We start from the raw sequence: 144,179 nt of genomic DNA on the forward strand, positions 1-144,179 counted from the left end.
TCTGAGCTGCAAGAGCACGCTGATGGCTCACGTTCTGTTTTTCATCCACCAGGACCCCCAGGTCCTTCTCTGCGGGGCTTCTCTTAAGGACTGCTCCTCCCAGGCTGTAGAAATGCCTGGGATTCCTCCAGCCCAAGTGCAAAACCTTGCACTTTGCTGTGTTCAACCTCATTAGATTCACGTAGGCCAACCTCTCGGTTGAGCTCCCTCTGAATGGCATCCCTTCCTTCCACTGCGTCAGCCGCACCACTCAGCAAACAGCAGAAGGTGCACTCCATTGCATCATTGGTGTCTCTGATAACCATGTAAAAAAGCACTGGTCCCAAGACAGACTCCTGGATGACACCACTTGTTATCGGCCTCCACCTGGACATAGAACCATGAATCACCACCCTCTGTCTGTGGCCTTTCAACCAATCCCTTATCCACCAGGTGGTCCACCTGTCAAATCCACATCCCTCCAGTTTAGAGATAAGGATGTGGTGGAGGGCAATGTCAAAGATCTTGCTCAAGTCCAGGTCAATGACATCTGTTACCTTCCTTTTGTCTACAAATGCCGTCACTCCATCATAGAAGGCCACCAGACTGGTTAGGCATGGCCTTCCCCTGCTAAAGCCACGCTGCCTGTCTTGGATCACATGCTCATTTCTTATGTGATCAAGCATGTCTTTGAGGCAGATCTGTTCTTCACCATCTACATCAGTTACACATTTGAATCAAATAATTGGTGTTCCTGTCACCAAGAAAACCTCTTTGTCTTCTACTCCTGCTGCACTTCTGTGCTTTCATCAGAAGCAAAGGAAGAGACCACCTCCTAGATCCAAATTTTAAGAAACCAACACCCAATAGGTGTCATCTGAAGTAAAATAGCAGAGAAATTAAGATGACTCTTCTGCATCCAGCTTGGATCACTCCCTCACTCAGGCACACCACCATCAGATCAAGGAGATGCTGCCTTCAGCTTAGAGACTGTATGGGAAATCACAGCTTGAACCTCTGATTAATCAGCTGAGGCAAGTATTGGGTCAGCTGCGGGAGCACAGGTGAGAGTAATCTAGCTGTGCTCCCAGAAGGGGTGGACCTCGACTCAACCTCCTCTGAGACCTCATTTAAAGGCTGACCACCACTGAGACAGCATGTCTTAGAGATTGCTCCCTAGTTGAGGCTGCCTCAGCTTTCTAGTCAAGGTATCGATATTGGTGAGTTTCCCTTTGCTAATAACCTTAGGCTATTTACCACCATCTTGGTTAATATCTTTTTATTAACCACCCTTACAGAGACCATAAGGGTTTGGGCTTCCAAACTCTCAGCAAGCATTTGGATCAGCCAGCTTCCTGCCGAGGAGCCCCCTGCATCACTGCTGCCTATTCTGGTACCGGACCCGCAGATGCTTCAGAGCTCATTAGCATGGACTTCCTTCCTCCCCTCAGCAGCTGCTCCTGCACTCACCTTCATTCCTACTCAGATACTGGCCGCTTCCAGCACCAGCTGACCTGCAAGACACAGAAAGGAAAGGTGGGAGTCATGCAAACGCACAAGCCCAAGGCTGTGTCACCACCACACATGGCAGCCTCGGGAAGTCAGCTGAAACTACAGCCTTTGTCAGAATGGAAACAGGCACCGTCAATTAAGTGTGACCTCTGAACTCATTGCCACCATCAGAAATAGGCACTGAAATCGCTCACTTCACTGCAGCTGGTTAACTCCAAATTCTTTTGCTTTTGGGAAAATGCGGACACGGAATTGAAGGACACCAGAAAAACGACATCTACTTCATTGTAGGTGGTTAAGCTTGGAAGCAGGACTTGAGCAAGAAATGCTTCTCAGCTCCTTGAAAGGCACTAATCCTGACCTCTGCCACAGGTGGCTGAGTGACACAAAAGTTGAGCTGCCCATTCAGAAGCACATGGAGCAGGCCATGGAGCGGTTACATACCAACACATGAACAGGCACTTTCCCATTGGAAGGGAAATCCCTTCTCCCTGCCATGCCATGCCCACACCGCTCCTCAGGGCTGCACTGACAGCACAGACAGAATTGAAACATCTTTTGTCATCATTGTGGTTTTTCACAGACCCAGACAATGAGATACTGGGTTGCTGTGTGGGTTCCCAGGCGGCACTGCCATTTCCAAGCCATTGCTTCCTAGGGGCACAGAAAGGAAAACGCCTGAACAAAATTTCACCCAGAGATTGCTATTTTACCATTCTTCCATGCAAAACAGGAGGACAGTACAGCGGATTTGTGCAGCTGCATCAACACCCTGGGTGCTAAAGGAATGCAAAGACAGAAATATCAAAACTACAAGGAGGGAAGCTATGTTTAGTAATATCTTTTCTCATTTACAACAGGCAGTTGGCACTACTAAAGGAAAATCCCAGGCCTCAGGTTCTGACAGTGCGACAATCTGGCACGGACTCAGATGTGAGTGATCCAAATGGTTTATTCCAGGTTCTAATACCACTTCTGTGAATTCACACGTTTTCTCTCTTAACTTTCCCACAGCCTTCACATGTCCACAGAACATCCCACAAACTCTCCTTTACGGCGCACGTAGGCACTCATCCCACCAGAGCCATCAGTCATTCCTAGCCATGTGCTTCTCCTCCAGTCACGGACAGTATCACACGGCCATCATGCATCTTAAATGACTTAGTTTTTCTGTTCTTTCTGGAGGTGTCCTTGGTTCCTAGCCTTACCTTCTCATGCCGTTCATCTTCCTCTGCAGCTCCTGCTCTGAAGAGTCTTCTTATGTTCCCACATGACAGGAAGAAAATGAAGACACTACCCCTGCCACCAAGGTCAGCTCGGCAGCACACGTTACCTGAGGAGCACTTGGCTACTCATGCAAACTGCACAGTGCCAGGAAGATTGTTACATGTTGCACTTCTTCTTCTCCTGGCTCAGAAATTAAATTTTCTACCTAGAAAATGGAAAACAAACAAACAAGCAAACAAAAAACAACAACAACAAAAAACACCTCACCTGACATAAAGGAGACATGATTGTTACTATGGAATTCCGGAGGGCAAGGTATTTGCCCTCTCTATGAAGAAGCTGACTGCAAAGGACTAAGAACAGCCACGATCACGTTGAGAACTTGCGGGTAAAATTCGGGACTGAACCAATAATGGGCTTCTGGAGGTGAGGGTCTGCTCCAGGCCGCCTGGTCAAGGGAGCCTGTTGATGGGCCCTGCTTACTGCAGCTACCAGAAGCACCGCGCTCACTGACTCTCAACTTGATGGGGGATTCCAGTCAGGCTGGGAAATCAGCATGGCTGGCTGCAAGCTGTCTGAGAGACTGCTGGACTGCACTGGGAATAACTTTGTGGGCCAAGCATTAAGCACACCAAGCAGAAGGGAAGGTATTGGACAGACCGACCAGAGGTCAAGCGTTGCTGGACCTGCTGCTCACCAACGCTGAGGAGATCATCAAAGGCGTCAAGGTTGGAGGCTGCCTGGGCTCCAGCGATCATGCCCTGGTTGAGTTTGTGATCTCAAGCGATGTGGGCCTGGCAAAGAGCAGGACCAGGATGCTCAACTTTACAAGAGCAGACTTCAAGCTACTCAATGGAATGCTGGCCAAGATCCCCTGGCGCGCTGCCCTCAAAGATAAGGACGTTGAGGAGAGCTGGCTACTGTTCAAGGATGCCCTCCTGGCAGCACAAGAGGTCTCCATTCCCCTGATTAAGAAAGTGGGCAGGAGAGGTAGAAAACCGGCATGGCTCAGCAAGGACCTGCTAAGAGAACTGAGGGTGAAGGAAGGGGTGTACAAGCTCTGGAAACAAGGCTGTGTCACCCGGGAAGAATACAGGGATGCCGTCCGAACTTGCAGATGTGGGATCAGGAAAGCCAAGGCTCAGGCAGAACTGAACTTGGCGAGGGATGTGAAAAACAACAAGAAAACCTTCTACAGGTACATTGGCCAGAAGAGACAGGCCAAAATGGGCGTGCCTACTCTGGTAAATTTAAAAGGAGAAATGGCTTCAACAGATGAAGAGAAAGCTGAGGTGCTGAATGAGTTCTTCACCTCGGTCTTCACTGGTGGCCAGGATTCTAGTCTTTTTCACGTCCCTAAGTCTTGCACCCCCATACCTCCATGTGGGGACCAAGGAGGTAAATCCCTCCCCACTGTAAGGGTAGAGCAAGTCCGAGAGTGCCTCCTTAGACTGAATGAGTATAAGTCTATGGGGCCAGATGGCGTGCATCCCAGGGTCCTGAAGGAGCTGGCTGAGGTGGTTGCTGAGCCGCTCTCCATCATATTTGAGAAGTCGTGGCTGTCAGGTGAGGTCCCGGATGATTGGAGGAAGGGTCACGTCACTCCCATTTACAAGAAGGGGAGCAGGGACGACCCGGGTAACTACAGGCCGGTGAGTCTCACCTCTGTGCCTGGGAAGATTATAGAACAGATCCTCCTGGACAACATGCTTGATCGCATAAAGAACAAGCATGTGATCCGAGACAGCCAGCATGGCTTCACCAGGGGAAGGTCATGCTTAACTAATCTTGTGGCCTTCTATGATGGAGTGACGGCGTTGGTGGATGAAGGGAAGGCGACCGATGTCATTTACCTGGACCTGAGCAAGGCCTTTGACATGGTCCCCCATCACATCCTCATCTCCAAATTGGAGGGAGGTGGATTTGATGGGTGGACAACTAGATGGATAAGCAATTGGTTGAAAGGCCGCAGACAGAGGGTGGTGGTCAATGGCTCTATGTCCAGGTGGAGGCCGGTAACGAGCGGCGTCCCTCAAGGGTCTGTCTTGGGACCGGTGCTCTTTAACATCTTTATTAATGACATCGATGAGGGAATGGAGTGCACCCTCAGCAAGTTTGCTGATGACACCAAGCTGAGTGGTGCAGTCAATACGGTGGAGGGAACAGATGCCATTCAGAGGGACCTTGACAGGCTGGAAAGCTGGGCTCGGGTGAACCTAATGAGGTTCAACACAGCAAAGTGCAAGGTTTTGCACTTGGGCCGGAAGAACCCCAGGCACCTGTACAGGCTGGGAGGAGTTGTCCTTGAGAGCAGCTCGGCTGAAAAAGACCTAGGGGTCCTGATAGATGAGAAACTTAACATGAGCCAGCACTGCGCTCTGGCAGCCCGGAAAGCAAATGGGATCCTGGGCTCCATCAGGAGAGGGGTGGTCAGCAGGGATAGGGAGGTGATCGTCCCTCTCTACTCTGCTCTTGTGAGGCCCCATCTGGAGTACTGTGTCCAGGTGTGGAGCCCTCAGTACAAAAAAGATATGGAAATTTTGGAAAGGGTCCAGAGGAGGGCCACAAAGATGATCAGGGGGCTGGAGCACCTCCCCTATGAGGACAGGCTGAGGGAGTTGGGTTTGTTCAGCCTGGAGAAGAGAAGGTTGCGAGGTGACCTCATTGCAGCCTTTCAATACCTGAAGGGAACTTACTCCCAGGAGGGGAGTAAACTCTTCGAAAGGGCTGATAATAGCAGGACTAGGGGAAATGGTTTTAAGTTGAAGGAGGGAAGATTTAGGTTGGATGTTAGGGGAAAGTTCTTTACTAGAAGGGTGGTTAGGTCCTGGAACAGGCTGCCCAGTGAGGTTGTGGATGCCCCGTCCTTGGAGGTGTTCAAGACCAGGTTGGACAGGGCCCTGGGCAACCTGATCTAGTAAATGTGTATGTTTGGTGGCCCTGCTAGGCAGGGGGGTTGGAACTACATGATCCTTGAGGTCCCTTCCAACCCGGGTAATTCTGTGATTCTGTGAAGGGAAGCATTACTGGACATGCTGCACAGCAGGGGTTAAGACTGGAGGTGGTCAGGGCTGTAGTGACCATGCCCTCCTAGAGTTCCTCATCTCAAGGAATGCGGGCCTGGCAAAAAGCAAAGTCAGGACCCTGAGCTTCAGGAGAGTCAGCTGCAGGCTGTTCAAAGAATTCTTGGACGAGAGACACTGGAAAACTGTTCTTAGGGGCAAAGGGTTCAAACATCCCTTTGTGTGCACCTGTGTGCAGCCCAACTCCTCAGCACAGCCCTGTGCAAGCACACATTTGTGCCACCGCATCCACGCACTATGTGCTCACACACACTCACACAACCACATCCCTTAGTGCAGCCCTGTGCGCACACACACTCACACATGTGTAACCCCTTCCTTTCACTCCCAAAGTGCACGCACACACCGGTACCACAATGTCCTTGTGCAGCTCCAACACTCTGCACACCCCTGTGCACGTACATATATGTGCATGCTCGTCCTTGCACACATACCCACAGACCTACACACACCTGAGCAACACCACTGGTTTGTACACTCATGGACACAAATGTGTGTACAACACCATCCATGCACAAATACACACACACACACGGATCCCCACTGCTTTGCACAATGCTGTGCACACTCACGTGTGTCATGCACTGATTTCCCATCCAGTCCTCGAGGGGTCACTTACTTAGGACAGGAGTGCAGGGGAGCAGCCAGAAGCTGTTTGCATTCCCTGCTGTCTGCTGGGCAGCTTTGCTGGAGATGCTTGAGTTGCTTTGCTTTTCCTTGGGAGGTGGGAAGGAGCTTTGAATTTGAGGCACATCCCGTGCCAGAGCATCCCGATGGCACAAGGGGGATCAGGGCCCCTCTATTGGTTACCTCGGTGGCTTGCAGCAACTGGAACTTTTTGCCTATTGAGAAAGCTAAAAAGTGTGAGTTCCTCCTGACCCATATCAACAAAAATCTCAACCATAAAAAAGAGACGTCTTCGTATTCAAGCAAATGACAACAGTAAGACCATGCATGTTGTTTTGTTGTATTTCCTCTGTAATCATGGGGAGGATATGAAGAAGTGGTATAATTCATCCACTTCTGCACTTCAGGCACAAGTTCCTTAGAATTGGAAGAGACCCTTAAAGGCCATCTAGCCCAGCTCCCCTGCAATAAAAAGGGACATTCACAGCTAGATCAGGTTGCTCACAGCCTGGTCATTAGTCATCCCAGAGGCAAAATACACACTGAATGATCTCTCCTTCAGTCATAAATCCTTGGAGACAACAGCATTGACACTGCATGTTACTGAAGCAGTAAAAGAAATTGCTCCTGTAACTCTCCTTGTGTTAAGTAAAATGATGATAAAAAGCAATGGAATGCTTTGGCAGGACACCAAAACCATCCTCCTTCCTTGATATCTGCTGCAATGGAACCTTCCACTGGAAGAAAGCCTCTGATGACTTGTCACCCCAGAGAGGTCAGCTTTAGAAGCAGGACTGCTGCACAATAGAATGAACTGGAGCTCCTTAGCATCTCTTACATCCAGGAGGGGTGTGATCAGACCCACCTATCACCTTCAGGTGCGCTTTCTGACACCTTGTCTGACTTCACTGTCACTGTGCCAGCATCCTCAGGCTTAACCTGCTTCATTGTCAGTGTGCAGCAATTGCCAACGTTCTTGATGTCATTGTAATTGTTGGTGTAAAGGAGGTTGCCATTCAGGAACCATTCCACGTCCTCGTCATTATGGGACAGCTCGCAGGAGAAGACAGCAGAGCTCTCTTCTTCAATTTCTACATCCTGCAGGTGCTTCGTTACTTCTACATTGCGGGCTGTGGGGAAACAAGGTGAACTGTTACCACTGTTACTATAAATCATACTGGGATGTGGTAGAATGGTTGGACTAGATGATCTTTGTGTAATCATCTATGTGAAGATAATACATGTATAAAGTTAGCAGGAGAGAACGGCAGAAGTCAACCTCAAGAAGAGAAATCTGAGGTGAAATAGGACATGGAAGAGGCCACCCTCCCTGCTCATACCTTCAGCTGTCAGCGTGGCCTCAGTCTCTGCAATTCCTGCCTTGCACTTGTACACACCAGCATCATCGGGCTTCAGCTTCAGAATTCTGAGCTCTACTGAATGCTTATCCCTCTTGATCTTGTACTTCTCAGAGGGCTCGATGGGTGTGCGGCCCTTGAACCATTTCACAACCTTTGGAGAAGGCCTGAAGTCACAGGACAGGATGACAGAATGACGTTCCAAAGCTGTCTTGTCCTCCAACTTCCTGGTGATTTCTATATGGTAATCTGCAAAGCAGGGGTGGAAGAGAAGAAAGGATGAGGACAATTGGAAGAAGAGGAAAGTCTCTTGCGTGTATTCCATTCCAATTAATGTCAAGTTCACAATGGTTCTTTGAACGACTCTAAAGATAAAACAAACGATTGTCTATAGGGAATGCCATTGACTACATTTCTATGAAGTAATACTGTACAGTATCTACCAAATGCAAGGTCCAGCTCTTGTTCTGTGCTTATTAAATTGCTCCCAATTGTTGAGGCTTTTATTCAAATAAGAGTGAGTTGAAAATATAACAAGTACTTTAGGATGTGAATGGATAATCTTACGCTGGGGACAACAGCAGATAAAAAGCCTGCAAGTTTCTTTCAGATGAAATCAATGACAAACCACACCAAATTTAGGTGCTACCAAACTTAAACTTGTCTAGTTCAGAAATACAATTAATTTCACCTGATTTGACTTCTTTGCTATAGCCAAGGACAAAACCTCAGCTCTGTAAATCTGAATAGTAAGCACATCACAGCTATTCAAACACATCTTTTACTGAGATGCAGCTGTCTCATTTAGTGTCCAACGACTTTGAACTGGAAATGGAGCAGACCAAAGCAGAATCTAAACATGGCTTCTACAAGGACTGATCAAATGCGGCCACCGTCAAATTCAAAGTATCTGATACAGAAGGATCACACTCACTGTCAGACAAAACCTCTTTGGAGAGGTGAACTGACTGCCCTGTTCACCCCCACTTTGGAAATAACTGCACTCATTTCCTACCTGCTCCCAGCAGTGTGGGATGGTGGGATAGCATCACACTTCCCACACTAAACATCCCACCATGTCACTTGTTCCACCTAAACCTCAGTCCCAAAACAAAAGGGGAACTCGCTTCTGAACCCTCTTCACTTCATTTCAGATGTCTTATATGCTTGATCTCCAACCCACCCCCCACTCAGGAGAAAGACCCCCCGCTTACACCCTACCATCTTGTTGCATTCTGATGTTGTCATCAGCCTTCAGCTTGTTGTCCTCTTTGTACCACTGGGTCTGAACCTCATCGTGTGAAATCTCACAGACAAAAGATGCACTCCCATATTCATTCACTTCCACATCTTCCAGTGCTTTAACAATCTTGATATCTCCAGCTGTGAAACAGTAGAGATATATTTGTCAGGGTATTTCCAGAACTGAGTGCAGCATCTTTTCCTTACACATATTTGCATAGAAAATAAGTAGGATTATGTTTTATTCTAAACCATCATCCATTCCTGAGTCATTTCTCTCTTCAACACAGTCAATGCATTATTGCCCTTGAACTTAAAGACAGACCTACTAGCTACAATGGAGCTCCCTGCAAACAGTTTTCATGGAAACCAGAATCTCATTTATTCTAAAACCTTTCAAGCAAAATTAAGGGTAGAAAAACAATAGAACTGACTGAATCTTTAAGGTCATTTAGTTCCAGTCCCCCTGCTATAGGCAGGGACACCTCCCTCCACACCAACTCTTCTCCTCAGGGTCAAGGCTTCTCTCAAATCATTCTCCTCTAAGCCTGTGCCTGTGCTTGGGATTGCCCTGACCCAGGTGCAGGGCCTTGTACTTGGCCACACTCAAGTTCATGAGGCTGCCAAGGGCCCACCTCTCCAGCCTGTCCAGGTCCCTCTGAGTAGCATCCCTTCCCTCTAGCACATCAACAGCACCGCTCAGCTTGGTGTCATCTGCAAACTTGCTGAGGCTGCATTTGATTCCACTCTCCATGTTGCCTACAAAAATGTTAAATAACACTGGTCCCAACACCACCCTCCACCTGGACACTGAGCTATTGACTGCAGCTCTCTGAGTGTGACCATCCAGACAGTTCCCTATCCTGCAACTGGTCCATCCATCAAAATCATTTTTCTCCAGTTTGGTGACCAGGATGTCATGCAGGACGGGATCAAATGCTCTGCACAAGTCCAAGTAGATGATGTCAGTTGCTCTCCCATTATCCACTGATGCTGTTACTCCATCATGAAAGGCCACCAAGTTTGTCAGACATGGCTTGACCTTGATGAAGCCATATTGGTTACCACCAATTACCTCATCTTTATTTTCCAAACTATGCCAAGGAGAACTAGACAGAACTCTACAGTGTTGTGTCACTACAAACCTGTCTGAACCATTGGCTTCTCTGCATGCTCATCACTAGTCTCTCCTTAGCTTGTGTGCCTACAAACAATGTATGGGGAATGTCAGCCACAAATCTTACCTAGGGGACATCTTTGCTTCAAAATCCTTTGAACATCACACAATCCCTTTTAACTCTCCAGGTCTGCATTTAGTTATGTCAGAATCAGGCCATATTTCTGTGCTGCTATATCCCTTTCCTTCTGAAGGGCCTGGATACAACTTGGATTAACCTCAGGAGAAGAGTTCCTGCATAGAATCATAGATTTACCCAGGTTGGAAAAGACATTGAAGATCATCAAGTCCAACCGCAGCCTAACCAGTACCCTAACTCTAAAAACCCTACACTAAATCATATCCCTGAGTACCACATCCAAAAGGCTCTTAAACACAACCAGGGATGGTGATTCAACCACCTTTCTGGGGAGCCTATTCCAGTACCTAAAATCTCTAGTATCTAAATCTCTCTAAAAGAGCACAGGTATTAATCTGACCAGAAAGGTTCCTGTTTGTTCATAAAATGAGCCTTTTCCGCTCCATCTTGCATAGGCCACTGGGCACAGGGTAGCTGGGAGACCACAGAAAAAGTGGTTCTGTGAGCAATAGGGAAACTACTGCCTAATCCAACTCCTCCAATCTCTGCGCTCTGCCAGCATGTCTAAATAGGGTGGCAGATACACACAGGAGATAAATATTTCCACTACCCTCAGCCAACACTGCTCTGAATTTCTATGGGACACACAGTTAGATGAAAAGGCATTTGACAAAGAAGGAAATGAAAGAGTTTAATCTGCTGTGTCATTCTCTCGGTAGCCAGAATAACTAACCCTCGCCAGTGTTAGTTCAAAGAATTGGCAGATTTTATCTCCTGACATGAGCAGTAATTCAAAGAAGCTAGTATATGATCCAGTATCCTGCATATTCACTGCAGGCAGGAAAAGACATTATGAGATAAGGGAGATCTACACATCACTTGTTATGAACACCTCATAAAGATAAAACCACACACAAGAGGAGAGTTTAGGAAGAGGACCACTCTTGGACTACTTTCCAAGAGGCATCAATTAGTAACTCTCTTCGCTCATTTTTCACACTACTCCACAGTGTCCTCCTGAGCCCCCTTACTCCTGTTGCCAACTGCTGATGCAGGGAATCCTGAGGAACCAAGGATTCATAGTTGTTCCATCAGTAGTCCTTGGTCAGCTCTCCCTCCCTGCCCCTTCTGTTTTGATCCCACTAACCAAATTTTAGTTAGTCTGAAAAGAGGATGGAAACCTCCGCAGCAATTAGTTTCTAAATATCTTGCAATGGGCAGCTTGTAGGAGCCCCATCTCAATGCCCACAGCACAGGAGGCAGGACTGCTTAGCCCATGCACTAGTGCATTTACCAGCACAGATGTAAGCCCAGATCTATGCACACCAAATACAGGCTCTCAGTTTGCACAAGGAGGCATCCATGGAGCTGAAGTATTAGGCAGATATTGTGGTGGGGCAGCAGTTATTGAGACGCCAGACAGAAAGGACACAGATAACATGGCAACTCAGCTTTACCATTATGACTGATGATGGAACATCTAATTTCACTGCTCAAAAGAGAACTTACATATAACTGGAAAGAATGAAATTCACAGGGGAAACCACACACAGACACACACAAAAGCAATACAAAGGAGATGAAGGATGGTTCACATACTAGTGATTCACTCTGAGACGCAAGCAAATGAAAGAGTATCCCCAACCATTTGCCTCCTGAAATGCTAAGTATATAAACTCATTGCTGTGATAACTCTGCCAGACGTGAGTCATACACTGTAAAACCTTATGGGGTCAATCAGTTTAACTTCATAAATTCATTACACCAACAAAAACAGACCATCGTGTCCAGGCTGGTTCATTTCAGCTCTTCAAAGCTGTTGGTAAAACTGCCTGAGAGCTGAAATGCTTACCAGCAAAAGCTAAAAACTGTAAATCAAATGTAATAGGCTGGCTTTGTCTACTGTATAGAAATGATGCCTGAAAAAAAGAAAATAAAAAAGAACGTAAACCAGAACAAATGGAATGGCTACATAAAACAGCCAGTACTGAAACAGCAACCCAACCTGGTTGCAGAATGAGAGAGAAAATGAGAGTTCACCAAAGTCATGGGACAGGACACATGTTCATGTTCATGCTAACACTGAACCCAAGTGGCCACATGAGGACAGCATCTAGTAGGAAATCAGAAAAAAGCATCCTTTCATACGTCCCTTGGGAAGGTGGCATCTACCAGGGCACAGCAGACCCGTGTGTTCAGTAACAAGTCTGATGCTTCAGAGCCCAATGATGAGCTACAAACTGGGGTTTAACCAATGCAACACATGGAGGGAAAATCTGTCTTGAGCATAAAGAAGAAAGAGAAAGGTATCCAAAAGGACTAACCAAGAAATGCCCAAACTGCCCATGAAGCATTTCTTCCCGTGGTGCAAAATACCACAAGAGGATTTATTTGCTCTTTCAGTTAAACATAAAATGAACCTTTAGGGTAGCTGATGTCTTGTCTTAGGCTGCTCAGCATGTGGATGTTCCCTGATCTTCATATTCACACTTGTGAATAATGAGACTTCTCTTATTTCCCTGGGAAGTAATGCCCACTTTTTTACTTTGACAGAGCTCCTTCCCATCCTAGAAGGGAAAATATCAAGTCAGATCTCCATTAGTCCTTCCATCTCTGCACTGAGCAAAGGGAGCCTTCAGATCTATGCTTAATTCACCCACTCCCCTAGAATTAATGGAACTGTGCTTACTGGAACATATGCTGAAGCTTAAGCACAGTGCAGTGTTTTCAACATGAAGGAATGGCTATAGAACATGCATAAATTCTGGCTGACCTATGACAGCTTAAAGCACTGCGGAGGACTGTTAACAAGCCTGTTTGGACATCACCTTGAATAAATGACGTTATCCCCAAGTAAGGGAAGGAACAGCTGAGCACCGGGGAGGTACACAAAGTGCCAGAGCAAATTCTCACACTGTCAGGTGCAAAGAAAACTGAGATTTCACCCCAAAAACCCAGTTCACAACAAGGCTACAAAATCCCGGCTGAGAATTTCTGTGTTAGACTTGAAGCTCAAGACTGTACTGTAGTTCAACCAACAATATTTTGTGCAGCATGACCTAAAAAGTTCACAATAAAACCAAAACAAACTTCAATTTCAACTTGATAAATGAACTCAGGACATAATAACAAAGAGTGCTGATCTGGGCAAATAAAAGAGCATAAAGAAAAGAGAGCAGTGAAAAAGCTATCAAGGAAAAGCTCAGACTCGCATCCCTTGGAAGTGAAATTAAAGGCTCTCATTCATTTCCAGAGAAGTCAGAAAGGAAAATACCATTACATGCCATACCTTGAACCACTTGACGTCCATGTTGGGCCTGGACAGCTCACACTCAAATGTGACCTTGTCCTTCTCAATGACGCTACTGTCTGCCAATGGTTTGCTGATTTTCACAGGCAATTCTGAGAAGGAGAAAGAAGAATGTGGATTTAGTTGGGAACTTAGTTTTGTTCATAACCAGGTCCATGGGTGCTGTTAAATGGATCCTTCCAGATGGAAAAAACATTTCAGGTGGCCTCCTAGATTTTACCCCTTTTTGTGCTGCACGCAAGACTGAAAAAAAAAATTACTTCTGCAAAGTTCTTCTTGTCATAAGGAAACAAATATTTGGGGAATGGCAGAACCAGGTAAAATTTTCCTTCACGTCAAGAAAGTATAAATTTCACTCTCATGCTCTTGGTGTGGTTTCTGCTATGATTATTTGGACTAATTAAGCTTCTCCCTGATGAAAGCCTAGAAGTATATCACAAGAAGGACCAACTTACCCGTGACCTTTTATTTGTCTTACTCAAGCATCTCCTCCTGACCAAAACTGACAATAAAAGATTCAGCCAGACTACAGGTTTGAGCAGCTGAGTTGTTTCTAGGATCTCCTGCAATCTCAAGCTTGGAACACACACTTGTCTTTTGACTAAGTGTCTCTTATAGTGCAGTAAAACAACAGGTTTTCACACGGCGATTCCTCATTTACCTTGATCTGAAATCATTCTCAAACCATGTGGGATCAGTCCAGGGAGAAGGGGAGGAGAGGGGAAGGGAAAGGGGAAGTCCACAGTCCTCTAAAATCAGGCTTCTTAGCCTAAAGCTCAACAGCAAATAGCAGTCCACTTCCCCACATTGCTAGACTCCGAGCATTTAAAGAACATCAGCTGACCTCATTATGAGCTCTAACATAGCCAAAGGAATTCATATATTCAAATATTCTCTTGAGTGATGAGAAATATGGAGCATAACTTCAGACTTCTGCTGTTAAACTCTCACTTCTATCATCAACCAGAGTAAGAGTTCAATGCTGTTTTAGATGGAGGACTCATATTTTAAATAACTCATCTCATTAAGGCTTGGATTCCCTACTACAATTAGTTAAATTCCAGTTTGGATCATGCTTCACCTTGGATCACTTAGGGCTTCAGCCACTTTTTGGAACTAACTCAATTTGTCTACAGAGAAGCTGTTTTCTATAGCAACAATAAGCTGTGATTGCAACTGGATGTCGGGAGAGCACAAATCCCGCAGTTATCCTGTACCAACATCCTCTCCTTCCATCAGAACAGCAAGTTTTTAAACCAGACTCATGCAAGCTTGCATGACACACCTTGTGTAAAACTGTTGGCAGCCATCAGGACAGCCAGTTGCTTCCTGTATAGACACTGTTCCATCAGTTTTGGTTTTTTGTCTCGCTAGAACAACAGCCAGTGTCTGAAAACTCCCACAACTGAAGCAACCACGCTGATATACCGCAGTCACTGGAGGTGCTCAAGAGCCACGGGTATGTGGCACTGGGGACGTGGTTAGTAAGTCCAGTGAGGGTGGGCTGGGTTGGACTCAGCTATCTCAGTGGTCTTTTCCAGCCTTGGGTGCAACTTGTAAGAGGGAATGAAGCAGCAAACTGCCCAGCACTGAGCTGCATTCTTCTGACACATGGTATCAGTGAACTGCTGTATTTCCCTATCTTCTCTGGAGCTATTGATCTAACCTAACTGAAAAAGTAAGCCTGAACCTAGATATAAATCAGGATCATAGTCACCCATGGTTGCTTATATATTCAGAAAGACACTCCAGAGGGTAATTCAGCGCATCTAGAAATTAAAGTAGAAGTTCCTTAGTCAAAAATATTCCACAGCCAGATTTTCACCTCGCTACCACTACATTAAAAAGGAGAATCCAACTTGTGGTGTGGGTCATTGATGTTGTTCCGGGGGGAATTGTGGCTGTTCCATGCCCACAGGGTAGAAGACAGCCAGTCTTCCTCTAAGCCACATAAAAAGCTGCTTAGTGCTCCCAAAGCGAATGCTCACCAGTTGTTTCCAACTTGAAGGTCATCTTCTGGCCAGCAGCCTCGCAGATGTATTCTCCAGCATCTTTCTTCTCCAGCTGCTCCACAACCAGACGCCGTGTTTTGCCCACAGATTCCATTCTGAACTTTCTGGAGGAGGCAAGCAGTCTTCCATCCTTGCACCATTTTACTTCTGTTGGATCCTGTGCTACTTCACAGCTGAGGAAGGCACTTGCTGCCAGGGCAGCACTCACCTCTTTCTGCACCTGCTCCTGGTTTATAAACACAGGTTTTGGCTCTGAGGGAAGAAAAGAAAAAGTATTGACTGAGGGACCGAAATGAGACCAACTTGCAGGTTTGTATGTACAGGTTGGAACAGGTTTAGGTTACCACTTGTGCCCAAACTAATAGCCTTCACTAGAGAATATCAGCTCTTCTGTTGAAACAAAGTGTCAAATCTAGGCAAGAAAGAACCTAGGAACTGAAGGAACCAAGAGGGTCCTTGAACACCAGTCCCATGGTTGCAAGTCACTATGCAAACATATTGAACCCAAAAGAACATCTGTCCTGCAGGCAACCAAAACCTGAGTTCCTTTTACTTAAGACCCACTGTGAAACATCAAAACACATAAACATGTGATAGTCAAACCACTGGCTGCCTTTTCATGACCCAGAACAGTACTCCTGGCTTCCTGAACAGACTCCTCATGGCCTCTACCATTGCCACAACTGTGACTGTCAAAGGCACAAAGGAAATATGCTCACCAACGCAGTCCTTTGTTCTTTGTGTGTGATTTGCAGATATCTATCTTACTTTGAGCTCTGGCAATAGTCAGCTCTACCAGGTCTCTTACTGTGAGTAGCAGACTCACCTATCCAGATGCAGCCTCCAACATAAAGGCATAGTAAAAAGGCAGTGTACTACTAGGAGAAGTTCCTGCTTCTCCTGCCATGAAAGGCTGCACGTAGAACATGCACTCCAGCCTCACTGCACATACTTATCTTAGTCAAATGTTTAGGTGAACAAGAATTACAGTTTGGGATCTCAGGCACAGGAGAGATTTGAATAATATCTTGAATATTGCTTCCACTGTACATATATTACTAATTATTGCTCTACAGACAGACTGAAACAGGTCTTTGTGTCATACTGAAACCAAATACTTTCTACAAACCCAGGCAATCAAGTCTAGGGAAAAAACCTCAGCACAGACTACAGTGATCCAGGTGCAGTATAATAGAAACTAGATTTTACTTTACTGTTCTCTGCTGTATTTCATACAACACCTGTCTTACCTGTGACATGAATCTTGAAGGTGAGTTTCTGGCCAGCAGCCTCGCAGCTGTACTCCCCTGCATCTTTCTTCTCCACCTGGCTCACCACCAGCCGACGCTGTTTGCCCTCTGACTCTACCTTGAACTTCTTGCTCGAGGTGATCAGTTTCCCCTCCTTTTATCACTTTACCTCTGTGATAAAATGTTTGCTCATTAAGACCGGGATGTGGTAGCATTGTGGTGGAGTGCTTGTTCATTAGGACCGGGATATAATGGTGGAATATGGAGGCCACAAGGGTTGCAAAACACTCTAATTTTATGGGTAGATTGTGTACTCTGCATAGTTACAGGCAAAGCGCGCCCCGATGGATACAAAGTTCCACGGAAGGACCAACCAAGGAACGACACACCAAGTCGCACGATCACAACCGACCAATTAAAGGACAATACGCTCGGGATGGACAATACAAAAGAAGTTGCAAGGGACGGGACGGCGCGGCAGTTGGAGGAACAATAATCCCCCTGTCGCCCAGCGCTGAATTGCCTTTTTGTTTTACCCGCTACAATTAATAAAAGTTTATAATTGGAACATTATTGGCTCATTGCTTATAAATTGATGACAACCTCCATCTTCTCCTGGGCCACCTCGCAGCTCAGCGTGGCATTTTCTGTTGTTGCAGCCTTCACCACCTTCTGTACCTTCTCCTTGTTTGTAAATACAAATTCTGGCTCTGAAAAGAGAGAGATACATTAGTTTGGCCTCTTGAAAGAAGAGCAGGTTTTGGGGAAGGAGTCAGAAAAATGAATCAGTTCTCCCAGTCTGATGCCCCAAGAGAATGATGTGGAGAGAAGTTGTGCAATTTATGGATGCCCCATCCCTGAAAACGTTCAAGTCTAGGCTGGATGGGTGTTAGAGCAACCTAGTCTCAAAGAATGTGTTCCTTTCCAGGACAGAGATTGGAACTGGATGATCCTCCAGGTCCCTTCCAACAAAAGGCATTCTGTGATGCTTCTTGTATGACTCTCATGACTCTTTCGTCCCCTAGCTGCCATTTACTTATGTCTTCAAAACATCAACTTATACAAAACATTCCTGTAGTATTCTCTCCCATGCTAAATGAGCCCTTCCAAGACAAAAACATGTTACATAGAGCACACCCCCTAGTGCTTGACACAAAGCCCCTGTTCTGAAACTTCCTGAGACGCAGCTGCATTGCAGAGTTGTTCTAGTGGTACAGGCACGTGGGAATGGAGAAGTGCAATCAGAACTTTCTTGTCTATGGCCTCATTCCCACAGCAAAAGGAAATTCCTGAAGATTTTAAAAGATGGAGCTGCCTCACAACTGTATTTAGAATAATTTGTTCAATTTCCTCATCAGAAATTAACCACCCCAAAGTTCAGCTCCAAAAATTTTAAGCATAGCAGGGAAAACTTACAAACTAATGACCGTTTTCTAAAACATTCTAGAATGAAAGGCCAAAATGTGTTCTCTCTCACCTGTGACATGAATCTTGAAGGTGAGTTTCTGGCCAGCAGCCTCGCAGCTGTACTCCCCTGCATCTTTCTTCTCTACCTGGATCACCACCAGCCGACACTGTTTGCCCTCTGACTCCACCTTGAACTTCTTGCTCGAGGTGATCAGTTTCCCCTCCTTGTACCACTTCACCTCCATCTTCTCCTGGGCCACCTCGCAGCTCAGCGTGGCATTTTGAGTCAGTGCAGCCTTCACCTCCTTTTGTACCTTGTCCTTGTTTGTAAACACGTCTTCTTTCTCTGCAGGGACATCACAACAGTCACACCATTTTGCTGTAGTCTGCTGCAGAGCTTACTCCAGTTCCCCATTTTCATTATACTTGCCCTTCACAGGGACCATCATGATGCCTCATTAAGACAGGAAAATACTTTCCCCTCTATTTTGCCTTGGGAAATGAATAGGCATGTCATTTCATATAATATCATAAATCTAAACATTTCGCAGTCTGATAGCAGATTTGGACATGAGATTTAGAACACCTGCATGCACTGCTGAACCTCCTCCCTTCTCTTTGTTTCTTCTGATGTCTCTCTACATTTCCAGTAAATCAGAAGGGAATGGCCCTCTAGAACAGGTTGCCCAAGGAGACTGTGGATGCTCCATCCCTGCAGGCATTCAAGGCCAGGCTGGATGTGGTTCTGGGCAGCCTGGGCTGCTGGTTGGCAACCCTGCACATAGGAAGAAGGGGGTTGGAACTGGATGAGCACTGTGGGCCTTTGCAACCCAGGCCATTTATGAGTCTGATTAGTGGCATTTTCCACCTCATTGTGTCATTCAAATTTTGTAACCAGATCTCATCAAACACCTCCCCTTTTCTCACTCCTTGCATGCCTGGTGTGCTCTTGCACTGTAACCCTGCAGACACCAGCTGACTACAAGAGCTGCACAAGTTACCCTCCTTGCCTATTGTTTGTTGCAGTAATTCATTCCTGGATGGAAAAGCACATGTAGAAAAGTGTTGCTATGACACTAGATGACAAAGAAAGTCCTATAGCCAAAATGTTTTGCACCAGAGAGGCTGTAAGTTGATCCTCCAAATGCAAGACACACAAAATGAAGTGTTCCTTTATCTCTGGGATTCCAAGCATTTTCTCACCTCTGACTTTCACTTGGAATGTTGCTTTGTCATCTTTTGTTTCACAGCTGTAGCTCCCTTGGTCTTTCAGGGTCACATTTTTGACCATGAGCTTGCGGTGCGTCCCCTGGGAGATGATGGTTGTCCTCTGGTCCTGCTTCACCTCTATTTGATCTTTCTTCTATACGACAGCTCCGCTTGCAGCTGACACCTCACACACCAGCTCCAGGTCTTCAGAAGGACTGACTGATATTTCTGGAGTCGTTTTGGACTTGCTGACAAAATTAATGGCTTCATCTGAAGAAAAAAAGAGAAAGTGGTTTACATCCTGACTCAGGCTTATTCAGCACAGCATTAAGATACAGTTAGAACTGATTGTAATGTCTCTGCTCATTACATCTGGGGGATCAAGTTTCACCTCTGGAGGTACTCACATACAAACGTGTGCTTGATTCTCCTGTGTAAGGAAAGAGTAAGTTCTATGCAGACAGTTCTTATTTCTTCTAATCAATTCTGTATTCTGCACATGTTCTTCTGAAGCTAAAATGAAGGCAGCTAAGTAACCTGTTTGCAATACATGAACAAACCAATTCAACACCTTGTCTCTAAGCTAACAAGCAGCGTTTGATGAGCACATCAGTATTTCATGCCCTTCATTCCATCCAGACTGTATTGGCAATAACTATGCTGGTATTAACAAGGATAGCAATTACAAGCAAAATGGTAGAAATACAGAAGATATAAGGAAAAGGGAACTCACCAGAGCTGAGGCGATCCTCCCTGGTGAGCGATCTCCAAGAGATGCTGCCTCAGTGAGGGTCAGCCCTTAAATGAGGTCTCAGAGGAGGTGGAGTCGAACTGCACCCCTCCAGGGAGCACAGCTACATAACTTTCACCTGTGCTCCCACAGCTGACCCCACACTTGCCTCAGCTGATCAATCAGTGGTTCACATTGTGATCTCCCATACACTCCACCCCTTCACAACGTGAACCAATGATTAGGTGAGTTCCCCTTATTACAGAGACCCAATCACGACGCTGATACAATCTCCTGTCGCATTAGATGTTGATATTATTCAAATGATGATGATTGGATGGGTGTTTATGATCTTCCATGGGCCAGTGCTTGATAGATGTTACCGGAGACAAATCATCTTGAAGTGCAGGTCCGTCTGCGTTTCATCAGTCCAGAGTAATGGTCCTAGAGGCTTAGAATCAATCTTAAGGGGAGTAATATAGATGTTTCAAGGGTACTAGGAGGGGAAGATCCGCCCTCCAGGGCAAGATACAGGCCGTATTCTTATCTTGGGTCAATACTTCTGCTTGTACTGGATTATGTCCCGGCCTCCGATACCATACCCTCTGGCCAGATATCTGTGGCTGTATAACTATATCTGGCACCAGAGGAGGAGTCTTGATCTGCCATAGGGACATAATAGGTGTTCCTTTAGCAATAAAGGCCGGAGTATTGACCACGATGTCAGTAGGCCATGTACCTATCACCGAGGGGGTGACTGAACCTCCCACCTCCAATAATCTCCCCCAAGGTGCAAGTAGGCCACACCATTTGGGTCCTACCTGCACCTTCCAAGGCCAATTTATCTTATGGATTCCCGGTTCTAAATTCTCAGGGGCAGGGAGCAGAAGATTATTTTCAGTACCAACCTGCGGTTTTACCTTATTATCGGTGCCTGTAATTTGGATCCTAAGAGGGGAGGCCCATATAGTTTGTAACATTTTCAGGGCACTGGGTCTGCCATCCCGAGGTCTTTCATTCAGGTCCCGCACGGTTTCATATAATCTTTTTGTCCACCCCTGCAGGGACTGAGAGTCTGTTTTCAGGGCAGCCTTAAGGATACCATTATAACGTTCAATAAGGCCTGCCCCTGTTGGGTTATATGGCAGGTGGAATCGCCATTCAATGTTGTTTTCTTCTGCCCAGCGCTGTATCATCGCTCCAGTGAAGTGAGTCCCTTGGTCACTCTTGATAACTTGAGGTGTCCCGTATGCAGACATCAGTTTAGTAAGTGCCTTAATTGTGTATGCTTGATTTGCCTTTGGTACAGGATAGGCTTGCAGCAGTCCACTTACAGTGTCAACGCAGGTCAGGGCATATCTCGCCCCCTCAGACCGAGGGAGGGGCCCAATGTAGTCGACCTGCCATCTCTGAAGAGGACTATATCCTCTTGCAATGTGGGATGTTGTTTCAGGCAACGGTCTCGGTCTCATCTTTGAGCAAGCATCGCAATCCTGACATGCTTGAACGATATCAGATAGTTGTACAGGCAGCCCCCATGCTTTAGCAGCTGCCCACATTATCTTCTGTCCAGCATGCCGTAGCTTCTGATGTAACCAACGGGCAATATTTTCAGATTGTGAATTCTCAATCTATCGGATTCGGGCCAGTGTGTCAGCTTCATCATTTCCTGGTGACTGCAAGGGTTGATGACCAGAGACATGGTAGACACATACTGTCCTGTGTTTGACCGTATTCCAAATGTCTACCCACATGTCTTTACCCCAAATCGGTCGGGCGTGGATAGTCCATTCCTGGGTAGCCCATTGCGTAATCCACAGAGTGAGCCCCCGGTACACAGCCCAACTATCTGTACAGATGTTCAGGACGCCGTCACCAGGTTCTTTAGTTATAACCATCCACACGGCTCGCAATTCTGCCCATTGGCTGCTTTGACCATCCCCCTCATCAAACCAGATGGTCTCAGTAGAGGGATGGTATGCTATTGCTCGCCACTTGCTCGGGTTGCCTCTGCTGGACCCATCCGTATACCAGGCATCTTCAGGAATAGGATATCTTCCTTCCTGAACGGGACTCTTCTCTGGTGGAGCAACCATCGGTTCTTTTGATGTATCACTGTGATACGTCACTGGGCCTAGGATCTTCTGTAGTTCTTCTTTAAGTGGAGATGAAGACAGACTGCTTCTCTGGCTTAGATAGGCGACCCATCGTGCCACCGTTTGTGCTTGGGCCACCCCCGTCTTAGGAAGGTGAGTCAAATCTCTCACCCACCCCTGGATTGGTAATGAAGTCTTAACTATGACCTCTGCTGTTTGCGTTATCGGCTCTACTGCTTGTAATGCCGAATAGGCAGCCAATAACTGTTTCTCAATCATGCTATATCGTTCTTCTGCTCCGTGCCAAACCTGAGACCAGAATCCAATGGGGGTTCGAACAGAACTCTGGCGTTGCCACAGGCCCCAGCCAAAACCATCTTGAGTAACATGAACATCTAGTTCAGCTGGGAGGGTCGGATCAAATATACCCAACGCCTGAGCTTGTTTAACTGCCAGTTTTGCCTGTTGGAAAGCATCCTGTTCTATCTTTCCCCAATTCCATGATTGACCCTTCTTTGTAAGCTTGTATAATGGCCTTAATAGCTGAGCTAAATGAGGTATAAAGGAGCGCCAATACCCCAATATACCCAAACATTCTTGCAATTGTTTTGATGTTGTAGGGACTGGAAACGCTTGGACTTTATCTACTACCGCACTGGGTAGTACTTTGGTTTTCCCGGACCAAATTACTCCCAGGAATTTTACAGATAGCCCCGGACCTTGCACCTTCTGTGGGTTTATAGCCCACCCTCTTTTCTGCAGGTAAGCTATCAACAAATCTGCTGCTTGTCTCACCGCCTCTAACGAATCGGATGTTAACAGGAGGTCATCAATATAATGATATAAATTGACATTATTTGGCTTTTCCCACTTAGCCAGATCACGTGCCACTAAATTATGACAAAAAGTGGGCGAATGTACGTACCCTTGGGGTAGGACCTGGAAAGTCCATTGCCTCCCTTCCCATGTAAATGCAAACTGATCTTGCGATTCTTCACTGATTGGAATACTGAAGAATGCATTCGCCAAATCCAAGACACAGTGATATGTTTTGATTTCCCTGCTTAGTGTGTCCATTAGGGAGGCAATATTGGGTACAGCCGCATGAACAGGTGGCGTGACCTTATTTAATTCCCTATAGTCTACTGTCATCCTCCATGTTCCATCCAGTTTTCGCACTGGCCATATTGGGGAGTTATATGGGCTATGTGCAGGCCTTATAATACCCACTCTTTCTAATTCCTGCACCGTCTTTGTTACTTCATCCTGCCCACCCGGGAGTCTGTACTGTTTCACATTAGTAATCCGGCGTGGCTTCGGCAAACAAATAGGCTCATGTTTTGCATGGCCTCTCAATATTGTCTGGATTGCCCGGATACTAATGCATCTCTGCCGCAATCGGAACTCTCCCACTGTTGTATGGAGAGCCAGACCCCACAGGATATCAATTCCTAATATATACTCTGGAATTGGGGCAATGGATACCTTGTACTCCCGTGGTGGAAGACGCCCGACCCCCAGTTTTACCCAGGTTTGGGTGACCGGAATGGTTTGTCCCCCAAAACCTCCAATCATCACTCTATTACCTTTAAATTTAGTTGGGTCTCCATATATTATAGATGTCTCTGCCCCGGTATCAACTAGGGCCATAACCTTCTGTATATTCTTTCGGGACCAGTATATCGTCAGTTCCACATAGGGCCTCCGGTCCCGTCTAGAGGCCCTAGGAGGACTGACATCCCTCGTCAAGCCATGAACTGAGCCAGATTCAAGTCTTTTACCTCCGATACCTCCGGTGTCGTAACCCGAGGCACCTGAGGTGGCTTCTTTTTCCTATTTGGAACTATAAAATCTTCTAAATTCCATGTTGTTGTTGGTCGCCGCTCTATAAATCTTATCCCTGGCCTTTTGGGTTTATTCTGAAATTTTTGTTCATCCTTCAGTTGCTTCCACAACTGAAGGAGAACCTGATTGGGCTGCCCATCAATTTTTGAAAACTGAACGCCTGCCCGGAGCAGATCATTAAACATTTGTTTCCGGGATACCCTAACAGGTCCTGCCCGAGAAGTTCGCGGGGCCGATCTTCTGGCTCGCACTATTGGAAAAGCCTCAGCATCCTCAATCACCCTGATATTGCGCTTAGCTCGTAAACGCTCAGTTTCTCCGAGGTCTGCTACCAATTGGGCGGCTTGTTGGACTACTGCCTCTGCGGATACTACTGGATTAAGTATGGAAACCAAGGTTCCATACATATGAGAGGGTGCTTACTGTAAAATTAGGTCCCTCATTCCCGCAGAAAATTTAACCATATCAGGGCTATCGAATGTGTCTTCGTAGATAGCCTCTCTCATACCTAATTCGCGTATATAATTTTGAAGGTCTTCCATAGAAGACCACATCCCTGTGTTTACTGGCATGTCAGTTTTATTTGTCCACACCATGCGGCAAGCAGCCATTATCCATTCTACAATTGAATGGTTTTCTTCAGGGAACTGAGTCCCAGCATACAGTCTCTGCCGAAGGGCAGGATGTACTGTTATTGTGGCCAACTTAGATACTTCGGGGCCACTAACCAGTACACTATCTGCCCCTGAATCCCATAACCGTAATAACCAAGCCGGAACACTTTCCCTTGGCCTTTGCCTAAATCGTTGCACTAGGTCCATGAGTTCAGTAGGCGTATATGGACGGGCTGTTACATGTAAAACAGATTTGGCAGGGGGCCATTGATCAGGAGGCACTCCTGCTGGTCGATCTTGAATTTTCTTTGTTTTTTGAGTTATTACTGGACGGACTTCTAGCGAGTCCGTCTCAGATGGTTTTTCTAGATCAGATTTAGTGATCTTATTTTGATTCATTTCTTCAGGATCTTGATCGTCATTAAATGAAATGTATCTAATTTGAGGGTTGGAGGAAGAAAATGACGGTTTTTTTCCTGTCAATAGATTGATCTCACCCTCCAATTTTTCAATACGGGCCTTTAACAATTCATTTTCATGTGCAATGTTGTTTGATTTTATCTCTGCCCGATTTAAAGCATTTAATAATGGCCAGGCTGCCATAGATGCAGCCATTCGCTTTTCTTTTGTAATTAAGATATCTTTTTGTAGTCCTAGAAAGTAATCAGTTAGACAATAGGCGTCCATGTTATTTGGTACTCTTAAAGGGCCCCATTGTTCAATAATTGTTGCTAATTGGTAATATGGGGATGCCTCAAAACCTGGAATTTGTCCAGGAAGGCATGTCCCTAAGGGGGTGGTCTTCTCCCCCTTGTACCAATTAAAGATTTTCCACACAAAGGACATTTTTTTTTTTTTCCTTATATTTCTAGATGCCAAGTCAGTGGCTCCTGCCTGGCTTGCCAAATGTATTGGCAATAACTATGCTGGTATTAACAAGGATAGCAATTACAAGCAAAATGGTAGAAATACAGAAGATATAAGGAAAAGGGAACTCACCAGAGCTGAGGTGATCCTCCCTGGTGAGCAATCTCCAAGAGATGCTGCCTCAGTGAGGGTCAGCCCTTAAATGAGGTCTCAGAGGAGGTGGAGTCGAACTCCACCCCCCCAGGGAGCACAGCTACATAACTTTCACCTGTGCTCCCACAGCTGACCCCACACTTGCCTCAGCTGATCAATCAGTGGTTCACATTGTGATCTCCCATACACAGACAGAACCTGCCTGAGGAGCAAGCTGATGGCTGTCAGCTACAGGCAGACCTAGCTTTGTACTGCATTTCTTAGAGCAACAACTGTTGCTTTCATTCACTGAATATACCAAGGCCAATTACTATGCCAGGAACATTTATGGCATCAGTGAACAAAAAATGCGTTAAAAATTGTAATAGACAGGAGCCATTTATTCTTTTATAACTAGGTGACCAAAGAACAACAGTCCTTCTAGAGTCAAGCTGTTAAGAACTAATAGCATCAATCAATATCACATAGATAGATTACTTCCCTGCCCTAAGACCATCTTGCGACCATTTGGTGCTCCTAATTAAGCCCTCTTGATGGCATTTTGTCTGAGCCATGCGACATTTTGTGATAGGAGTTACTGCTAGTGTTCCCTTAACCCTACACCAAAGTAGGAGGTATCCATTCTCAGGGAATCATTCTCAGGCTTCCTCTGTATTTGATGCTCAGAGACAGCCCCAGAACTTTTTAAATCTTAGCTTAGCTCTCATCCAATAATGTTCATCAAACAGTGCAACTTGTCCTTTGGGGATGCCTTTGTTCTGCATCAACCAGTTCCAACGGAGTCTTCTTGGCTTGTTTTAGATCAGTTTTTCAACAGATAAAGCCAGGGTCTTTGAATTACAAAGTGAAATTGCAGAATGCATGATTCTCAACCAAACAGAACAGCAGGTGGGATGCAGGGTGAATACCTGAACCAACACCACCTGCAAGCAATCCTTCAATATCTTAGGAATCTCTAGCCACCCCAAATCCAGTGTTGTGCTTGATCTATCATCTCTGCTGAGTTTTTAGCTAAGCTGATGGTGAGCATCACGGTGGTGATGGGTGAGCAGTCAGACTAGAGGGTCTTAATCAACCGTAAGGATCCTGTGATCAGAGGAACGTGAATGTGCTGTTAAAGGTCACAAGCGCTGCACTGCAGCATGAGCATACACAGCGAAAGGCTTTCAGTAGAGCTTCAGTTCATAAATGAGGACTGGGTTATGGAAAATAGGCTCAAGATATAAAACAGAAAACAGATCTTAACGCCAGGTTCTGTGAATGCAACCAGCTGAATTTCACAGATATTGAATTTCAATGACAATTTCTTGTGTTATTTTACCCTCCAGCTCCACCCTGAACAGGAACATGTCAGTGACAAGCATTACTCCTCCAGGCTTGACCTAACAGTGCTTTACTTGCACTATGAGCTAATGGCTGTGCTTACAGCACCTCAGGGAGACACCTCAGAGATCACAATGTCCTTCGGGTACAGCAGGAGACACTCAACTCTCCAAATGTGGAGTTTAATTTGTCCAAAGAGGAGACAGGATTCCCATGCTAATAACTTAGGACCATTTCAGTCATAGGTTTAAAGATGATGTAAGTGCTGAGGCAATACATGAACTAGATGAATGAAGCCCAGATGTCAGGGCTCAAGTCGTGACTCCAGCCCCAGCTGGAGCTAAGGCTGTCTTGAATTCATCACAACACAGTTACATTATTTGCTCATACTGTGGATTTGCATAGGGACAACAGGAAGGTCAGAATTGCTTCAATAGAGCTATGCAATCTTTGTCCTAAATACTGGAAACCCACAGCGTTGGACAAATAAAATGAATTAAGTCTGAAGTGCTTTACATGGATTGTGATCCTATGTTTGCCTCACAAACTTACCTGAGACTTTCCAATCAAAAATCAGAGTGTCATCTCCAATTGTGTAGATGTATGTTCCCTCGTCTTCTTTCGTTACAGCTGAAGCCACAAGCTTATGCAGTTTCCCTTTATCTTCCATTGTGAATTTCTTACTGGTCTTGATTTCTTTGCCATTTTTGTACCACTTCACCATGACATTGGCTTCAGAGGTCTCAGAAACAAATTCAGCTTGTTTTCCAGCAACGGCCCTGATTACTCCTCCACTTGTCTCTTTGATTACGAAGTTTGCCAGTGCTGAAACAAAATATGAAGACACAAAATACATACGATGGTAAAGAACTGCAGGGACATTGGTGACCATGAGGCATTCATTTATCATAAGATCAAACGTGCACGTTTAATCCTAGTTCTAATTGCTAGATTCTAATTCAGAAGCTGGCAAATTGGCAGCTTTTATAAACCACGTACCAGATTACCTTATCTCCACAAGTTGAAGGACGTACACTGTACAGGGGACAGAGCCAAAGGAAGAAGCCCAAGGCTTCAAGAAAATGTCTAAAATAGGAAAACTGAGGAAAGAATTGGAACAAGCAAACTAGAAGGAAATCAATGGAGGGGGTATCTATTACTGCACTGTAACCCCCTGGCAAACAAATCAAGCCTAAAAGATAGAGATATCACTTAGGACTGAAAAGAAAAAAGAAAAAAAAGAATTCCTTTATGGAAATTAATTGGAGTGCAAAAGTAAGATGATAAAACTGGCCCTTATTAACACACAGTGGAATAATTGACTTCAAAGATTCAAAATCTCACCACTGTCTTAGCCAAAAGTTCAAGCCTAAGTCCACGGTCCTATTTTACTGAGGGTAATTGAGCTTGTTTTCCAACTTCTTGTTAACATATCATTTCAAAACAGCGCACACAGCTGAGTTGGGTCTGTTGAGACAGCGCAGTCAGAGCTGCTAAAATCAAAGTCTGGATTATGCATGCATTTGTTCTGCAGTTCCAAGAACACGCATGTATAATACAAATTCAACAACGTTCTACAGAATGCCTGTATTTAGGAGCTCGAGAGCCAGCTGATGGACACTGGGATGACTGAGATCCTGTCAATACATTTAACTCCATCCTATCATACAGTCAAATTTCATTCATTTTTTCAGGAACTGTCTCTTATCATTGTAGTCCCGTCACCACTGCTGGATGTGAGCCCAACCACACAAAAGCAGCTGCTGGTTTTCACTGCAGATACTGCAGTAAGGAGAAACAGCCTCCAGACTGGACCAGCTGAGCGTGGCCCTACCAGGATTTGCTCCAAAGGTCTTATTACCAGTAGTGCTTCCCGATGAAATACATGGGGGTCCTCCTTTGATTCCAACCCCAACCCACCCCACCATGCCCCCTGATAACATCCATCAGGGCCACATCTCGACAGCTCCTGAACACCTCCAGGGATCCCACCACCTACCTGGGCAGCCTGTGCCAGTTAATTCTATGGGCAGACCTGCCAGTATGAAATATTATGCTAACATGACAAAGAGAGAGAAGAAAAGCAAAATTAAGACTAGCTGACAAGCCTTGGCAGGAAGTTCTGCTCTCCATCAATTTAGTCCCTGTGACTCTTCACAGGTGTTTTCTACATTTGGGATCACTGCTACAAAAAGAGATGTTGACATCATCTCTTGTGGCCACCCTGACAGAAGAGCAGGAAGGCTGGGATGCTCTTTTTCCTGTCTTTCCCTTGATTTCCTCTATATCTTAGGGACGAATCACAGGACAGAACACAGAAATCAAATGGCTCTACAAAGCAGATTGGCCAGTTCAAGTCAAAACAGCCACTGAAAACACCCCAGATGCTGTCTGACAACAGCTGGACTGTCGGGGAGTCAGGTGAATGCAGTCTGCTGGCCCTGGGCAGGAAGAGGACAGCCCAGACTGTCACATACCTTTCACTGAAAGCTGATAGAGCATTTTATCCCCCTCACAGATGCACTGATAACTTGCAGCATCATCCATTGAGTCGTTGTGAATTTTCAGGGTGTGTTTCTTCCCCACAATTTGCAGTTCATAATTTTCACTGGCCTTGAGCTCCTTCCCATCCTTCATCCACTCCACAGTAGCGCCTGTGTCTGAAAGCTCAGCCTGCAGTTTGGCTTCCTCACGCAGCCAAGCGCAGATCTTTTCTACATCTTTGCTCTTCTTGGTAAATCTCACTGCAGCACCTGTCAGGAGCAAAGGCCTCGTTATTTCAATTTATATCAGGCTAACGTGGTCAATGTTTGCTGCAACATCTCTGAAAAAGTATCACCTTCTGTTCCTGCACTCATCATTGTGTCAGTGCTGAGCAATTCACGATATTTCATTTGGTCTTCTTGCTGGATTTACTAAGTAAAAATCAACCAAACATCTCCTTCTACTGATTAATAATGCTCTAAACATGCTTCTGCAGAGGTTTCCACCCAATGACAAACAGGTCCTCCCATCATGAATGTTTATTTGTTCTACTTTGTCATGCAAAGCTGATTGATAGAGATATTATTGGAATGATTGCTCCCCTACTTCTAAACTATTCCAGTGCAATCAGAAAGGCTGTCTGAACCTGCAGCTGAAAGTACTGCTCTATGGTCATGCAGTGGTAAACCTGGTGACTGAATGCACTGGCCAATAGCTGTGAACTGCAGACATTCATCAGCTGGCATGCTTGCACGTTGTTGTAAGGTCAATAGTAAACATGGCATCCCCTCCAGGTACAGCTTCACCAGTTGTTAGGGGGGATTTCACAGCCAGGACTGGGTCTGAGGAAGAACATGTATGTCTTAATGCTCTTTAGATGCAAGTCTGGTATCTCATTTAGAGATGGAAGATTAAATCATAGGGACATTTCTACTTCTCCCTTTGCATGAGTGCTAGAAGAAGCACTTCTGTGCTTAAGATCTGTTACAGAAAGTTCTGCCTCTTGCACATGTGAGATATCAAAAGATAAGGATATTCATGTCTCTGTCACAGAAACAACTCGTATCACTTTAGTGGTAGCTGGAGGTTGATAGGAGATAGGAGAACTAGGAATAAAGGAAAGCCTTTGGTGTGTTAATGCACTGCTAACCTTAAAGTCAAAGGAAGCATCTTTAGGGAACCAACACAGCTGCTCAGCACACACTGACCCATTTCCATTGGGGTTTTTGTGCTTACCAAGGTGCACGCTCCCTGGGAATTCCAGAGACGGGCTCTGTCCATGCGCATTGACTGCAGACACTCGGAACTGATCATCAGCCTCTTCAGACAGATTGCTCACCGTGAACTCTGGGACGGGGACATGAGACTCGTGGCACCTCACCCAGGTGAAGCCAGTTAGTTTCTTGCATTCCACAATGTAGCCATCGACTGGAATGGGGCGGTGCATCTTCGGAGGGGACCATGCCAGCGTCACTGAGGTTTCTGTTTTATTTTTCACCACGGGGTCAGTTGGGGGCTGGGTGGGAGGTTTTCTGGGAGCTGAACAGAAATAAATTTCAGAAATATTAACATAAGGTCATGTAGGCTGGAAAAGACCTTCAAAAGACCTTCAAAATCAGCAGACTCAACTTTCAGCATGACCTACTGAGTCCCACCATTAACTACTGTGGTACCTGAGGACATACATGACAAGCTTATTCCTGCAGGTATTTACATAGTGAATATATTCATCCTCTGGTTGCTTTGGAACATTTTAGAGGTTAAAATCCCATCAGACTTTTTCACTGTGTGCAGCCACTGATACAGGCAGGAGGCTGGGAATTACCTGATGGGCTCTAGTTACAGACTACTGACACAGTAAAGGATTGATTTCATTTAATTTTGGCCATCAGAAAGTTTGGTGTCTGGTTTCAGTCACCCATCTGGACTCCAATTATAATCATATGGAGAACAGCACATTCAGGAGAACTCATCTCAATAAACCTGAATGAAATCACAGAATCATAGGATCATGGGAGGGCTTGGGTTGGAAGAAACCTTCAAGATCATTAAGTGCTAGATGCCAAAGGTCCCACTAACACAGTATTAAGCCAAAAGCTAGATGCTGGAATCAGATCTCCTGACCTTACCATCAGAAACTGAGATGTCATATTTTGCTCAGAGGTGCCTGCTTGTAGGAGGGACAGCTTCCGAGCTTTTTCTGCTCCAGGAACCAGCTCGAGCTTCAGAATTTAAACAGCAGTCAGAAATTAAACTGAGCTTTGTCACCTCCATCAAATAGAAGGAGTGGTTGGGTGGTACAGCTTTCCAAATCGCTTAGAAACTGTCACAACAATCAGATGCCTACCTTTTCTTTTTTAACTTGTTAATACATAGAGCTTAATAGCATCAGAATGCCCCAAGCACTTCAGACAACAGGACAGCTGTAAACCCTTCTTTAAGGATTCCTTTGTTTAACCACTGAGTAACTGTAATTCAGTGGTGCTGGTAGGAGAAGGGAAGTCCTAATCTTCCCAGATGGTGAACAGAGTTGATGTTCACATGCAGACTGGTGCTGCAGCAGAGCCAGAAACCACTCATTTGGGAAACACAGCACCAAGAAAATAATGGGAATAGCTTCATAAAATCAGGAGCTTCACTCAAATTTCATGTCAGATCTATAATTCTTCCTATTTTCAGGAAGAAATGATTTCCCTTTTTCTTGTAGTTTTATTTTCTTTTCCTTTCCAGCAAGCAGCTTTGTAGCTTACAAATTGTTTTCTAATCACCTCCTGGTGTGGACAAATCACACAGGTCTGACTCCATGTTTTACATAGTTAGCATATTATATTTGTTCCACTATGGAACTGTACAGTCATAGAATGGCCTGGGTTGAAAAGGATCCCAAAAATCATCCAGTTCCAACCCCCTGCTATGTGCAGGGACGCCATCCACCAGACCAGGCTGCCCAGAGCCACATCCAGCCTGGCCTTGAATGCCTGCAGGGATGGGGCATCCACAGCCTCCTTGGGCAACCTGTTCCAGTGCGTCACCACCCTCTGAGTGAAAAACATCTTCCTAAGATCCAACCTGATCCACAACCCCTACACACCCTCAGAGCCCCCTAGAGCCCCTAGTCCTCCTATTGCCCACCACAGCCCCATATGCCCACTAGAGTCCCCCTCAACTCTCTTTACAGGCCCTGCACAGCTCTATATAACAGTCTTATAGAACTACCTCTAGTAGAAGCAATCTCCACACAGAGATCCTTTCCCAGCACACTGCGCCACGGGGGGAGCAAAACGGGGGGGGGGCACATACACACACAGCGCCGGGGGGGCCCGTAACCGACCCCCACCCATCCTTTAAAGGGGTGGGGGGTCCGTTTTAATGGGGGGGGGGGGGCGAGATCAGGAGTCAGTGAGGATTTTAAAACACAATGGGAAGCGATAAGGCACAGTTAATAAGATTCTGGAGTTAGGCTGGAGGTAGGCAGAGGTTGAAAGGTACCGAAAGAAATTCAATCTTACTGTGTTGGACAACAAAATCCACTGTGATATTATTCAAATTTTTAACTAAACCAAGTGATAATTCATATTTATGTTTAGATAAGCTGGTGAGGGTTAATCCTCAATGGAGAATTGAGATGAACAAATAAAAAAATGGTGTTTGACAGTCTATAAGAAACGAACTTATTCTAGGAGAGAATCAGAGTTTTCAACTGTTTTGTTCAATAGCCAAATAATGTATGATATTTTTATAAGCATTGTGTCTGACCTTCTCAGCTGTTAGAATTTCTTTGACAGTAACTTCTCCGGCTGTGATCAGAAAACCTTTTGTTCCGTCTCTGGCACCATTCGAGGCATGATACTCAACTGGGTGATATGGAATTCACACTGTCAACTCCAGTGACAAGAAAAGTGGCATCTAAGAAGCGTGCAAACACAGAGAATGTTGATGCAGAGTCTGTTAAGAAATGAGCTGCCCTTTGCATTTCCTGCTCCAAAGGCCTTCTTTTCGAAGAGCCAGACAGAGAAGCAAGTAGAAGGCATATCTTTTTAGGCGCCTACTTCCAAAGGTATGTTGTATCTAACAAATGGAAACCTAGAACATGTGTAGCTTAGGAATTTTTTACTTTTAATATGAATGCAGTACTTGTAGGTCCTAAAATTCTGAAAGGTTTCAGTGTGGGGTTTATTTGGTCACAGCACATACAGCTGCCATCCTGTACATCTGACAGTGCACTGCAAGCGGTTTAACCATATATCAGGGCATGGTACACGTCTGTTAATGATAGAAGTTCTCACAGTTTCACAAGGAGCATGCCTTGAGATGCATTCAGATAATGAGATAAGTGCTGTGTTCCTAAAACTAGCATGTGTCTCCACTCTCCATCGAGATTTAGTAGATAATTTCTTTAACAATTATGATGAGAGTTTTGTTTTGTTTTTATTTTTTTCTGGGCTATTATTTTGAGTGAAAGAAAAGGGTATGCTTTTATTTAAGCGAGCTTTTGATTGCATCATGCTTCTAAATTAAATGTAACCTACTGAATTCCTCATGATAGCATACGAGTACTTGCGTGTATCTGTTCTCCCTAATAGAGGGAGAAGAGACTCAGTGAACCTGAACAGTGTTACCCAGGGTTGTGAGAACAGCTAAATGATTGTTGAGAACTGGTCAACTCGTGAGCCTGAGACCTGGGATCCTCCATCCTAGGGTGGAACTTTACTGGAGCACGTGGGTGCCACAGCAACAAAAGGACTGTGTACAATAGACTGAGAGTTTGCTGAGTTTCTTGGTTTACAGAAAGCACAACTAACTCAGCAGCAAGTGACGTATTTGGGATAGGAGATGACAGCTGGACTTTGAACCTTAAGGACTGCCAAGAAAGAAGCCATCTGCTCAACCCCTGAGCTGCAAACTGCCAAGGAACTCCATACGTTGCCAGGAATGACAGGAGGGTGCCGACCATGGATACACAGCTACGGACTGATGGTAAACTTGAAACAGCTTGAAGTGAGTAAGGGATATCCAGGGTGCACTGGTGCTCAATATTCAAGAAGCCCATCAATCTACACTGGGCCAAAGGCTACCAGTTTTAATATCTCATGCAGTGTTTACTGTATTGGAGGCAAAAGGGGGACATTGGCTTTCACCCCACAGAATCACAGAATCACAGAATTACCCGGGTTGGAAGGGACCTCAAGGATCATGTAGTTCCAACCCCCCTGCCTAGCAGGGCCACCAAACATACGCCTTTACTAGATCAGGTTGCCCAGGGCCCCGTCCAACCTGGTCTTGAACACCTCCAAGGACGGGGCATCCACAACCTCACTGGGCAGCCTGTTCCAGGACCTAACCACCCTTCTAGTAAAGAACTTTCCCCTAACATCCAACCTAAATCTTCCCTCCTTCAACTTAAAACCATTTCCCCTAGTCCTGCTATTATCAGCCCTTTCGAAGAGTTTACTCCCCTCCTGGGAGTAAGTTCCCTTCAGGTATTGAAAGGCTGCAATGAGGTCACCCCGCAACCTTCTCTTCTCCAGGCTGAACAAACCCAACTCCCTCAGCCTGTCCTCATAGGGGAGGTGCTCCAGCCCCCTGATCATCTTCCTGTCCCTCCTCTGGACCCTTTCCAAAATCTCCATATCTTTTTTGTACTGAGGGCTCCGCACCTGGACACAGTACTCCAGATGGGGCCTCACAAGAGCAGAGTAGAGAGGGACGATCACCTCCCTATCCCTGCTGACCACCCCTCTCCTGATGGAGCCCAGGATCCCATTTGCTTTCCGGGCTGCCAGAGCGCACTGCTGGCTCATGTTAAGTTTCTCATCTATCAGGACCCCTAGGTCTTTTTCAGCCGAGCTGCTCTCAAGGACAACTCCTCCCAGCCTGTACAGGTGCCTGGGGTTCTTCCGGCCCAAGTGCAAAACCTTGCACTTTGCCGTGTTGAACCTCATTAGGTTCACCCGAGCCCAGCTTTCCAGCCTGTCAAGGTCCCTCTGAATGGCATCTGTTCACCCCAAAGATTCCCGAAATACCAGGCCATCCTGGTAGAGCAGGGTGATATAGAAATAATTGTAACTACTATTGCCAACCCAGTATCTTTCCTTAGCGGAACTCCCCTGGTGGAGAACCAGGATGACATCACTGCTTTGAAACAACTGATGCTGCACATTACATCCAGTCAGTTGGAGCTGAAGGACGAACCCTTAGAAGATGCAGAAGACGCCTGATTTACCAGCAGCTGCAGTTTTGTGAGACAAGGAGGCTTTAAGGCAGGACATGCAGTAACTGCTACTGAGCAGGGAATGGAAGCACAACCATCAGCCATGGGGACTACCCCTCAGAAGGCTGAAATAACTGCCTTGACGAGAGCCTTAATGATATGGACAGATGCTAAATATGTGTTTGGGGTGTCACACGCTCATAGTACCATCTGAAAAGAGCAAGGATTGCTCACACACAAGGAAAAGAGCGTGATGTAAATGTACCTATGTTGTAGGGCACAGTTCTCTATCCAGGCCCAAGTCTGTGTGGGTGTCTCCTCTATCCACAAAGCTGCTCACACTGCAGGAGGCACAGGCTGAGAGGAGAGGCCAGAGCAGCTCTCCCACTGTGACACGGAGCAGCAGGATACAAGTAAAGGAAGGCCCCACAGCTGTACTGGGAAGATTCCACACAGTCATCAATTTTTCATCTGAAAGGTAAAGAGGAATTCCCTTTTCTGCCCCTATCATCATTGGTCGGGTGAGTAGCAATGATGCCCGGTGTGCTTCCATCAATGGAGCAGAATAGGCGGAAGGCTGGGGTGCAGGCTGACCTCTGCTGAGGTGAGTGGGGGCTCAGGGTGTTGCTCAGTGGTAGATTTGTTCACACTGAGTTCTAACAGGAAACTTGCTCAACATCGAAGGCCTTGCAAAAGTCTGGCTGAGTGATGTCAGTTGCTTTTCCTTTCCCTACTGATGCTGTCACTCCACTGTAGAAGGCCACCAAAGCGACCAGGCTGCATGTCTCCGTTTCCGCTGTTTCTCCATTTCCTTCTTGTTGCTCCCTGTAACCAGCAGGTTCAGCCATGCTGCTTTCCTGCCTCCTCTACTGTGTTTCGTGTGGTCGGGATGGAGCTCAGAGCTCCAGCTCTGAGTAAGGTTTTCTGAGAAAGTTACCATCTCTTTTCCATTCCTTTACCCCTAAAAACAGTTTTCCAGTGTCTCTCATGCAAGAATTCTTTGAACAGCCTGCAGCTGACTCTCCTGAAGCTCAGGATGCTGACTTTGCTTTTTGCCAGGCCTGCATTCCTTGAGATGAGGAACTCTAGGAGGGCATGGTCACTACAGCCCTGACCACCTCCAGTCTTAACCCCTGCTGTGCACCATGTCCAGTAATGCTTCCCTTCTGCTTGGTGTGCTTAATACTTGACCCACAAAGTTATTGTCAGTGCACTCCAGCAGGCTCTCAGACAGCTTGCAGCAACTGGGATTGGTGCTGGGTGGTTGCTGGGAGGTGTCTCAGCAGAAAAGCTGGGCTGGGGTGGGCGTGCTATGTCAGTCCTCATCGCAGCTGGCAGAGAGAGTTAGAGGAGGGTGATGGGTGCTGCCTGCTCTCAGTGCTACTGCACTGAATTTGGGGCACAGCAGCACACTGGTGAGTGAGCTGGGAGGGAGACGGACTGCTGCTGTGCATGGCTAGGCCAGAGCTGGAGGATTGTCAAACGTGAGTCATGCTGGTGCAGCCATTGCAGCTGCAGCAGGAGTAGAAGACAAAGAGGTTTTGTAGAGGACAGAGGGTGGTGATTCATGGTTTGATGTCCAGGTGGAGGCCGATAACAAGTGGTGTCATCCAGGAGTCTGTCTTGGGACCAGTGCTTTTTTACATGGTTATCAGAGACACCAATGATGCAATGGAGTGCACCCTCTGCTGTTTGCTGAGTGGTGCGGCTGACGCAGTGGAAGGAAGGGATGCCATTCAGAGGGAGCTCAACCGAGAGGTTGGCCTACGTGAATCTAATGAGGTTGAACACAGCAAAGTGCAAGGTTTTGCACTTGGGCTGGAGGAATCCCAGGCATTTCTACAGACTGGGAGGAGCAGTCCTTAAGAGAAGCCCCGCAGAGAAGGACCTGGGGGTCCTGGTGGATGAAAAACAGAACGTGAGCCATCAGCGTGCTCTTGCAGCTCAGAGAGCAAATGGTCCCCTGGGCTCCATCAGAAGAGGGGATGGCCAGCAGGGACAGGGAGGTGATTGATCTTCATGATCCTTGAGGTCCCTTCCAACCCGGGCCATTCTATGATTCTGTGATTACACTCGCTGTCAGAAATAACAGCAGCTGTACAGAAGCTGGATATATTTTGGGACAGTTCTTGTAACCAGCTGATTTTAAGACCTTGCCCGAATTGGGGGTCTAAATTGCATGTTAGGAGAAAGCTGGTAAAGTGGCTATTGCTCATTCTTTTTCATTTGCTGATTCTTTCATTCGGGTTCCTTTTCCAAAGGAGATTCTGGTGATGGAAGCAATTGAAGAAAGAACAAAAGCAGCTCTTGCCAAGAATGCTTGAAGTCCCTGTGGAGAGAAGCAAAGAACTTGGGCTTCCTCTGGGATGCTCCCCACCATGTCTCAGGAAGGAGACAACTGCTGTTCCACTTTCTGCTCTTTGTGTGGAAAGGTACGTCTGGGTTTTCTTCTACCTGTTTTTCTTTTTCTGGCTTTGAAGGAGAAGGGGTGGAGCAAGAGGAGACCCACTGGTTATTTGTTACCTCAAGAACAGGATGGATTCTGCATTCACTGTGAGAAACTTGGGCTAGTAGCATGGGCATGTTTCAGGCTGGACTCTTCTTTTGCTACTTGGTTTCCTTTTGGCTACAGGGAGACAGCTGTCTAAAGGTGTGTTTTCAGACCCACTCTCCAAAACCATGTTTCATTGTTGCAGGTGGTTCAGTGTGCTCTTGCAGGGTAGATGCTGTAGTTTGCTGTGGAATCTAAATGGTTTCTGTTCCTAGGGGAGGACTGAGAGGAGGTAGTGAGAAGAGAATTCAATGCCTTAGGTGTATCTTAGTGAGAAATGTTGGCATGAGGTGCTGAAAGTCTTGAGTTGTCAAAGGCCAGTGAGGCTCAGACTCCTTAACCTGCTGGAGCAGGGTGGAAGCAAGGAGTGGGCACTGCCGTCCCACAAGCTGCACTTGGTTCTGGTCTGCCAGGTCTGTGCTGGCCTGGATTTCTTCTGAGAAGTTTGTTGGAGCTGCTTGGAGTAGTGAAGGGTGGGGAAGAAGTGCTGCTCCAGAGCTATGAGACGTGCAGCTCCTTCTGAAGTGCTCCTGATAAGGACGGAGCGCATTTGCTGCAGCTTTCTCTGCAGATGTGCTCCTCACCTTGAAATCCTCCTGGTTTGTCCTCAGCTCCTGACCACGGCCTGTTCTCTGTTCTGCAGGCTGATAACATGCAGAAGCCGCAGCTGGTGCGTGCTATGTCATCTTTAAACGTACCAGCATTTGCGGCAGCCCATGTTATTAAGAGCCACGTCACCCAGGGGCCAGATGAGCTCTCTCTGGAGGTAAGCAGTTCCAGGCATTCCGTGTTGTCGTGCATAGAAGAGGGCAGTCCTTTCTGCTTTGTTTTCCTACCAGATTTGCTGAATCTGGGATTGATGTTTCAATCTCTTTCAGGTCAGAGATCTGGTGAGCATTGTTGATATGAGGACATATCAACAGGCTGAGCCCCTGGTGGAGAGGCAAGCGTGGCTTTGAGGTAGGCACACGTTTTTGACTAGAGAGCACAACTTCAGTAGAGTTGGGAATCTCAGCTTGGAGCTGCTCTGCCTGCAACGGATGGCTGCTGGATGCAAACAGTTGCCCTGTGTCACTGTCAGTGGACCTTCCCTTTGGCTCTGGGCTCGGGCTAATGCTCACCTGTCTTTTTGTTCTAATTACAGGTTGGGCTTTTCCCTGGTGAGTGCATGGAACTCATCAGCGGAAAAGTTCCCGATTCCCTCCTCAATTCATTGCCAAAGCCAGGTGCGTAATTTACATTTGACAACGCGAGTTAGTCAAATAGGGTCAGAACGTTACTTTCAGGGGGTTTATTTATGCCCAAGTTCAGCAAGCTTAGAAAGAGAACTACAGTAATCTCCTTGGGCACCTCCAGGGATGGGGAAAATCCATTCTTGCGTGTCCTTGTTGGGAATGTTCTTCCCGTTGTTACATGCTCTGTCGAATGCATTGCGCTCAGCTTCGTCCAACCGAGCCAGGCCTGAAATGAACTGGTTTCTTTGTTTTGTTGCGCAGAGCCAAAGAAATGGGGCAAGCTCATCAACGGCCTTTGTTCCCTGGTGAAGGCCAGCCCCGGGAGAGCAAAGCAGCCTGAGCCTCCGACATTCTCCGGATCCATGTCCTTGCTTGACATCGTTGAGAGGTATTTAGCCTTCAGGACTTGAGGGCTGAGCTGTAGGAATGGAAGCATCCTCTGCTGTTTGAAACAGAGGGCGTTTCTAAGCTGTGTTTCAGCAGAAAGCAGGCAGTGCCCAGAACAGGCAACTTTTGGCCAGGGCTCGGTGCAGCTCTTCCATCACCCTGCACCACGTCTGACAGCATGCTCTGTTTTCTCTGCAGAATGAGTTCTCCCAGTAAGAGGGCAGAGTCAGCAGCTGGCAGTTGGTGTTCCTGCTTCTGCCTGGGCAAACCATCCCCTGTGGCCAAACGCCAACTGCAGAGCAGTGCCAGGGAGCCCTCTGAAGCAGAAGTCTTGGTCCTGGCAGGTAAGGGTGCAAGTCCAGCTTACAAAACACTGCTTGTCAGCAACACAGGTAGAATTCATGCTTTCAGTGGGCTTGTACCTCCTTCTGGCGTTCAAGCCCGTCTTGATCCCTGTCTTTCCCAAATGAGTCTCTTGTCAACACAAGAGCTGGACCTGCACGTGGATCACTTTCAAGACAGTGACACTGTTGCTAGAAGCCTATTTGCTTCTGCCCACCACCACTACATAGCCAAATGTCAAGAATCTCCATGGTTCATCTTGCGAACGTTCGACACTAACTGCTGTACATCTGCTCCTTCCTAGGTGACCCGAGCCCTTGTATATCCCCAAGACGCAGGGCATGTTACGATGACGCATCTTCCATCAATGAAGAGTTGTTACTAAGCACAGAATGCTGCAGTTCAGATGAAAGCCTTCCGTATAACATCAGCTATCAAGAGAAGTAGGTGATCATCGTTGAAGCCTTCATTCATCCCATCCCTACTGAAGCTGCTGACCTGAGCCCACCAGACACCTCAGGCACCAGCCTGGACTCAATGTCTCTGCAGTGCAGCCCAGCCCAAGCACAGCCCGAGTGCCCCGACAGCAGCACCACCATGCAGGCTCAGGTCAGCATCACCGAGGAGAAGCTGAGCATCTCGCAGGGGGGCACAGAATCAGGACACGAGTCCCAGGCTCCGGGCAACAGCACGGTCTCTGAGCAGCTCTCATGATTACAAGAGAGGATGAGTCCCATCTTTCCTCCAGACCTCACACCCCCTCCTTTCTCCTATTGAATAAAGGCACGCTCGTGCTCAATCAACGCCTTGACTGAATTCCGAGTTTTCATTCGCAGAGATTGGGATGAGTGCAAGAAACTGCAAGGCAGCTCAGCTTACAACACTCTGGCTGTGGGGTTTGTGCGGCCGAGCTCTGGGTGTGTTCCCATTTTGCCTGACTTTGGGATGCCTGCAGCGAGAGCTCTGCTGCCGTTGTGTATGGCAGCAAATAGTCTCTAGCATCCTGGATGCTGCTCATGAAAACCCCAAGCTTCCTGGCTGTGGCTGTGATGCTTTTCAGGGCCTTTTGATGCTCTTTGATGCCGTGGCTGCTCCCTAACACCTCTGTCCTCCCGCCGTGTCCATTCCTGGCTCTCACCTGTGAGCTGTCCCTGCAGATCATCTCCAGCCCTGCCATCATCGTGCTGCGGCAGGAGGAACTCGCCCTGACCAACATCAGGCAGTGCTGCCTGCCTCTCTCACTCTCTAGACCAAGTGTAACTACGCTGTCATGGAGACAAATGCTTCTGTCACATCCTCCATCCCTGCAGACATTTACCGGTAGGTGGCTCTTGCAGAAGAAGATTCAAGCAGCAGAACCTTTTGCTCAGCTACAGCACACAAATGCTACAAAAGCAGGAATAACCCGCAAGCTCTGGGTCTGTTTGTCTTGCACAGGCATGCACTAACTGCGTTTGATGGTACCCCCCATCCTTGATTTCCTTCCCTGCTCCTTGTCTGATGGCGCTGCTGAGCCAGGAACAAGCTGCCCAGTGTGGCAGAGCATGGTGCAGGGCTGTGCTGGGACCTCCTCCCCTTCATCTGCTGCAGATCAGTGCCACACACGTGCCATCGAGATGCTCTGGCACGGGATGTGCCTCCAACCCAAAGCTCCTTCCCACCTCCCAAGGAAAAGCAAAGCAACCCAAGCATCTCCAGCAAAGCTGCCCAGCAGACAGCAGGGAATGCAAACAGCTTCTGGCTGCTCCCCTACACTCCTGTCCTAAGTAATAGACCCCATGAGGACTGGCTGGGAAATCAGTGCATGACACATGTGAGTGTGCACAGGATTGTGCAAAGCAGTGGGGTTCCATGAGTTTGTGTGTGTGTGTATCTCTGCTGTTATGAAAGCATGGGAAGACTGCCTTACTGAGTCCCAGATAATTACTTATCCTCAAATGATTTTTCCTGGCCAAAGTTAGAGCCTCTCACAGGTAATCGAGACCAACAGGCTGTTGTTGCACAATCAACAGACACAATCTAGATGAATAGCTGAGGAAAATAAAGCATCATGCCAAGGGTACTAGATAAGTGAGCAGCTTGAGATCTGCACATTTATGTGATACTCATGGTCTTAGACAATATTTGCTTAGTGAGGTCACATAGAATGAAAGTAAAATAGAAGAAGTGCAATTGGTCTCAGTTCACAGCTGGCTGGTTCGTCTCAGGCTAATCCTGAACTGCCTCAAGCGACTGCTTTGGTGCTCTACAGAACAGCAACTTCAGAGATCTCTTTCTATTACTAAGTGTTTGAAAGAGCAATTTGCTCTGTTAATTATCCATCATTTCTGTGCAGTCTGTTTTGTCAGACTTGTCTTTAGCTTCCAAGTTGTATGTGAAGAATTGTTTCCGTTGTAATGCACAATGTACTAAAAATTGAGAGATGAAAATGTGAAGAGTTTTTCCAGCTTTGATTTCATGTCTGGAATTTTGGAACCCACTACTTGCAGTTGTTAATCTGTCCAAACTGGTCTGGTTTGGAATGCCCTCATCCTTCTTGAATCGCTGTTAAAGGCGGAGCAATTCCTACAAGTGCCATGGCCCCACTGTTGTTCTAATTCTTGTTTCTTTGTTTTCCACACACTGCTTTTCAAGCCTCCTTTTTCTTTACAGTCAAAGTGAGAACTGCACTGTGAGGTGTCTGAACCTTGTTGTGCCTCTACATAAATAGAACAGCAGCAAAGCCAGACAGGTGACTGTGCTGACAGCTCTCGTAGCCAGTAACATGTAACTGTGCTAAATCCCTTGTGACGGCTTTGATTTCATTTTTGCCAGTGAAATCCTTGTAAAAGGAACTGCAGCAGTGTGATGAGCTAAGGTGAAGATGCTGGTTTTAGTAGTGCTCTAAGCTGAGTGGAAGGGCAATTGAATGAGGGTTATATGCTTTCTCTGGGACGATAAGGTTTTATTTCCTGAGGGAAAGAGCCAGCTTTTCATGGGCTATATGTGGGCATTGGCAAGGGCAGACAATCCAGTCTGTCAGGAAGCCATTTGAGGTGCTTCAGGTTTGTAAGCTTGTCTTTTTGTTTTTCAGGCGGATATTTGGAGCATGGGTGTAGTGCTGTATGCTCTGCTGTGTGGGTTTTCCCTTTGGATGATGACAATATGATGGCACTCTACAGGAGGATACCAGTGGGTATCAGTGGTGCTAGAATACACTGAGAAGGGAAATAGCTGAGCTTGACAAGAGGCCTTGCTTTTCGGATGGCAGAACATGCTGAGCTGTGGGTAGAAAGGCCTGTCTGCTGAATATTGTCCCTGTTTTTGCTGCTTTGTCTACCAGTATTTTGTGGATTTGGTTCTACACTTGGTTGGCCTATGTGGCACTGTAGCCTAATTCTGTACCTAAATAATCTGTAGTAAAAAATACAGACACATCATTTGATTTCCCTGAAATGAATGTTCCTAAATGCCAGCTCTTCTCATGTCTACAAAGATCAAAGTTCTGCATTTGCTATTAGAATTTCCTCTTCCAGAATCAGGAGGTAATGTAGGACCCCACAGATTGCCTTCAGAATCCAACAGTTAGTTCTGTTTCCTTTCGGAGTGCATAACAACCTGAGCACATGAATTGAATGGCGTGGCTTTTTAGTCTGGTACAAACTCTGCTGTACACTGAAACTTGGTCCATTTGTAAGCAGGACTTTTTCCATCTCTGCAGGACAGCAGAAAACCCTTTGTGCTAATCATGATGCCAAGAAGCAGAATGCGGCAAATGGCAGATGATCCAACTGCTTCAGGTGTTCATTTCCTTAAAACTGAGAATAGTTTTGGACTGAGAGTTTGTAAGCAGAACAGAGCTCTTAAAGCTGTCAGAGATTATTTCTGCACTGTTCAATTCTATCTGCACAACATACACAGGATCTCAGAACTGCGTTGCTTGAATTGGTGGAACTTGCTGAAGTGAACTGGGATGAGCAAGTTTTAGAACTTAGTCAGAGTGCTGTAAAAAATGGATAATCTCATGAGTATTAAGGTACAGGCTTGCTATTTCTGCACTGAATTTGTTTTTATTTTACATGGCTGTGATCTGAAAGTTGCTTGAAACGCAGGCACCTAGGCACTGTTGTGTAACTGAATTTCACACGATAGGTCCTGAAATATCCTGGAATCAAAAACTCTGACTTGTTTTAAGTCTGCTGCTTGAGTCTAATCAGGGTCATAGTGTCTGTGTGCAGTGTTTCTTTCCCTGTAATGCTCCACATCATTTCATTTTGGGAATATTGAAGGAAATGGACTATGTGCCATAACTGTTGTTAGAACAAAGTATGTCTGGTGTGATCTTATGCATAGGTTCTGTAACTGCTCTTCACAGCTCAGGTGTTTGACCTTCCTTTTGGTGAAGTGATGAAATACTGCTGGTTTCTATTTGTGCTTCTAGGCACCTTGAAGCTCTTAGGAATAGAACAATTGTCTCCAGTTCTTTTCAATGATATCAGTAACAGCTCGAGTGTTGCTGCCCACTAGGTAGACCCAAAGAAGCAGATTACAGTGAAACAACACACGAGCTGGACCTGAATGAGGATCACTTTCAAGACAGTGGCTATGCTGCTTCAAGCCTACTTGCTTCTTCCTGCCGCCACTCTATTACCAAGTATCAACAACCTTTCATGATTCAACTTGCAAATGTTTGAAACTAACCCTTGTGTTTCTATGCCTTCCTAGGTGATTCGAGCCCTTGTCAACCCCAAAGATCCAAACCAAGCAGTGTCTTTCCATCAATGGAGAGTTCTTATTAAGCATGAATCGCTGCAATTCGGATGACAGCCTTCCACATGGTAACAGTGATGGACACAAGGGGCTCATCCACGTTCATGCTCTCATATCTCCTGGCTCTGCTGAAGCTCCTGACCTGAGCCTGCCAGACACAGCAGTCACCTGCCTGGATTGTGACCCAGCGCCTTTGCAGTGCTGCCCATCCCAAGCACAGCCCGAGTGTCCCAGCAGCAGCACCACCATGCAGGAGCAGGGCAGCATCAGTGAGGTGAAGCTGAGCATCTTAGATGGGGACTTAGAGTCAGGCTGCCAGTCCCAGGCACCAGGCAGCAGCACCAGCTCTGAGCCACTCTCATCTTGACAAGAGGAGTCCCATCTTCACCCTTGACCTCTCAAGCCCTCCTGTCTTTTATTGAATAAAGTCACTCTCATGCTCAGTCATCGCCTCGACTGCATTCTGAGTCTTCAATCACAGGGATTGGGATGAATGCAACAAACAGCAAGGCAGCTCAGCTTGCAATGCTATGGCTGTGGGGTTCGTGCAGGCAGAGCTCTGGGTTCCCATTTTGCCTGGCTTTGGGATGTCTGCAGCAAGATCTCTACCATTTTGTATGGGAGCAAATAATCTCTAGCATCCAGGTTGCTGCTCATGATATATCCCAGTCTTCCTGGCTGTCACTTTGTGATACTTTTCAAAGCCTTTTGATACTCTTTGATGCCTTGGCTGCTCCCTAACACCTCTGTCCTCCTGCCATGTTGACTCACGTCTCCCACTTTTAAGCTGGCTTTGCAGATCATCTCCAGCCCTGTCATCATCACGCTGCAGCAGGAGGTGCTCACCTGGCCCAATGTCTGGCAGTACTGCTTGTTCTGCAGATGAGCAGCTGCCTCCTCATCTCTTCAGCTACAGTAGTTTTTCTCAGGGCAGTTAGATGCAGTCATGCTCCTCTGGATTTGGTGTGTTAAATCCATGCTGCATGGCAGCAGTCAGTGCAATACAAAGGTGTTCTGTGTGCCATAGCATTTCTCCAGGGGCTGCCAAAGGTAGAAGCACAACACAGCACCATCCTTCTGACAGTAATGTCTGTGAGTGTTAGACATGTGAGCACTGCATCATCCCCAGCGTGTCAGTGCTTTTCCACACCAACCTGACTCTCACACTCTGCACTGAATGTAACTCTGCTCTTGTGGAGACAAATGCTTTCTGTCACATCCTCCATCCCTGCAACCATTTGCCGGTAGGCAGCTCTTGCAGAAGAATCAAGCAGCAGAACCTTGTGCTCACCCTACAGCATGCAAATGCTATGAAAGCAGAAATAACCTGGCATGCTCTGGGTCTGCAAGGCTGCACAGATGGGAGAGGTAGATTGTGTTTTTGCAGTGGAAGTTTCCAGTATTTTCAGTACATAGTGTAGGCCCTAACTGAATGTATAACCCTCTTGTAAAACAGCTGTATAAGTAGTTTTTGCACCAAGAAAGTTGCTGAACAGAATTAAGTTCAGACTGGGGGCATTCTGACATGGGGAGAATTGAGACAAGCACAAGATAAATACAGGGTGGGTAGAGCCCAGCACAGGACAGAATGAATGTACTGACTTTTGGAAACATTGCCCTTCTCTGTCCGCAGAAAAGTACAAGGCAGACCTAAAAACAAGAGGTTGGTAATTGACCTTCTATGGAAATGAATCCTAGCCACAGTCTCGAGGAGTCTGTGAGCCTGAGATGCTCAACCAATGAGAGCCATGAGAGCATCACCTGCAGTGGGTTTAGGGCACAGAACAGAATTGATTTCACTGACTGGTGTGCAGTTTCTCCCTTGCCAATAGGGGATGTGCGCGCAGTATTGCAATAATGAATAAGCACTGCTGCTATCGCTGCCATCTTTGCCTAACTAGAAATCTTTGACTTTGAGAGTTTCTCACACAAGGGGAGAGGGTAAGAAAGTAAAGAGGCACAGAAAACTAAGGGAAACTGCTCTTCTTTATCTTATCTATAAAAATTGATACGATGCTGTTGTGCATTTTTTTTAATTTTATTTTTAATTTTTTGCTAATGTCAGTTAGATTGTTTTAAAATATCCACACACCAAAATCTGACTACCAAGCAAATGTAATGAAAATGAAATGAAGGTGAGTTAGTGGAAAGCACAAGGCCATATTATATTAGGCTCCAGCAAATTTACAGGCAGTCACTGCACGAAGAGGTAGATCTGAGTTGCACATTATATGATTCCCACAAAGATTAAGGAAATCTGAAGCTTTCAATATATTTTTTTAATTCTTTTTTCATTTCATTTTTAAACACCTGACCCAGACCCCAACCCTCACAGGAGCTGTAAAGATAACAGCATTAACCAGCAATGTAACTCTAATCCTAACCCTTACCCTGATTCTAAAATCGTCCCTAACTCCAAATGCAACAACAAAAATGATGCTAGAAGTTTGTAGCAAAAGGAACCTTAACCCTGATCATAATCCAAAAAAAAAATCATTATGGTAACAATAATCTTTACCTTAAGAGTAATATTAATCAGAGCCCAGATGATGCCTGCATCCAATCAGAAGCATGCTTTGCATTATTTAAGAGTTGTATTTTTTCCAATGAACTCTCTCTATTATCACGTTTATAAAGTAACAGAGTCTGTTCTTTTTCTCCTGACACTGTGCCTTACTCCTGACATCCCCTGGAAATGACCCAGATAGGGCACCATCAAAGTAATGCTAATAGTAATGTCAATCCTAAGGGTATCTCTAGCCTCAGTGTTAATGGGACGCTAACAACAATCCCAGCAGCCTTAAACATTCTGGTGGTGTGAAAGAGGTGCTGCCTTGCACATGCTGGGCAGTCCCATTGCCTGTTAAATGCAGGCGGCAGCGTAGAAACATGATGCCCATGGTCAGAATGCCCTGTGGCAGATCCTGGCACCGGAGAACTGACCGGAGAACCATGAGAGAACTGACAACAAATCACGCGACATCAGAACCGACCCAGTGGTTATTTACAAGCCTTGGGAGACCCAGACAGGATCTCAGAGTGGTGAATGTAGGTACAGAAGTTGTTACTACTCTGTTTTCTTCTAAAAGAAGTGTTTTTTTTTCATCTCAGAAGTTGGGGGGGGGGGGGGGGGGGGTGGGAAAGGGATATCAATTTAATTACTCATTAATTTATTGACAGACATTCACGTTTGCTACGTTTGGAGAAGTTTTTATTTGTTTGCTGTGGTTTGATTTTTTTTTTCTTTTTTTTTTCCCCCTTCCCTCCTCTTCCATCTTTGTGTTCTTCCCCTATAATCAAAAGAACGGATCCCCAGGGTCTGTCCCGCAGACGTTCTTTCCGTGGTCTCTGCTGCCACCTGCTGGCCAATAAGCGGAACTGCCACTGTTGGGCGTTTGGTGCCGCAGGAAGCACAACGCAGATCTGAGTTCTGACCGGTCTACGCAGCAAATCCGCCTATCTTTATTGCGATAAGCCCTCCAGACAAGAGCATAAAGTCTTTGCCTGAGGGCAGGGTTAGTAGTAATGGATGTCAGTTTTGAAATTTCCAGTCCATTCACCATAGCACTTTCTGCCTCCATGTCCCATAACCAGAGCAGCTATGCTGGCATGCTCTCTTGGTTTCTGTCTAAACCACTGTACTATATCCATCAGTTCAGCTGCTGTATTATGGGCAGCAGGGTTTGGGGGGTGGACACTGGTCAGGGCACTCCCACCAGCCTATCCTGCATTTTTTTTTTTTTTTTTTTTTCATTTTTGGGTTACAATCAGTCAGATCTCAAATAGATCTAGTCCAAATGGAACCTCAAAATCTGACCTTTTAGTGCCTTCATTTACAGAGTCCATTTTATGCAGATTCCCTTGTACAGGGCCCCCATGGTCCTCCAGACAGTTGTTACTGATCTTCCATAGGAGAATGATTGAATTAGGTTTTTTCCCATCAAAACTGCCACCTGTCTTTCCAATTTTTCAACACTATCATTCAATAGCTGATTTGCATCAGCCTGAGCCTCTTCAGTTATGTTCAGACAGTTCAAGGCCATTAAAAGTGGCCATGCCACCATGAACACAGCTAACTGTCATTCTCAAGTTGTAAGTATGTCTTTGCTAAGACCATGGAAATACTCAGTCAGGTGGGCCAGGGACTCATGGACCCTCCCTCCGTCCCACACAGGGCCCCATTTTTCAGTGACAGAAGCAGTGCTGCATTTTGAGGATCCTAGGAATCCCAGGACATGCCCTGACAAAAGGTCATTCAAAGGGGTAGTCTTTCCCCATCCAAACAACTCCATGATATTCACAGAATCACAGAATTGTAGGGGTTGGAAGGGACCTCCAGAGACCACTGAGTCCAGTCCCCCTGCCAAAGCAGGTTCCCTACACCACAAAAGAGGTACGAAGAGGTTGATCTGAGTTGCACATTATATGATTCCCACAAAGATTAAGGAAATCTGAAGCTTTCAATATATTTTTTTAATTCTTTTTTCATTTCATTTTTTAAACACCTGACCCAGACCCCAACCCTCACAGGAGCTGTAAAGATAACAGCATTAACCTGCAATGTAACTCTAATCCTAACCCTTACCCTGATTCTACAGGGGACTGTCTGAAACGGACATCAATTCAATTACTCATTTATTTATTGACAGACATTCAAGTTTGCTACGTTTGGAGAAGTTTTTATTTGTTTGCTGTGGTTTGGTTTTTTCTTTTTTTCTTTTTTTTTTCCCCCTTCCCTCCTCTTCCATCTTTGTGTTCTTCCCCTATAATCAAAAGAACGGATCCCCAGGGTCTATCCCGCAGACGTTCTTTCCGTGGTCTCTGCTGCCACCTGCTGGCCAATAAGCGGAACTGCCACTGTTGGGCGTTTGGTGCCGCAGGAAGCACAACGCAGATCTGAGTTCTGACCGGTCTACGCAGCAAATCCGCCAATCTTTATTGTGATAAGCCCTCCACATGGCATTGCGCATGCACTCGAACACGCAACAGGCATAGATTTCTCTTAACTCCTTGAGGAGCAGGCAAGCAGAACAACTGAGCGCACCACTGCTTGTGATTGGGCCACCCCCATCATAGAGATGTGTGTTAGATCTTTTACCCACCCCTGGACTGGCCTTGTTGTTTAACGATAACCTCTGAAATCTGAGCTACTGGTTCTACCACCTGTAGTGTAGAATAGGTAGCCAATAAATGCTTTTCAACTGTGATGTATCTTTATTCTGCTCCATGCCAAACCTGTGGCCAAAACCTCATAGGGGTTCACAAAGAACTCTGGCTCTGCCAGAGCCCCCATCCAGACCCTTCTTGAGTTACATTCACATCTAGTTTGGCTGAAAAGGTTGGACTATAAATACTCAGTGCTTGGGCCTGTTTAACAGATATTTTTTCCTGATTATGCTGTCCATCGATCTTTTTAAACTGAACTCCTGCTCTAATCTGGTCTTTAAACATTTGTTGTCTCAAGACCCTAATGGGTCCAGACTGGATTACCTTAGGGGCTGGACGCCTAAGTCATGGCAGCAGATGGTTCTCTGCCTTTCTCAGACCTTTCCACCACCATTCAGAGCCTGCATCTGGCCGTAGGCACTCTTGTCTCCCCATCAATTGGGCAGCCTGTTGTATTACAGCACCTGAGGGCCACTGGGGGGTTCAGTATGGATAACATAGACCCATACTGATGTAAAGGTGATGGCTGTAGGATGAGATCCCTCGTTCCTGATGAAAAATTTATTGACTGGGCTCTCAAAATCATCTTCATAGATTGCCTCTTTCATGCCTAATTCTCTAATATAATTTTGTTAGTCCTCCATAGAGGACCACAGGCTGATATTTAATGGTATGTCATTCTTATTTGGCCATGTTATATGACACACAGCCATAAATCATTCACTGATCAAATGGCTATCCTCATTATGTTGGACAGAGCATACAGTCTTTGCCTGAGGGCAGGGTGAGTAGTAATGGATGTCAGTTTTGAAATTTCCAGTCCATTCACCACAGCGCTTTCTGCCTCCATGTCCCATAACCAGAGCAGCTATGCTGGCATGCTCTCTTGGTTTCTGTCTAAACCACTGTACTATATCCATCAGTTCAGCTGCTGTATTATGGGCAGCAGGGTTTGGGGGGTTGGATACTGGTCAGGGCACTCCCACCAGCCTATCCTGCATTTTTTTTTTTTTTTTTTTCATTTTTGGGTTACAATCAGTCAGATCTCAAATAGATCTAGTCCAAATGGAACCTCAAAATCTGACCTTTTAGTGCCTTCATTTACAGAGTCCATTTTATACAGATTCCCTTGTACAGGGTCCCCATGGTCTTCCAGAGAGATGTTCCTGATCTTCCATAGGAGAATGATTGAATTAGGTTTTTTCCCCATCAAAACTGCCACCTGTCTTTCCAGTTTTTCAACACTATCATTCAATAGCTGATTTGCATCAGCCTGAGCCTCTTCAGTTATGTTCAGACAGTTCAAGGCCATTAAAAGTGGCCATGCCACCATGAACACAGCTAACTGTCATTCTCAAGTTGTAAGTATGTCTTTGCTAAGACCATGGAAATACTCAGTCAGGTGGGCCAGGGACTCATGGACCCTCCCTCCGTCCCACACAGGGCCCCATTTTTCAGTGACAGAAGCAGTGCTGCATTTTGAGGATCCTAGGAATCCCAGGACATGCCCTGACAAAAGGTCATTCAAAGGGGTAGTCTTTCCCCATCCAAACAACTCCATGATATTCACAGAATCACAGAATTGTAGGGGTTGGAAGGGACCTCCAGAGACCACTGAGTCCAGCCCCCTGCCAAAGCAGGTTCCCTACACCACGTTGCACAGCTCAGCATCCAGGCAGGTCTTGAATATCTCCAGAGAAGGAGATTCCACAACCACCCTAGGCAGCCTGTTCCAGTGCTCTGTCACTCTCACCGTAAAGAAGTTATTGCACACATTAGTGCAGAACTTCCTATGGTGCAGTTTCTGTCTGTTTCCCCTTGTCCCGTCTCCACACACTGCTGAAAAGAGTCTGGCCTCAACACTTTGCCCCCCACACCTCAAATATTTATAGAACCTGGATCCTGTCCCCTCTCAGCCTTCTTTTCTCAAGGCTAAACAGACCCAGTTCCCTCAGTCTCTCCTCATTGGGGAGATGCTCCAGGCCCTTCACCATCTTAGTGGCCCTCTGCTGGACTCTTTCTAAGAGATCCCTGTCTTTTTTTTACTGGGGAGCCCAGAACTGGACACAATATTCCAGATGAGGCCTCACCAGGGCAGAGTAGAGGGGGAGGATCACCTCCTTCGACCTGCTGGACACGCTCTTTTTAATGCACCCCAGGATGCCATTGGCTTTTTTGGCTACAAGGGCACACTGCTGGCTCATGGTTAATCTGTCGTCCACCAGGACGCCCAGGTCCCTCTCAGCAGAGCTCCTCCCCAGCAGCTCTTCCCCCAGCCTGTACCGGTGCATGCAATTATTTCTCCCTAGGTGCAAGACTCTACACTTGCTTTTGTTAAACCTCATCCGGTTTCTTACTGCCCGGCTCTCCAGCCTGTCCAGGTCTCGCTGAATGGCATCACAGCCTTCAGGTGTGTCAGCCAATCCTCCCAACTTCGTGTCATCAGCAAACTTGCTGAGGGTGGTCATTGATGAAGATGTTGAACAAGACCGGACTGAGCACAGACCCCTGGGGGATGCCGCTCGTTACAGGCCCTCAGCCAGACACTGCACCGCCAACGACAACCCTCTGCACTCTGCCAGTCAGCCAGTTCTCGACCCACTTCACTGTCCAATCACCTATCCCATACTTCCTCAGCTTTGGTATAAGGATGTCATGGGAGACTGTATCAGTTATAGAGGTTATAGAGTTCAATTCCTGTAGTCAATTTGGCGGCCCAGGTGGGACCAGCTCTGTTCGCTGCAGGACCAGCTGAGAGGGAGACACTTTTGGCGCACCCTGAGATTTCTCTGAAGGACTCCCTTCCTCACCTGATCACTGCAGGGACAGACAAGGACCACCCATAGGTGGACCAGGTATGTGTATGGTAAGTGGAGCCCATATGTCTTGAGGAGACATCCTACACAGTTTACAGCCATACGTGCTGCTCCCAGGGAGGTGAGCTCATGGCTTTGGTTGCCAGCTGGGGTAGGAAGACTCCTTGGGTGAGTTCCTATGAAAGGGAACTGTATGTCATATGAATGGAAACAAGAACAAGTACTCTCTCCCAGGTGGGTGACAATAGGAGGGACCTAGGTTGGTCTCTCCTACGGGTATGGGATATAGTGGATAGCCTGTCAAATGGTAGCCTGGGTTCTCCAAGTTGTAATCACGGGGGTTATAGGTTGTATGTTCAATATTATCATCTGCTTTAAGTGTTTGGTACCGTGTGTCAAGCCGACTCTGGGAAAAACATTAACGTTTGCAACTGGTCGACCAGAGTATGAGTGTTATTAAGATTCCAGCTAGAAAACGTTGTCAGCATTGTGTAGTATGAATAAACCATGGTTTTTGATCTAAATGTCAGAGTGAGTGTGGTGTGAGTGAGACACAGAACAGCTGCAGGGTGAGTGCCGAGTCCCGATCCATGTTTCCTTCCTCCTGTGAGGGAAATGGCCAGACACGGACAAAGTGAAAGACTGTGTTGTGTGTCCACTCATAAGTACTTTCTGCTTGTATGTAAGAAGACAGGAGTTTGTACTCTGTAGATTAGTAAGATTGTCCTGAGGAGAGGTGTACATTCCACCCGACCAATGAGTGTCAACCCATTTATGTAATACTATGTACTGCTTGCGAGGAAGTGTGTGAGGGAGGTGGTTCAATCAGTGCTGGTTCTGTGGCACAGTGTTTATAACTGAAGAATACAGACTGTATTAAGGGAGTTTATGTGAACTGAAGAACTGTACGTTTTGACAAACTGTTTTGATGGTATAAGAAAGTGTAATTGTTAATGATATATGAAAGTGTAGTTGAGGGAATGTGGAAGTGTATCTGAGCATAGAAATAGAGGAAGCATTTACAGAGGAAAAAGGATTAAAGTGAGTTTACCTGCATTGACATGAGAGCAACACCCTGCCAGACCGCTGCCCTGTGAGCTGAGCAGAGCAGAGCAGAGACACAGTCCCCATGTATCAGGTAGTGTTATTCTGCTTACCAAAAGAATGAGTTCACTACAGAAGAGGCAAATCTTCCCCTCTGCTCCATCTGTGGCATACTCTGGAGTTCAAGGCATTGCAAAGCTATGGCACATCTACTTTCTTTCAATGATGAAAACTTAGTGTGCTCTGGGCTCTCATTTCAATTGCATCTAAAGAAGTCTAGGGTCATGCCAGCTGACAGGAAGCTGTCAAATGTTGTCTCATTGTAAGGAAGAGCAAGAAAGATGACTTGGGCAATTATGGACCTGTCAGTCCAGAGCCTGGTAAAATTATGGAGAAAATGATGGTGGGAGTTATGGAAAAACAGCTGAAGGACAATTCTGTCATTGGTTGCAGCCAACACAAGTTTGTGAGGCAAAGGTCCTGTTTAATTTAAGCTCATTTTGTGACACAGTTATCCGTTTAGTTGACCAAGGGAAGCCAGTTGATGTAATCCTTGAGGATTTCAGTGGAGATTTTGATACTGTTTCTCACAACAACCTTCTGGACAGAATGTTCTGCATATGGCTAGACAGAAACACAATGTGGTGGGTGAGCAGTTGGCCAGTAGGTCAGTCCCAAAGGATTATAGTCAGTTTTTTCCATCAGGCTGGTAGATGGTCACTGTCGGGGTCCCCAGGGTTCCATTTTGGGGCCACTTTCCTTTCATGTTTATGCAGATGACTTGAATGCAGGACTAGAAGACGTTCTGAGCAAGTTTGCTGATGAGACCAGATGAGGAGGTGCTGTTGCCTCCACTGAGGGTGGAGAGGACTTGCAGAGAGATGTGGACAAGTCAGAGAAGTGGGTACCAGTTGGTACTAAGCACCAAGTGCATAAAGTATAACAAGAACAAGTGCCTGATTGTGCACCTGGGTAGGGGCAATGCTGGACATACACACTGACTGGATATGGGACACTGGAGAGGATTCTGACTGGAAATGGTTGGGGTGCTGGTCAGCATCACACTGAATGTGAGTCAGCAGTGAGCCAGGGCAGCCAGGAAAGACAACAGTCCCCTGGAGTGCATGAAGCAACTTATTGCCAGCTGGGTGAGGGAAAGGGTTGTCCCTCTGCTCTGCATTGCTACTGCCTCACTATGTTCTGGGCACCACAGAACATAAAGGACTTCAAACTCTGGGAGAATGTGCAAACGAGGGCACTGAAACCGAGAGATCTGAAGTTCAGAGTTTCACAGGGATTGGCTGCTTGTTCAGACTGGGCCCTTCTCACATCCCTGCTCACATCCTGCAATGAAACATAGGTCTCATATGGGACATGAACCTCACAGCGTCCTTGCACCACATGTAGAGCCTGGGATCTTCTGTCCCCATGTCTTTCATTTAACATCATACAAAATTCCAACACATTGCCCCAGGAAATGCCCAGAGCCAACATGACATACAGGACCTCTCTACCACTGGTCTTGCAATCAGGGCTTGACCTGTCTGCTTTGTAAGGCAAAGGAGAGGTTTCTTAGCATGCCAGTGCCTTTGCCTGCCTGTAGTCATGGCTTCCAGTTATCTTCTCTAACAAGTCCCTTGGGAAGCTTACTTGGTAATGTTCCTCAGCGGGCCCATTAATACTCCAAGAAACTTCACTGTTACTTCTGACTTTGTCTTGTTGAGCACTTTGTGCAAACTTCTCTCTGCACTAGAGGCTGATGAACTCAGCATCAAATGCACCCTGGGACCATTATAACCTAAAGAATCTCCTGTGCCTTATGCCATCTTGTTATCTTCTTCAGGTTATCAGAACTTGTTCAGCAAAAAGGAGGGATATCTGGAGAGAGCTTAAAGAATCCAGTATAAATTTATTGTCTATTTATTTATAGTTGGGTTTAAAGAAGACATTAAAGCAGCACTGTGCAACTGATACCAATCCAGGATGTCCCAATGAGTTCTGTACTGTTACTGTGTTGACAAAGGTCCTTCTCAACCTCCCCACCCAATTTCTGCTCACAATGGACCTATGGGACTTGCATCACTTTTCTTCACATCACTCTTCTCCTCTGCATTCATCCGCTCAGTGTTAAAACTGCTTTGCACCAACTCCCACTGGCTTTCCTCAGAGAACCAGCTACACATGGAAAAGGAAAGATTTCTCTTTTTTATCTGGCCAGCAAATGGAAAGAAAGGTGATGCAATTGAATGAACAGTAAAACACAGTGATCAACTGCATGCCATGTTCAAGCTGCATCTATTAAAGTTTGTCTTTCATATGGAATACTTTTAAAAGAAATGATTTATTCTGAGGTAGGATAGGATAGATTGAATCACAGTGAAGTAGTTGACAACAGAGGACATCAGACTCTGGTAGATAGAGCAAATTCCAGTAATCTCCCTGGGATAGATCAGCCAGGTAGTTGAGAGGTATCAACTTAAAATTGATCAGGACTTGTGAGTATTTCACACATTGAGACGGGTTAACACATTCTCACTGATTCTCAGACTTTGGGGAGATGGAACAAATTCCAGTAATCCCCCTGAAAGTCAGAAATCAGACAGATAATTGGGAGGTATCTGACTGAACAAAGAGCAAGGGATGGAGAAATCTGGAGGGCAGTGGGAGTAGTTTGTGCCCAAATGGCCTGCTGAAAACATGCCCTTAACCATGGCCATTTATTTAGGAGAGCTGAAAAAACTTGGAGGATGAGACACATCAAATAGGCAGCAGGGAAGAGTAGTGCTGGGCACCGGGCTATAGTCACAGGGCATTGGCACTGGCACCACTGTCTGTGTCTCTGAATCTGAAGACATTTGTGTCCAGCGAACACAGTTCTGGAAAACATTGTAGTTTCACTAAAAGAAAAAAAAAGACATCAAATCACCTCAAAGATTCATATTTACAACTTAAAATGGAACAAGACTCATGAGAATTTTTCATGTTGAGAAGGGTTAACACAATTTCAATAATTTCCATCTTTGTCTTCAATTATTTGTTTCAGTTTTATTGACATTTATGATCAACTATTAAGCTTACAGCCTCAAAATAAATAAAAAGAGATACATTTGCATCTTGCACGTGGCCTGATGCCCCTTTCACCTTCGCAGTTCCCACAAGTCCTTCCATGCCGGAGAGTATGAGATCCAGCAGAGCACCTCTCCTCTTTGGTTCCTCCACTGCTTGGTCAAGAAGCTGCCATCTGTGCTCTCCAGGGATCTGCTGGATGCCACATGCCCTGCTGTGCTGTCCCTGCTGCAGATAATGGAGTGACAAAGGCCACCAAATGGGACAAGGGACAGACAACATCAGATTCCCATCTGTCTGCAGAGGGCACCTTCCATTTACTCTCCCTGATCAGGAAGACAGGAAAAGACACTGATGGTCTCCTCTGTTTGCCATTTCCATTAGCTCTGACCTGTCTGCTCTTCCATCCCCAGGCAGAGCTCAGTGCACTCTCACAGAGGGCATTCACCCTTCTTTATCTCCTCGCCCATCCATCCTAAAGACTCGGTATCCCCCTTGTGCTACAGTGCAGTTGTGGAAGCCATTAAACTGTGTCCCCATGGTCCAAACAGGAGCTCAGGCCTGCAGCTCTATCAAGATTTCTAGCTTCTTGTGTGTTGGTGTTTGCATTAGTGCAAAAGCACAGAAGTAAACATCCTAATTGGAAAGCATCACTGGACATAGCCTGACTGGATAGCTAATCTATGGTATCAGTGTGCAGAAGGTGGCACACAAACATTAGACTGATCGTGGGCCTTGGAGTTGACACAGCAACATGGTCACACCATGGGCATGGCTTTCCTGAAGGCCCTGTGCTGCTCTTGCAGCTGTGAGTGAATTCACCAGACAGCCAGTGCTATCCCCTCTCTGGCCCTCGGCTGATGCCCAGGAAGGAGGTGTCTATCTCAGGGATTTCCCACATGGTTTACAAGCACTGGCACACATCAGGAGCAGCCCAGGCACCTTGGGCATCACCCAGTGTCTGTGTGTGAGCAGCTGCCTCCCAGCTGAAGGTCCGAGGACTCAGAGCAGGAGCTCACATGCAGGCAACTCCTTGTGCTCTTCTGAACTGAACCAGAGGAATCCCAGCTCCTGTGGGTGTGTAGGGAGCTGAATCCCATTTCAGCTCCAGGATTTCTGTCAAGGGATGAGACTCCTGCACTGCCTCAGCTGGATCACTGCCCTGCACAGGGAAAGTCCAAACCTTGCCTTCCTTCTCTGGTTGCCCTTATTGTTTCATCAAACGATCTCTGGGAGCACTCCCCATATGTCTCCAATCAGTCACTGACCACTGGACATGTGGTGGTTAACTGAGCGAAATTCAAAGCACAGTCATGATGCTGTTGTCTTTCAGGAGCTGTTGGCCATGAGGACCCAGGGACATGTCAGGGGAGACAAGTCGGAAAGATAAAAATGACATAATCTACTGCTTGCCTGTCCAGGCTCCTGGGACACAGGGAGCTCATAAAAGTGTGCAGGGCTGCAGAGAGACAGCTGTGCCCAGGAGCAGCTCTTGTGCACAGCACAGCCTGCAGGTGACAGGAGGAGAGAAACTGAAGAGAGCTTGCAGGATGTGTGTGGTGTGAGCGGGCTGTGAGCTCACTGCAGGAGCATTGCTCACAGACCATGACAGGGTAAGTCTCACTGCAGACCATGAGCTGCTTTTCATAGAGGGTCAACTTAATTTGGGACATCCCATAGGAGATCTGGATGCAGGCACTGCATGTTTCTTTACTGTGGAAAAAGCCTTCTGCTCCAGCTGAGGGCTTCCATACTGCAGTATGAAATCACAGCCCTGAGGGCTGCATGTCCCAGCACGGCTGCAGGCTGTGCAGCCGGGGCTGCAGGCGGGTGCCCAGGGCTGTCCTGCAGAGCAGGGTCCCTGCTGTGCCCCAGGGGCTGTGTGCCGGGTATGGGACTCTGCCGCCTGCCAGGCTCAGCACTCAGCCTGCCCGGGGAGCTGCCCAGGGTGCTGCAGGGAGACGGGTGGGGGGAAGGAGCCCCCCGGCAGGGCTTGTGCTGCCACAGCTGCTGCCTGGGGCAGGGGATCACAACTCCACTGCACAACGGAATGTTTCTGAGGGCACTTTGCAAGAGGAGAGCCAAGGCAGGGGGTTTCCATTTCCTGTTCTGAGGCAAAGAGGTTTGGAGTCAGAAATCTAAAAGGGGCAATAAGAGTTCTGAGAATTTTTCATCAATCAATTGCTTGTTTTGTGAACACTCACACATGATGTGCTTTCAGTCTCCCCTTTCTCGAAGGATGGAATTATCATCATTTTCTGTAGGCATGAATAATTCACTTATCCTACAAACAGGCAGCATTTTCTAACTGAAACTGAATGCCACAGAAGCTCGGGTAGGGGGCTCTAAGAGCACTTGGGGTAAAGATATGAGACATGAAACAGATGAAAATATCCAGGGAGAAGGCATAAGAAAATAAAAGGAAGGTTAGAGCTCCATATGCTGCTTCTGCTTAAGGAATGCTGAAATACATGAAATTAAATGCAAGTAATGGTGCTAAATGTACACTGTTGTAAGAGAATAAAAACATTTCATATTATAGCAGGAGGAGTGTGTCTGAGAATGGTCTGGACTTGTCATTATCTTCTGCACTCTGAGCAGGACTCCAAGCCCAACAACAGCAGATGTCCAACAGCAGCTCCATCAGCGAGTTCCTCCTGCTGCCGTTGGCAGACACGCGGCAGCTGCAGCTCCTGCACTTCTGGCTCTTGCTGGGCATCTACCTTGCTGCCCTCCTGGGCAACGGCCTCATCAGCACAGCCGTAGCCTGCGACCGCCGCCTGCACACCCCCATGTACTTCTTCCTCCTCAACCTGGCCCTCCTCGACCTGGGCTGCATCTCCACCACTCTCCCCAAAGCCATGGCCAACGCCCTCTGGGACACCAGGGCCATCTCCTACACAGGATGTGCTGCACAGCTCTTTTTCTTTTCCTTCTTCCTCTCAGCAGAGTATTCCCTTCTCACCATCATGTCCTATGACCGCTACGTTGCCATCTGCAAGCCCCTGCACTACGGGACCTTGATGGACAGCAGAGCTTGTGCCACCATGGCAGCAGCTGCCTGGGGCACTGGGGTTCTCTATTCCCTGCTGCACACTGCCAGTACGTTTTCACTGCCTCTCTGCCAAGGCAATGTTGTCAACCAGTTTTTCTGTGAAATCCCACAGATCCTCAAGCTCTCCTGCTCTGGCTCCTACCTCATGGAATTTGTATTTCTCTTTTTTGGTGTCAGTTTAGGCTTTGGTTGCTTTGTTTTCATAGTTGTGTCCTATGTGCACATCTTCATGGCTGTGCTGAGGATGCCCTCTGAGCAGGGACGGCACAAAGCCTTCTCCATGTGCCTCCCTCACCTGGCTGTGGTCTCCCTGTTTCTCAGCACTGGTGCTTTTGCCTACCTGAAGCCCCCGTCCATTTCCTCCCCACTCCTGGATCTGACAGTGGCACTTCTGTATGCAGTGGTTCCTCCAACACTAAACCCTATTATCTACAGCATGAGGAACAGGGAGATCAAGCACGCTTTCAGGAAGGTGTTGCAATAAGCACTATTCCAGCTACAATAAAATGCACAACTTCCTCAATAGGATTCCCAGTGGTGGTTCTTTATGTTTTATGCATCTTTGTCTGTTTGATTATGTGAGATATAGGAATGTGCAAAAAAAAAATGTTATTGAACTTATAAATAAAAATGTATTTAAATTCTTTCCTACCTAATTTCCATTTTCTCACTCCAAGAACTCATGTAAACATGGAACCAGATTCCCTGAATATGTTATAAGATACCTAAAAAGCTTTCAAAATAGACTTACTTAGATTTTCTTTCTTCCTACTTTGCCTGGATTTGGGGAGGTACAGCCACAGACAGCAGCTCAACGTGCTCTTTTCATTCATGTGCTCTTACCAGTGCTGCAGTGCTCTTGAGTCCTCTCATTTGTGCAGTCCTGAAGGTCTTGTGTGTCTCACAACAGTCCTGTTGCCTCTACAGCAGCAATCCAGGGCTGCAGTCAGTAGCCGGCAATATGAACAGGTCTGTCAGAGCTGGTCTCCTTGCTGGCACTGCCATAACAAGAGGGCCCCTTTAGAGCAGGACCAGAGAACTGGAGGGAGGCCTCTTCCAAAGCTGGTGTAAGGAATATACCTCAGGAGCTGCTCCCTGAGAAAACCTTGAGATCTTCAGGTGCTCTTCACTGTGTGACCAGATCAGATTGAATAGTCCCAAGGAGATCCGTAAGCATCTCAAGGCAGTGCTGTGGTTTAAGGTTTATGGGTTGAGACAAAGAGAAAAAGAAAAGGATAATAATTATGACAAATGTATTTATACATATATAATATATTTAGTGTATTTTCACACATATACAACATATGCAGTTGCAAACATATATGAACTAATCCCTATGCGCATCTGTCTGCAAGTCCAGGATTAGTTGCAGGGGTTTTAACAGCCACAGGGTTCACTGTAGGAGCTGAAGTGGCTGTTGGGCTGTTGCAGGAGTTGAAGTGACCTCAGAGTTCATTGCCAGAGCTGGAACCACCACAGGACCTGTGACTATGTTGGAGCAGCCACTGGGCTCATTGGAGGGGTTGGAGCCACCGCAGGGCTGTACTTCCTCCCTTGGGAGGAATTTGTACCATTTTCTTATTACCATACTTGGAACAGCTACAGGACCCGTAGCAGGAGTAACTGCAGAGCTCATTATGAGGGGTGGAGTGACAGAGGGATCTGCCCAGAGCTTGGAGCAACTGCAGGACGTGTAGCAAAACCTTGGAGCTGCTGCATGGTCTGTGCCAGGAGTTGCAGAGGCTGCAGCACTGTCAGCAGATCCAGCTCTCTGGATCTGGCACACTGCAGTCATTTGTGCCTCTTGGGGGTTACCAGTTACAGCAGACCTGCCCCCAATATTCTACCAGTTTATCAGGATCCTGCAGTTGCTCGGAGATGAAGTTCCAAAGCCCTGGGGGTGCCCACCACTCCAGGCAGCTGCCCAGACCGTCCCACACCCTCTGCCATGCAGAGCCTTCTCACCTTGGGGCAGATCTCTCACTGATATTCCTGAATAATTGTTTAACCTCAATCATAGATTCATAGAATCACCAAGGTTGGAAAAGGCCTAAAAGATCATCCAGTCCAACCGTTCACCTATTACCTATAGCTCCCACTAAACCATGTCCCTCAACACAATATCCAGTACACCCCCGGACTCACAGAGGCGACAATGTAAATTGTGTAATTCCTAATCATATGGACAATATTACTTCCAAAACCCAAAGATGACCGCAGAGCTGAATGTGCACAAAACTTCACTTTGTCAGCTGCCAATTTTATCGTGGTACAAACTGAGGTCAAACAGCATAGCAAAATAAATACCCTAATGCAGCATCCAAGCACCAAGTAAGGAGCTGTGCAGTGAAGCTTCATGAGAAGACTCAACAAGCTCCACACATAGGGAGCACATCCACACATATCAGCACCATGGCCTGCACTTCTCCAGCTCCCACAAAGCCCTGTCCGCTCTGGACAGATGTGCTGCTATCTCAACCCTTGGAGCCTCACATCAGGCACCAAAATGACAGTGGTTGTTGAACCCAACATGTGGCTCAGCAGCACACAGTGCTTTGTGCACTGCCCAATTCCCAGTGGGATGGGGATGAGAACTGGGAAAAAGAGTACAACTTCTGGGATGTAACAAAGCAGTTTACTAAGAGAGATAAAAGAAGTGGAGTAATAGTTATCACTATATATCCGTTGATATGGAATTGTATGTAACAACTGATGCACAAGCACTTGCTCAGCACCACCAGACTGATGCTCAGCTGGACCCTGGGCAGTGAAGAGACTGAGATGAACTCCCACCCCTTTCAATACAATTTCTGCTTGCTGTCAGCTGATAGAGAACGTCCCTTTGGCCACTATCAGTCAGCTGTCCTCACTCTGTTCCCTCCCAGCTCCATGTGCCCTCCACTGACCATGGCCTTGGCTCTGTACAACACTGCTTAGCAGCAGCTGTAAACATCAGAGTGTTATCAATGGTTTTCTCCTAGAACCAAAACACTGCACCACAGCAGACAGTCTGAAGAAAACAATTCCATTCCAGCTGTAACTCAGATTCCTGCCTGTCCCCTCTTCTTGTTCTTCCTGATCAGGAAGCAAGGAACAGAATCTGCCGCTCTCCTCTCTGAGCCCTTTCCATCAGTTCTCAGCTGGCTCCTCTGCCATCCCCAGGCAGAGCTCAGTGCCCTCTCATGGATGGCAGCAGCCTTTTCTCTTCTTCCTTGCCCATCCGTCATGCAGAATCTGTACCCCATTTGCTACAGTACAGAGCTGAGAATCAACCCACCATGTCTCTGTGAACCAAACAAGACCCTAGGCCTGCAAAGGCACAGAGATTTGGAGTTCGCTGAGTGAATGTTTGTGGTCCTCTCATTAGTGTAACGACTCTTCAGAAAGGATCCCCTTCCAGAAGCATGTTTTGATTTTGCCTGGCTGGGCCTTGCATCTACACCGTGCTACTGGTGTTCAGAAGATGGCACACAGGTACGAGACCCATTGTGGGGCTCACAGTTGTCCAGTGAACATTGTCACTACCCAGGGCATGTCTTTCCTAAAGGTCCTCAGTGGCATTTGCCAGCTGGCTGGGGGTGTGCTGGAGACCCCAGGGAACTGCCATTCTGTTGTAATACAAGAAGAATTTTACAGAGCAGCAGCCATGGATCAAGATAAGCACTTTACAGAGCAGCAGCTGCAGAGCAGGATAAACAGCATGAGAACCAAGGACACCTCTAGCAAAAGAGTGAAAGGCTCGTGGCTTTGAAGCGGGGTTTTAGGGTTCTTATTGCAGAAGCTTTCTTCCAATTAGTACGTGTGATTTTTGAACACCCTTGTTTGTTTGCTATAAAAGTACGGCTCTTCAGGCAATAGATGGACACAGCTATATTTAACTATATTGGTGTGTGGTTGTTTGTCCTAGAACGCTGACTTTTGCCTTCAGGTTCGCCAACACATGGGGGCCCGCAATGTCATGGGATTTAACTCTTGAACACCTGTGGGATCCCGAGAAACTAAGCCAGTATTTGAGTCAGGGATGGCGCAGCCTAGATAGATCTAAGGGGGTATGACTTATTTGGGGCTTGGCTTGTGCTTACCGTGCTCTATATAACACTGTTCCGAAAAGAGAGAATTTCCGAGCTGAGGTTCTAGCCAAAAAGGGAAATCCCCAAGTCAATTTTGATCAGTCACAGGAGGCACCAGTAACAATATCAGTTGCCCTTGTGGAAGGCAAGAAATGGAAATGGGTGTCCTCACGTCTAGAACGGAAAAAAGAAGTGGAGGAGGAGGCAACAGAAGATCCAGGTGACAGGTCTGGATAAGTACCGAGAAAGGAAAAAGGAAAAGTGTCATGAAGAAGAGAGTGATGAGGAGGAAATCTCTGTTACTGTTTGTCGATCCCTGAAGATGACTGAAATCGAAGGCGTAAGAAAGGAGTTCACACGGCACCAGAATGAAACTCTTGTTACCTGGTTGCTTCGCTGTTGGGACAGCTGGGACGGTAGCTTGTTGTGATGTGACAGGCCCTTCCCCATATTCTGGAAGAATCTTAGTGTAATACAGTGGGTGTAGACAAAAAGGCGTAGGTTATATAAGGATGTGTCTGTTTCAATAAATCGCCATTTTGCCACTTCATCTCCTTGGTGTCACTTGGTAATTGGCCTAGCTGCTGCTTCAGTTGAAGGCGAGAGATCGTAAAGAAATTAACGACCATAAAGCCTTCATGTGTATCATTAAAATTCTCAGCTATTAGACACAAGCGCTTTCCAGATTGAGCAAGGAACAACAGTAAATTGCACTGTGTGTTTCCTTGTGGTGTTACCTACGTGACCACAGAGAAGACACGAGGAAGTGGCATGACCAGCCTACTCCTGTACTATGAGCACGGGTGAGGGAACTACAAAACAGTCCAACCACCAGTACGGCTGCTCCAGTTATCACAGGTAACCAATAGAGGGGCCCTGCCCTCATTCAAGGGAGTGGAAGGGATAATAGAGTTTATTGGACTGTGTGGATTTGATGGCCTAGCACATCAGAACCACAGAAATATAAGGCACTGGTGGATACTGGTGCACAGTGCACCCTAATGCCCTCCAGTCATGAAGGGACAGAATCAATCCATATTTCTGGATATCTCTCAAGAATTGACTGTGTTGGAGGCTGAAATAAGCCTCACTGGTAAAGACTGGAAAAAACATCCTATGTGAGTGGTCCAGGGTTTCCGTTCATACTTGGTATTGAGGATACCTCAGAAGAGGGCATTTCAAGGATACTAAGGGGTATCACTGGGCCTTTGGAATCGCTGCTGTAGATATGGACAACATTAAGCAGCTGTCTGTTTTGCCTGGCCTGTCAGAGGACCCGTCTGTTGTGAGGCTGCTACGAGTAAAAATAAAAGAGCAGCAGGTACCGATTGCTACAAAGACAGTGCACAGACGGCAGTATCGCACCAACAGGGATTCCTTGCTCCCCATTCATGATTTGATTCGCCAGTTGGAGAATCAGGGAGTGATCAGTAAAACTCACTCACCTTTTAACAGCTCCATATGGCCAGTGCGTAAAGCCAGTGGAGAATGGAGGCTGACAGTAGACTACCGTGGCCTGAATGAGGTCACACCCCCACTGAGTGCTGCTGTGCTGGAGAGCAAATAATTCAAATTCTTCTATGAGCCAGTTTTGCTATTAAGTGAAGCAAAGTAAAAGGGCCTGCCCAGGAAATTCAGTTCTTAGGTATAAAGTGGCAGGATGGATGTCATCACATCCCAACAGTGATTGACAAAATCACTGCCATGTCTCCACCAACTAGCAAGAAAGAGACACAATCTTTCCTGGGTGCAGTGGGCTTTTGGAGGATGCACATTCCAAACTACAGCCTCATTGTAAGCCCCCTTTATCAGGTGATGCAGAAGAAGAATGATTTTGCATAGGGCCCAGAGCAGCAGCAGGCTTTTGAACAGATTAAACAGGAGATAGCCTGTGCCATGGACCTGGGGCCAGTACGGACTGGACAGGATGTAAAGAACATCCTCTATACTGCTGCTGGAGAGAAAGGTCCCACTTGGAGTTTGTGGCAAAGAGCCTCAGGAGGGACCCAAGGCCGACCCCTGGGATTCTGGAGCTGAGCGTACAAGGGGTCTGAAGAGTGCTACACTCCAACTGAGAAGGAGATCTTAGCCGCGTATGAGGGGGCTCGGGCTGCTTCCGAAGTAGCTGGTACTGAAATGCAGCTCTTTCTGGCACCTCGACTGTCAATGATGAACCGGATGTTGAAAGGGGAGGTTCTCTCCACCCATCATGCTACCGATGCCACCTGGAGCAAGTGGATTGCACTGATTAGACAACAAGCGCGGATGGGGAACCTCAATCGTCCAGGAATTTTAGAAGTGATCATGAACTGGACTGAAGATAAAAAGTTTGGAACATCACCAGGAGAAGAGGTGTCATGTGCTAAAGCGGCCCCACCATACATCGAACTACCAGAAAATGAAAAGAAATATGCTCTTTTCACTGATGGATCATTTCATATTGTAGGGAAGCATCGGAGATGGAAAGCTGCTGTTTGGAGCCCCACACGACAGGTCGCAGAGGCCACTGAAGGTAAAGGAGAATCAAGTCAGTTTGCAGAGGTAAAAGCTGTCCAGCTGACCTTAGATGTGGCTGAACGGGAGAGGTGGCCAATGCTTTATCTTTATACTGACTCATGGATGGTGGCAAATGCCTTATGGGGGTTGTTACAGCAGTGGGAACAAAATAACTGGCAACGGAGGTGTAAACCTATTTGGGCTGCTGAACTGTAGAAAAACATAACTGCTCAAAAAAAAGATATGATTGTAAAGGTGTGTCACGTGGATGCACACTTGCCCAAGAGTCGGGCTATTGCAGAACAACAAAACAACCATCAGGTAGGTCGAGCTGCCAGAATTGAGGTGGCTCAAATAGACTTGGACTGGCAGAACAAGAGTGAATTATTTCAAGCTTGATGGTTCCATGAGACCTCAGGCCATCAAGGAATGGACATAACATATAATTGGGCTAGAGACTGAGGGGTGGACTTAACTATGGATGCTATTGCACTGGTTATTCATGACTGTGAATCATGTGCCATAATTAAACAAGCCAAGAATATGAAGCCTCTCTGGGGGGAAGGCCAAGGCAAAAGTATAAATATGGGGAGGAGTGACAGGTGAATGATGTCACCTTGCCAGGATCTCATAATGATAAGCGTTTTGTGCTTACCATGGTGGAAGCAACCACTGGGTGGCTTGAAACATACGCAGTACCCCATGCTACTGCCAGAAACACAATATTGGGTTGTTAGAAACAAGTCCTATAGAGACATGACACCTCAGAAAGAACTGAGTCTCATAATGGGACACATTTCAAAAATTCCCTTAATAAATACTTGGGCCAAAGTTCATGGCATTGAGTGGATTTATCATATCCCCTACCATGCACCAGCTTCTGGTAAAATTAAAAGATACAATGGGGTGTTGAAAACTATGTTGAAAGCAATGGGTGGTGGAACACTGAAGCACTGGGAAAAGCATTTGCATGTGGTGCAAGGATGCTGTTAAAGTTCATATCCCACATGTGCCCTGTGTCTCATCACAGGATGTGGGGTGTGAGAAGGGCCCAGTCTGAACAAGCAGTCAATTCCAGTGAAACTCTGAACTTCAGATCTCTCAGTTCCAGTGCCCTCCTGTGCACACTCTCCCATAGTTTGATGTTCTTTATGTTCTGCATTGCCCAGAAGTGCACCCAGTGCTCCAGGTGAGGCAGTAGCAATGCAGAGCAAAGAGGGACAAACCTTTCTCCCACCCAGCTGGCAATAAATTGCTTGATGCACTTTAGGGGACTGTTGGCCTTCTTGGCTGGCTGGGCACACTGCTGACTCACTTAAAATTTTATGTTGAGCAGGACCCCCAATCCTTTTCAGTCAGACGTCTCTCATGTGTCCAATATACAGACAGTGTTTATGTCCAGGGTTGCCCATACCCAGGTGCACAATCAGGCACTTGTTCTTGTTATACTTTATGCACTTGGTGCTTAGTACCAACTGGTACCCACTTCTCTGACTTGTCCACATCTCTCTGCAAGTCCTCTCCACTCTAAGTGGAGGCAACAACACCTCCTCATCTGGTCTCATCAGCAAACTTGCTCAGAACATCTTCTAGTCCTGCATGCAAGTCATCTGCATAAACATGAAAGGAAAGTGGCCCTAAAATGGAACCCTGGGGAGCTCTGACAGTGACCATCTACCAGCCCAATGGAACCCACTGACTATAATCCTTTGGGACAGAACTACTGGCCAACTGCTCACCCACCACTGCTGGTGAACCTGAAAGGCAAAATGTCAGCGTGCTGGGTCAAACAGAGAAACACCAATATAGTTACATATAGCTGCATCAATTTATTGCCCGAAAGCCAGACTTTTATAGGAGACAGACAAGGGTGTCCAAAAATCACACACGCTAATTGGAGGAAAGCTACTGCAATAACAACCCTATAACCCCCCTTCAAAGCCACGAGCCATTCATTCTTTTCCTAGAGATGTCCTTTGTTCTCATGCTGTTTATCCTGCTCCGCAGCTGCTGCTCTGTGAACTCCTTATCTCAATCCATGGCTGCTGCTCTGTAAAATTCTTCTTGTATTACAACACACCACGTTCTGTTTCTGTCTAGCTGTATGCAGGAATTTCTGTCCAGAAGGGTGCTGGAGAAATAGTATCAAAAGCTCTACTGAAATCCTCAAGGATTACATCAACTGCCTTCCCTTGTTCAGCTCAATGGATAAAGGTGTCATAAAAAGACCTGAAATTAAATAGGACCTTCCCCTCTGTATCTTGTGTTGTCTGTGACCTGTCCTTCAGTTGTTTTTCCATAACTCCCACCATCATTTTCTCCATAATTTTACCAAGCACTGTAGTGAGACTGACAGGTCCATAGTTGCCCGTGTCATCTTTCTTGCTCTTCCTTACAATGAGACAACATTTGCCAGCTTCCTGTCAACAGATATGACCCTAGATTTATTAGATGCCATTGAAATGCGAGCCCAGAGCATGCTAAAGTGTCATCAGTGCAAGAACGTAGATGTGCCATAGCTTTGCAATGCCTTGAAATCCAGACTATGCCACAGATGGAGCAGAGAGGAAGATCTGCCTCTTCTGTTCTGAGCTCATCCTTTTGATAAGCTGAATATCACTACATACTCCATGGGGTCAGGTGCAAAAGACACAATGGGTGCCCTAAGCACGTGGCTGAGGTGGTATTTAGGATGGCCAAGAATACCTCCCTTCTGGCCCTCAGCTGATGCTCCAGAAGGAGGTGTCTATCTCATAGATTTTCCGTCACAGTTTACAAGCACTAGCACAAAACTAGGATCACCCAAGGCATCTTGGGCATCACTGAGAGACTGTGTATGAGTAGTGCAGTCCCTGTGGAATAAAAACCAAGGATTCAGATGAGGGACTCACACACAGACATCTCACTGTGCACATCTGAACTCAGCTAGGTGAACTTGTAGCTCCTGTGGTTCTTTGAAAAACTGATCCCAATTCAGCCCCAGGGTTTCCATCTGAGGATGAGATGCCTAACGCTAGAATAAGGATGGGATGGTCTGTTGATAACAGGACAAATGGAAACGGATTTAAATTAAAAAGGGGAGACATAGGTTAGATGTGAGGAACCTATATTTTTACACAGCAACACTGGAAAAAGTTGCCCTCAGAGGCTGTGCATGCCCAATGGATGGGATCCTGGGTTTACTCTGGGTTTACCCTCACGTCAGTCCATGTTTCTACTCATACTTTTGTCTAGGTGAACTCTCACTTTACTCAAGGTTTTACTCACAGTTTACCATCAGGGAGTGTGATCGGGAGATGGGCTGGTGGAGTGACTTGCTGGCATCCCCGAGGGAAGGCTGCCAGGCAGATACCCCCAGAAAAGTGGTTGACTCCCTGCCCTGTCACAGTCAGACAGACCTGACTGATGAGAAGGGTTGGAAGAGAGTCCCAACTCAACATCACAGGAGCCCCCCCATGCCTGCCTAGCCCTCGACCCCTGATCCATCTAAGCAACAGGTTTGACACTCTGAAATCTGAAGGAGATAAGAATGGGGAGGCAATGGAGGATCTGCCTAGGAGGAAACCTAATGCAAGGCAGTCACTACCAAGCCTTGTGACTTCCTCTGCCATGAAAGAAAGAAGGGTGGCCGTGGTGGGTGACTCCCTTCTCAGAGGAATAGAGGGCCCCATTTGCAGACTGGACCCCAGTTGTCAGTAAGTCTGCTGCCTTCTTGGTTTCAGGTCAGGGACATAATGAGGGAACTCCCAATGCTGGTTAGGTCCACTGATTATTTTCCACTACTCATAGTTTAGGTGGGCAGTGATGAAATTTCTTAGATAAGACTACAAACTATAAAAAGAGATTTCAGGAATTTAGGCCATTTAGTTCACAAAGTGGGAGATCAAGTGATTTTTTGTTCTATACCTTCAGTGGCAGTGAGGGACACAGAGCAGGCTTGGAAAGCAAAGCAATGAACAATTGTCTCAGAGGTTGGTACTGAGCCAGAAACTTTGAGTTCTTTGATCACAGGACAGTTTACTTGGCCCATGGTCTGTTATCCATGAATGGAACCCAACTGTCTCAAAGGGGGAAGTGAATCCTAGCATAGACGGTAGCGGGGCTTATCGAAAGAGCTTTAAACTAGCTACGATGGGGGAGTGGACAAAACAGGGCTTACCAGAGATAAGCCTAGGGAAATGCTGTTTGAGCTGGGAGAGAGGCAGATGCCTCAGCTGAAGTGCGTCTACACCAACGCACGCAGCTTGGTCAACAAGCAAGAGGAGCTGGAAGCAACTGTGCATCTGACAAACCATGACCTAGTTGCTATTACCGACCCATGGTGGGACCACTGCCATGACTGGAGTGCTGTGATGGATGGTTACAAGCTCTTCAGAAGGGATAGAGGAGGAAGGAAGGGTGGTGGTGTGGCCCTTTATATTAAAGAGAGTTTGGATGTTGAAGAGCTTGGGCTTCAGAATGAAGTGCATGTTTGTAAGGATCGGGGGAAAGGCCTGTAAGTGTGACATCTTGCTAAAGGTTTCTTATAGACCGCCTAATTGATGGGTGAGGCATTCTATGAGCAGCTTACTGAAGTCGCAAGATTGCCAGCACTCATTTTCTTGGGAGACTACAACTTCTCTGATATATGCTGGGAATATAATAAATAGCAGAGGAATCAGTCCAAGAGGTTTATAGATTGCATGCAAGACAGCTTCCTTACACAGCTGGTATGAAGTCCTACCAGGGGTGGTTCCTTGCTAGACCTGCTCTTCACTAACAGTGAAGGACTGGTAGGAGTTGAGAAGGTTGAGGACTGTCTTGGGCAGAGTGGCCATGAAATGGTAGAATTCTCTATTCTTGGAGATGTCAGAAGGGTGACTAGCAAAACTACTATCCTGAACTTCTAGAGGGCGGACTTTGACCTGTTCAGGACACTTGTAGCACAGGTCCCTTGGGAGTCGCTCCTTATGGGTAAAGGGGTCCAGGAAGCCTGGACACTCCTCAAGATGGAAATCTTAAAGGCACGAGATCAGGCTGTCCCTGAATGCCATAAGGTGAGCCATAGGGGAAGAAGACCAGTGCAGATGAACTGGGGAAAACTATTGAGACTCAGGAAGAAAAAGAGAATCTCCGTCCTCTGGAAGAAGGGGCTGGGTACTTGGGGAGATTACAAGGAAGTTGCTAAGGCATGCAGGGAGGAAGTTAGGAAGGCACATTAATTCCCTGTCCCTTAATCCATGCCCAGAGCTTCTCAGCCATGTCACTGCCAACTGTAAGCTCCATGCAGAGTTCAAGTGGGACACAGAGGGCACAGCCTTCTGCTGGGTGGATGCAAGTGTTGGTGGAACCAGATGGGACAAAGCCCTCCCACCATGCCCTCCTGGGAAAATGGCCACCCCAAGAATGGCAGTCTGCCTCCTCCATGACCCCATCTGAAATGCTCCTGCACTGATTGATTATAGGGCTTTAAACCAGGTCCAAATGGGGAAGGGTGGGGAATTGGATGTGACAGAGAAGGGCTGAGGGATATTGTTGCTGTTGGAGATTGAATGGAAAGCCTCTGAGTTGTTCTATAGGATTGTGTGAGGATTCCTCAGAGAAAGTCTTGTTGCCAATACCCCGTCCTAAATCTTACTGTGTACCCTCTGGGGGTAACCCCAACCTACTGCTGCCCTAAAGTGCCTGTAGACCAGTGCGGGTAGCATGGGAAATAAACGGGACAAATCAAGAGAAAACCACAGAGCTTTTCCTTTCATGCAGGCTGCTGATTCTGAGCAAGGCCCTGAACATCAGTACCACAGTGTAGATGCAAGACCCAGACAGGCTAAATCAAAGCATGCTTCTGGAAGGGGATGCTTTCTGAAGAATCCTTACACTAATGAGAGGACCACAAACATTCACTCAGCGAACTCCAAATCTCTGTGCCTTTGCAGGCCTAGGGTCTTGTTTGGTTCACAGAGACACGGTGGGTTGATTCTCAGCTCTGTACTGTAGCAAATGGGGTACAGATTCTGCATGACGGATGGGCAAGGAAGAAGAGAAAAGGCTGCTGCCATCCATGAGAGGGCACTGAGCTCTGCCTGGGGATGGCAGAGGAGCCAGCTGAGAACTGATGGAAAGGGCTCAGAGAGGAGAGCGGCAGATTCTGTTCCTTGCTTCCTGATCAGGAAGAACAAGAAGAGGGGACAGGCAGGAATCTGAGTTACAGCTGGGATGGAATTGTTTTCTTCAGACTGTCTGCTGTGGTGCAGTGTTTTGGTTCTAGGAGAAAACCATTGATAACACTCTGATGTTTACAGCTGCTGCTAAGCAGTGTTGTACAGAGCCAAGGCCATGGTCAGTGGAGGGCACATGGAGCTGGGAGGGAACAGAGTGAGGACAGCTGACTGATAGTGGCCAAAGGGACGTTCTCTATCAGCTGACAGCAAGCAGAAATTGTATTGAAAGGGGTGGGAGTTCATCTCAGTCTCTTCACTGCTCAGGGCCCAGCTGAGCATCAGTCTGGTGGTGCTGAGCAAGTGCTTGTGCATCAGTTGTTACATACGATTCTATATCAACGGATATATAGTGATTACTATTACTCCTCTCCTTTTATCTCTCTTAGTAAACTGCTTTGTTACAACCCAGAAGTTGTACTCTTTTTCCCAGTTCTCATCCCCATCCCACTGGGAATGGGGCAGTGCACAAAGCACTGTGAGCTGCTGAGCCACATGTTGGGTTCAACAACCACAGTCATTTTGGTGCCTGATGTGAGGCTCCAAGGGTTGTGGTAACAGCACATCTGTCCAGAGTGGACAGGGCTTTGTGGGAGTTGGAGATGTGCAGGCCATGGTGCTGATAGTTTCCCTATTTGTGAAGCTTGCTGAGTCTTCTCATGAAGCTGCATTTCACAGCTCCTTGCTTGCTGCTTGTTTTCCCTGCTGCATCATTTGTCAACTCTGGATGCTGGATTAGGGTATTTATTTTGCTATGCTGTTTGACCTTGGTTTGTACCACGATAAAATTGGCAAAGTGAAGTTTTGTGCACATTCAGCTCTTTGGACATCTTTGGGTTTTGGAAGTAATATTGTTGGTATGATTAGGAATTACACATTTTACACTGTCGTCTCTGGGAGACCAGGGGTATTCAAGGAGAGACTGGATATTGTGTTGAGGGACATGGTTAAGTGGGAGCTATTGGTAATAGGTGAACGGTTGGATTGGATGATCTTTCAGGCCTTTTCCAGCCTTGGTGATTCTATGATTCTAGGATTGAGGTTAAACAATTATTCAGGAATATCAGTGAGAGATCTGCCCCAAGGTGAGAAGGCTCTGCATGGCAGGGGGTGTGGGACAGTCTGGGCAGCTGCCTGGAGTGGTGGGCACCCCCAGGGCTTTGGAACTTCATCTCCGAGCAACTGCAGGATCCTGAGAAACTGGTAGAATATTGGAGACAGGTCTGCTGTGGCACTGGTAATCCTAAAAAGGCCCAAATGACTGCAGTGTGCCAGGGCCTGGCCCACACCTACTGAGCTGTGTTCAACACTATTCAGCATCTTCAAGGGGAAGAGAGCTGGATCTGCTGACATTGCTGCAGCCTCTGCAACTCCTGGCACAGTCCCTGCAATAGCTCCAAGTTTTTGCTACACATCCTGCAGTTGCTCCAAGCTCTGGACAGATCCCACTGTCACTCCACCCCTCATAAGGAGCTCTGCGGTCACTTATGCTACAGGTCCTGTAGCTGTTCCAAGTATTGAGATAAGAAAATTAAGCAAACCACTGAGTGCTGCTGTAGAGACGACGGGACTGCTGTGAGACACACAAGACCTTCAGGCCTGTAGAAATGAGAGGACTCGAATCCTCTGTGCACTGTATCAGTGTAAAGAGAGGAGGAATGAAAAGAACTAGTTGTGCTTCTATCTGTGGCTGTACCTTCCCCAAATCCAGACAAAGTTGGATAAGAGAAGAGCTAAGGAAAAGCGTATTTTGAATGCTATTTATTTATCTCTTAACCTATTCGGGGAATCTGGTTCCATGTTTACATGAGCTCTTGGAGTGAGAAAATGGATAGTAGGTGTGAAAGAAGTGAAACAAATTTTTATTTATAAGTTCAATAACATTTTTTTGCACGTTGCTATATCTCACATAATCAATCAATCAAAGATGCATAAAAGATGAAGAACCATCACTGGGAATCATGCGATGAAGATGTGCACTTTATTGAAGCGGGAATAGTGAGTATTGCAACACCTTCCTGAGAGCGTGCTTGATCTCCCTGTTCCTCATGCTGTAGATAATAGGGTTCAGTGTTGGAGGAACCACTGAGTACAGAAGTGCCACTGTCAGATCCAGGAGTGGGGAGGGAATGGAGGGGGGCTTCAGGTAGGCAAAAGCACCAGTGCTGAGAAACAGGGAGACCACGGCCAGGTGAGGGAGGCACGTGGAGAAGGCTTTGCGCCGTCCCTGCTCAGAGGGCATCCTCAGCACAGCCACGAAGATCTGCACATAGGACACAACTATGAAAACATAGCAGCCTACGTCTAAACTGATAGTAAAAATGAGAAACACAACTTCCCTGAGATTTGATTCTGAGCAGGAGAGCTTGAGGATCTGGGGGATTTCACAGAAAAACTGGTTGACAACATTGCCTTGGCAGAGAGGCAGTGAAAATGTACTGGCAGTGTGCAGCAGGGAATTGAGAACCCCAGTGCCCCAGGCAGCTGCTGCCATGGTGGCACAAGCTCTGCTGTCCATCAAGGTCCCGTAGTGCAGGGGCTTGCAGATGGCAACATAGCGGTCATAGGACATGATGGTGAGAAGGGAATACTCTGCTGACATGAAGAAGGTAAAGAAAAAGAGCTGTGCAGCACATCCTGTGTAGGAGATGGCCCTGGTGTCCCAGAGGGCGTTGGCCATGGCTTTGGGGAGAGTGGTGGAGATGCTGCCCAGGTCGAGGAGGGCCAGGTTGAGGAGGAAGAAGTACATGGGGGTGTGCAGGCGGCGGTCGCAGGCTACGGCTGTGCTGATGAGGCCGTTGCCCAGGAGGGCAGCCAGGTAGATGCCCAGGAAGAGCCAGAAGTGCAGGAGCTGCAGCTGCCGCGTGTCTGCCAACGGCAGCAGGAGGAACTCACTGATGGAGCTGCTGTTGGGCATCTGCTGTTGTTGGGCTTGGAGTCCTGCTCAGAGTGCAGAAGATAATGACAAGTCCAGACCATTCTCAGAGGCACTACTCCTGCTATACTATGAAATGTTTTAATTCTCCTACAACAGTGTACATTTAGCACCATTACTTGCATTTAATTTCATGTATTTCAGCATTCCTTAAGCAGAAGCAGCATATGGAGCTCTAACCTTCCTTTTATTTTCTTATGCCTTCTCCCTGGATATTTTCATCTGTTTCATGTCTCATATCTTTACCCCAAGTGCTCTTAGAGCCCCCTACCCGAGCTTCTGTGGCATTCAGTTTCAGTTAGAAAATGCTGCCTGTTTGTAGGATAAGTGAATTATTCATGCCTACAGAAAATGAAGATAATTCCATCCTTCGAGAAAGGGGAGACTGAAAGCACATCATGTGTGAGTGTTCACAAAACAAGCAATTGATTGATGAAAAATTCTCAGAACTCTTATTGCCCCTTTTAGATTTCTGACTCCAAACCTCTTTGCCTCAGAACAGGAAATGGAAACCCCCTGCCTTGGCTCTCCTCTTGCAAAGTGCCCTCAGAAACATTCCGTTGTGCAGTGGAGTTGTGATCCCCTGCCCCAGGCAGCAGCTGTGGCAGCACAAACCCTGCCGGGGGCTCCTTACCCCACACGTCTCCCCGCAGCGCCCTGGGCAGCTCCCCGGGCAGGCTGAGTGCTGAGCCTGGCAGGCGGCAGAGTCCCATACCCGGCACACAGCCCCTGGGGCACAGCAGGGACCCTGCTCTGCAGGACAGCCCTGGGCACCCGTCTCAGCTGGAGCAGAAAGCTTTTTCCACAGTAAAGAAACATGCAGTGCCTGCAGTCAGATCTCCTATGGGATGTCCCAGTTATAGTTACCCCTTAATTAAAAGCAGCTCATGGTCAGCTGTGAGACTTACCCTGTCATGGTCTGTGAGCAATGCTCCTGCAGTGAGTTCACAGCCCGCTCACACCACACACATCCTGCAAGCTCTCTCCAATTTCTCTCCTCTCCTTCTGTCACCTGCAGGCTGTGCTGTGCACGAGATCTGCTCCTGGGCACAGCTGTCTCTCTGCAGCTCTGCCCACTTTTATGAGCTCCCTGTGTCCCAGGAACCTGGACAAGCAAGCAGCAGATTATGTCATTTTTATCCTTCCCACTCATTTCCCCTGACATGTCCCTGGGTCCTCATGGCCAACAGCTCCTGAAAGACAACAGCATCATGACTGTGCTTTGAAATCCACTCAATTAACCACCACATGTCCAGGGGTCAGTGACTGATTGGAGACATATGGGGAGTGCTCCCAGAGATCGTTTGATGAAACAATAAGGGCAACCAGACAAGGAAGGCGAGGTTTGGACTTTCCCTGTGCAGGGCAGTGATCCAGCTGAGGCAGCGCAGGAGTCTCATCCCTTGACAGAAATCCTGGAGCTGAAATGGGATTCGGCTCCCCACAGAACCACAGGAGCTGGGATTTCTCTGGTTCAGTTCAGAAGTGCACAAGGAGTTGCCTGCATGTGAGCTCCTGCTCTGAGTCCTCGGTCCTTCAGCTGGGAGGCAGCAGCTCACACACAGACACTGGGTGATGCCCAAGGTGCCTGGGCTGCTCCTGATGTTTGCAAGTGCTTGTAAACCGTGTGGGAAATCCCTGAGATAGACACCTCCTTCCTGGGCATCAGCTGAGGGCCAGAGAGGGGATAGCACCGGCTGTCCGGTGAATTCACTCACAGCTACAAGAGCAGCACAGGGCCTTCAGGAAAGCCATGCCCATGGTGTGTCCGTGCTGCTACGTCACCTCCAAGACCCACGATCGGTCTAATGTTTGTGTGCCACCTTCTGCACACTGATTCTATAGATGAGCTATCCAGTCAGGCAATGTCCAGTGATGCTTTTCAATTAGGATATTTACTTCTGTGCTTTTGCACTAATGCAAACACCAACACACAAGAAGCTAGAAATCTTGGTAGAGCTGCAGGCCTGAGCTCCTGTTTGGACCATGGGGACACAGTTTAATGGCTTCCACAACTGCACTGTAGCACAAGGGGGATACCGAGTCTTTAGGATGGATGGGCGAGGAGACAAAGAAGGGCGACTGCCCTTTGTGAGAGTGCACTGAGCTCTGCCTGGGGATGGAAGAGCAGACAGGTCAGAGCTAATGGAAATGGCAAACAGAGGAGACCATCAGTGTCTTTTCCTGTCTTCCTGATCAGGGAGAGTAAATGGAAGGTGCCCTCTGCAGACAGATGGGAATCTGATGTTGTCTGTCCCTTGTCCCATTTGGTGGCCTTTGTCACTCCATTATCTGCAGCAGGGACAGCACAGCAGGGCATGTGGCATCCAGCAGATCCCTGGAGAGCACAGATGGCAGCTTCTTGACCAAGCAGTGGAGGAACCAAAGAGGAGAGGTGCTCTGCTGGATCTCATACTCTCCGGCATGGAAGGACTTGTGGGAACTGTGAAGGTGAAAGGGGCATCAGGCCATGTGCAAGATGCAAATGTATCTCTTTTAATTTATTTATTTATTTTGAGGCTGTAAGCTTAATAGTTGATCATAAATGTCAATAAAACTGAAACAAATAATTGAAGACAAAGATGGAAATCAATGAAAATGTGTTAACCCTTCTCAACATGAAAAATTCTCATGAGTCTTGTTCCATTTTAAGTTGTAAATATGAATCTTTGAGGTGATTTGATGTCTTTTTTTTTCTTTTACTGAAACTACAATGTTTTCCAGAACTGTGTTCGCTGGACACAAATGCCTTCAGGTTCAGAGACACAGACAGCGGTGCCAGTGCCAATGCCCTGTGACTGTAGCCTGGTGCCCAGCACTACTCTTCCCTGCTGCCTATTTGATGTGCCTCATCCTCCAAGTTTTTTCAGCTCTCCTAAAGAAATGGCCATGGTTAAGGGCATGTTTTCAGCAGGCCATTTGGGCACACACTACTCCCACTGCCCTCCAGATTTCTCCATCCCTTGCTCTTTGTTCAGTCAGATACCTCCCAATTATCTGTCTGATTTCTGACTTTCAGGGGGATTACTGGAATTTGTTCCATCTCCCCAAAGTCTGATGGAATGTGTTGTCAACTCCTTCACTGTGATTTGATCTATCCCTTCCTATCTATTCTTTTTCTTTTTCTTCTTATACTTTTTCTCAATCACTGTCTCTTTTTTATTAAGGCACGAAGTCTGAAAGATGTTCATTAATGTCAGTAAAAGTGAAAAACAGAGTTGGAGACAAAGATATAAATCAATGAGAATGTGTTAACCCATCTCAATGTGTGAAATACTCACAAGTCCTGATCAGTTTTAAGTTGATACCTCTCAACTACCTGGCTGATCTATCCCAGGAAGATTACTGGAATTTGCTCCATCTCTCAGAGTCTGATGGCCTCTGTTGTCAACTACTTCACTGTGATTCAATCTATCCTATCCTACCTCAGAATAAATCATTTCTTTTAAAAATATTCCATATGAAAGACAAACTTCAATAGATGCCGCTTGAACATGGCATGCAGTTGATCACTGTGTTTTACTGTTCATTCAATTGCATCACCTTTCTTTCCATTTGCTGGCCAGATAAAAAAGAGAAATCTTTCCTTTTCCATGTGTAGCTGGTTCTCTGAGGAAAGCCAGTGGGAGTTGGTGCAAAGCAGTTTTAACACTGAGCGGATGAATGCAGAGGAGAAGAGTGATGTGAAGAAAAGTGATGCAAGTCCCATAGGTCCATTGTGAGCAGAAATTGGGTGGGGAGGTTGAGAAGGACCTTTGTCAACACAGTAACAGTACAGAACTCATTGGGACATCCTGGATTGGTATCAGTTGCACAGTGCTGCTTTAATGTCTTCTTTAAACCCAACTATAAATAAATAGACAATAAATTTATACTGGATTCTTTAAGCTCTCTCCAGATATCCCTCCTTTTTGCTGAACAAGTTCTGATAACCTGAAGAAGATAACAAGATGGCATAAGGCACAGGAGATTCTTTAGGTTATAATGGGCCCCAGGGTGCATTTGATGCTGAGTTCATCAGCCTCTAGTGCAGAGAGAAGTTTGCACAAAGTGCTCAACAAGACAAAGTCGGAAGTAACAGTGAAGTTTCTTGGAGTATTAATGGGCCCACTGAGGGCCATTACCAAGTAAGCTTCCCAAGGGACTTGTTAGAGAAGATAACTGGAAGCCATGACTACAGGCAGGCAAAGGCACTGGCATGCTAAGAAACCTCTCCTTTGCCTTACGAAGCAGACAGGTCAAGCCCTGATTGCAAGACCAGTGGTAGAGAGATCCTGTCTCTCATGTTGGCTCCTGGCATTTCCTGGGGCAATGGGTTGGAGGTCCGTATGATGTTAAATGAAAGACATGGGGACAGAAGATCCCAGGCTCTACATGTGGTGCAAGGACGCTGTGAGGTTCATGTCCCATATGAGACCTATGTTTCATTGCAGGATATGAGCAGGGATGTGAGAAGGGCCCAGTCTGAACAAGCAGCCAATCCCTGTGAAACTCTGAACTTCAGATCTCTCGGTTTCAGTGCCCTCCTTTGCACATTCTCCCAGAGTTTGAAGTCCTTTATGTTCTGTGGTGCCCAGAACATAGTGAGGCAGTAGCAATGCAGAGCAGAGGGACAACCCTTTCCCTCACCCAGCTGGCAATAAGTTGCTTCATGCACTCCAGGGGACTGTTGTCTTTCCTGGCTGCCCTGGCTCACTGCTGACTCACATTCAGTGTGATGCTGACCAGCACCCCAACCATTTCCAGTCAGAATCCTCTCCAGTGTCCCATATCCAGTCAGTGTGTATGTCCAGCATTGCCCCTACCCAGGTGCACAATCAGGCACTTGTTCTTGTTATACTTTATGCACTTGGTGCTTAGTACCAACTGGTACCCACTTCTCTGACTTGTCCACATCTCTCTGCAAGTCCTCTCCACCCTCAGTGGAGGCAACAGCACCTCCTCATCTGGTCTCATCAGCAAACTTGCTCAGAACGTCTTCTAGTCCTGCATGCAAGTCATCTGCATAAACATGAAAGGAAAGTGGCCCCAAAATGGAACCCTGGGGACCCCGACAGTGACCATCTACCAGCCTGATGGAAAAAACTGACTATAATCCTTTGGGACTGACCTACTGGCCAACTGCTCACCCACCACATTGTGTTTCTGTCTAGCCATATGCAGAACATTCTGTCCAGAAGGTTGTTGTGAGAAACAGTATCAAAATCTCCACTGAAATCCTCAAGGATTACATCAACTGGCTTCCCTTGGTCAACTAAACGGATAACTGTGTCACAGAATGAGCTTAAATTAAACAGGACCTTCGCCTCACAAACTTGTGTTGGCTGCAACCAATGACAGAATTGTCCTTCAGCTGTTTTTCCATAACTCCCACCATCATTTTCTCCATAATTTTACCAGGCTCTGGACTGACAGGTCCATAATTGCCCATGTCATCTTTCTTGCTCTTCCTTACAATGAGACAACATTTGCCAGCTTCCTGTCAGCTGGCATGACCCTAGACTTCTTTAGATGCAATTGAAATGACAGCCCAGAGCATACTAAGGCGTCATCATTGAAAGAAAGTAGATGTGCCATAGCTTTGCAATGTCTTGAACTCCAGAGTATGCCACAAATGGAGCAGAGGGGAAGATTTGCCTCTTCTGTAGTGAACTCATTCATTTGGTAAGCAGAATAACACTACCTGATACATGAGGACTGTGTCTCTGCTCTGCTCTGCTCAGCTCACAGGGCAGAGGTTCAGGGTGTTGCTCTCATGTCAGTGCAGGTAAACTCACTTTAACCTTTTTTCTTCTGTAAATGCTTCCTCTGTTTGTATGCTCAGATACACTTCCACATTCCCTCAAGTACACTTCCATATATCATTAACAATTACACTTTCTTATACCATCAAAACTGTTTGTCAAACAGTACAGTTCTTCAGTTCACATAAACTCCCTTAATACAGTCTGTATTCTTCAGTTATAAACACTGTGCCACAGAACCAGCACTGATTGAACCACCTCCCTCACACACTTCCTCGCAAGCAGTACATAGTATTACATAAATGGGTTGACATTCATTGGTCAGGTGGAATGTACACCTCTCCTCAGGACAATCTTACTAATCTACAGAGTACAAACTCCCGTCTTCTTACATACAAGCAGAAAGTACTTATGAGTGGACACACAACACAGTCTTTCACTTTGTCCGTGTCTGGCCATTTCCCTCACAGGAGGAAGGAAACATGGATCGGGACTCGGCACTCACCCTGCAGCTGTTCTGTGTCTCACTCACACCACACTCACTCTGACATTTAGATCAAAAACCATGGTTTATTCATACTACACAATGCTGACAACGTTTTCTAGCTGGAATCTTAATAACACTCATACTCTGGTCGACCAGTTGCAAACGTTAATGTTTTTCCCAGAGTCGGCTTGACACACGGTACCAAACACTTAAAGCAGATGATAATATTGAACATACAACCTATAACCCCCGTGATTACAACTTGGAGAACCCAGGCTACCATTTGACAGGCTATCCACTATATCCCATACCCGTAGGAGAGACCAACCTAGGTCCCTCCTATTGTCAACTACCTGGGAGAGAGTATTTGTTCTTGTTTCCATTCATATGACATACAGTTCCCTTTCATAGGAACTCACCCAAGGAGTCTTCCTACCCAGCTGGCAACCAAAGCCATGAGCTCACCTCCCTGGGAGCAGCACGTATGGCTGTAAACTGTGTAGGATGTCTCCTCAAGACATATGGGCTCCACTTACCATACACATACCTGGTCCACCTATGGGTGGTCCTTGTCTGTCCCTGCAGTGATCAGGTGAGGAAGGGAGTCCTTCAGAGAAATCTCAGGGTGCGCCAAAAGTGTCTCCCTCTCAGCTGGTCCTGCAGCGAACAGAGCTGGTCCCACCTGGGCCGCCAAATTGACTACAGGAATTGAACTCTATAACCTCTATAACTGATACAGTCTCCCATGACATACTTATACCAAAGCTGAGGAAGTATGGGATAGGTGATTGGACAGTGAAGTGGGTCGAGAACTGGCTGACTGGCAGAGTGCAGAGGGTTGTCGTTGGCAGTGCAGTGTCTGGCTGCAGGGCTGTAACTAGCGGCGTCCCCCAGGGGTCTGTGCTGGGTCCGGTCTTGTTCAACATCTTCATCAATGACCTTGATGAGGGGATAGTGACCACCCTCAGCAAGTTTGCTGATGACACGAAGTTGGGAGGATTGGCTGACACGCCTGAAGGCTGTGCTGCCATTCAGCGAGACCTGGACAGGCTGGAGAGCTGGGCAGTAAGACACCGGATGAGGTTTAACAAAAGCAAGTGTAGAGTCTTGCACCTGGGTAGAAATAATTGCATGCACCAGTACAGGCTGGGGGAAGAGCTGCTGGAGAGGAGCTCTGCTGAGAGGGATCTGGGCGTCCTGGTGGACGACAGATTGACCATGAGCCAGCAGTGTGCCCTTGTAGCCAAAAAAGCCAATGGCATCCTGGGGTGCATTAAAAAGAGCGTGTCCAGCAGGTCAAAGGAGGTGATCCTCCCCCTCTACTCTGGAATATTGTGTCCAGTTCTGGGCTCCCCAGTACAAAAACGACAGGGATCTCTTGGAAAGAGTCCAGTGGAGGACCACAAAGATGGTGAAGGGCCTGGAGCATCTCCCCTATGAGGAGAGACTTAGGGAACTGGGTCTGTTTAGCCTTGAGAAAAGAAGGCTGAGAGGGGACCTGATCCAGGTCTATAAATATTTGAGGTGTGGGGGGCAAAGAGGTGAGGCCAGACTCTTTTCAGCAGTGTGTGGAGGAGGAACAATGGGAAACAGACAGAAACTGCACCATAGGAAATTCTGCACTAATGTGTGCAATAACTTCTTTATGGTGAGAGTGACAGAGCACTGGAACAGGCTGCCTAGGGTGGTTGTGGAATCTCCTTCTCTGGAGATATTCAAGACCTGCCTGGATGCTGAGCTGTGCAACGTGGTGTAGGGAACCTGCTTTGGCAGGGGGACTGGACTCAGTGGTCTCTGGAGGTCCCTTCCAACCCCTACAATTCTGTGATTCTGTGAATATCATGGAGTTGTTTGGATGGGGAAAGACTACCCCTTTGAATGACCTTTTGTCAGGGCATGTCCTGGGATTCCTAGGATCCTCAAAATGCAGCACTGCTTCTGTCACTGAAAAATGGGGCCCTGTGTGGGACGGAGGGAGGGTCCATGAGTCCCTGGCCCACCTGACTGAGTATTTCCATGGTCTTAGCAAAGACATACTTACAACTTGAGAATGACAGTTAGCTGTGTTCATGGTGGCATGGCCACTTTTAATGGCCTTGAACTGTCTGAACATAACTGAAGAGGCTCAGGCTGATGCAAATCAGCTATTGAATGATAGTGTTGAAAAATTGGAAAGACAGGTGGCAGTTTTGATGGGAAAAAACCTAATTCAATCATTCTCCTATGGAAGATCAGTAACAACTGTCTGGAGGACCATGGGGGCCCTGTACAAGGGAATCTGTATAAAATGGACTCTGTAAATGAAGGCACTAAAAGGTCAGATTTTGAGGTTCCATTTGGACTAGATCTATTTGAGATCTGACTGATTGTAACCCAAAAATGAAAAAAAAAAAATAAAAAAAATGCAGGATAGGCTGGTGGGAGTGCCCTGACCAGTGTCCACCCCCCAAACCCTGCTGCCCATAATACAGCAGCTGAACTGATGGATATAGTACAGTGGTTTAGACAGAAACCAAGAGAGCATGCCAGCATAGCTGCTCTGGTTATGGAACATGGAGGCAGAAAGTGCTATGGTGAATGGACTGGAAATTTCAAAACTGACATCCATTATTACTAACCCTGCCCTCAGGCAAAGACTTTATGCTCTTGTCTGGAGGGCTTATCGCAATAAAGATTGGCGGATTTGCTGCGTAGACCGGTCAGAACTCAGATCTGCGTTGTGCTTCCTGCGGCACCAAACGCCCAACAGTGGCAGTTCCGCTTATTGGCCAGCAGGTGGCAGCAGAGACCACGGAAAGAACGTCTGCGGGACAGACCCTGGGGATCCGTTCTTTTGATTATAGGGGAAGAACACAAAGATGGAAGAGGAGGGAAGGGGGAAAAAAAAAAGAAAAAAAAAAAATCAAACCACAGCAAACAAATAAAAACTTCTCCAAACGTAGCAAACGTGAATGTCTGTCAATAAATTAATGAGTAATTAAATTGATATCCCTTTCCCGCCCCCCCCCCCCCCCCCCCCAACTTCTGAGATGAAAAAAAAACACTTCTTTTAGAAGAAAACAGAGTAGTAACAACTTCTGTACCTACATTCACCACTCTGAGATCCTGTCTGGGTCTCCCAAGGCTTGTAAATAACCACTGGGTCGGTTCTGATGTCGCGTGATTTGTTGTCAGTTCTCTCATGGTTCTCCGGTCAGTTCTCCGGTGCCAGGATCTGCCACAGGGCATTCTGACCACGGGCATCATGTTTCTACGCTGCCGCCTGCATTTAACAGGCAATGGGACTGCCCAGCATGTGCAAGGCAGCACCTCTTTCACACCACCAGAATGTTTAAGGCTGTTGGGATTGTTGTTAGCGTCCCATTAACACTGAGGCTAGAGATACCCTTAGGATTGACATTACTATTAGCATTACTTTGATGGTGCCCTATCTGGGTCATTTCCAGGGGATGTCAGGAGTAAGGCACAGTGTCAGGAGAAAAAGAACAGACTCTGTTACTTTATAAACGTGATAATAGAGAGAGTTCATTGGAAAAAATACAACTCTTAAATAATGCAAAGCATGCTTCTGATTGGATGCAGGCATCATCTGGGCTCTGATTAATATTACTCTTAAGGTAAAGATTATTGTTACCATAATGATTTTTTTTTTGGATTATGATCAGGGTTAAGGTTCCTTTTGCTACAAACTTCTAGCATCATTTTTGTTGTTGCATTTGGAGTTAGGGACGATTTTAGAATCAGGGTAAGGGTTAGGATTAGAGTTACATTGCTGGTTAATGCTGTTATCTTTACAGCTCCTGTGAGGGTTGGGGTCTGGGTCAGGTGTTTAAAAATGAAATGAAAAAAGAATTAAAAAAATATATTGAAAGCTTCAGATTTCCTTAATCTTTGTGGGAATCATATAATGTGCAACTCAGATCTACCTCTTCGTGCAGTGACTGCCTGTAAATTTGCTGGAGCCTAATATAATATGGCCTTGTGCTTTCCACTAACTCACCTTCATTTCATTTTCATTACATTTGCTTGGTAGTCAGATTTTGGTGTGTGGATATTTTAAAACAATCTAACTGACATTAGCAAAAAATTAAAAATAAAATTAAAAAAAATGCACAACAGCATCGTATCAATTTTTATAGATAAGATAAAGAAGAGCAGTTTCCCTTAGTTTTCTGTGCCTCTTTACTTTCTTACCCTCTCCCCTTGTGTGAGAAACTCTCAAAGTCAAAGATTTCTAGTTAGGCAAAGATGGCAGCGATAGCAGCAGTGCTTATTCATTATTGCAATACTGCGCGCACATCCCCTATTCGCAAGGGAGAAACTGCACACCAGTCAGTGAAATCAGTTCTGTTCTGTGCCCTAAACCCACTGCAGGTGATGCTCTCATGGCTCTCATTGGTTGAGCATCTCAGGCTCACAGACTCCTCGAGACTGTGGCTAGGATTCATTTCCATAGAAGGTCAATTACCAACCTCTTGTTTTTAGGTCTGCCTTGTACTTTTCTGCGGACAGAGAAGGGCAATGTTTCCAAAAGTCAGTACATTCATTCTGTCCTGTGCTGGGCTCTACCCACCCTGTATTTATCTTGTGCTTGTCTCAATTCTCCCCATGTCAGAATGCCCCCAGTCTGAACTTAATTCTGTTCAGCAACTTTCTTGGTGCAAAAACTACTTATACAGCTGTTTTACAAGAGGGTTATACATTCAGTTAGGGCCTACACTATGTACTGAAAATACTGGAAACTTCCACTGCAAAAACACAATCTACCTCTCCCATCTGTGCAGCCTTGCAGACCCAGAGCATGCCAGGTTATTTCTGCTTTCATAGCATTTGCATGCTGTAGGGTGAGCACAAGGTTCTGCTGCTTGATTCTTCTGCAAGAGCTGCCTACCGGCAAATGGTTGCAGGGATGGAGGATGTGACAGAAAGCATTTGTCTCCACAAGAGCAGAGTTACATTCAGTGCAGAGTGTGAGAGTCAGGTTGGTGTGGAAAAGCACTGACACGCTGGGGATGATGCAGTGCTCACATGTCTAACACTCACAGACATTACTGTCAGAAGGATGGTGCTGTGTTGTGCTTCTACCTTTGGCAGCCCCTGGAGAAATGCTATGGCACACAGAACACCTTTGTATTGCACTGACTGCTGCCATGCAGCATGGATTTAACACACCAAATCCAGAGGAGCATGACTGCATCTAACTGCCCTGAGAAAAACTACTGTAGCTGAAGAGATGAGGAGGCAGCTGCTCATCTGCAGAACAAGCAGTACTGCCAGACATTGGGCCAGGTGAGCACCTCCTGCTGCAGCGTGATGATGACAGGGCTGGAGATGATCTGCAAAGCCAGCTTAAAAGTGGGAGACGTGAGTCAACATGGCAGGAGGACAGAGGTGTTAGGGAGCAGCCAAGGCATCAAAGAGTATCAAAAGGCTTTGAAAAGTATCACAAAGTGACAGCCAGGAAGACTGGGATATATCATGAGCAGCAACCTGGATGCTAGAGATTATTTGCTCCCATACAAAATGGTAGAGATCTTGCTGCAGACATCCCAAAGCCAGGCAAAATGGGAACCCAGAGCTCTGCCTGCACGAACCCCACAGCCATAGCATTGCAAGCTGAGCTGCCTTGCTGTTTGTTGCATTCATCCCAATCCCTGTGATTGAAGACTCAGAATGCAGTCGAGGCGATGACTGAGCATGAGAGTGACTTTATTCAATAAAAGACAGGAGGGCTTGAGAGGTCAAGGGTGAAGATGGGACTCCTCTTGTCAAGATGAGAGTGGCTCAGAGCTGGTGCTGCTGCCTGGTGCCTGGGACTGGCAGCCTGACTCTAAGTCCCCATCTAAGATGCTCAGCTTCACCTCACTGATGCTGCCCTGCTCCTGCATGGTGGTGCTGCTGCTGGGACACTCGGGCTGTGCTTGGGATGGGCAGCACTGCAAAGGCGCTGGGTCACAATCCAGGCAGGTGACTGCTGTGTCTGGCAGGCTCAGGTCAGGAGCTTCAGCAGAGCCAGGAGATATGAGAGCATGAACGTGGATGAGCCCCTTGTGTCCATCACTGTTACCATGTGGAAGGCTGTCATCCGAATTGCAGCGATTCATGCTTAATAAGAACTCTCCATTGATGGAAAGACACTGCTTGGTTTGGATCTTTGGGGTTGACAAGGGCTCGAATCACCTAGGAAGGCATAGAAACACAAGGGTTAGTTTCAAACATTTGCAAGTTGAATCATGAAAGGTTGTTGATACTTGGTAATAGAGTGGCGGCAGGAAGAAGCAAGTAGGCTTGAAGCAGCATAGCCACTGTCTTGAAAGTGATCCTCATTCAGGTCCAGCTCGTGTGTTGTTTCACTGTAATCTGCTTCTTTGGGTCTACCTAGTGGGCAGCAACACTCGAGCTGTTACTGATATCATTGAAAAGAACTGGAGACAATTGTTCTATTCCTAAGAGCTTCAAGGTGCCTAGAAGCACAAATAGAAACCAGCAGTATTTCATCACTTCACCAAAAGGAAGGTCAAACACCTGAGCTGTGAAGAGCAGTTACAGAACCTATGCATAAGATCACACCAGACATACTTTGTTCTAACAACAGTTATGGCACATAGTCCATTTCCTTCAATATTCCCAAAATGAAATGATGTGGAGCATTACAGGGAAAGAAACACTGCACACAGACACTATGACCCTGATTAGACTCAAGCAGCAGACTTAAAACAAGTCAGAGTTTTTGATTCCAGGATATTTCAGGACCTATCGTGTGAAATTCAGTTACACAACAGTGCCTAGGTGCCTGCGTTTCAAGCAACTTTCAGATCACAGCCATGTAAAATAAAAACAAATTCAGTGCAGAAATAGCAAGCCTGTACCTTAATACTCATGAGATTATCCATTTTTTACTGCATTCTGACTAAGTTCTAAAACTTGCTCATCCCAGTTCACTTCAGCAAGTTCCACCAGTTCAAGCAATGCAGTTCTGAGATCCGGTGTATGTTAGGCAGATAGAATTGAACAGTGCAGAAATAATCTCTGACAGCTTTAAGAGCTCTGTTCTGCTTACAAACTCTCAGTCCAAAACTATTCACAGTTTTAAGGAAATGAACACCTGAAGCAGTTGGATCATCTGCCATTTGCCGCATTCTGCTTCTTGGCATCATGATTAGCACAAAGGGTTTTCTGCTGTCCTGCAGAGATGGACAAAGTCCTGCTTACAAATGGACCAGGTTTCAGTGTACAGCAGAGTTTGTACCAGACTAACAAGCCACGTCATTCAATTCATGTGCTCAGGTTGTTATGCACTCCGAAAGGAAACAGAACTAACTGTTGGATTCTGAAGGCAATCTGTGGGGTCCTACATTACCTCCTGATTCTGGAAGAGGAAATTCTAATAGCAAATGCAGAACTTTGATCTTTGTAGACATGAGAAGAGCTGGCATTTAGGAACATTCATTTCAGGGAAATCAAATGATGTGTCTGTATTTTTACTACAGATAGTATAGGGAGCAGCCAGTTGAAGAACCAGATACAAAAAATCCAGCCCATTGGCAAGAAAATACTTCTCCTTAAATTCTGTATGCTATCATGGTACAGAATTAGGCTACAGTGCCACATAGGCCAACCAAGCGTAGAACCAAATCCACAAAATACTGGTAGACAAAGCAGCAAAAACAGGGACAATATTCAGCAGACTGTGCTGTGGCCTTTCTACCCACAGCTCAGCATGTTCTGCCATCCGAAAAGCAAGGCCTCTTGTCAAGCTCAGCTATTTCCCTTCTCAGTGTATTCTAGCACCACTGATACCCACTGGTATCCTCCTGTAGAGTGCCATCATATTGTCATCATCCAAAGGAAAAACCCACACAGCAGAGCATACAGCAGTACACCCATGCTCCAAATATCCGCCTGAAAAACAAAAAGACAAGCTTACAAACCTGAAGCACCTCAAATGGCTTCCTGACAGACTGGATTGTCTGCCCTTGCCAAAGCCCACATATAGCCCATGAAAAGCTGGCTCTTTCCCTCAGGAAATAAAACCTTATCGTCCCAGAGAAAGCATATAACCCTCATTCAATTGCCCTTTCACTCAGCTTAGAGCACTACTAAAACCAGCATCTTCACCTTAGCTCATCACACTGCTGCAGTTCCTTTTACAAGGATTTCACTGGCAAAAATGAAATCAAAGCCGTCACAAGGGATTTAGCACAGTTACGTGTTACTGGCTACGAGAGCTGTCAGCACAGTCACCTGTCTGGCTTTGCTGCTGTTCGGTTCTCTTTATGTAGAGGCACAACAAGGTTCAGACACAGTGCAGTTCTCACTTTGACTGTAAAGAAAAAGGAGGCTTGAAAAGCAGCGTGTGGAAAACAAAGAAACAAGAATTAGAACAACAGTGGGGCCATGGCACTTGTAGGAATTGCTCCGCCTTTAACAGCGATTCAAGAAGTACGAGGGCATCCCAAACCAGACCAGTTTGGACAGATTAACAACTGCAAGTAGTGGGTTCCAAAATTCCAGACATGAAATCAAAGCTGGAAAAACTCTTCACATTTTCATCTCTCAATTTTTAGTTCATTGTGCATTACAACGGAAACAATTCTTCACATACAACTTGGAAGCTAAAGACAAGTCTGACAAAACAGACTGCACAGAAATGATGGATAATTAACAGAGCAAATTGCTCTTTCAAACACTTAGTAATAGAAAGAGATCTCTGAAGTTGCTGTTCTGTAGAGCCCCAAAGCAGTCGCTTGAGGCAGTTCAGGATTAGCCTGAGACAAACCAGCCAGCTGTGTGAACTGAGACCAATTGCACTTTTCTAGTCTGTGGCCACTGACAGCTTCTGAGAGCTACCAAGCGATGCAACCTAGCAGAATTCAGAAGGGAAACCAAGAGAGCCTACCTGAGCTCCACTGCCTTTAAATGCTCTGTGGAGAGGGAAGGGAAAGAGGGGAAAACAAACACCGCTCTACATCCCTCTGAGCCAATAGACACTTTGCCCTGGATTAGCTCTGGTGCTGCATAAGCTGGGCTTCCACAGCATGTGTTCAGGCGGTAATCAAGGCCTGCCTGGAATAACACAAAAAATAGAGAGAAACGTTTGCTTTAACAGAGTTTATGTCTTCTGGTCATAACACTTGAGAAGCCTCAGAGGCTTCTTCTCCTGTGCATATTTTCATTCATCTTAGAGTTTGCTTTCATTCAATGTGACCTCTCTAGGCAAATATTGTCTAAGACCATGAGCATCACATAAATGTGCAGATCTCAAGCTGCTCACTTATCTAGTACCCTTCGCATGATGCTTTATTTTCCTCAGCTGATCATCTAGATTGTGTCTGTTGATTGTGCAACAACAGCCTGTTGATCTCGATTACCTGTGAGAGGCTCTAACTTTGGCCAGGAAAAATCATTTGAGGATAAGTAATTATCTGGGACTCAGTAAGTCTTCCCATGCTTTCATAACAGCAGAGATACACACACACACAAACTCGTGGAACCCCACTGCTTTGCACAATCCTGTGCACACTCACGTGTGTCATGCACTGATTTCCCAGCCAGTCCTCATAGGGTCTCTTACTTAGGACGGGAGTGTAGGGGAGCAGCCAGAAGCTGTTTGCATTCCCTGCTGTCTGCTGGGCAGCTTTGCTGGAGATGCTTGGGTTGCTTTGTTTTTCCTTGGGAGGTGGGAAGGAGCTTTGGGTTGGAGGCACATCCCGTGCCAGAGCATCCCAATGGCACGTGTGGGGCACTGATCTGCAGCAGATGAAGGGGAGGAGGTCCCAGCACAGCTCTGCACCATGCTCTGCCACACTGGGCAGCTTGTTCCTGGCTCAGCAGCGTCATCAGACAAGAAGCAGGGAAGGAAATCAAGGATGGGGGGTACCATCAAACGCAGTTAGTGCATGCCTGTGCAAGACAAACAGACCCAGAGCTTGCAGGTTGTTCCTGCTTTTGTAGCATTTGTGTGCTGTAGCTGAGCAAAAGGTTCTGCTGCTTGAATCTTCTTCTGCAAGAGCCACCTACCGGTAAATGTCTGCGGGGATGTAGTCGGTGTGCACGTCTGAAGCCATTTGAGAACCTAGTCGTTCTTGCTGCAGGACCCCTGTCTTCTGTTAAAAGCTGAACGGTCCCCAGAGCACCTGTTTCCATCAGCTACCACCATCCAAAGCAGCCAGCCTTCTTACAGTCACCTGGCCCAAACATCCCTTTTGCTCTACACTTGATTCCTGCAAGAGATGGGAGCTCGGCACGCACACCATCCTTCCAACACCCCATCCCTGCAGCAAGGGATCACAGCGCTGGCACAGCTGAAACAAAAAGGGTGTGCGAGTTTCCTGTTAGCACTCAGTGTGAACCAATCTACCACTGAGCAACACCGTGAGTCCCCACTCACCTCAGCACAGGTCAACCTGTAACCCCAACCTTCCCCTATCCATGTGCACACGCACACCCATTCACCACCCTGCCTGCTTTGCACACCCCCATGCACACTCTGCATCGTGTGCCCTCCTTTGCATTCACAGACGTGTGCAAACCATCCCTGGGAACACCTACGTGCCTACACCTTCCACAAACACCCCTTTGTGTGCACCTGTGTGCAACCCAACTCCTCAGCACACGCACGCGTTTGTGCCACCCTGTCCATGCACTCACCACGTGCCCTCCAGCAACCAAGGATTGCAGAGATGCTCCAGACTGTGCCAGAGATGGAATCTCAGAGTGCTGGGACTTTATTGATCACTAAGGAAAACACTTGGAAGCATATTCAATCTGCAGAAGCTGTAATTACTGGGCACAGTTAGCTTTCCTATGGCTCAGCTGGAGGAGGCGGGTGCTCTCATACATCTGAGACACTCGCACAATGTTGGGATCATTCTGATGGAAACTATGTCTTCAGATATCATGGTTAAAACCATCCAAGATGATCATGCAGAGCCTTAGCTCTTGAGCAGCACTTCCTCCCCACCCTTCACTACTCCAAGCAGCTCCAACAAACTTCTCAGAAGAAATCCAGGCCAGCACAGACCTGGCAGACCAGAACCAAGTGCAGCTTGTGGGACGGCAGTGCCCACTCCTTGCTTCCACCCTGCTCCAGCAGGTTAAGGAGTCTGAGCCTCACTGGCCTTTGACAACTCAAGACTTTCAGCACCTCATGCCAACATTTCTCACAGAATCACAGAATCACAGAATTACCCGGGTTGGAAGGGACCTCAAGGATCATGTAGTTCCAACCCCCCTGCCTAGCAGGGCCACCAAACATACACATTTACTAGATCAGGTTGCCCAGGGCCCTGTCCAACCTGGTCTTGAACACCTCCAAGGATGGGACATCCACAACCTCACTGGGCAGCCTGTTCCAGGACCTAACCACCCTTCTAGTAAAGAACTTTCCCCTAACATCCAACCTAAATCTTCCCTCCTTCAACTTAAAACCATTTCCCCTAGTCCTGCTATTATCAGCCCTTTCGAAGAGTTTACTCCCCTCCTGGGAGTAAGTTCCCTTCAGGTATTGAAAGGCTGCAATGAGGTCACCTCGCAACCTTCTCTTCTCCAGGCTGAACAAACCCAACTCCCTCAGCCCGTCCTCATAGGGGAGGTGCTCCAGCCCCCTGATCATCTTTGTGGCCCTCCTCTGGATCCTTTCCAAAATCTCCATATCTTTTTTGTACTGAGGGCTCCACACCTGGACACAGTACTCCAGATGGGGCCTCACAAGAGCAGAGTAGAGAGGGACAATCACCTCCCTATCCCTGCTGACCACCCCTCTCCTGATGGAGCCCAGGATCCCGTTTGCTTTCCGGGCTGCCAGAGCGCACTGCTGGCTCATGTTAAGTTTCTCATCTATCAGGACCCCTAGGTCTTTTTCAGCCGAGCTGCTCTCAAGGACAACTCCTCCCAGCCTGTACAGGTGCCTGGGGTTCTTCCGGCCCAAGTGCAAAACCTTACACTTTGCCGTGTTGAACCTCATTAGGTTCACCTGAGCCCAGCTTTCCAGCCTGTCAAGGTCCCTCTGAATGGCATCCGTTCCCTCCACCGTATCGACTGCACCACTCAGCTTGGTGTCATCAGCAAACTTGCTGAGGGTGCACTCCATTCCCTCATCGATGTCATTAATAAAGATGTTAAAGAGCACCGGTCCCAAGACAGACCCTTGAGGGACGCCGCTCGTTACTGGCCTCCACCTGGACATAGAGCCATTGACCACCACCCTCTGTCTGCGGCCTTTCAACCAATTGCTTATCCATCTAGTTGTCCACCCATCAAATCCACCTCCCTCCAATTTGGAGATGAGGATGTGATGGGGGACCATGTCAAAGGCCTTGCTCAGGTCCAGGTAAATGACATTGGTCGCCTTCCCTTCATCCACCAACGCCGTCACTCCATCATAGAAGGCCACAAGATTAGTTAAGCATGACCTTCCCCTGGTGAAGCCATGCTGGCTGTCTCGGATCACATGCTTGTTCTTTATGCGATCAAGCATGTTGTCCAGGAGGATCTGTTCCATAATCTTCCCAGGCACAGAGGTGAGACTCACCGGCCTGTAGTTACCCGGGTCGTCCCTGCTCCCCTTCTTGTAAATGGGAGTGACGTGACCCTTCCTCCAATCATCCGGGACCTCACCTGACAGCCACGACTTCTCAAATATGATGGAGAGCGGCTCAGCAACCACCTCAGCCAGCTCCTTCAGGACCCTGGGATGCACGCCATCTGGCCCCATAGACTTATACTCATTCAGTCTAAGGAGGCACTCTCGGACTTGCTCTACCCTTACAGTGGGGAGGGATTTACCTCCTTGGTCCCCACATGGAGGTATGGGGGTGCAAGACTTAGGGATGTGAAAAAGACTAGAATCCTGGCCACCAGTGAAGACCGAGGTGAAGAACTCATTCAGCACCTCAGCTTTCTCTTCATCTGTTGAAGCCATTTCTCCTTTTAAATTTACCAGAGTAGGCACGTCCATTTTGGCCTGTCTCTTCTGGCCAATGTACCTGTAGAAGGTTTTCTTGTTGTTTTTCACATCCCTCGCCAAGTTCAGTTCTGCCTGCGCCTTGGCTTTCCTGATCCCACATCTGCAAGTTCGGACGGCATCCCTGTATTCTTCCCGGGTGACACTGCCTTGTTTCCAGAGCTTGTACACCCCTTTCTTCACCCTCAGTTCTCTTAGCAGGTCCTTGCTGAGCCATGCCGGTTTTCTACCTCTCCTGCCCACTTTCTTAATCAGGGGAATGGAGACCTCTTGTGCTGCCAGGAGGGCATCCTTGAACAGTAGCCAGCTCTCCTCAACGTCCTTATCTTTGAGGGCAGCGCGCCAGGGGATCTTGGCCAGCATTCCATTGAGTAGCTTAATTTCTCACTAAGATACACCTAAGGCATTGAATTCTCTTCTCACTACCTCCTCCCAGTCCTCCCCTAGGAACAGAAACAATTCAGATTCTACAGCAAACTACAGCATCTGCACTGCAAGAGCACACTGAACCACCTGCAACAATGAAACATGGTTTTGGAGAGTGGGTATGAAAACACACCTTTAGACAGCTGTCTCCCTGTAGCCAAAAGGAAACCAAGAAGGAAAAGTCCAGCCTGAAACATGCCCATGCTACTAGCCCAGGTTTTTCACAGTCAATGCAGAATCCATCCTGTTCTTGAGGTAACAAACGACCAGTGAGTCTCCCGTTGCTCCACCCCTTCTCCTTCAAAGCCTGAAAAAGAAAGAATAAACAAGCAGAAGAAACCCAGACGTACCTTTCCACACACAGAGCAGAAAGTGGAACAGCAGTTGTCTCCTTCCTGAGACATGGTGGGGAGCATCCCAGAGGAAGCCCAAGTTCTTTGCTTCTCTCCACAGGGACTTCAAGCACTCTTGGCAAGAGCTGCTTTGGTTCTTTCTTCAATTGCTTCCATCACCAGAATCTCCTTTGGAAAAGGAACCCGAATGAAAGAATCAGCAAATGAAAAAGAATGAGCAATAGCCACTTTACCAGCTTTCTTCTGACACTCAATTTAGACTCTTGACTCAGGCAAGGTCTTAAAATCAACTGGTTACAAGAACTGTCCCAAAATATATCCAGCTTCTGTACAGCTGCCATTCTTTCTGACAGCGAGTGTAATCACAGAATCATAGAATGGCCCGGGTTGGAAGGGACCTCAAGGATCATGAAGATCAATCACCTCCCTGTCCCTGCTGGCCATCCCCTCTTCTGATGGAGCCCAGGGGACCATTTGCTCTCTGAGCTGCAAGAGCACGCTGATGGCTCACGTTCTGTTTTTCATCCACCAGGACCCCCAGGTCCTTCTCTGCGGGGCTTCTCTTAAGGACTGCTCCTCCCAGTCTGTAGAAATGCCTGGGATTCCTCCAGCCCAAGTGCAAAACCTTGCACTTTGCTGTGTTCAACCTCATTAGATTCACGTAGGCCAACCTCTCGGTTGAGCTCCCTCTGAATGGCATCCCTTCCTTCCACTGCGTCAGCCGCACCACTCAGCAAACAGCAGAAGGTGCACTCCATTGCATCATTGGTGTCTCTGATAACCATGTAAAAAAGCACTGGTCCCAAGACAGACTCCTGGATGACACCACTTGTTATCGGCCTCCACCTGGACATCAAACCATGAGTCACCACCCTCTGTCCTGTACAAAACCTCTTTGTCTTCTACTCCTGCTGCAGCTGCAATGGCTGCACCAGCATGACTCACGTTTGACAGTCCTCCAGCTCTGGCCTAGTCATGCACAGCAGCAGTCCGTCTCCCTCCCAGCTCACTCACCAGTGTGCTGCTGTGCCCCAAATTCAGTGCAGTAGCACTGAGAGCAGGCAGCACCCATCACCCTCCTCTAACTCTCTCTGCCAGCTGCGATGAGGACTGACATAGCATGCCCACCCCAGCCCAGCTTTTCTGCTGAGACACCTCCCAGCAACCACCCAGCACCAATCCCAGTTGCTGCAAGCTGTCTGAGAGCCTGCTGGAGTGCACTGACAATAACTTTGTGGGTCAAGTATTAAGCACACCAAGCAGAAGGGAAGCATTACTGGACATGGTGCACAGCAGGGGTTAAGACTGGAGGTGGTCAGGGCTGTAGTGACCATGCCCTCCTAGAGTTCCTCATCTCAAGGAATGCAGGCCTGGCAAAAAGCAAAGTCAGCATCCTGAGCTTCAGGAGAGTCAGCTGCAGGCTGTTCAAAGAATTCTTGCATGAGAGACACTGGAAAACTGTTTTTAGGGGTAAAGGAATGGAAAAGAGATGGTAACTTTCTCAGAAAACCTTACTCAGAGCTGGAGCTCTGAGCTCCATCCCGACCACACGAAACACAGTAGAGGAGGCAGGAAAGCAGCATGGCTGAACCTGCTGGTTACAGGGAGCAACAAGAAGGAAATGGAGAAACAGCGGAAACGGAGACATGCAGCCTGGTCGCTTTGGTGGCCTTCTACAGTGGAGTGACAGCATCAGTAGGGAAAGGAAAAGCAACTGACATCACTCAGCCAGACTTTTGCAAGGCCTTCGATGTTGAGCAAGTTTCCTGTTAGAACTCAGTGTGAACAAATCTACCACTGAGCAACACCCTGAGCCCCCACTCACCTCAGCAGAGGTCAGCCTGCACCCCAGCCTTCCGCCTATTCTGCTCCATTGATGGAAGCACACCGGGCATCATTGCTACTCACCCGACCAATGATGATAGGGGCAGAAAAGGGAATTCCTCTTTACCTTTCAGATGAAAAATTGATGACTGTGTGGAATCTTCCCAGTACAGCTGTGGGGCCTTCCTTTACTTGTATCCTGCTGCTCCGTGTCACAGTGGGAGAGCTGCTCTGGCCTCTCCTCTCAGCCTGTGCCTCCTGCAGTGTGAGCAGCTTTGTGGATAGAGGAGACACCCACACAGACTTGGGCCTGGATAGAGAACTGTGCCCTACAACATAGGTACATTTACATCACGCTCTTTTCCTTGTGTGTGAGCAATCCTTGCTCTTTTCAGATGGTACTATGAGCGTGTGACACCCCAAACACATATTTAGCATCTGTCCATATCATTAAGGCTCTCGTCAAGGCAGTTATTTCAGCCTTCTGAGGGGTAGTCCCCATGGCTGATGGTTGTGCTTCCATTCCCTGCTCAGTAGCAGTTACTGCATGTCCTGCCTTAAAGCCTCCTTGTCTCACAAAACTGCAGCTGCTGGTAAATCAGGCGTCTTCTGCATCTTCTAAGGGTTCGTCCTTCAGCTCCAACTGACTGGATGTAATGTGCAGCATCAGTTGTTTCAAAGCAGTGATGTCATCCTGGTTCTCCACCAGGGGAGTTCCGCTAAGGAAAGATACTGGGTTGGCAATAGTAGTTACAATTATTTCTATATCACCCTGCTCTACCAGGATGGCCTGGTATTTCGGGAATCTTTGGGGTGAACAGATGCCATTCAGAGGGACCTTGACAGGCTGGAAAGCTGGGCTCGGGTGAACCTAATGAGGTTCAACACGGCAAAGTGCAAGGTTTTGCACTTGGGCCGGAAGAACCCCAGGCACCTGTACAGGCTGGGAGGAGTTGTCCTTGAGAGCAGCTCGGCTGAAAAAGACCTAGGGGTCCTGATAGATGAGAAACTTAACATGAGCCAGCAGTGCGCTCTGGCAGCCCGGAAAGCAAATGGGATCCTGGGCTCCATCAGGAGAGGGGTGGTCAGCAGGGATAGGGAGGTGATCGTCCCTCTCTACTCTGCTCTTGTGAGGCCCCATCTGGAGTACTGTGTCCAGGTGCGGAGCCCTCAGTACAAAAAAGATATGGAGATTTTGGAAAGGGTCCAGAGGAGGGACAGGAAGATGATCAGGGGGCTGGAGCACCTCCCCTATGAGGACAGGCTGAGGGAGTTGGGTTTGTTCAGCCTGGAGAAGAGAAGGTTGCGGGGTGACCTCATTGCAGCCTTTCAATACCTGAAGGGAACTTACTCCCAGGAGGGGAGTAAACTCTTCGAAAGGGCTGATAATAGCAGGACTAGGGGAAATGGTTTTAAGTTGAAGGAGGGAAGATTTAGGTTGGATGTTAGGGGAAAGTTCTTTACTAGAAGGGTGGTTAGGTCCTGGAACAGGCTGCCCAGTGAGGTTGTGGATGCCCCGTCCTTGGAGGTGTTCAAGACCAGGTTGGACGGGGCCCTGGGCAACCTGATCTAGTAAAGGCGTATGTTTGGTGGCCCTGCTAGGCAGGGGGGTTGGAACTACATGATCCTTGAGGTCCCTTCCAACCCGGGTAATTCTGTGATTCTGTGATTCTGTGGGGTGAAAGCCAATGTCCCCCTTTTGCCTCCAATACAGTAAACACTGCATGAGATATTAAAACTGGTAGCCTTTGGCCCAGTGTAGATTGATGGGCTTCTTGAATATTGAGCACCAGTGCACCCTGGATATCCCTTACTCACTTCAAGCTGTTTCAAGTTTACCATCAGTCCGTAGCTGTGTATCCATGGTCGGCACCCTCCTGTCATTCCTGGCAACGTATGGAGTTCCTTGGCAGTTTGCAGCTCAGGGGTTGAGCAGATGGCTTCTTTCTTGGCAGTCCTTAAGGTTCAAAGTCCAGCTGTCATCTCCTATCCCAAATACGTCACTTGCTGCTGAGTTAGTTGTGCTTTCTGTAAACCAAGAAACTCAGCAAACTCTCAGTCTATTGTACACAGTCCTTTTGTTGCTGTGGCACCCACGTGCTCCAGTAAAGTTCCACCCTAGGATGGAGGATCCCAGGTCTCAGGCTCACGAGTTGACCAGTTCTCAACAATCATTTAGCTGTTCTCACAACCCTGGGTAACACTGTCCAGGTTCACTGAGTCTCTTCTCCCTCTATTAGGGAGAACAGATACACGCAAGTACTCGTATGCTATCATGAGGAATTCAGTAGGTTACATTTAATTTAGAAGCATGATGCAATCAAAAGCTCGCTTAAATAAAAGCATACCCTTTTCTTTCACTCAAAATAATAGCCCAGAAAAAAATAAAAACAAAACAAAACTCTCATCATAATTGTTAAAGAAATTATCTACTAAATCTCGATGGAGAGTGGAGACACATGCTAGTTTTAGGAACACAGCACTTATCTCATTATCTGAATGCATCTCAAGGCATGCTCCTTGTGAAACTGTGAGAACTTCTATCATTAACAGACGTGTACCATGCCCTGATATATGGTTAAACCGCTTGCAGTGCACTGTCAGATGTACAGGATGGCAGCTGTATGTGCTGTGACCAAATAAACCCCACACTGAAACCTTTCAGAATTTTAGGACCTACAAGTACTGCATTCATATTAAAAGTAAAAAATTCCTAAGCTACACATGTTCTAGGTTTCCATTTGTTAGATACAACATACCTTTGGAAGTAGGCGCCTAAAAAGATATGCCTTCTACTTGCTTCTCTGTCTGGCTCTTCGAAAAGAAGGCCTTTGGAGCAGGAAATGCAAAGGGCAGCTCATTTCTTAACACTGACTCTGCATCAACATTCTCTGTGTTTGCACGCTTCTTAGATGCCACTTTTCTTGTCACTGGAGTTGACAGTGTGAATTCCATATCACCCAGTTGAGTATCATGCCTCGAATGGTGCCAGAGACGGAACAAAAGGTTTTCTGATCACAGCCGGAGAAGTTACTGTCAAAGAAATTCTAACAGCTGAGAAGGTCAGACACAATGCTTATAAATATATCATACATTATTTGGCTATTGAACAAAACAGTTGAAAACTCTGATTCTCTCCTAGAATAAGTTCGTTTCTTATAGACTGTCAAACACCATTTTTTTATTTGTTCATCTCAATTCTCCATTGAGGATTAACCCTCACCAGCTTATCTAAACATAAATATGAATTATCACTTGGTTTAGTTAAAAATTTGAATAATATCACAGTGGATTTTGTTGTCCAACACAGTAAGATTGAATTTCTTTCGGTACCTTTCAACCTCTGCCTACCTCCAGCCTAACTCCAGAATCTTATTAACTGTGCCTTATCGCTTCCCATTGTGTTTTAAAATCCTCACTGACTCCTTTACTTGTTCCCTTGCTTGCTGTTTCTGTGCAAACCAAACACTGGAGTTAGGGATCACGTCAAACCAACCATGGCCTACAGGTAGAAGGCAACAAAATTTATGCTTAACATACTTCTTTGCTCTATCTTTATCTTCCTTTGGTCAAGGTCCACTAGATACTTAAATATGGAGTAAGCACTAGATACAATGAGAAGCAGATTTCTAGATTAAGAGCTGTATTTTTTCTGTAAGAAACTAGCTGTACATCTTCACACACCTGCTTTGTTTTCTGAGTATTTAGATCGAGTGGAGATTCTTCAAACACTGAAGCTACATCAGAAAATTCCATGGATCCAAACGCATCTGGCACATGGCTGCAGTCTGGCACATCTTCATATGCCAGAGCCTTTTCAGACAGAAATGTTCCACCGAGATTCTTTTGCAGAATTAGAAGGAAGATTTCATCAGAAGATTTCACCACTAAAGTCTAAATAAGATTGGTTTGCAAGTCCCAAACTATGGCTAACAGCTAATGGAAGTCCACAGGCCAGCAGCAACAACTTTTATATTATGTTCTTAATATTCTAATTGTTGATATGACGTTCATATAAAGAGCAGAAGGGAAATTACTCTTAGAGCTCAAGTCATCTTTCACAGCCTGCGTCAACAAGAGCAGCACCTCATAGCCTTTGGTTTCAAGACCTGGACCACAAGCTAGCTAATGATTTTACACAGAATTCCAGAGTTCAAGTCACTGTTTACATTAGGGCTGAAATTGTACTGAAAGCCTTCAAGTTCATCACACTTAATTATCACTGGCACCACACATAACTCCACGTTACATATGTGATCACACGCAACCTGGCAACTTCAGACAATTCCCAAAGCACTCCACTTGCACTTGGCTACTAAAGTACAGAAAAAGGAATTAACATCAGAAATAGCTGCAGTCAAAACCATCTAAGAATCCAAGTCTCCAGGAAACAAGGAAAGCAAATCCTCTCCAGGACTGTGTTCTAAAAGGAAACAGATCAGAAAGGTGAGTTCTTCCCCCCTTTGACCACCCACTCATGTAACGTCCATGTCATTTCTAAGTATGCTGCCCAGACCAAGACTGAGGATGCTTCAGAAGAAGACCTTCCCTGCTAAGCCAAACAGAACAAGTAAGGTACCAAAATATGTAGAGCCAAACGAGGAAAGGTGCTCTAAGAAGGTAAGCATCACAAGAGACCAACAGGAATACTTACACAATCCAAACAATGCACAGTTTCTGTTCCACAAGCTGCCAAGAGGAATGTGTGCAGTACTCACAGCGCACCATGTACACTGCTTACTGCAGTCATACTGCTTCGTAGGACCAGCCCAACTTACTAAAACACTTTAATGAGCAATCCGAACTGTCTGGATCAGCACGGTTCACTTGGAAGGGACCTTCACAGATAAACCTGAAGAGGTGAGGCGACTGCACTATCTAAACCTTAAAGCATATAGGACCTTAAAGCATAAGCTTAAAGCACAGAAGCATGACCAGCAGGTCGAGGGAGGTGGTGCTGCCCCTCCACACTCCTCTCATTGAAACCCCATCTGGAGCACTGCACGCAGTTCTGGAGCCCTCAACACAAGAAGGACTTGGAGATGTTCAGGCAGGTCCAGAGGAGGGCCATGAAGGTGATCAGAGAGGGCTGAAAGCACCTCTACTATGTGCACAGGCTGAGAGAGATGGGGCTCTTCAGCCTGGAGAAGACTCCAAGGAGACCTTAGAGTGGCCTTCCAGTATCTGAAGAGGGCCTACAGGGAAGGCTGGGGAGGGACTTTTCATAAGGGCAGGTAGCAACAGAATGAGGGGAAATGGCTTTACATGGGAAGAAGGTAGATTAGGATTGGATATTAGGAAGAAATGCTTTACTGTGGGTGTGGTGAGACACTGGAGCAGGTTGCCCAGCAAGGCTCCAATATGATTGCTTTGCAAGTTCCAAACTATGGCTAACAGCTAATGGAAGTCCTCAGTCCAGCAGCACAAAATTTTATATTATCTTCTTAATATTCTAATTGTGGATTTGACGTTCATATAAAGAGCAGAAGGGAAATTACTCTTAGAGCTCAAGTCATCTTTCACAGCCTGCGTCAACAAGAGCAGCACCTCACAGCCTTTGGTTTGAAGACCCGGACCACAAGCTAGCTAATGATTTTACACAGAATTCCAGAGTTCAAGTCATTGTTTATGTTAGGGCTGCAATTCTACTGAAAGCCTTCCAGTTCATCACACTTCATTATCAATGGCACCACAGATACCTCACAAAGAAGCATTATGACACCACAAAGGGGCATTATGACGTCAGAAAGGGCATTATGACATCACAAAGGGCATTATGAATCACAAAGGAGCATTATGACATCACAAAGAAGCATTATGACGTCTCAAAGGGCATTATGACGTCACAAAGGGCGTTATGACGTCACAAAGTAGCATTATGACATCACAAAGGGGAATTATGACGTCAAAAAGGGTCATTATGACGTCAGAAAGGGCATTATGACATCACAAAGGGCATTATGAATCACAAAGGAGCATTATGACATCACAAAGGAGCATTATGACGTCTCAAAGGGCATTATGACGTCACAAAGGGTGTTATGACGTCACAAAGTAGCATTATGACATCACAAAGAAGCATTATGACACCACAAAGAAGCATTATGACATCACAAAGGGGAATTATGACGTCAAAAAGGGTCATTATGACGTCTGAAAGGGGCATTGTGATGTCACAAAGGGGTGTTATGACATCACAAAGGGGTATTGTGACATCACAAAAGAGCATTAAGACATCACAAAGGGGAATTAAGACGTCACAAAGGGCATTATGACGTCACAAAGAGGCATTATCACGTCACAAAGAGGCATTATGAAAACAAAGGAGCCTTATGACGTCTCAAATGGCATTATGACATCACAAAGGGCATTATGACGTCACAAAGGGGCATTAAGACATCACAATGGGTCATTATGACGTCAGAAAGGGGCATTATGACATCAGAAAGGTGCATTATGATGTCACAAAGGGTGTTATGATGTCACAAAGGGGCATTATGATGTCAGAAAGGGGCGCTGGGAAAAGATCTCTGTGTGGAGATTGCTTCTAATAGAGGTAGTTCTATAAGACTGTTATATAGAGCTGTGCAGGGGCTGTAAATCTGTCTGCAGAGGGTGATGATCAGTTCCAAGTGTCTGCAGTCAATGCTCATGGACAGAGCCCATCCAACCTGGCCTTGAATGCCTGCAGGCCTTGAATGGGGCATCCACAGCCTCCTTGGGCAACCTGTTCCAGTGTGTCACCACCCTCTGAGCAAAAAACATCTACCTAAGATCCAACCTATACCTCCCCAGTCTCAGTTTTAAACCATTCCCCCTTGTCCTATCATTATCCACCCTCATAAACAGCCATTCCCCCTCCTGTTTATACGCTCCCTTCAAGTACTCAAAGGCCACAATGAGGTCTCCCCACAGCCTTCCATTCTCCAGGCTAAACAAGCCCAGATCCCTCCACCTTTCCTCATAGGAGAGCTGCTCCAGCCCTCTGATCATCACAGTGGCCCTCCTCTGGACCCCCCCCAACAGCTCCACATCCTTCCCAGGCCTGGACACAGTGCTGCAAATATGGCCTCACAAGAGCTGAGCAGGAGTGGACAATCACCTCCCTCTCCTGCTGGCCACCCCTTTTTCAGTGCAGCCCAGAACACACATGGATCTATCTTTTCCATACGGATATTCCCATCTGTGTACATATATATACCACACCTACACCCCCACAATCTGCTACAACTCCATAGAATTTTCAAGGTTGGAAAAGACCTGGATGATCTTATGATCTTATGATCTCAGATCTTATGATCTGGATGATCTTATGATCATCCAGTCCAACCATCACCAATACTTCCCAGTTAAATCACATCCCTCAACACAACACCCAAACTTTTTGTGAACTTCCCAGGGTTGGTGACTCTACATGAGAGAAAAGGGCACTCAGATAAGGGATTCTGCATTTGCTATTAGCAGAGGTGGGATGAGACCGAGCACTGCCCCAGTTCCTGGGATAATGCAGAAGGGCTGAGACCTTCCAGCTGCTTCCACCCAGGGTCACACAGCAAAGCCGACCCTGCAGGAGTCTGCATCATTCTTTGCATGGCATTGCTAAGAGGAAGATCCCCCCCCTACCCTTGGCTCTACACTCCAGCTGCTGTCTGCCATCTGTAAAGCCACCACAGCTCTCCTACTGGAGTTCCCATCTGCACAGTGACAGCTTGGTTTCTTCTTACTGTCAAAGCAGCCACAGCCTCAGTGCTTCTCAAATCTCCCCTTTTCAGCTGATTTCCTCTTTCTTGTGGCTGGGCAATTCCTCCCTCTCACAGTCATCCCTCTGCCCCACTCTGTGCCCACAGACCCAGAGAGGGCACACAGAGCCAGCCCTGTCCCAGCTGCTGCTGCTTCACATCTGACAGTCTCAGGAGCTGAGATCCAGGCCGAGACAGCAATGCCCAGACATGGTTTGTAGGACGTTTGTGATAGGAAATAGGGAGGCTTGTGATTAAACCTGCCCCCTAAGGAGGAAGGCAATGCTGCCTGCAGCCCCAGCAGGCATTACAAAACATCCCCATTTACAGGAGGGTTTTAAATAGCACAATTCAGGAACTACAACTGCACAAATTCCCGCATGCCCTGGAATAAGTTTGGGAATGGACATGGTTCTACCACCTGTGCAATGCCATAGAAATAACAACCATCCACCTGTAAACCTCCATCCTCTCCCCTGCTGCACAAAGGGAAGCTCAACAGCAGTGCACAAATGTCCCAGCAATGTCTGAGCACTGCTCTGTGCATCCCAACCTGCTCATCCCATCCACTCCTGGCTGGGCAGCAGGATTGGGGTGGCACATTGCAATGGGCACAGAGGAACATGGAAGCCCCACACATGTGAGGAAGGGGCTGGCTGTGCTCCACACTCACGTTATCAGACGTGATTTGCCCTTCTGTGGGGAGCCTCTGCTCTTTCCCAGCTCATCCTCCAGCGTCTGGGACTCCAGGATCTCATTCAGGCTGTTGTTGGCTGCGGGGCAGCTCCATGAAGAGCCTCCCCTCCACCGACCGGCACACAACAGCCGCTCCCGCGCACTGCGGCTCAGCCAATCGGAGCCGGCGGAGCTGCCGCTGCCCGATGGGACCCCCCCCCCCACATATTGACCCTCCAGACGAGGAAGAGGAGGAGGAGAGCGACGAGGAGCTGCCGCAGGAGCTGACGTTGGGGCGGGGGCGCAACGCGGGGGGGGGGTCGGCAGTGGGGGGTGGGGGAGGGGGTGGGGCAGCATTACCCCCGGACCCCGTGGACCCCCCCCAGCCAAAGTGCTGCTCTCCGACCCCCGCGGGGTCTTTGTGCAGCCGCTGCCCTCCAGTTATAGGACCCCCCCCCCCCATATTGCGCTTTGCTCACCCCCACCTCCGGAACCCCCCCCCCACTCACCACATCGCCCCCTCCCCCCCCAGGTGGGGTTATGGGGGGTGGGGTGGGGTCGACGATGTGCCGTAAGCCGCGCCGGGGTCGTGTGACAAACCCCCCCCCCCATCAAGATGAATGGGGCGCTGTCGGGGGGGGGCTCAGCCGTAAGGATAAAGCGGGGGGGTTAATGACAGGGGGGGGCAGTGCTATAGGGAACGCAACTAATCTAAGCCCCCCCCCCCCACATTAACACCCCATTGTGTGTGGGGGTGGTGGGGGTGGGGCACACAATAACCCCCCCAAAGGCCAAACAGCCCCAACACCCCCCCTCAAAGCCGCTGACTTACGCTGTGCCCCCCCTGCATGAAGGGTCCCCCCCCATCGATTGAGCCCCCCCCAATCCCATCTATAGTTGAGAGCTATGCTTTTTGTAACCCCCCACTTTTAAAGCCCCCCCCCCCACAATGTTGTGCACGATGTGCTGCCCCCCATGAGCCCCTGACCCTCCCCCTTAAAAGATGGGGTGGGGGGGGTGGTCTCGGACCCCCCCTCCTTTAAACGATGGGGTGGGGGGGCGGATTGTCACTGCCCCCCAACACCAAAATGGACACCCCCCTTTTAAAGGATGGGGTGGGGATGGGGGGGTGAAGGGTGAAGGTGATCTCGCCCCCCCCCCCCATTAAAACGGACCCCCCACCCCTTTAAAGGATGGGTGGGGGTCGGTTACGGGCCCCCCCGGCGCTGTGTGTGTATGTGCCCCCCCCCCGTTTTGCTCCCCCCGTGGCGCAGTGTGCTGGGAAAGGATCTCTGTGTGGAGATTGCTTCTACTAGAGGTAGTTCTATAAGACTGTTATATAGAGCTGTGCAGGGCCTGTAAAGAGAGTTGAGGGGGACTCTAGTGGGCATATGGGGCTGTGGTGGGCAATAGGAGGACTAGGGGCTCTAGGGGGCTCTGAGGGTGTGTAGGGGTTGTGGATCAGGTTGGATCTTAGGAAGATGTTTTTCACTCAGAGGGTGGTGACGCACTGGAACAGGTTGCCCAAGGAGGCTGTGGATGCCCCATCCCTGCAGGCATTCAAGGCCAGGCTGGATGTGGCTCTGGGCAGCCTGGTCTGGTGGATGGCGTCCCTGCACATAGCAGGGGGTTGGAACTGGATGATTTTTGGGATCCTTTTCAACCCAGGCCATTCTATGACTGTACAGTTCCATAGTGGAACAAATATAATATGCTAACTATGTAAAACATGGAGTCAGACCTGTGTGATTTGTCCACACCAGGAGGTGATTAGAAAACAATTTGTAAGCTACAAAGCTGCTTGCTGGAAAGGAAAAGAAAATAAAACTACAAGAAAAAGGGAAATCATTTCTTCCTGAAAATAGGAAGAATTATAGATCTGACATGAAATTTGAGTGAAGCTCCTGATTTTATGAAGCTATTCCCATTATTTTCTTGGTGCTGTGTTTCCCAAATGAGTGGTTTCTGGCTCTGCTGCAGCACCAGTCTGCATGTGAACATCAACTCTGTTCACCATCTGGGAAGATTAGGACTTCCCTTCTCCTACCAGCACCACTGAATTACAGTTACTCAGTGGTTAAACAAAGGAATCCTTAAAGAAGGGTTTACAGCTGTCCTGTTGTCTGAAGTGCTTGGGGCATTCTGATGCTATTAAGCTCTATGTATTAACAAGTTAAAAAAGAAAAGGTAGGCATCTGATTGTTGTGACAGTTTCTAAGCGATTTGGAAAGCTGTACCACCCAACCACTCCTTCTATTTGATGGAGGTGACAAAGCTCAGTTTAATTTCTGACTGCTGTTTAAATTCTGAAGCTCGAGCTGGTTCCTGGAGCAGAAAAAGCTCGGAAGCTGTCCCTCCTACAAGCAGGCACCTCTGAGCAAAATATGACATCTCAGTTTCTGATGGTAAGGTCAGGAGATCTGATTCCAGCATCTAGCTTTTGGCTTAATACTGTGTTAGTGGGACCTTTGGCATCTAGCACTTAATGATCTTGAAGGTTTCTTCCAACCCAAGCCCTCCCATGATCCTATGATTCTGTGATTTCATTCAGGTTTATTGAGATGAGTTCTCCTGAATGTGCTGTTCTCCATATGATTATAATTGGAGTCCAGATGGGTGACTGAAACCAGACACCAAACTTTCTGATGGCCAAAATTAAATGAAATAAATCCTTTACTGTGTCAGTAGTCTGTAACTAGAGCCCATCAGGTAATTCCCAGCCTCCTGCCTGTATCAGTGGCTGCACACAGTGAAAAAGTCTGATGGGATTTTAACCTCTAAAATGTTCCAAAGCAACCAGAGGGTGAATATATTCACTATGTAAATACCTGCAGGAATAAGCTTGTCATGTATGTCCTCAGGTACCACAGTAGTTAATGGTGGGACTCAGTAGGTCATGCTGAAAGTTGAGTCTGCTGATTTTGAAGGTCTTTTGAAGGTCTTTTCCAGCCTACATGACCTTATGCTAATATTTCTGAAATTTATTTCTGTTCAGCTCCCAGAAAACCTCCCACCCAGCCCCCAACTGACCCCGTGGTGAAAAATAAAACAGAAACCTCAGTGACGCTGGCATGGTCCCCTCCGAAGATGCACCGCCCCATTCCAGTCGATGGCTACATTGTGGAATGCAAGAAACTAACTGGCTTCACCTGGGTGAGGTGCCACGAGTCTCATGTCCCCGTCCCAGAGTTCACGGTGAGCAATCTGTCTGAAGAGGCTGATGATCAGTTCCGAGTGTCTGCAGTCAATGCGCATGGACAGAGCCCGTCTCTGGAATTCCCAGGGAGCGTGCACCTTGGTAAGCACAAAAACCCCAATGGAAATGGGTCAGTGTGTGCTGAGCAGCTGTGTTGGTTCCCTAAAGATGCTTCCTTTGACTTTAAGGTTAGCAGTGCATTAACACACCAAAGGCTTTCCTTTATTCCTAGTTCTCCTATCTCCTATCAACCTCCAGCTACCACTAAAGTGATACGAGTTGTTTCTGTGACAGAGACATGAATATCCTTATCTTTTGATATCTCACATGTGCAAGAGGCAGAACTTTCTGTAACAGATCTTAAGCACAGAAGTGCTTCTTCTAGCACTCATGCAAAGGGAGAAGTAGAAATGTCCCTATGATTTAATCTTCCATCTCTAAATGAGATACCAGACTTGCATCTAAAGAGCATTAAGACATACATGTTCTTCCTCAGACCCAGTCCTGGCTGTGAAATCCCCCCTAACAACTGGTGAAGCTGTACCTGGAGGGGATGCCATGTTTACTATTGACCTTACAACAACGTGCAAGCATGCCAGCTGATGAATGTCTGCAGTTCACAGCTATTGGCCAGTGCATTCAGTCACCAGGTTTACCACTGCATGACCATAGAGCAGTACTTTCAGCTGCAGGTTCAGACAGCCTTTCTGATTGCACTGGAATAGTTTAGAAGTAGGGGAGCAATCATTCCAATAATATCTCTATCAATCAGCTTTGCATGACAAAGTAGAACAAATAAACATTCATGATGGGAGGACCTGTTTGTCATTGGGTGGAAACCTCTGCAGAAGCATGTTTAGAGCATTATTAATCAGTAGAAGGAGATGTTTGGTTGATTTTTACTTAGTAAATCCAGCAAGAAGACCAAATGAAATATCGTGAATTGCTCAGCACTGACACAATGATGAGTGCAGGAACAGAAGGTGATACTTTTTCAGAGATGTTGCAGCAAACAGTGACCACGTTAGCCTGATATAAATTGAAATAACGAGGCCTTTGCTCCTGACAGGTGCTGCAGTGAGATTTACCAAGAAGAGCAAAGATGTAGAAAAGATCTGCGCTTGGCTGCATGAGGAAGCCAAACTGCAGGCTGAGCTTTCAGACACAGGCGCTACTGTGGAGTGGATGAAGGATGGGAAGGAGCTCAAGGCCAGTGAAAATTATGAACTGCAAATTGTGGGGAAGAAACACACCCTGAAAATTCACAACGACTCAATGGATGATGCTGCAAGTTATCAGTGCATCTGTGAGGGGGATAAAATGCTCTATCAGCTTTCAGTGAAAGGTATGTGACAGTCTGGGCTGTCCTCTTCCTGCCCAGGGCCAGCAGACTGCATTCACCTGACTCCCCGACAGTCCAGCTGTTGTCAGACAGCATCTGGGGTGTTTTCAGTGGCTGTTTTGACTTGAACTGGCCAATCTGCTTTGTAGAGCCATTTGATTTCTGTGTTCTGTCCTGTGATTCGTCCCTAAGATATAGAGGAAATCAAGGGAAAGACAGGAAAAAGAGCATCCCAGCCTTCCTGCTCTTCTGTCAGGGTGGCCACAAGAGATGATGTCAACATCTCTTTTTGTAGCAGTGATCCCAAATGTAGAAAACACCTGTGAAGAGTCACAGGGACTAAATTGATGGAGAGCAGAACTTCCTGCCAAGGCTTGTCAGCTAGTCTTAATTTTGCTTTTCTTCTCTCTCTTTGTCATGTTAGCATAATATTTCATACTGGCAGGTCTGCCCATAGAATTAACTGGCACAGGCTGCCCAGGTAGGTGGTGGGATCCCTGGAGGTGTTCAGGAGCTGTCGAGATGTGGCCCTGATGGATGTTATCAGGGGGCATGGTGGGGTGGGTTGGGGTTGGAATCAAAGGAGGACCCCCATGTATTTCATCGGGAAGCACTACTGGTAATAAGACCTTTGGAGCAAATCCTGGTAGGGCCACGCTCAGCTGGTCCAGTCTGGAGGCTGTTTCTCCTTACTGCAGTATCTGCAGTGAAAACCAGCAGCTGCTTTTGTGTGGTTGGGCTCACATCCAGCAGTGGTGATGGGACTACAATGATAAGAGACAGTTCCTGAAAAAATGAATGAAATTTGACTGTATGATAGGATGGAGTTAAATGTATTGACAGGATCTCAGTCATCCCAGTGTCCATCAGCTGGCTCTCGAGCTCCTAAATACAGGCATTCTGTAGAACGTTGTTGAATTTGTATTATACATGCGTGTTCTTGGAACTGCAGAACAAATGCATGCATAATCCAGACTTTGATTTTAGCAGCTCTGACTGCGCTGTCTCAACAGACCCAACTCAGTTGTGTGCGCTGTTTTAAAATGATATGTTAACAAGAAGTTGGAAAACAAGCTCAATTACCCTCAGTAAAATAGGACCATGGCCTTAGGCTTAAACTTTTGGCTAAGACAGTGGTGAGATTTTGAATCTTTGAAGTCAATTATTCCACTGTGTGTTAATAGGGGCCAGTTTTATCATCTAACTTTTGCACTCCAATTAATTTCCATAAAGGAATTCTGTTTTTCTTTTCAGTCCTAAGTGATATCTCTATCTTTTAGGCTCGATTTGTTTGCCAGGGGGTTACAGTGCAGTAATAGATACCCCCTCCATTGATTTCCTTCTAGTTTGCTTGTTCCAATTCTTTCCTCAGTTTTCCTATTTTAGACATTTTCTTGAAGCCTTGGGCTTCTTCCTTTGGCTCTGTCCCCTGTCCAGTGTATGTCCTTCAACTTGTGGAGATAAGGTAATCTGGCACGTGGTTTATAAAAGCTGCCAATTTGCCAGCTTCTGAATTAGAATCTAGCAATTAGAACTAGGATTAAACGTGCACGTTTGATCTTATGATAAATGAATGCCTCATGGTCACCAATGTCCCTGCAGTTCTTTACCATCATATGTATTTTGTGTCTTCATATTTTGTTTCAGCACTGGCAAACTTCGTAATCAAAGAGACAAGTGGAGGAGTAATCAGGGCCGTTGCTGGAAAACAAGCTGAATTTGTTTCTGAGACCTCTGAAGCCAATGTCATGGTGAAGTGGTACAAAAATGGCAAAGAAATCAAGACCAGTAAGAAATTCACAATGGAAGATAAAGGGAAACTGCATAAGCTTGTGGCTTCAGCTGTAACGAAAGAAGACGAGGGAACATACATCTACACAATTGGAGATGACACTCTGATTTTTGATTGGAAAGTCTCAGGTAAGTTTGTGAGGCAAACATAGGATCACAATGCATGTAAAGCACTTCAGACTTAATTCATTTTATTTGTCCAACGCTGTGGGTTTCCAGTATTTAGGACAAAGATTGCATAGCTCTATTGAAGCAATTCTGACCTTCCTGTTGTCCCTATGCAAATCCACAGTATGAGCAAATAATGTAACTGTGTTGTGATGAATTCAAGACAGCCTTAGCTCCAGCTGGGGCTGGAGTCACGACTTGAGCCCTGACATCTGGGCTTCATTCATCTAGTTCATGTATTGCCTCAGCACTTACATCATCTTTAAACCTATGACTGAAATGGTCCTAAGTTATTAGCATGGGAATCCTGTCTCCTCTTTGGACAAATTAAACTCCACATTTGGAGAGTTGAGTGTCTCCTGCTGTACCCGAAGGACATTGTGATCTCTGAGGTGTCTCCCTGAGGTGCTGTAAGCACAGCCATTAGCTCATAGTGCAAGTAAAGCACTGTTAGGTCAAGCCTGGAGGAGTAATGCTTGTCACTGACATGTTCCTGTTCAGGGTGGAGCTGGAGGGTAAAATAACACAAGAAATTGTCATTGAAATTCAATATCTGTGAAATTCAGCTGGTTGCATTCACAGAACCTGGCGTTAAGATCTGTTTTCTGTTTTATATCTTGAGCCTATTTTCCATAACCCAGTCCTCATTTATGAACTGAAGCTCTACTGAAAGCCTTTCGCTGTGTATGCTCATGCTGCAGTGCAGCGCTTGTGACCTTTAACAGCACATTCACGTTCCTCTGATCACAGGATCCTTACGGTTGATTAAGACCCTCTAGTCTGACTGCTCACCCATCACCACCGTGATGCTCACCATCAGCTTAGCTAAAAACTCAGCAGAGATGATAGATCAAGCACAACACTGGATTTGGGGTGGCTAGAGATTCCTAAGATATTGAAGGATTGCTTGCAGGTGGTGTTGGTTCAGGTATTCACCCTGCATCCCACCTGCTGTTCTGTTTGGTTGAGAATCATGCATTCTGCAATTTCACTTTGTAATTCAAAGACCCTGGCTTTATCTGTTGAAAAACTGATCTAAAACAAGCCAAGAAGACTCCGTTGGAACTGGTTGATGCAGAACAAAGGCATCCCCAAAGGACAAGTTGCACTGTTTGATGAACATTATTGGATGAGAGCTAAGCTAAGATTTAAAAAGTTCTGGGGCTGTCTCTGAGCATCAAATACAGAGGAAGCCTGCATGATTCCCTGAGAATGGATACCTCCTACTTTGGTGTAGGGTTAAGGGAACACTAGCAGTAACTCCTATCACAAAATGTCGCATGGCTCAGACAAAATGCCATCAAGAGGGCTTAATTAGGAGCACCAAATGGTCGCAAGATGGTCTTAGGGCAGGGAAGTAATCTATCTATGTGATATTGATTGATGCTATTAGTTCTTAACAGCTTGACTCTAGAAGGACTGTTGTTCTTTGGTCACCTAGTTATAAAAGAATAAATGGCTCCTGTCTATTACAATTTTTAACGCATTTTTTGTTCACTGATGCCATAAATGTTCCTGGCATAGTAATTGGCCTTGGTATATTCAGTGAATGAAAGCAACAGTTGTTGCTCTAAGAAATGCAGTACAAAGCTAGGTCTGCCTGTAGCTGACAGCCATCAGCTTGCTCCTCAGGCAGGTTCTGTCTGTGTATGGGAGATCACAATGTGAACCACTGATTGATCAGCTGAGGCAAGTGTGGGGTCAGCTGTGGGAGCACAGGTGAAAGTTATGTAGCTGTGCTCCCTGGGGGGGTGGAGTTCGACTCCACCTCCTCTGAGACCTCATTTAAGGGCTGACCCTCACTGAGGCAGCATCTCTTGGAGATTGCTCACCAGGGAGGATCACCTCAGCTCTGGTGAGTTCCCTTTTCCTTATATCTTCTGTATTTCTACCATTTTGCTTGTAATTGCTATCCTTGTTAATACCAGCATAGTTATTGCCAATACATTTGGCAAGCCAGGCAGGAGCCACTGACTTGGCATCTAGAAATATAAGGAAAAAAAAAAAAATGTCCTTTGTGTGGAAAATCTTTAATTGGTACAAGGGGGAGAAGACCACCCCCTTAGGGACATGCCTTCCTGGACAAATTCCAGGTTTTGAGGCGTCCCCATATTACCAATTAGCAACAATTATTGAACAATGGGGCCCTTTAAGAGTACCAAATAACATGGACGCCTATTGTCTAACTGATTACTTTCTAGGACTACAAAAAGATATCTTAATTACAAAAGAAAAGCAAATGGCTGCATCTATGGCAGCCTGGCCATTATTAAATGCTTTAAATCGGGCAGAGATAAAATCAAACAACATTGCACATGAAAATGAATTGTTAAAGGCCCGTATTGAAAAATTGGAGGGTGAGATCAATCTATTGACAGGAAAAAAACCGTCATTTTCTTCCTCCAACCCTCAAATTAGATACATTTCATTTAATGACGATCAAGATCCTGAAGAAATGAATCAAAATAAGATCACTAAATCTGATCTAGAAAAACCATCTGAGACGGACTCGCTAGAAGTCCGTCCAGTAATAACTCAAAAAACAAAGAAAATTCAAGATCGACCAGCAGGAGTGCCTCCTGATCAATGGCCTCCTGCCGAATCTGTTTTACATGTAACAGCCCGTCCATATACGCCTACTGAACTCATGGACCTAGTGCAACGATTTAGGCAAAGGCCAAGGGAAAGTGTTCCGGCTTGGTTATTACGGTTATGGGATTCAGGGGCAGATAGTGTACTGGTTAGTGGCCCCGAAGTATCTAAGTTGGCCACAATAACAGTACATCCTGCCCTTCGGCAGAGACTGTATGCTGGGACTCAGTTCCCTGAAGAAAACCATTCAATTGTAGAATGGATAATGGCTGCTTGCCGCATGGTGTGGACAAATAAAACTGACATGCCAGTAAACACAGGGATGTGGTCTTCTATGGAAGACCTTCAAAATTATATACGCGAATTAGGTATGAGAGAGGCTATCTACGAAGACACATTCGATAGCCCTGATATGGTTAAATTTTCTGCGGGAATGAGGGACCTAATTTTACAGTAAGCACCCTCTCATATGTATGGAACCTTGGTTTCCATACTTAATCCAGTAGTATCCGCAGAGGCAGTAGTCCAACAAGCCGCCCAATTGGTAGCAGACCTCGGAGAAACTGAGCGTTTACGAGTTAAGCGCAATATCAGGGTGATTGAGGATGCCGAGGCTTTTCCAATAGTGCGAGCCAGAAGATCGGCCCCGCGAACTTCTCGGGCAGGACCTGTTAGGGTATCCCAGAAACAAATGTTTAATGATCTGCTCCGGGCAGGCGTTCAGTTTTCAAAAATTGATGGGCAGCCCAATCAGGTTCTCCTTCAGTTGTGGAAGCAACTGAAGGATGAACAAAAATTTCAGAATAAACCCAAAAGGCCAGGGATAAGATTTATAGAGCGGCGACCAACAACAACATGGAATTTAGAAGATTTTATAGTTCCAAATAGGAAAAAGAAGCCACCTCAGGTGCCTCGGGTTATGACACCGGAGGTATCGGAGGTAAAAGACTTGAATCTGGCTCAGTTCATGGCTTGACGAGGGATGTCAGTCCTCCTAGGGCCTCTAGACGGGACCGGAGGCCCTACGTGGAACTGACGATATACTGGTCCCGAAAGAATATACAGAAGGTTATGGCCCTAGTTGATACCGGGGCAGAGACATCTATAATATATGGAGACCCAACTAAATTTAAAGGTAATAGAGTGATGATTGGAGGTTTTGGGGGACAAACCATTCCGGTCACCCAAACCTGGGTAAAACTGGGGGTCAGGCGTCTTCCACCACAGGAGTACAAGGTATCCATTGCCCCAATTCCAGAGTATATATTAGGAATTGATATCCTGTGGGGTCTGGCTCTCCATACAACAGTGGGAGAGTTCCGATTGCGGCAGAGATGCATTAGTATCCGGGCAATCCAGACAATATTGAGAGGCCATGCAAAACATGAGCCTATTTGTTTGCCGAAGCCACGCCGGATTACTAATGTGAAACAGTACAGACTCCCGGGTGGGCAGGATGAAATAACAAAGACGGTGCAGGAATTAGAAAGAGTGGGTATTATAAGGCCTGCACATAGCCCATATAACTCCCCAATATGGCCAGTGCGAAAACTGGATGGAACATGGAGGATGACAGTAGACTATAGGGAATTAAATAAGGTCACGCCACCTGTTCATGCGGCTGTACCCAATATTGCCTCCCTAATGGACACACTAAGCAGGGAAATCAAAACATATCACTGTGTCTTGGATTTGGCGAATGCATTCTTCAGTATTCCAATCAGTGAAGAATCGCAAGATCAGTTTGCATTTACATGGGAAGGGAGGCAATGGACTTTCCAGGTCCTACCCCATGGGTACGTACATTCGCCCACTTTTTGTCATAATTTAGTGGCACGTGATCTGGCTAAGTGGGAAAAGCCAAATAATGTCAATTTATATCATTATATTGATGACCTCCTGTTAACATCCGATTCGTTAGAGGCGGTGAGACAAGCAGCAGATTTGTTGATAGCTTACCTGCAGAAAAGAGGGTGGGCTATAAACCCACAGAAGGTGCAAGGTCCGGGGCTATCTGTAAAATTCCTGGGAGTAATTTGGTCCGGGAAAACCAAAGTACTACCCAGTGCGGTAGTAGATAAAGTCCAAGCGTTTCCAGTCCCTACAACATCAAAACAATTGCAAGAATGTTTGGGTATATTGGGGTATTGGCGCTCCTTTATACCTCATTTAGCTCAGCTATTAAGGCCATTATACAAGCTTACAAAGAAGGGTCAATCATGGAATTGGGGAAAGATAGAACAGGATGCTTTCCAACAGGCAAAACTGGCAGTTAAACAAGCTCAGGCGTTGGATATATTTGATCCGACCCTCCCAGCTGAACTAGATGTTCATGTTACTCAAGATGGTTTTGGCTGGGGCCTGTGGCAACGCCAGAGTTCTGTTCGAACCCCCATTGGATTCTGGTCTCAGGTTTGGCACGGAGCAGAAGAACGATATAGCATGATTGAGAAACAGTTATTGGCTGCCTATTCGGCATTACAAGCAGTAGAGCCGATAACGCAAACAGCAGAGGTCATAGTTAAGACTTCATTACCAATCCAGGGCTGGGTGAGAGATTTGACTCACCTTCCTAAGACGGGGGTGGCCCAAGCACAAACGGTGGCACGATGGGTCGCCTATCTAAGCCAGAGAAGCAGTCTGTCTTCATCTCCACTTAAAGAAGAACTACAGAAGATCCTAGGCCCAGTGACGTATCACAGTGATACATCAAAAGAACCGATGGTTGCTCCACCAGAGAAGAGTCCCGTTCAGGAAGGAAGATATCCTATTCCTGAAGATGCCTGGTATACGGATGGGTCCAGCAGAGGCAACCCGAGCAAGTGGCGAGCAATAGCATACCATCCCTCTACTGAGACCATCTGGTTTGATGAGGGGGATGGTCAAAGCAGCCAATGGGCAGAATTGCGAGCCGTGTGGATGGTTATAACTAAAGAACCTGGTGACGGCGTCCTGAACATCTGTACAGATAGTTGGGCTGTGTACCGGGGGCTCACTCTGTGGATTACGCAATGGGCTACCCAGGAATGGACTATCCACGCCCGACCGATTTGGGGTAAAGACATGTGGGTAGACATTTGGAATACGGTCAAACACAGGACAGTATGTGTCTACCATGTCTCTGGTCATCAACCCTTGCAGTCACCAGGAAATGATGAAGCTGACACACTGGCCCGAATCCGATGGATTGAGAATTCACAATCTGAAAATATTGCCCGTTGGTTACATCAGAAGCTACGGCATGCTGGACAGAAGATAATGTGGGCAGCTGCTAAAGCATGGGGGCTGCCTGTACAACTATCTGATATCGTTCAAGCATGTCAGGATTGCGATGCTTGCTCAAAGATGAGACCGAGACCGTTGCCTGAAACAACATCCCACATTGCTAGAGGATATAGTCCTCTTCAGAGATGGCAGGTCGACTACATTGGGCCCCTCCCTCGGTCTGAGGGGGCGAGATATGCCCTGACCTGCGTTGACACTGTAAGTGGACTGCTGCAAGCCTATCCTGTACCAAAGGCAAATCAAGCATACACAATTAAGGCACTTACTAAACTGATGTCTGCATACGGGACACCTCAAGTTATCGAGAGTGACCAAGGGACTCACTTCACTGGAGCGATGATACAGCGCTGGGCAGAAGAAAACAACATTGAATGGCGATTCCACCTGCCATATAACCCAACAGGGGCAGGCCTTATTGAACGTTATAATGGTATCCTTAAGGCTGCCCTGAAAACAGACTCTCAGTCCCTGCAGGGGTGGACAAAAAGATTATATGAAACCGTGCGGGACCTGAATGAAAGACCTCGGGATGGCAGACCCAGTGCCCTGAAAATGTTACAAACTATATGGGCCTCCCCTCTTAGGATCCAAATTACAGGCACCGATAATAAGGTAAAACCGCAGGTTGGTACTGAAAATAATCTTCTGCTCCCTGCCCCTGAGAATTTAGAACCGGGAATCCATAAGATAAATTGGCCTTGGAAGGTGCAGGTAGGACCCAAATGGTGTGGCCTACTTGCACCTTGGGGGAGATTATTGGAGGTGGGAGGTTCAGTCACCCCCTCGGTGATAGGTACATGGCCTACTGACATCGTGGTCAATACTCCGGCCTTTATTGCTAAAGGAACACCTATTATGTCCCTATGGCAGATCAAGACTCCTCCTCTGGTGCCAGATATAGTTATACAGCCACAGATATCTGGCCAGAGGGTATGGTATCGGAGGCCGGGACATAATCCAGTACAAGCAGAAGTATTGACCCAAGATAAGAATACGGCCTGTATCTTGCCCTGGAGGGCGGATCTTCCCCTCCTAGTACCCTTGAAACATCTATATTACTCCCCTTAAGATTGATTCTAAGCCTCTAGGACCATTACTCTGGACTGATGAAACGCAGACGGACCTGCACTTCAAGATGATTTGTCTCCGGTAACATCTATCAAGCACTGGCCCATGGAAGATCATAAACACCCATCCAATCATCATCATTTGAATAATATCAACATCTAATGCGACGGGAGATTGTATCAGCGTCGTGATTGGGTCTCTGTAATAAGGGGAACTCACCTAATCATTGGTTCACGTTGTGAAGGGGTGGAGTGTATGGGAGATCACAATGTGAACCACTGATTGATCAGCTGAGGCAAGTGTGGGATCAGCTGTGGGAGCACAGGTGAAAGTTATGTAGCTGTGCTCCTGTTATGGTTTTGCAATTTGGTTGGTGTTGGTATTCCACATCAGAACACCATGCTGCATAATGGGAGTAAAGGGGACATGTTTTTTTTTTTCTGTGAACTGCCTTAATGAGCATGTGGGGAGGGGCACCGGAAGGGAAGTGAGGAAGGGGACGGGGTTGCTGGACCGGCTCCCTGCGAGGAGACAACGTGGTCAGAGCTTCCTGCCTTCCACAGCTCCATCGGTGAGATTTGGGACTTGGTATTCTCTTTGTTGAAACTCTCTTGTTGTTGTTTAGTGTTATTAGGTTATTAAACTGCCATTCGTTCTCAGATCACCTTTTTCCTCCCTTATTTTTTGTTAGACCTAATCGCAATCTCCCTTCCCTTCCCCTCTTCTGAAACGCACATGGCCGGGCCGGGCCGCGCCGCACTCTGCCGTACCCTGCCGCTAGAGAAAAGGGGGGGAGGGGGCTTTTGTTCCTGCTGCCCCGGGTTTTGTGCCCCTGTCCCGGAGTGAGCTCTAGAGAGAACTCCGTGACATTTTTGGTGGAGAATGCGGGCAGAGCTCAGGGCAATGTTTTGGGCAGTAATTAGGTGGTCTTTTTCAGCAGCCCTGTATGTAGGACTGATAGTCCCTAGGTTCCTGTGGTCCTGGCTTAAGGACTTCCTGATGTTGGGGGTAGGGGTAGATTTATTAATCCGACGGCTGGCAGGGATAGAGATATCTGCCTGGCTCCCTTCCAGAGTAACGAACATCACAGGCACCGTGCTTGAACTGGCTCACGAATGCTCTGAATTCCTTAAGTATGACTGGGGTGTCAATTGGAATACTGTGTTGTTAGTCTCTCTAATTGTAGTAGTTTACTATAAATTGCAGAGAGACTTGCAAAGAATAGTGCAGAGAGACTCAGGAAAAGGGCCAGAAGCATCGGGACCCCCAGTATCAGGTAATCTCACCCCTGAACACCAGAGGGACCTTGGGAAATTAATAGAACCCCTGAGTGAGTGTGGGAGATCAGGGGGATCTCAGATCGAATGGCTTATGAAAAAGATAGAGAGTCTCGAGAATGAGATCCAAACCCTAAGGGGAAGGCAACAAGTTAATCCCAGCCGACCACAGGAAGCACCAGCATCAGTGTCAGTCGCCCCAGTGGAAGGCCAGAGATGGGAACGTGTGTCCTCACGTCTGGAACGGATGGAGGAAGTAGAGGAAGATCCGGGCGAGGGACCCTCCCCAAAACCACCAAGGAAGGCAACTCAGAAGACTAACAGACATGGAGAAGATAGTGACGATGAAGGCCAGAGATGGGAACGTGTGCCCTCACGCCTGGAACGGATGGAGGAAGTAGAGGAAGATCCTGGTGAGGGACCCTCCCCAAAACCACCGAGAAAGGCAACTCAGAAGACTAACAGACGCGGAGAAGATAGTGATGATGAGGGAAAAGTCACTGCTTCCTCTACTCGTAAACCTCTGAAAATTACTGAAATCCAAAGTGCGAGAAAGGAGTTTGCCCGACTCCCAGGTGAACGCCTTGTCACTTGGCTGCTCCGGTGTTGGGACAATGGGGCCTCCTGCATGTCCCTAAGCTGCGATGAGGCTCGTCAATTAGGAAACGTTGCTCGAGACTCATCTATTGATAGAGGGATCAGCAGATGTCTCGATGGAGTCGCCAATCTCGGGGAGAGGATTCTATCAGCTGTAAAGACAACCTGTCTTCTCAAAAGTGATTTGGAGCCTGTACTGGAAAAATGGAGTACAGCTGAGGAAGGTATCCAGTACCTGAGAGAAATGGCTGTGGCAGAAATGCTGTTGGATCCCACGTTTGTCCCTGGGGACCCAGAGGATTACCATGACCCAGAAAAGGTGAGCGGTACTCCGGAAATATGCAAGAAACTCATACGGTCAGCACCAGTGAAGTATTCCAGTATACTATTAACGAACTCTAACAGGTATGATGAGCTGGATAGGAGACCTGAAATTTTTGAGCTCATCCTTTCACTGCAAAATATCGAATAGTCACTACTGCCACACCGTACCACCATCGCAGCCATCTGTAAAATGGTGGATAGAATGGACCAAATGGAGAAAAGACAGGACAACATGCAGAAGAGCTGGTTTGCGGCAAGGAACCACAGTGAACCTGTGGCAGTCTCAGCTGTCAGACGCAAACGCACACCTGTCCGAGTGAAGGACCGCAGTGAGCCTATGTCACGTGGTGCCATGTGGAACTACCTGCGTGACCATGGAGAGGATATGAAGAAGTGGCATGACGAACCCAATTTTGTACTGCGAGCACGGGTAAGAAAATTACAAAAGAGGTCAGCCACTACTGAGGTTGCCTCTACCGCCTCAGACAACCAATAGAGGGGCCCTGCCCTCAGCCAGGGGGGGGAAAGGGATAATAGAGTGTATTGGACTGTGTGGATTCGGTGGCCTGGCACATCCGAACCACAAAAATATAAAGCACTGGTGGATACTGGTGCCCAGTGCACTCTGATACCCTCAGGTTTCGAAGGGACAGAACGGATACATATACATGGGGTGACTGGGGGTTCACAGGAACTGTCTGTATTGGAGGCCGAGATAAGCCTCACTGGTAGAGACTGGCAGAAACATCGTATAGTGACTGGCCAGGGGGCTCCTTGCATACTTGGAGGGGTGTTCAGTACACTTGGAATCGTTTGCCCCAGGGGTGGAAACACAGCCCGACCATCTGCCATGGGCTGATCCAAGCCACGTTGGAACAGGGCGGTGCTCCAGAGCACCTGCAGTATATAGATGATATCGTTGTGTGGGGTGATACAGCAACAGAGGTTTTTAAAAAAGGAGAACGGATAATCCAGATCCTCCTGTCTGCTGGTTTCGCTATTAAGCGAGACAAAGTGAAGGGCCCTGCCCAAGAAATCCAGTTTCTAGGGGTGAAATGGCAAGATGGGCGTCGCCATAGAGTGGATCTATCACATCCCCTATCACGCACCAGCCGCTGGTAAGATCGAGCGCCACAACGGTTTGCTGAAAACCACGCTGAAAGCGATGGGTGGTGGAACATTTAAGAACTGGGAGAAACATCTAGCAGAAGCCACCTGGTTGGTAAACACCCGAGGATCAGCCAACGGAGACGGCCCTACACAGTCCAACTCCCTGCGTACCGTGGAGGGAGACAAGGTTCCTGTGGTGCATGTAAAGAATATGCTGGGAAAAGCAGTTTGGGTCCTTCCAGCCTCTGGAAAGGGGAGGCCCCTCCGTGGAACTGTCTTTGCACAGGGACCTGGGTGCACCTGGTGGGTGATGCAGAAGGATGGGGATGTTCAGTGTGTGCCACAGGGAAATTTGATGCTGGGGGAGTGCAGCCTGTGATTCCATGTGTGTGTATATATATATATATATATATATCTGTATGTACATATGTAATGCATGTTAACTAATGTTCTGTTTATATGTTGATAAAAGTTAGGCATGATGTGATGATGTGTAATAAGGGGTGGAATGTTATGGTTTTGCAATTTGGTTGGTGTTGGTATTCCACATCAGAACACCATGCTTCATAATGGGAGTAAAGGGGACAAGTTTTTTTTTTCTGTGAACTGCCTTAATGAGCATGTGGGGAGGGGCACCGGAAGGGAAGTGAGGAAGGGGACGGGGTTGCTGGACCGGCTCCCTGCGAGGAGACAACGTGGTCAGAGCTTCCTGCCTTCCACAGCTCCATCGGTGAGATTTGGGACTTGGTATTCTCTTTGTTGAAACTCTCTTGTTGTTGTTTAGTGTTATTAGGTTATTAAACTGCCATTCGTTCTCAGATCACCTTTTTCCTCCCTTATTTTTTGTTAGACCTAATCGCAATCTCCCTTCCCTTCCCCTCTTCTGAAACGCACGTGGCCGGGCCGGGCCGCGCCGCACTCTGCCGTACCCTGCCGCTAGAGAAAAGGGGGGGAGGGGGCTTTTGTTCCTGCTGCCCCGGGTTTTGTGCCCCTGTCCCGGAGTGAGCTCTAGAGAGAACTCCGTGACAGCTCCCTGGAGGGGTGGAGTTCGACTCCACCTCCTCTGAGACCTCATTTAAGGGCTGACCCTCACTGAGGCAGCATCTCTTGGAGATCGCTCACCAGGGAGGATCGCCTCAGCTCTGGTGAGTTCCCTTTTCCTTATATCTTCTGTATTTCTACCATTTTGCTTGTAATTGCTATCCTTGTTAATACCAGCATAGTTATTGCCAATACAGTCTGGATGGAATGAAGGGCATGAAATACTGATGTGCTCATCAAACGCTGCTTGTTAGCTTAGAGACAAGGTGTTGAATTGGTTTGTTCATGTATTGCAAACAGGTTACTTAGCTGCCTTCATTTTAGCTTCAGAAGAACATGTGCAGAATACAGAATTGATTAGAAGAAATAAGAACTGTCTGCATAGAACTTACTCTTTCCTTACACAGGAGAATCAAGCACACGTTTGTATGTGAGTACCTCCAGAGGTGAAACTTGATCCCCCAGATGTAATGAGCAGAGACATTACAATCAGTTCTAACTGTATCTTAATGCTGTGCTGAATAAGCCTGAGTCAGGATGTAAACCACTTTCTCTTTTTTTCTTCAGATGAAGCCATTAATTTTGTCAGCAAGTCCAAAACGACTCCAGAAATATCAGTCAGTCCTTCTGAAGACCTGGAGCTGGTGTGTGGGGTGTCAGCTGCAAGCGGAGCTGTCGTATAGAAGAAAGATCAAATAGAGGTGAAGCAGGACCAGAGGACAACCATCATCTCCCAGGGGACGCACCGCAAGCTCATGGTCAAAAATGTGACCCTGAAAGACCAAGGGAGCTACAGCTGTGAAACAAAAGATGACAAAGCAACATTCCAAGTGAAAGTCAGAGGTGAGAAAATGCTTGGAATCCCAGAGATAAAGGAACACTTCATTTTGTGTGTCTTGCATTTGGAGGATCAACTTACAGCCTCTCTGGTGCAAAACATTTTGGCTATAGGACTTTCTTTGTCATCTAGTGTCATAGCAACACTTTTCTACATGTGCTTTTCCATCCAGGAATGAATTACTGCAACAAACAATAGGCAAGGAGGGTAACTTGTGCAGCTCTTGTAGTCAGCTGGTGTCTGCAGGGTTACAGTGCAAGAGCACACCAGGCATGCAAGGAGTGAGAAAAGGGGAGGTGTTTGATGAGATCTGGTTACAAAATTTGAATGACACAATGAGGTGGAAAATGCCACTAATCAGACTCATAAATGGCCTGGGTTGCAAAGGCCCACAGTGCTCATCCAGTTCCAACCCCCTTCTTCCTATGTGCAGGGTTGCCAACCAGCAGCCCAGGCTGCCCAGAACCACATCCAGCCTGGCCTTGAATGCCTGCAGGGATGGAGCATCCACAGTCTCCTTGGGCAACCTGTTCTAGAGGGCCATTCCCTTCTGATTTACTGGAAATGTAGAGAGACATCAGAAGAAACAAAGAGAAGGGAGGAGGTTCAGCAGTGCATGCAGGTGTTCTAAATCTCATGTCCAAATCTGCTATCAGACTGCGAAATGTTTAGATTTATGATATGATATGAAATGATATGCCTATTCATTTCCCAAGGCAAAATAGAGGGGAAAGTATTTTCCTGTCTTAATGAGGCATCATGATGGTCCCTGTGAAGGGCAAGTATAATGAAAATGGGGAACTGGAGTAAGCTCTGCAGCAGACTACAGCAAAATGGTGTGACTGTTGTGATGTCCCTGCAGAGAAAGAAGACGTGTTTACAAACAAGGACAAGGTACAAAAGGAGGTGAAGGCTGCACTGACTCAAAATGCCACGCTGAGCTGCGAGGTGGCCCAGGAGAAGATGGAGGTGAAGTGGTACAAGGAGGGGAAACTGATCACCTCGAGCAAGAAGTTCAAGGTGGAGTCAGAGGGCAAACAGTGTCGGCTGGTGGTGATCCAGGTAGAGAAGAAAGATGCAGGGGAGTACAGCTGCGAGGCTGCTGGCCAGAAACTCACCTTCAAGATTCATGTCACAGGTGAGAGAGAACACATTTTGGCCTTTCATTCTAGAATGTTTTAGAAAACGGTCATTAGTTTGTAAGTTTTCCCTGCTATGCTTAAAATTTTTGGAGCTGAACTTTGGGGTGGTTAATTTCTGATGAGGAAATTGAACAAATTATTCTAAATACAGTTGTGAGGCAGCTCCATCTTTTAAAATCTTCAGGAATTTCCTTTTGCTGTGGGAATGAGGCCATAGACAAGAAAGTTCTGATTGCACTTCTCCATTCCCACGTGCCTGTACCACTAGAACAACTCTGCAATGCAGCTGCGTCTCAGGAAGTTTCAGAACAGGGGCTTTGTGTCAAGCACTAGGGGGTGTGCTCTATGTAACATGTTTTTGTCTTGGAAGGGCTCATTTAGCATGGGAGAGAATACTACAGGAATGTTTTGTATAAGTTGATGTTTTGAAGACATAAGTAAATGGCAGCTAGGGGACGAAAGAGTCATGAGAGTCATACAAGAAGCATCACAGAATGCCTTTTGTTGGAAGGGACCTGGAGGATCATCCAGTTCCAATCTCTGTCCTGGAAAGGAACACATTCTTTGAGACTAGGTTGCTCTAACACCCATCCAGCCTAGACTTGAATGTTTTCAGGGATGGGGCATCCATAAATTGCACAACTTCTCTCCACATCATTCTCTTGGGGCATCAGACTGGGAGAACTGATTCATTTTTCTGACTCCTTCCCCAAAACCTGCTCTTCTTTCAAGAGGCCAAACTAATGTATCTCTCTCTTTTCAGAGCCAGAATTTGTATTTACAAACAAGGAGAAGGTACAGAAGGTGGTGAAGGCTGCAACAACAGAAAATGCCACGCTGAGCTGCGAGGTGGCCCAGGAGAAGATGGAGGTTGTCATCAATTTATAAGCAATGAGCCAATAATGTTCCAATTATAAACTTTTATTAATTGTAGCGGGTAAAACTAAAAGGCAATTCAGTGCTGGGCGACAGGGGGATTATTGTTCCTCCAACTGCCGCGCCGTCCCGTCCCTTGCAACTTCTTTTGTATTGTCCATCCCGAGCGTATTGTCCTTTAATTGGTCGGTTGTGATCGTGCGACTTGGTGTGTCGTTCCTTGGTTGGTCCTTCCGTGGAACTTTGTATCCATCGGGGCGCGCTTTGCCTGTAACTACGCAGAGTACACAATCTACCCATAAAATTAGAGTGTTCTGCAACCTTTGTGGCCTCCATATTCCACCATTATATCCCGGTCCTAATGAACAAGCACTCCACCACAATGCTACCACATCCCGGTCTTAATGAGCAAACATTTTATCACAGAGGTCAAGTGATAAAAGGAGGGGAAACTGATCACCTCGAGCAAGAAGTTCAAGGTAGAGTCAGAGGGCAAACAGCGTCGGCTGGTGGTGAGCCAGGTGGAGAAGAAAGATGCAGGGGAGTACAGCTGCGAGGCTGCTGGCCAGAAACTCACCTTCAAGATTCATGTCACAGGTAAGACAGGTGTTGTATGAAATACAGCAGAGAACAGTAAAGTAAAATCTAGTTTCTATTATACTGCACCTGGATCACTGTAGTCTGTGCTGAGGTTTTTTCCCTAGACTTGATTGCCTGGGTTTGTAGAAAGTATTTGGTTTCAGTATGACACAAAGACCTGTTTCAGTCTGTCTGTAGAGCAATAATTAGTAATATATGTACAGTGGAAGCAATATTCAAGATATTATTCAAATCTCTCCTGTGCCTGAGATCCCAAACTGTAATTCTTGTTCACCTAAACATTTGACTAAGATAAGTATGTGCAGTGAGGCTGGAGTGCATGTTCTACGTGCAGCCTTTCATGGCAGGAGAAGCAGGAACTTCTCCTAGTAGTACACTGCCTTTTTACTATGCCTTTATGTTGGAGGCTGCATCTGGATAGGTGAGTCTGCTACTCACAGTAAGAGACCTGGTAGAGCTGACTATTGCCAGAGCTCAAAGTAAGATAGATATCTGCAAATCACACACAAAGAACAAAGGACTGCGTTGGTGAGCATATTTCCTTTGTGCCTTTGACAGTCACAGTTGTGGCAATGGTAGAGGCCATGAGGAGTCTGTTCAGGAAGCCAGGAGTACTGTTCTGGGTCATGAAAAGGCAGCCAGTGGTTTGACTATCACATGTTTATGTGTTTTGATGTTTCACAGTGGGTCTTAAGTAAAAGGAACTCAGGTTTTGGTTGCCTGCAGGACAGATGTTCTTTTGGGTTCAATATGTTTGCATAGTGACTTGCAACCATGGGACTGGTGTTCAAGGACCCTCTTGGTTCCTTCAGTTCCTAGGTTCTTTCTTGCCTAGATTTGACACTTTGTTTCAACAGAAGAGCTGATATTCTCTAGTGAAGGCTATTAGTTTGGGCACAAGTGGTAACCTAAACCTGTTCCAACCTGTACATACAAACCTGCAAGTTGGTCTCATTTCGGTCCCTCAGTCAATACTTTTTCTTTTCTTCCCTCAGAGCCAAAACCTGTGTTTATAAACCAGGAGCAGGTGCAGAAAGAGGTGAGTGCTGCCCTGGCAGCAAGTGCCTTCCTCAGCTGTGAAGTAGCACAGGATCCAACAGAAGTAAAATGGTACAAGGATGGAAGACTGCTTGCCTCCTCCAGAAAGTTCAGAATGGAATCTGTGGGCAAAACACGGCGTCTGGTTGTGGAGCAGCTGGAGAAGAAAGATGCTGGAGAATACATCTGCGAGGCTGCTGGCCAGAAGATGACCTTCAAGTTGGAAACAACTGGTGAGCATTCGCTTTGGGAGCACTAAGCAGCTTTTTATGTGGCTTAGAGGAAGACTGGCTGTCTTCTACCCTGTGGGCATGGAACAGCCACAATTCCCCCCGGAACAACATCAATGACCCACACCACAAGTTGGATTCTCCTTTTTAATGTAGTGGTAGCGAGGTGAAAATCTGGCTGTGGAATATTTTTGACTAAGGAACTTCTACTTTAATTTCTAGATGCGCTGAATTACCCTCTGGAGTGTCTTTCTGAATATATAAGCAACCATGGGTGACTATGATCCTGATTTATATCTAGGTTCAGGCTTACTTTTTCAGTTAGGTTAGATCAATAGCTCCAGAGAAGATAGGGAAATACAGCAGTTCACTGATACCATGTGTCAGAAGAATGCAGCTCAGTGCTGGGCAGTTTGCTGCTTCATTCCCTCTTACAAGTTGCACCCAAGGCTGGAAAAGACCACTGAGATAGCTGAGTCCAACCCAGCCCACCCTCACTGGACTTACTAACCACGTCCCCAGTGCCACATACCCGTGGCTCTTGAGCACCTCCAGTGACTGCGGTATATCAGCGTGGTTGCTTCAGTTGTGGGAGTTTTCAGACACTGGCTGTTGTTCTAGCGAGACAAAAAACCAAAACTGATGGAACAGTGTCTATACAGGAAGCAACTGGCTGTCCTGATGGCTGCCAACAGTTTTACACAAGGTGTGTCATGCAAGCTTGCATGAGTCTGGTTTAAAAACTTGCTGTTCTGATGGAAGGAGAGGATGTTGGTACAGGGTAACTGCGGGATTTGTGCTCTCCCGACATCCAGTTGCAATCACAGCTTATTGTTGCTATAGAAAACAGCTTCTCTGTAGACAAATTGAGTTAGTTCCAAAAAGTGGCTGAAGCCCTAAGTGATCCAAGGTGAAGCATGATCCAAACTGGAATTTAACTAATTGTAGTAGGGAATCCAAGCCTTAATGAGATGAGTTATTTAAAATATGAGTCCTCCATCTAAAACAGCATTGAACTCTTACTCTGGTTTATGATAGAAGTGAGAGTTTAACAGCAGAAGTCTGAAGTTATGCTCCATATTTCTCATCACTCAAGAGAATATTTGAATATATGAATTCCTTTGGCTATGTTAGAGCTCATAATGAGGTCAGCTGATGTTCTTGAAATGCTCGGAGTCTAGCAATGTGGGGAAGTGGACTGCTATTTGCTGTTGAGCTTTAGGCTAAGAAGCCTGATTTTAGAGGACTGTGGACTTCCCCTTTCCCTTCCCCTCTCCTCCCCTTCTCCCTGGACTGATCCCACATGGTTTGAGAATGATTTCAGATCAAGGTAAATGAGGAATCGCTGTGTGAAAACCTGTTGTTTTACTGCACTATAAGAGACACTTAGTCAAAAGACAAGTGTGTGTTCCAAGCTTGAGATTGCAGGAGATCCTAGAAACAACTCAGCTGCTCAAACCTGTAGTCTGGCTGAATCTTTTATTGTCAGTTTTGGTCAGGAGGAGATGCTTGAGTAAGACAAATAAAAGGTCACGGGTAAGTTGGTCCTTCTTGTGATATACTTCTAGGCTTTCATCAGGGAGAAGCTTAATTAGTCCAAATAATCATAGCAGAAACCACACCAAGAGCATGAGAGTGAAATTTATACTTTCTTGACGTGAAGGAAAATTTTACCTGGTTCTGCCATTCCCCAAATATTTGTTTCCTTATGACAAGAAGAACTTTGCAGAAGTAATTTTTTTTTTCAGTCTTGCGTGCAGCACAAAAAGGGGTAAAATCTAGGAGGCCACCTGAAATGTTTTTTCCATCTGGAAGGATCCATTTAACAGCACCCATGGACCTGGTTATGAACAAAACTAAGTTCCCAACTAAATCCACATTCTTCTTTCTCCTTCTCAGAATTGCCTGTGAAAATCAGCAAACCATTGGCAGACAGTAGCGTCATTGAGAAGGACAAGGTCACATTTGAGTGTGAGCTGTCCAGGCCCAACATGGACGTCAAGTGGTTCAAGGTATGGCATGTAATGGTATTTTCCTTTCTGACTTCTCTGGAAATGAATGAGAGCCTTTAATTTCACTTCCAAGGGATGCGAGTCTGAGCTTTTCCTTGATAGCTTTTTCACTGCTCTCTTTTCTTTATGCTCTTTTATTTGCCCAGATCAGCACTCTTTGTTATTATGTCCTGAGTTCATTTATCAAGTTGAAATTGAAGTTTGTTTTGGTTTTATTGTGAACTTTTTAGGTCATGCTGCACAAAATATTGTTGGTTGAACTACAGTACAGTCTTGAGCTTCAAGTCTAACACAGAAATTCTCAGCCGGGATTTTGTAGCCTTGTTGTGAACTGGGTTTTTGGGGTGAAATCTCAGTTTTCTTTGCACCTGACAGTGTGAGAATTTGCTCTGGCACTTTGTGTACCTCCCTGGTGCTCAGCTGTTCCTTCCCTTACTTGGGGATAACGTCATTTATTCAAGGTGATGTCCAAACAGGCTTGTTAACAGTCCTCCGCAGTGCTTTAAGCTGTCATAGGTCAGCCAGAATTTATGCATGTTCTATAGCCATTCCTTCATGTTGAAAACACTGCACTGTGCTTAAGCTTCAGCATATGTTCCAGTAAGCACAGTTCCATTAATTCTAGGGGATTGGGTGAATTAAGCATAGATCTGAAGGCTCCCTTTGCTCAGTGCAGAGATGGAAGGACTAATGGAGATCTGACTTGATATTTTCCCTTCTAGGATGGGAAGGAGCTCTGTCAAAGTAAAAAAGTGGGCATTACTTCCCAGGGAAATAAGAGAAGTCTCATTATTCACAAGTGTGAATATGAAGATCAGGGAACATCCACATGCTGAGCAGCCTAAGACAAGACATCAGCTACCCTAAAGGTTCATTTTATGTTTAACTGAAAGAGCAAATAAATCCTCTTGTGGTATTTTGCACCACGGGAAGAAATGCTTCATGGGCAGTTTGGGCATTTCTTGGTTAGTCCTTTTGGATACCTTTCTCTTTCTTCTTTATGCTCAAGACAGATTTTCCCTCCATGTGTTGCATTGGTTAAACCCCAGTTTGTAGCTCATCATTGGGCTCTGAAGCATCAGACTTGTTACTGAACACACGGGTCTGCTGTGCCCTGGTAGATGCCACCTTCCCAAGGGACGTATGAAAGGATGCTTTTTTCTGATTTCCTACTAGATGCTGTCCTCATGTGGCCACTTGGGTTCAGTGTTAGCATGAACATGAACATGTGTCCTGTCCCATGACTTTGGTGAACTCTCATTTTCTCTCTCATTCTGCAACCAGGTTGGGTTGCTGTTTCAGTACTGGCTGTTTTATGTAGCCATTCCATTTGTTCTGGTTTACGTTCTTTTTTATTTTCTTTTTTTCAGGCATCATTTCTATACAGTAGACAAAGCCAGCCTATTACATTTGATTTACAGTTTTTAGCTTTTGCTGGTAAGCATTTCAGCTCTCAGGCAGTTTTACCAACAGCTTTGAAGAGCTGAAATGAACCAGCCTGGACACGATGGTCTGTTTTTGTTGGTGTAATGAATTTATGAAGTTAAACTGATTGACCCCATAAGGTTTTACAGTGTATGACTCACGTCTGGCAGAGTTATCACAGCAATGAGTTTATATACTTAGCATTTCAGGAGGCAAATGGTTGGGGATACTCTTTCATTTGCTTGCGTCTCAGAGTGAATCACTAGTATGTGAACCATCCTTCATCTCCTTTGTATTGCTTTTGTGTGTGTCTGTGTGTGGTTTCCCCTGTGAATTTCATTCTTTCCAGTTATATGTAAGTTCTCTTTTGAGCAGTGAAATTAGATGTTCCATCATCAGTCATAATGGTAAAGCTGAGTTGCCATGTTATCTGTGTCCTTTCTGTCTGGCGTCTCAATAACTGCTGCCCCACCACAATATCTGCCTAATACTTCAGCTCCATGGATGCCTCCTTGTGCAAACTGAGAGCCTGTATTTGGTGTGCATAGATCTGGGCTTACATCTGTGCTGGTAAATGCACTAGTGCATGGGCTAAGCAGTCCTGCCTCCTGTGCTGTGGGCATTGAGATGGGGCTCCTACAAGCTGCCCATTGCAAGATATTTAGAAACTAATTGCTGCGGAGGTTTCCATCCTCTTTTCAGACTAACTAAAATTTGGTTAGTGGGATCAAAACAGAAGGGGCAGGGAGGGAGAGCTGACCAAGGACTACTGATGGAACAACTATGAATCCTTGGTTCCTCAGGATTCCCTGCATCAGCAGTTGGCAACAGGAGTAAGGGGGCTCAGGAGGACACTGTGGAGTAGTGTGAAAAATGAGCGAAGAGAGTTACTAATTGATGCCTCTTGGAAAGTAGTCCAAGAGTGGTCCTCTTCCTAAACTCTCCTCTTGTGTGTGGTTTTATCTTTATGAGGTGTTCATAACAAGTGATGTGTAGATCTCCCTTATCTCATAATGTCTTTTCCTGCCTGCAGTGAATATGCAGGATACTGGATCATATACTAGCTTCTTTGAATTACTGCTCATGTCAGGAGATAAAATCTGCCAATTCTTTGAACTAACACTGGCGAGGGTTAGTTATTCTGGCTACCGAGAGAATGACACAGCAGATTAAACTCTTTCATTTCCTTCTTTGTCAAATGCCTTTTCATCTAACTGTGTGTCCCATAGAAATTCAGAGCAGTGTTGGCTGAGGGTAGTGGAAATATTTATCTCCTGTGTGTATCTGCCACCCTATTTAGACATGCTGGCAGAGCGCAGAGATTGGAGGAGTTGGATTAGGCAGTAGTTTCCCTATTGCTCACAGAACCACTTTTTCTGTGGTCTCCCAGCTACCCTGTGCCCAGTGGCCTATGCAAGATGGAGCGGAAAAGGCTCATTTTATGAACAAACAGGAACCTTTCTGGTCAGATTAATACCTGTGCTCTTTTAGAGAGATTTAGATACTAGAGATTTTAGGTACTGGAATAGGCTCCCCAGAAAGGTGGTTGAATCACCATCCCTGGTTGTGTTTAAGAGCCTTTTGGATGTGGTACTCAGGGATATGATTTAGTGTAGGGTTTTTAGAGTTAGGGTACTGGTTAGGCTGCGGTTGGACTTGATGATCTTCAATGTCTTTTCCAACCTGGGTAAATCTATGATTCTATGCAGGAACTCTTCTCCTGAGGTTAATCCAAGTTGTATCCAGGCCCTTCAGAAGGAAAGGGATATAGCAGCACAGAAATATGGCCAGATTCTGACATAACTAAATGCAGACCTGGAGAGTTAAAAGGGATTGTGTGATGTTCAAAGGATTTTGAAGCAAAGATGTCCCCTAGGTAAGATTTGTGGCTGACATTCCCCATACATTGTTTGTAGGCACACAAGCTAAGGAGAGACTAGTGATGAGCATGCAGAGAAGCCAATGGTTCAGACAGGTTTGTAGTGACACAACACTGTAGAGTTCTGTCTAGTTCTCCTTGGCATAGTTTGGAAAATAAAGATGAGGTAATTGGTGGTAACCAATATGGCTTCATCAAGGTCAAGCCATGTCTGACAAACTTGGTGGCCTTTCATGATGGAGTAACAGCATCAGTGGATAATGGGAGAGCAACTGACATCATCTACTTGGACTTGTGCAGAGCATTTGATCCCGTCCTGCATGACATCCTGGTCACCAAACTGGAGAAAAATGATTTTGATGGATGGACCAGTTGCAGGATAGGGAACTGTCTGGATGGTCACACTCAGAGAGCTGCAGTCAATAGCTCAGTGTCCAGGTGGAGGGTGGTGTTGGGACCAGTGTTATTTAACATTTTTGTAGGCAACATGGAGAGTGGAATCAAATGCAGCCTCAGCAAGTTTGCAGATGACACCAAGCTGAGCGGTGCTGTTGATGTGCTAGAGGGAAGGGATGCTACTCAGAGGGACCTGGACAGGCTGGAGAGGTGGGCCCTTGGCAGCCTCATGAACTTGAGTGTGGCCAAGTACAAGGCCCTGCACCTGGGTCAGGGCAATCCCAAGCACAGGCACAGGCTTAGAGGAGAATGATTTGAGAGAAGCCTTGACCCTGAGGAGAAGAGTTGGTGTGGAGGGAGGTGTCCCTGCCTATAGCAGGGGGACTGGAACTAAATGACCTTAAAGATTCAGTCAGTTCTATTGTTTTTCTACCCTTAATTTTGCTTGAAAGGTTTTAGAATAAATGAGATTCTGGTTTCCATGAAAACTGTTTGCAGGGAGCTCCATTGTAGCTAGTAGGTCTGTCTTTAAGTTCAAGGGCAATAATGCATTGACTGTGTTGAAGAGAGAAATGACTCAGGAATGGATGATGGTTTAGAATAAAACATAATCCTACTTATTTTCTATGCAAATATGTGTAAGGAAAAGATGCTGCACTCAGTTCTGGAAATACCCTGACAAATATATCTCTACTGTTTCACAGCTGGAGATATCAAGATTGTTAAAGCACTGGAAGATGTGGAAGTGAATGAATATGGGAGTGCATCTTTTGTCTGTGAGATTTCACACGATGAGGTTCAGACCCAGTGGTACAAAGAGGACAACAAGCTGAAGGCTGATGACAACATCAGAATGCAACAAGATGGTAGGGTGTAAGCGGGGGGTCTTTCTCCTGAGTGGGGGGTGGGTTGGAGATCAAGCATATAAGACATCTGAAATGAAGTGAAGAGGGTTCAGAAGCGAGTTCCCCTTTTGTTTTGGGACTGAGGTTTAGGTGGAACAAGTGACATGGTGGGATGCTTAGTGTGGGAAGTGTGATGCTATCCCACCATCCCACACTGCTGGGAGCAGGTAGGAAATGAGTGCAGTTATTTCCAAAGTGGGGGTGAACAGGGCAGTCAGTTCACCTCTCCAAAGAGGTTTTGTCTGACAGTGAGTGTGATCCTTCTGTATCAGATACTTTGAATTTGACGGTGGCCGCATTTGATCAGTCCTTGTAGAAGCCATGTTTAGATTCTGCTTTGGTCTGCTCCATTTCCAGTTCAAAGTCGTTGGACACTAAATGAGACAGCTGCATCTCAGTAAAAGATGTGTTTGAATAGCTGTGATGTGCTTACTATTCAGATTTACAGAGCTGAGGTTTTGTCCTTGGCTATAGCAAAGAAGTCAAATCAGGTGAAATTAATTGTATTTCTGAACTAGACAAGTTTAAGTTTGGTAGCACCTAAATTTGGTGCGGTTTGTCATTGATTTCATCTGAAAGAAACTTGCAGGCTTTTTATCTGCTGTTGTCCCCAGCGTAAGATTATCCATTCACATCCTAAAGTACTTGTTATATTTTCAACTCACTCTTATTTGAATAAAAGCCTCAACAATTGGGAGCAATTTAATAAGCACAGAACAAGAGCTGGACCTTGCATTTGGTAGATACTGTACAGTATTACTTCATAGAAATGTAGTCAATGGCATTCCCTATAGACAATCGTTTGTTTTATCTTTAGAGTCGTTCAAAGAACCATTGTGAACTTGACATTAATTGGAATGGAATACACGCAAGAGACTTTCCTCTTCTTCCAATTGTCCTCATCCTTTCTTCTCTTCCACCCCTGCTTTGCAGATTACCATATAGAAATCACCAGGAAGTTGGAGGACAAGACAGCTTTGGAACGTCATTCTGTCATCCTGTCCTGTGACTTCAGGCCTTCTCCAAAGGTTGTGAAATGGTTCAAGGGCCGCACACCCATCGAGCCCTCTGAGAAGTACAAGATCAAGAGGGATAAGCATTCAGTAGAGCTCAGAATTCTGAAGCTGAAGCCCGATGATGCTGGTGTGTACAAGTGCAAGGCAGGAATTGCAGAGACTGAGGCCACGCTGACAGCTGAAGGTATGAGCAGGGAGGGTGGCCTCTTCCATGTCCTATTTCACCTCAGATTTCTCTTCTTGAGGTTGACTTCTGCCGTTCTCTCCTGCTAACTTTATACATGTATTATCTTCACATAGATGATTACACAAAGATCATCTAGTCCAACCATTCTACCACATCCCAGTATGATTTATAGTAACAGTGGTAACAGTTCACCTTGTTTCCCCACAGCCCGCAATGTAGAAGTAACGAAGCACCTGCAGGATGTAGAAATTGAAGAAGAGAGCTCTGCTGTCTTCTCCTGCGAGCTGTCCCATAATGACGAGGACGTGGAATGGTTCCTGAATGGCAACCTCCTTTACACCAACAATTACAATGACATCAAGAACGTTGGCAATTGCTGCACACTGACAATGAAGCAGGTTAAGCCTGAGGATGCTGGCACAGTGACAGTGAAGTCAGACATAGTGTCAGAAAGCGCACCTGAAGGTGATAGGTGGGTCTGATCACACCTCTCCTGGATGTAAGAGATGCTAAGGAGCTCCAGTTCATTCTATTGTGCAGCAGTCCTGCTTCTAAAGCTGACCTCTCTGGGGTGACAAGTCATCAGAGGCTTTCTTCCAGTGGAAGGTTCCATTGCAGCAGATATCAAGGAAGGAGGATGGTTTTGGTGTCCTGCCAAAGCATTCCATTGCTTTTTATCATCATTTTACTTAACACAAGGAGAGTTACAGGAGCAATTTCTTTTACTGCTTCAGTAACATGCAGTGTCAATGCTGTTGTCTCCAAGGATTTATGACTGAAGGAGAGATCATTCAGTGTGTGTTTTGCCTCTGGGATGACTAATGACCAGGCTGTGAGCAACCTGATCTAGCTGTGAATGTCCCTTTTTATTGCAGGGGAGCTGGGCTAGATGGCCTTTAAGGGTCTCTTCCAATTCTAAGGAACTTGTGCCTGAAGTGCAGAAGTGGATGAATTATACCACTTCTTCATATCCTCCCCATGATTACAGAGGAAATACAACAAAACAACATGCATGGTCTTACTGTTGTCATTTGCTTGAATACGAAGACGTCTCTTTTTTATGGTTGAGATTTTTGTTGATATGGGTCAGGAGGAACTCACACTTTTTAGCTTTCTCAATAGGCAAAAAGTTCCAGTTGCTGCAAGCCACCGAGGTAACCAATAGAGGGGCCCTGATCCCCCTTGTGCCATCGGGATGCTCTGGCACGGGATGTGCCTCAAATTCAAAGCTCCTTCCCACCTCCCAAGGAAAAGCAAAGCAACTCAAGCATCTCCAGCAAAGCTGCCCAGCAGACAGCAGGGAATGCAAACAGCTTCTGGCTGCTCCCCTGCACTCCTGTCCTAAGTAAGTGACCCCTCGAGGACTGGATGGGAAATCAGTGCATGACACACGTGAGTGTGCACAGCATTGTGCAAAGCAGTGGGGATCCATGTGTGTGTGTGTGTGTGTATTTGTGCATGGATGGTGTTGTACACACATTTGTGTCCATGAGTGTACAAACCAGTGGTGTTGCTCAGGTGTGTGTAGGTCTGTGGGTATGTGTGCAAGGATGAGCATGCACATATATGTACGTGCACAGGGGTGTGCAGAGTGTTGGAGCTGCACAAGGACATTGTGGTACCGGTGTGTGCGTGCACTTTGGGAGTGAAAGGAAGGGGTTACACATGTGTGAGTGTGTGTGCGCACAGGGCTGCACTAAGGGATGTGGTTGTGTGAGTGTGTGTGAGCACATAGATAGTGCGTGGATGCGGTGGCACAAATGTGTGCTTGCACAGGGATGTGCTGAGGAGTTGGGCTGCACACAGGTGCACACAAAGGGATGTTTGAACCCTTTGCCCCTAAGAACAGTTTTCCAGTGTCTCTCGTCCAAGAATTCTTTGAACAGCCTGCAGCTGACTCTCCTGAAGCTCAGGGTCCTGACTTTGCTTTTTGCCAGGCCCGCATTCCTTGAGATGAGGAACTCTAGGAGGGCATGGTCACTACAGCCCTGACCACCTCCAGTCTTAACCCCTGCTGTGCAGCATGTCCAGTAATGCTTCCCTTCACAGAATCACAGAATCACAGAATCACAGAATTACCCGGGTTGGAAGGGACCTCAAGGATCATGTAGTTCCAACCCCCCTGCCTAGCAGGGCCACCATACATACACATTTACTAGATCAGGTTGCCCAGGGCCCTGTCCAACCTGGTCTTGAACACCTCCAAGGACGGGGCATCCACAACCTCACTGGGCAGCCTGTTCCAGGACCTAACCACCCTTCTAGTAAAGAACTTTCCCCTAACATCCAACCTAAATCTTCCCTCCTTCAACTTAAAACCATTTCCCCTAGTCCTGCTATTATCAGCCCTTTCGAAGAGTTTACTCCCCTCCTGGGAGTAAGTTCCCTTCAGGTATTGAAAGGCTGCAATGAGGTCACCTCGCAACCTTCTCTTCTCCAGGCTGAACAAACCCAACTCCCTCAGCCTGTCCTCATAGGGGAGGTGCTCCAGCCCCCTGATCATCTTCCTGTCCCTCCTCTGGACCCTTTCCAAAATTTCCATATCTTTTTTGTACTGAGGGCTCCACACCTGGACACAGTACTCCAGATGGGGCCTCACAAGAGCAGAGTAGAGAGGGACGATCACCTCCCTATCCCTGCTGACCACCCCTCTCCTGATGGAGCCCAGGATCCCATTTGCTTTCCGGGCTGCCAGAGCGCAGTGCTGGCTCATGTTAAGTTTCTCATCTATCAGGACCCCTAGGTCTTTTTCAGCCGAGCTGCTCTCAAGGACAACTCCTCCCAGCCTGTACAGGTGCCTGGGGTTCTTTCGGCCCAAGTGCAAAACCTTGCACTTTGCCATGTTTAACCTCATTAGGTTCACCTGAGCCCAGCTTTCCAGCCTGTCAAGGTCCCTCTGAATGGCATCTGTTCCCTCCACCGTATCGACTGCACCACTCAGCTTGGTGTCATCAGCAAACTTGCTGAGGGTGCACTCCATTCCCTCATCGATGTCATTAATAAAGATGTTAAAGAGCACCGGTCCCAAGACAGACCCTTGAGGGACGCCGCTCGTTACCGGCCTCCACCTGGACATAGAGCCATTGACCACCACCCTCTGTCTGCGGCCTTTCAACCAATTGCTTATCCATCTAGTTGTCCACCCATCAAATCCACCTCCCTCCAATTTGGAGATGAGGATGTGATGGGGGACCATGTCAAAGGCCTTGCTCAGGTCCAGGTAAATGACATCGGTCGCCTTCCCTTCATCCACCAACGCCGTCACTCCATCATAGAAGGCCACAAGATTAGTTAAGCATGACCTTCCCCTGGTGAAGCCATGCTGGCTGTCTCGGATCACATGCTTGTTCTTTATGCGATCAAGCATGTTGTCCAGGAGGATCTGTTCCATAATCTTCCCAGGCACAGAGGTGAGACTCACCGGCCTGTAGTTACCCGGGTCGTCCCTGCTCCCCTTCTTGTAAATGGGAGTGACGTGACCCTTCCTCCAATCATCCGGGACCTCACCTGACAGCCACGACTTCTCAAATATGATGGAGAGCGGCTCAGCAACCACCTCAGCCAGCTCCTTCAGGACCCTGGGATGCACGCCATCTGGCCCCATAGACTTATACTCATTCAGTCTAAGGAGGCACTCTCGGACTTGCTCTACCCTTACAGTGGGGAGGGATTTACCTCCTTGGTCCCCACATGGAGGTATGGGGGTGCAAGACTTAGGGACGTGAAAAAGACTAGAATCCTGGCCACCAGTGAAGACCGAGGTGAAGAACTCATTCAGCACCTCAGCTTTCTCTTCATCTGTTGAAGCCATTTCTCCTTTTAAATTTACCAGAGTAGGCACGCCCATTTTGGCCTGTCTCTTCTGGCCAATGTACCTGTAGAAGGTTTTCTTGTTGTTTTTCACATCCCTCGCCAAGTTCAGTTCTGCCTGAGCCTTGGCTTTCCTGATCCCACATCTGCAAGTTCGGACGGCATCCCTGTATTCTTCCCGGGTGACACAGCCTTGTTTCCAGAGCTTGTACACCCCTTTCTTCACCCTCAGTTCTCTTAGCAGGTCCTTGCTGAGCCATGCCGGTTTTCTACCTCTCCTGCCCACTTTCTTAATCAGGGGAATGGAGACCTCTTGTGCTGCCAGGAGGGCATCCTTGAACAGTAGCCAGCTCTCCTCAACGTCCTTATCTTTGAGGGCAGCGCGCCAGGGGATCTTGGCCAGCATTCCATTGAGTAGCTTGAAGTCTGCTCTTCTAAAGTTGAGCATCCTGGTCCTGCTCTTTGCCAGGCCCACATCGCTTGAGATCACAAACTCAACCAGGGCATGATCGCTGGAGCCCAGGCAGCCTCCAACCTTGACGCCTTTGATGATCTCCTCAGCGTTGGTGAGCAGCAGGTCCAGCAACGCTTGACCTCTGGTCGGTCTGTCCAATACCTTCCCTTCTGCTTGGTGTGCTTAATGCTTGGCCCACAAAGTTATTCCCAGTGCAGTCCAGCAGTCTCTCAGACAGCTTGCAGCCAGCCATGCTGATTTCCCAGCCTGACTGGAATCCCCCATCAAGTTGAGAGTCAGTGAGCGCGGTGCTTCTGGTAGCTGCAGTAAGCAGGGCCCATCAACAGGCTCCCTTGACCAGGCGGCCTGGAGCAGACCCTCACCTCCAGAAGCCCATTATTGGTTCAGTCCCGAATTTTACCCGCAAGTTCTCAACGTGATCGTGGCTGTTCTTAGTCCTTTGCAGTCAGCTTCTTCATAGAGAGGGCAAATACCTTGCCCTCCGGAATTCCATAGTAACAATCATGTCTCCTTTATGTCAGGTGAGGTGTTTTTTGTTGTTGTTGTTTTTTGTTTGCTTGTTTGTTTGTTTTCCATTTTCTAGGTAGAAAATTTAATTTCTGAGCCAGGAGAAGAAGAAGTGCAACATGTAACAATCTTCCTGGCACTGTGCAGTTTGCATGAGTAGCCAAGTGCTCCTCAGGTAACGTGTGCTGCAGAGCTGACCTTGGTGGCAGGGGTTGTGTCTTCATTTTCTTCCTGTCATGTGGGAACATAAGAAGACTCTTCAGAGCAGGAGCTGCAGAGGAAGATGAACGGCATGAGAAGGTAAGGCTAGGAACCAAGGACACCTCCAGAAAGAACAGAAAAACTAAGTCATTTAAGATGCATTATGGCCGTGTGATACTGTCCGTGACTGGAGGAGAAGCACATGGCTAGGAATGACTGATGGCTCTGGTGGGATGAGTGCCTACGTGCGCCGTAAAGGAGAGTTTGTGGGATGTTCTGTGGACATGTGAAGGCTGTGGGAAAGTTAAGAGAGAAAACGTGTGAATTCACAGAAGTGGTATTAGAACCTGGAATAAACCATTTGGATCACTCACATCTGAGTCCGTGCCAGATTGTCGCACTGTCAGAACCTGAGGCCTGGGATTTTCCTTTAGTAGTGCCAACTGCCTGTTGTAAATGAGAAAAGATATTACTAAACATAGCTTCCCTCCTTGTAGTTTTGATATTTCTGTCTTTGCATTCCTTTAGCACCCAGGGTGTTGATGCAGCTGCACAAATCCGCTGTACTGTCCTCCTGTTTTGCATGGAAGAATGGTAAAATAGCAATCTCTGGGTGAAATTTTGTTCAGGCGTTTTCCTTTCTGTGCCCCTAGGAAGCAATGGCTTGGAAATGGCAGTGCCGCCTGGGAACCCACACAGCAACCCAGTATCTCATTGTCTGGGTCTGTGAAAAACCACAATGATGACAAAAGATGTTTCAATTCTGTCTGTGCTGTCAGTGCAGCCCTGAGGAGCGGTGTGGGCATGGCATGGCAGGGAGAAGGGATTTCCCTTCCAATGGGAAAGTGCCTGTTCATGTGTTGGTATGTAACCGCTCCATGGCCTGCTCCATGTGCTTCTGAATGGGCAGCTCAACTTTTGTGTCACTCAGCCACCTGTGGCAGAGGTCAGGATTAGTGCCTTTCAAGGAGCTGAGAAGCATTTCTTGCTCAAGTCCTGCTTCCAAGCTTAACCACCTACAATGAAGTAGATGTCGTTTTTCTGGTGTCCTTCAATTCCGTGTCCGCATTTTCCCAAAAGCAAAAGAATTTGGAGTTAACCAGCTGCAGTGAAGTGAGCGATTTCAGTGCCTATTTCTGATGGTGGCAATGAGTTCAGAGGTCACACTTAATTGACGGTGCCTGTTTCCATTCTGACAAAGGCTGTAGTTTCAGCTGACTTCCCGAGGCTGCCATGTGTGGTGGTGACACAGCCTTGGGCTTGTGCGTTTGCATGACTCCCACCTTTCCTTTCTGTGTCTTGCAGGTCAGCTGGTGCTGGAAGCGGCCGGTATCTGAGTAGGAATGAAGGTGAGTGCAGGAGCAGCTGCTGAGGGGAGGAAGGAAGTCCATGCTAATGAGCTCTGAAGCATCTGCGGGTCCGGTACCAGAATAGGCAGCAGTGATGCAGGGGGCTCCTCGGCAGGAAGCTGGCTGATCCAAATGCTTGCTGAGAGTTTGGAAGCCCAAACCCTTATGGTCTCTGTAAGGGTGGTTAATAAAAAGATATTAACCAAGATGGTGGTAAATAGCCTAAGGTTATTAGCAAAGGGAAACTCACCAATATCGATACCTTGACTAGAAAGCTGAGGCAGCCTCAACTAGGGAGCAATCTCTAAGACATGCTGTCTCAGTGGTGGTCAGCCTTTAAATGAGGTCTCAGAGGAGGTTGAGTCGAGGTCCACCCCTTCTGGGAGCACAGCTAGATTACTCTCACGTGTGCTCCCGCAGCTGACCCAATACTTGCCTCAGCTGATTAATCAGAGGTTCAAGCTGTGATTTCCCATACAGTCTCTAAGCTGAAGGCAGCATCTCCTTGATCTGATGGTGGTGTGCCTGAGTGAGGGAGTGATCCAAGCTGGATGCAGAAGAGTCATCTTAATTTCTCTGCTATTTTACTTCAGATGACACCTATTGGGTGTTGGTTTCTTAAAATTTGGATCTAGGAGGTGGTCTCTTCCTTTGCTTCTGATGAAAGCACAGAAGTGCAGCAGGAGTAGAAGACAAAGAGGTTTTCTTGGTGACAGGAACACCAATTATTTGATTCAAATGTGTAACTGATGTAGATGGTGAAGAACAGATCTGCCTCAAAGACATGCTTGATCACATAAGAAATGAGCATGTGATCCAAGACAGGCAGCGTGGCTTTAGCAGGGGAAGGCCATGCCTAACCAGTCTGGTGGCCTTCTATGATGGAGTGACGGCATTTGTAGACAAAAGGAAGGTAACAGATGTCATTGACCTGGACTTGAGCAAGATCTTTGACATTGCCCTCCACCACATCCTTATCTCTAAACTGGAGGGATGTGGATTTGACAGGTGGACCACCTGGTGGATAAGGGATTGGTTGAAAGGCCACAGACAGAGGGTGGTGATTCATGGTTCTATGTCCAGGTGGAGGCCGATAACAAGTGGTGTCATCCAGGAGTCTGTCTTGGGACCAGTGCTTTTTTACATGGTTATCAGAGACACCAATGATGCAATGGAGTGCACCTTCTGCTGTTTGCTGAGTGGTGCGGCTGACGCAGTGGAAGGAAGGGATGCCATTCAGAGGGAGCTCAACCGAGAGGTTGGCCTAGGTGAATCTAATGAGGTTGAACACAGCAAAGTGCAAGGTTTTGCACTTGGGCTGGAGGAATCCCAGGCATTTCTACAGACTGGGAGGAGCAGTCCTTAAGAGAAGCCCCGCAGAGAAGG

The sequence above is a fragment of the Coturnix japonica genome, chromosome 29 (assembly GCF_054131305.1).
Source record: "Coturnix japonica strain WE chromosome 29, WE-NBRP24, whole genome shotgun sequence".
NCBI classification, from domain to species: domain Eukaryota; kingdom Metazoa; phylum Chordata; class Aves; order Galliformes; family Phasianidae; genus Coturnix; species Coturnix japonica.